The sequence below is a fragment of the Mesocricetus auratus genome, unplaced genomic scaffold (assembly GCF_017639785.1).
Source record: "Mesocricetus auratus isolate SY011 unplaced genomic scaffold, BCM_Maur_2.0 Super-Scaffold_100013, whole genome shotgun sequence".
In the NCBI taxonomy this organism is placed as follows: domain Eukaryota; kingdom Metazoa; phylum Chordata; class Mammalia; order Rodentia; family Cricetidae; genus Mesocricetus; species Mesocricetus auratus.
Window position 1 is genome coordinate 22,633,631 of NW_024429196.1, and position 144,179 is coordinate 22,777,809.

At 42.0% G+C, this 144,179-nt stretch overlaps 1 protein-coding gene across 7 annotated transcripts; it reads left to right on the top strand.

The window, feature by feature from the left end:
• The first annotated feature begins 27,128 nt into the window (after window positions 1-27,128).
• Window positions 27,129-105,172, top strand: Bend7 (BEN domain containing 7). 7 transcript variants are annotated; one of them, XM_040755505.1, is made up of 10 exons: window positions 27,129-27,563; window positions 29,734-29,817; window positions 48,890-49,144; window positions 52,067-52,369; window positions 55,922-56,044; window positions 59,194-59,462; window positions 69,598-69,823; window positions 92,655-92,774; window positions 99,520-99,570; window positions 103,069-105,172. In XM_040755505.1, the coding sequence occupies exons 1-10, from the start codon at window positions 27,503-27,505 to the stop codon at window positions 103,128-103,130; spliced, it is 1,554 nt and encodes a 517-aa protein (XP_040611439.1). In that variant the 5' UTR covers window positions 27,129-27,502; the 3' UTR covers window positions 103,131-105,172. The 7 variants fall into 7 exon arrangements, with proteins under 7 accessions (XP_040611439.1, XP_040611437.1, XP_005081305.1 ...); XM_040755503.1 differs by having other exon boundaries at window positions 27,130-27,563; window positions 99,517-99,570; XM_040755507.1 differs by having other exon boundaries at window positions 27,295-27,553; window positions 99,517-99,570.
• Window positions 105,173-144,179: the final 39,007 nt, after the last annotated feature.

The window sequence follows — 144,179 nt, forward strand, 5'->3', positions numbered from 1 at the left end:
TGCCCATCTTTCATATGGTATGACAGTTATGCTATAACTCTTGGGCCTACATGTGAAACATTCTGGGTCCTAAGAAAAAGGGAATAAACTAGAGCCAAGGGAACTGAATTTAGAACATTCCGTCCCAGACATCAATACTGGGGCTCAGGAAGCCTGTAATGTTTCAATTAGAACACCACCACCTAGTGAATAAGAGCACAACGTTGTAGTCACTGGGGAGTGATGACACACACGGGCAGGCGGGACCAGAGTCAGAGACCAAGAGAAGGTTATCCCAGCTAAAAAAGAATGTGCAGAGTCAGCCACTGTGGGGCACAGAGCCAGCAAGAACTAGGCAAACAATCGTACCTGAGTGTGTGTGTCGGGGAAGTCCTGTGTATATGTCAATAAAGCACTGTCTGGCCAATAGGAATCTAGATAGGTGGGGCTAGGAATCCAGGAGGATTCTGGGAAGGAGAAACATGGGAGAGTTCGACATGTAACGCCATGGGGTAGGAAGCCCGGAACTATTCTCCAGTAAGAGACATACTTAGATTAACAATTATGGGGTAATTACTTAAGTCAGAGCTAGCCAGTAAGAAACAAGCAAGGCCAACAGCTTCATAATTAATATAGCCTCCTGTGTGTTTATTTGGGACTGACGCGGCTCTAGAACCAGGCTGGCGGGAAGGCCCCTATCAAAAGAAAAAGCTTCTCTTTACATGTGTGGTGTGGTCTGGATCAAGAGGCTGAGCAGAAGCCCAGCTGTAGCAGCTAGGTCTTCATGTAAACAGTGGGCAATCCTCCAAGAAGCCACTATTTACAGGAATTACAACAGTAAGTTGCTGGTTTAAAGTAAGAAGCTGGATCTGGAATTAGTGGACCTGGTTTCTTAACTTACCACCCACGTGGTGAGAAAATCCTGTAAGCAGGGCCTAGAGAAACAACCTGATGGACACAACTCCTGTGTGTCACTGGCAGAGATGAACCCCAAACCGAAAACAAAATGAGTAAAAAATACAAGCAAAACATGCATCTATGTATGTTGAATCAAATGAATATATATATTAGCCTAACTCCTTGAATACAATTCCACTTTTGGTAGTCTTTTCTTTTGAATTGAAGTCATTATCGTTTCAGAAAGGTATACATATAAAGTTCTGTCAGCTTTAAAGATTTGGGTTGAAGGCTGAGAGGAGTCAAAGGGGTTTCAGAGGTGATAGTGAGCAATTAGACCTTTTAACAGCCAGATTTGCCAGAGAAATAGGGTGTGTGTAGGCTGCGTGTGTGTGTGTGTGTGTGTGTGTGTGTGTGTGTGTGTGCTTCAATGCTTTTTCAAATATCTGTTTAAACTCTGTAATAGCTATTCTTGTTTGTCGACTTCACTACATCTGCAACTAAAACCTCAAAATGGAAGGCACACCTGTGAGGGGTTTTGCTTAATTTGAAGCAGGCAGGAAAATCCACTCCTAATCTGGATCTTTGAGTTAGAAAGTCACGCCTTTAATCTGGGCCACACCTTCTACTGGAAGACTATATAAGGAAGAGGAAAGCTTTTGCTGTTTGCCTGCTTGTCCTTACCTTGAGAGCAAGTCCATTCCTTCACTGTCATTAGAGCCTACTTCTTTGGGATTTCAGCATCTACAGAATACCAGCTAAGACATCCAGACTTGTGGACTGAGCAACTATTGGATTCTTGGACTTTCCCTTCACAGACAGCCACTGTTGGATTAGCTGTACTTCAGTCTGCAAATCATTCTAATACATCCCCCACCTCTCTCTTTCTCTCTCTCTTTATACATTCATCCTATAAGTTCTGTTACTCTAAAAAAACCTAAATGTAAATTCTCATTATAAATATAGAGAGATTATAATTATATATAAGTATATCTTGTATATACAAATATATGTTATATCTATATATTATATAGATTATATAAGCTATATAATTATGTATAATATAGATTATATAATATCTCTAAGTGTGGTATAATCTGTATATTATAAAACTACATTATATTTATATACAATATTTATATAAATATGTAATTATATATTATGTAATTTAATATATGAATTATGTAATTTATATTGTGTAGATTATATATAATATATATATATATATATATTTGGAGAGATAGAGTAAGGGAGAGAGAGATAAAATAAAGGCAGAAACCAAGGGAGAGAAAAGTTTTAAGAGGAGGAGGGTACCTAACCAAGCTAAAATCTGCAAAGCACCCTGGAGGTTAGAAACCAGGAAAGGGTACCTTTGAAGTCAAGTATGACATCACCTGGAGACAGTATTCTGTCCTCTTCAGGTGCTTGGGCCTTCTCTGAAGGTCTTCATCTGATTACATAAGATTTCCCTGTCCTACCGTGCTGTAATTTCCCTCAGTCAGTATTTTTATTTGGATGTTAGTCACATCCAAGAACCAACTTCACAGCAACATTTAAACTGCTTTTTTGTTAAAATTAAATATTGTAGCCAAAACATGGCACACAAAATTACCTCAATCACAAAATAAGTCAAGGTTCTCCAACCTCTGGGCATGGAGGAAAGACAGGGACAAATATCTTTTGTTCAGACTTTTCCCAAATTGTATAACCAAATCTAAGTTCTCCTTATATTCAAAGACGTAGCTTTTCACAAGTCCTGAAGACAAACATCCACTCAAGGAACATGCTGGCTTTTCCTCCTGCTTGCTAGCTTTCAGCACCCAACCATGGCAGACTTCTGCTCCTGTGAATCCTGGTCCTGTGCAGTCTAGAACACCATCTTCATTCAGGAAGAAGTTCACAGTGACCATTCTCACCCAAGTGATTTGTGTGCTCAAACCATTTCACTTATGACTAACTGAAGAAAAAGATACAATGAGAAGTCAACAGAAGGCACACTGAAATAAATGAAACCTGGAGCAGCTGCGTGTTACTTAGCTGAAAGAAGACTAGTTGTGCTAAAGAACACATTTGAGCTGGTTGGTAGTGGCACGATCCGTTAATCCCAGCACTTGGGAGGCAGAGGCAGGCAGATCTCTGTGAGTTCCAGGTCAGCCTGGTCTACAGAGCAAGTTCCAGGACAGGCTCCAAAGCTACAGAGAAACCCTGTTTTGAAAACAAACAAACAAACAAACAAACAAAAAGCATACACTCAAGAAAGGTTTTCCTCATTGACTTGAAATGCTCAAGAATGTGGCAGGGACAATTTCTTCTCAAGGTCACAACACTGATTTCTATCTATCTGCTCTTGTATCCTTTTATGTTTTCAGGGTAGCATCCAGCATTGACTATAACTAAATTAGGCAACAGACAATAATAAAGAGTTAGTTTTTATAACTGAAGTAAAATTTACATATAAGGAAATGTAAATGTGGAAGTTTAAATGAGAAATATTCTCCAAATGCTCAGATATTTTGAAAAATTGATTTCTAGTTGGTGGCACTGTTTGGGGAGACTTAAGGGGTGTGGCCCTGATGAAGGAAGTAAGTGGAATATAGTTAGACTATACAACCTCATCCTGTTCCAGTTCTCCTTTCCTGCCTTGCATTTGTGGTAAAAAGGGAGAGCTCTCAGCTTCCTGCTCCAGCTGCCTACTTCTCTGCTGTCTCCGCCATCATGGAATATTACTAATCCTCTGGAAACATGAGGCAAAATAAACTCTTTTTTAAATCAGTTGACTTGATCATAATTATCAGAGCAACAGAAAAGTAACTAACAAATTTATATATGTAGAAATGCATTAAATGTACAAATTGAGCTTTGTTGAATACCAATAGTCAAGACATATAGTCTAGTGACTGTAAGTTCCTTATAGAATTTATTTTTATATTTCTTCTTACTTAAATTTTAGCTTAAAGGTCTATTTTTAGAGTAACTTTGAGTTATATTTATCCCCTTCACCCTCTCTTCATCTCCCCTTAAACTTACATATTACATTAGGGTAATTAATTTATTATAAGTGATAAGCTGATGTGGTGGTTTGAAAGAAAATGGCTCCCATAGGGAGTGGCACTATTAGGAGGTGTGGCCTTGTTGGAGGAAGAGTGCCACTGTGGAGATGGGCTTTGAGGTCTTATATGCGCAAGCTATGTCCAGTGTGATACACTGTTCACTTCCTGTTGCCTGTAGATCAAGTTATAGAACTCCCAGCTCTTTCTCCACTACCTTGTCTGTCTATATGTCATCTGCCAAGATGATAATGAACTGAACCTTTGAAACTGTAAGCCAGCCTTAGTTAAATGTTTTGTTTTATAAGGGTTTTTTTGGGGGGGTTGATGTGGTGCACGCCTTTAATCCTAGCACTTGAGAGGCAGAGGCAGGCAGATCTAGGTAAACTCCAGACAAGCCTGGGTCTATAAAGCTACACAGAGAAACCCTGTCTTGAAAAAAAATTGCCATGGTCATGGTGTCACTTCACAGCAATAGAAACCCTAAGGTAATTGATACATACACAACTAGGTTGATACATTACATTAGATTGATCTTTAATGACTTTTGACAAATGTGTCACATACCGAAACTACAGTTTCATACAAAATATTTTTATTCTCCTAAAATTCCAGTCTTCACCTATTCATCAATCTTTCCCTCTCCCTTCACCATTAATCTTCTTTACTGTGTCCACATTTTGCCTTTTGAAGTGTGTCACATAATTATAATTGTACAGTATGTGGCTTTAACAGATTTCACTTGGCAATTAATAAGATTATTTCATATCTTTTTTATGGATTGAAAGCAAATTTCTTTTCATCACTAAAAATCCCACTGAAAGACATCTTGTTGCTTCCAGGTTTGGACAATTATTAAGAAAGCTACTAAAAGGGCTGAAGAGATGGCTCAGTGGACCCAGATTCAATTCCCAGCACCCACATGGCAGCTTACAACTGTCTATTCCAGGAGATCCTGTATCCATAGCAGAACACCAATGCATATAATATAAAAAATAAGTAAAAATTTTAAAAAAGAAAGCTACCAAAAGCATTGTGGAAAAAAACATTGTGTGCAGGTTTTTTCTCTCTCTGTCTCTGTCTCTCAGTGATTTTGTAATACTAAGGATCGAACCTAGAGCTTCCTGAATGTTAAGCAAGTGAGTACTCTCCCACTAAATCACATCCCCAGGCCTAAGTGCAGGTGTCTTCGGTCTGCATGGACATAAGTCATAAGTTTTCAACCCACTAGAGCATATGATAAGAATATGTTTAGTTTTATAAGGAACAACCCAATTGTCTTTTAAACTTGTTTTTTTTTATTTTGTATTCTAAGCAACAATGGATGAGAGTTCCCATTTCTTCACATCCTCAGTGCTTTGAATTTTAGCCATTTAAATAGGCAGCGTGGGGTATCTTATTGCTGTCTTAATCTGTAAATTCTCAATGGCATGCTTTGCACATCTCTTTGTACTCTGCTTTGGTAGTGTCTGCTCAGTCTCTCTCCATCTTTTATTTGGGTTGTTTTCCTAGGTTGAGTTTTCACATTATATATACCAGATGTCTCATAAGATGTATTCTGTAGAGATTTTTGTCTCAGTATTTGCACTAACATTTTATTTTACAAAAATGGTGTTTGCCCTAGAACACAAAGCTTCACCTTGACAGAATTTGCTTTTGATGTTACATTTGAAAAGTTTATCACTGAGCATGAGCTCACCTAGACTTTGCTCCTGCATTGTCTTCGGAAAAGTCTTACAGTTAGGCAGTTTATAGTTGTAGGCCTAGTGTTTGAGTTAAGCGTTATGAGAGGTGTCCTGAATGACATTTCTACTTTAATGTCCGATTGTTCCATGTTTCTTTTTCTGTCTGTATTTGTTCCTTTGACAAAGATCAATGTATCTATAGTATATGGATCTCTTTCTTCACTTTCTATTCTTTAGGATTGCATTGAGTCTACAGATTTAGACAAAGAAATGGCCTCTTAGCAATATTGAGACTCCCTATTTATGTGTATAGAAATTTCACTTTAGGATACGATTGGCTATATAAAGGGTTTTCTGTATTTGAAATTTCACTTGTTTGTTGGATAATTATGTCATCTGTGCATAGACATTTCATTGTCATTCATATTGTGAGAGACCTCAACTTAAATAGGAAGGAATAACAAAGTCAGATATTTTTGTCTTCTTGATTTCTGTGGGAAGACACTGGGCATTTCATTAAGAAATACAGGTTTTCTTTGTCAAAGGAGGAAATGCTTTTGCGTTCCTACTTTGCTGAGATTTTTTAAAATTAGGTTTTATTTTATGTGTTTGAGTGTTTTCGCTGCATATATGAATTCACCATGACATGTCTGGTGCAATCAGAACAGGGCATCAAATCCTGAGACACTGGAGTTAATAGACAGCTGTGAACCACCATGTGGGTGTGGTGCGGGGACCTGAACCTGGGTCCTCTGCAAGAACAGCCTGAGTCTTAGCTCCAGATTCTGTAAAGATATTTTTAAGCATGAAACTTTCTTGACTGCTGTTTCAGCATCTCTAGATATGATCATGTTTTTCAAATTAGTATTGCTTGCATTGATTTTATAATTGCATTCCTGGGAGGCACCTCATTTGTCATGATCCCCACTACATTTGGTATGTTTGTTAATAATTGTTACACTTACTTTATGTGGATAGTGGCTTTTTGTTGTAATTTCCTTGATGTTGGTATTAGGGTAATATTTGTCCCATAAATCAAATGTTTCTTGCTTCTCTCATTTCTGAAAGATTCTGTGTGTATTTGATATTACCCCTTCCTTACTTGTTAAGTGAGAGGATAAATAAAAAGAAAGGTGATAGTGGGTGCCCTTTGGTGGGCCCTGACACAGTAGCCCACTAAGCAAACCCACCTCGTGCAGCAGAGTTAGCGCAAGAGGTTTGCTGGGGAGGGGGAAGCAGAAGAGTGAAGGGCTGTGTTGGAGTGGAGACTTGAGAGAGGCAGACAGACAAGAAGGAGAAGCGGGAGAGACAGGAAGAGGCAAGAGGAAAGAAGAGACAGGGAGCAACAAGAGGTAAGAGACAGAGACAACAGGTAAAAAGGCAGACAGTGAGCTGCACCTGGCAGGCACTTTTAAAGGGTGGCAGAAGCTAACATTAGAAAACTCACTATTGGGGGCTGGAGAGATGGCTCAGAGGTTAAGAGCACTGACTGCTCTTCCAGGGGTCCTGAGTTCAATTCCCAACAACCACATGGTGGCTCACAACCATCTACAATTCAATCTGGTGTCCTCTTCTGGCATGTAGGCAGAACACTGTATATGTAATAAATAAATAAATCTTTAAAAAAGAAAACTCACTATTGAAATGTTCTCGGTCTAGAATTTTCCTTCTGACAAGATTTTCAATAGCAAATTCAGCTTATTTAATATAGGGTTGTTTAGGCATTTTTTCTTGTTTTTTTTCAGCTTTGGAAAAATTCTGTCTTTTAAAGAACTTACATAGTTTATCCAAGTAATCAATATATTGGCCTAAAATAGTTTTAGTTTTTTACTGGATTTATTCATCTTACGTGTGTTTTGACTGCATGTCTGTATTTGTATCACATGAATGCTTGGTGCCCACAGAGGTCAGAAGGCAGCATCAGATCCCTTGGAGCTGCCAAGTGGGTGTTGGGGATAAAACCTGGGTTCTCTGCAAGAGCAGCAAGTGTTCTTAACCACCGAGCCATGGCTCCAGCCTGAAGGTAGTTCTTACCATCCTCTTACCTGTTCAATGTCTGTAAGATCTACAGTAGTACTCTTCTTTCACCCCTGACGTTGGTAATTATATTTTCTCCACTTTGATAGTAATACATGGTTCTAGACTTCATTAATCTCTTCAAATTACCTTTGTCTTAGTTGTAACTTTCTCTTCTGCTGCTTTTTAAAAATTTTTATTTTAGACAAAAGCTCACTATGTAGCCCAGCCTAGACTACACCCCAAGTGCTAGGATGACATGTATATGCGGCCATACCCAACTTAATATCCCCGTTATAAGTATTTTCTTATTATTTTGAGTTTGTCTTTTGTAGATTAAACTAGACTTTAAGATAACTTATTTTAAACTTTGCTTCCTCCCTAAAGTATGCATCTTGATGTAAATTTCCATTAATATTACATACAATACTTTCTAATGATTTTTTTTGCTTCATGCTTTTTTTAAATGTCTTGATTAATTCCAAATATTTGGGGATTTTTCTCCTACTAGTTTCTAATTGAATCTCATTTTAGTCCAAAAACAAACATACTTCTTTATTTTTTTATTATTTTTAAGTTTAAATTTAGATTACAAACATGGTTGGTTCACAAGTCAGTTCCAGGTCCCTCTCCCTTCCCCTCCCCTCCTCCCGTGCCCTCCCCCAACTCCCCCATTATCCCCTCACTTCCCCAGGGAGGGTGAGGCCCTCCATGGGGTGTCTATAGTCTGTCATTTCATCCAGGGCAGGGCCTAGACCCTCCCCACAAGAGTTCAGGGTGAGAGTTCATCTCACATTGTTGGATGGGAGTCCAAAGTCCATGTGTATACTCAGGATGTATACTGATCTACTGCCCAAGGCTCAATAGATTACCTAGGCCTCCTCACTGACACACTCATTCAGGGGGTCTTGATCTGTCCCATGTTGGATTCCCAGGCATCAGCCTGGGATTCAAGAGTTAACCCTTGTCAGGTCAGCTGTTTCTGGGGTTAAACCAGCCCAGTCTTAACTCCTTTGGTCATCAGTCCTCCCTCTCTGTTACTGGCTCTCTTGAGTTCAGCTCAGTACTTAGCCATGGGACAAACATAGTTCTTAATGCAATCTTTATCCAAAATTTACTGACTCATATTTGATAATGTTGTATTAAGTCCTAATATGTCAACATTTTACTTGTCCTTGAAAAGACTGAATTTTCCAGTTATTAAAGTGTTCCAAAAATACTGCTTAGGCTAATTTGATTAATGGTATCCTTAATAATTTATATATCTTTGATTCTATCAGTTACTGTGAGACATGTTGAAGTCTCCAACTATTCTGAATTTATCTTGTGTAGCTTTCTGATAGTATTCCTTCTTCTACTGTGAAGCTTTTTATAATTCCTTGGTCTTACCAATGTATTTTCACCCATTGTCATCACTGAATGTCTCTCTTCCTCCCAGCCACTGCTCCTTCTCTTAATTCAATTCTGTTATAAATACAGCCATTCCAGATTCCTTCTGCTTTTGCTTTCCATGCCATATCCTTCCCCATTTCCTTCTTTCGGTTATCAGTCCACTTGCACTTACCTTGTGAAAGTGTGATTCTTGTAGAGAACATAGTTAAGTCATATTTTTCCATCCAGTCTGACAATTTCTGCCTTTTAATTGGAGTTTTTAGTCAATGTTCATTTAATATAACTATCTGTAAGATTGCTGGGTACACATTATGCAATTTGTTTTCACTCATCCAACTCCCTGTGTTCCTTCTCTTCTTCCTTTCTTACCTCATTTTGGGTTTTTAAAAAATATTTTGTAAATATATCTAATTCCTTAGTAACTTTTTAGTGCATTTTATGATTTTTATGACAGTATTGTGGTATATATATATATATATGCAAATGTGGGCTCGTGTGTGTGTGTGTGTGTGTGTGTGTGTGTGTGTGTGTGTGTGTGTGTGTGTAGGTCAGAGTTCAATATCAAATGATTTACTCAATCTCTCTAGTTTTTTTTGAGATAATCTCTTACTGAATTGAGAGCTCACTGATCAGCTTAACTGCCTGGCCACCAAGCCCCCAGGGGTGCTTCTGTCTCCTCCCCAGTGCTGGGGTTACACAAATATTTTTATATGGATGCTGGGGGTCCAAACTTAGGAAGCACTTTACTCACTGAACTATTTCCCCAGTCACTTTATCTTATTTTTAATAGTTGCATTAAGGATCTCAATATATGTCATGTAACTATGCATGAATTTACATTGTATTAGTTCACATAAAACACAGGACTCATATTCATCTTATTACCGTTTAATTTTATGAACTTTCTTACAATTTATAACTATGTGTTATAGCTCCACAATAAAGAGTTATGAGTTCTGTTATATAACACTGATTTTTTTCAGGACATTAAAAAAAGCAAAAGCATGGTCTTACATTTATCCAATATTTACTTCTTTTGCTCTGAATTCTTCCATTGGATCCGAGTTACCTTGTAGTGCAATTTCCCTCCAACGTCTTGAATTCCATTTAAAATTTCAGAGCACAGACCTGCTGGTGACATATATTCTCAGCTTTTGTTCATCTGAAAATACTTGTTTACTTTTTTATGGAAGATAACCTCGCTGCACATATAATTCTGTATTGAGACTTGTTACAATAGCTAAAGATGCCATGCAATTGTTGTCATGAGTTGGGTCCTGCAGAAGACAGACTCTGAGATGGAAGTTCACCCAGCATATAGTTTACTAACAAGTATCCTTGACACCAAAATTGTGGGAAGGAGAAGGACTCAGGAGAGTAGCCATGAAAACAAATTTTCTTCTTCCTTTTATTCTTCTCTCATACTTACTATATATCCAAATGGCAGTGACTCCTCCCTTCCCTTCTCCCAGGCCCCTGTCCACCTCCCTTCTCCCCCAGATTCACTCCTTCCCCTGTTCCCTTCAGAAAAGAGCAGGGCTCCAGGGGTATCAACCTACTACAGCATGGCAAGATACAATATTACGAGGTTCAAACCATCTGTGGTAGTTTTAAAGTGATTGGCCCCCATAATCTCATAGGGAGTGGCACTATTAGGAGGTGTGGCTTTGTCAGAGTGGGTACAACCTTATTAGACGAAGTGTGTTATTGTGGAGGAGGGTTTTGAAGATCAGGACACCACCCCGTGTGTCAGTTGACTTCCTGTTGCCTGTAAGCCTAGGCAAGATATAGCCAGGACCACTTCTGCCTGCACACTGCCAAGCTTCCCTCCCAAACATAGTTACAAAGAGAAAGAATGTGGAGTCAGGAGATGCCATGTAGCAACTGAAGGGGTAGGGTGCCAGAACATTAATGGCCACATGGTGATACACAGACTAATAGAAATGGATTAATTTGTAAGAGAAAGCTGGCCAGTAATAAGCCTGAGCCATCAGTTAAACATTATAATTAAAATTAAGCTCAAGATGATTGTTTAATAAGCAGCTGTGGGAACTTGCAGGCTGGGGGAAACTGGTCCAGTGGGACTGGGTGGTACAGAAAACCTCCAACTACAGTACCCAGTGGAGATCTCTAATTTGGGATCTCTCTCTCTCTCTCTTTTTGCCTAATGTTTGCTTGTGGGTCTCTGCATCTGCTCCCATCAGTTGTCAGAGGAAGCCTCTGTGATGATGATTGGGCTAGGCACTGATCTATAAGTGTAGGAGAATATCATTAGGAATCATTTTATTTATTTTTATAATGCTTATCCTATAACCTCAGCTGATCCCAGAGGAGATATGGTCCTTCAATGCTGTCTTGTATCAGATCAAGGGGTCAGGCCTTCCCAGCACTGACTGATCAGTGACAGCAGTTACCAAGGTGTATGGCTGGAATGAGGTGGCTCTCCACAGCTGAGGCCATCTCTGAAGGAGCTGACAACTGAAGGCTCTCAGCTAACAGCACTTCTCACTGCTGGGATATTTCTTCACTGGAGGATTTTCACCTGGGCATGCATCACAATAGTCTGTGGCTGAGAATCCTATCATTTATATACACAAAGAATGTATAGTGCTGGGCGTTGGTGGTGCACGCCTTTAATCCACTGTGCACTTAAGAGTACATTTCTTGCATTTGTTCTTTATTATTTATTGATGTATGATCTATATGTTTGTTTGGGGAATATGAAACTATTATTCAAATATGTTTTCTTTCCTCATTCATTTATTTCCTTCCGGAAGTCCAGTTACATGCTTGGAATTTTGTGTTATATATTACAATTTCCTGGGGATTTATCCATATTCAATTTTTCTCTTTTGTTGAATGTAAATAATTTACACTTGGTCTATTTTCAAATTATGTTCATGTGCTCTTCAATCAACAATTAAGTTCGTCAGTAAACTTTACATTTTGGTTACAGTGTTTTCCATCTAAACTTTAGATCTTTTTATTTCACTGAAACTGATTTCTACACATTATGTTTCTCAATACTTTTTTTAAAAACATAACTATAATGACTGAAGTCTCTTTCGCTAAGGTTTGGTGTCCACTATTTTGTTGTTACATGAGTCCATTTTTCTGTTTCTTCACATGGTTGACAATGTTTTATTATAGACTCTAACAACAGCATATTATAAAGTTTTGACCCATTGCTTAGCTGGACTCAAACTCCTGAGGTCTACCCCTTTTTTGAACTGTAGCTGAAATCTCTGATTAACTCTCTTTTACTTAGCTTTTCTGATGATGCTTCTTCCAATGCAGACAGGAATTTGAGTGTTTATATGTGTAATTTAGAGCTCAATATTCCTAAGCTGCCCCAGATTTTAGGACTCCTATCTTCCTAGCTGCTCGTTGAGCCTCAATAGACACTGCAATCTACTATGACCAGGACATCATCCTGAGCTGCTAGTAGGTATTTGTGGTCCAAAAGTAAAACTCAGGAGTCACAGTAATAGAGCACTATTCTTTTAAGCTCATGCTTGCGTATAGGCTTGCTCACTTATAGTTTCTTTCTGGGGTCTTCAAATTGTCTATTTTTTATATTTTAATTGAGATGTTATCATTGTTATCTGTAGAAACATTAGGCCAATTAATTAATCCCATGTTTACCAGAAGTCAAATTTCCTAATATCACTATGCTGCTCCACTTGAATCACACCTCTAACCTCAAACTTCTCTGTGTTAGTTAACAGCAAAAGTATTCTTCTGTTCCTCCATTTAAGTGCTAATTAGTCTAACGTTGTAACTCATTATCTTACATCAGAGATGTGAGTAGGAAGAACCATACATCAGGAAAACAGAAATGGCTCTGTATAATTCAAATATAAAGGCTATGGATATGAGGAAGTAGTGATCACCCCACCACCACCACCACCACCACCAACATGGGGTTAAAAGAGACATTTCAAAGCATCATTTAGAGATCTACCACTGACCCTCAACTGGAAGCACTCAAGTAGGTGGCTCTCAAAACCCATCTAGAAGTTTCCAGGAGTCTCACATCCTCCACTGATAATTCTGACCCCCAGTCTACTGAAGAATGAGTCCTCTATCACAGATGGGCTCAGGTGTTCCTTTTGTGGACAGACTACACAGCATGTATAGGACATACCATATAGCATGCTATGAGAGTAACAAAGCAGTCCTGGATTTTCCTCTTTGGAGCAGAGACCTTAAAAGAGGTTGTGGTCATGCTAAGTAAGTAAGAGGTGACCCAACACAAATGCCCTAGATTAACCAAGGGGTGAAGGGAAGAAACCTAGAGGACTTCTGAAAAGTTATTTGCCAAAAACTAAACAAAAAATGCAGGAACAGTAGTTACTTTCCATCTTTACTATTTTCATGTGAGTGACTCTTGAAACTGAAGCATAACCTTGTGAGTATGAAAGGAGACACCAAACCCAGTGTCTGTCCAAGCTGTTCATTTTACACGAGAATAAATACATCAATTAAATTCCAGTGGGCTTTTCTCCTATCTATTCCACATTGTATGACTATTCATTAGTTTTGTTACAGAAATATTGATGTTCTATCAGAAAGTGAGTCTTCACTGATGGTATATGATGTGGAGTCCATACGCCTATGGCCCCCTTTCCAAAAACTGTCTATGTGATAGTTTTAATCCCACATATTCTTCCAGAATTTTCAAGTCTCATCAGTGAGGTCTCATTCCTCTCCCTCATGAAACTGAGTAACTTTTAAAGGCTGTTTTGATGAACAGCAGGGAGAAGTGTCTGATTTCCAAGGCTGTTGTGAAAGGTCCTACAGATTCTGCCTATTTTTCTTTCAAACTGCTTTCCCTAGGAACCTAGCCATCTTGCTGTGAGGAGTCTTAGACTCCATTACAATCATGTAGAGATGTTTGAATTCACAGTCCCTGCTAAGGTCTCCACTACCATCTAGCATCGACTACCTGACACACCATAGAGTGATACCTCAGGGGATCACTCTCCTTGGCATTCAAGTATCCCATCTGTTGACCTAGTGGAGCAAAGAGAAGCTAATATGATCCAGATAGCTCCAAAATATAAATTAACAATAAAATGGATGCTTGGGTTTTTAAGTTACTTTGGTGATATATGTTTATGATTAAATAAAGCTTGCCTGAGGGTTCAGAATGCAAAGCTAGCCAAAGCCATAGAGGCCAGGAAGTGGTGGTACACACCTTTAGTCCCAGGGCTCAGGAGGCAGAGGCAGATAGACCTCTGTGAGTCCAAGGCCACCCAGGCCTAAATGAGATTGATCAGTCTAAAAGAGTAACAGAGCTCATGCCTTTAATCCCAGCACTATGGAGGTGGAGACAGGAGGGACAGGGCTGGGTAGAGAGGAATATGAGGAGGAGGAGACAGTAACTTAGAGAATTACACTCTGAGGATTCATGGACACAGAATCACCCATTTTTATCTGAGGTAGAGAAAAGAGCTAGTGGCTGCCTGCTTTGCTTTTCTGATCTTCAGCTTGAACCCCAATATCTGTTTCTGGGTTTTTATTATTTGTGTTACAAGTCACTACTATATTTGGGGGGGGTAACTGTTAATGTAGACCACACTAACTAGAATACCATCATATTACCTTGCTATAAAAGTTCTAAATTCTAAAACCCAACAAAGGTTTCCAATAAGACCTAGGTACAGCCGGACGGTAGTGGCGCACGCCTTTAATCCCAGCACTTGGGAGGCAGAGGCAGGCGGATCTCTGTGAGTTTGAGGCCGGGCTGGACCGATAGCCTCCAAAACAATACAGAGAAACCCTGTCTTGTAAAACCAAAAGACCTAGGTACAATAGTCTTGTGTTTTAATACATGGTTTTAATGGAATAAGAAAGCCTTTGTGGGTAAGAAGTAAGTCTTTTCATGCTGACACTCTCAGGGAAAGACCTGTTATGTTCAATGAATGGGAAAATAAACATAACTCTAAGCAAGTCATTATTTAGAAAGTTTTAGAGATGATCATACTTTTGCTCAACAGAATTCACCACCTAGAAATAATTTGGGAAGTCTTACTATAATTGTTTTCAGCTTATGAGCCACAAAACTCATTAATTTTCCTCTCTTGTTCTTATAAAAATGTCATGATTACATATACTACCTATCAAACTGTGCCCCCAATCATCATTAGCTGATTCCAAAAGTCAACATATCTTTAAGGATAAAGACTTTCCATTACTGAGGATAATCAAAAAAAATTTAACAGAAGGTAATTTCAAAATTAGAGATTCCTATGTTTTTAAACAAAGCAGTGTCCAAAGGCAATGAATTTTAGCATCCATGGTAACACCTTTTAACAAGGAAAACTCTCACCAAATTTGGAGTCTAAGTTCTATTTTGCATGATAAAAATATGTTTATTTTTCTCATGACCATACATCATGTCATACATAGATTTAACTATATGGAGACAAAGAGAAGAAAAGAGGTAAAGAGAATCCATAATGTCATAAAGACATGAACACTAATGCCCATTTATTTTTTAATGTTCCTATTGGAGGTAAGTATTTTCATTCCTCACAGGGAATGTTATAGTGATGGAATAAATGAGGCAATATCTCTACAGCTTCAACATTTGTTTGATCAGAATTTAACCACATTTTAATCAGAAATTAATTTACTGCCCTGTTTTCCTCCAGCCTTACTTCATGTCAACTATGTAAAGGTGAGTTGCATAAAGAAGAATCTCAGCATAACTCACAGTCAGAGGAAACATCAATATGGCAGCACGAAGTCCCTGAAATAAATATAAATACTAACAGTCAACAAATGCCAGATGGAAACAAATCTCACAACCCACAGCAAAACTTTACCTCTCGTCCCACGCATGTCACAGAGCCCAATGGGAGCAATGCCTCCAGACCCACTTAACTCTCTTCCCGCTTCTCCATACTTGTCCTCTCCACCACCTCTGTGCCTCTTTCATATGTACACCCCTCCACGCAACACACACCCCCATTTCTACTTTCCACCTCACCTCATCTACAGAATCCATTCTTTCCTCCTGGGCATTATTTTGTCGCCTTTTCTAGATCATCTAAACTGTCGATTGAAAATTATTAGGTATAGACTATCTCCAGGAACACACACTCACACTCACACACACACACACACACACACACACACACACACACACACGGCATGGAAGTAAGCACATAAAGACATGTGCTAAAACATCAAGTTAAGTTTTTATTTTTTTTAAGTCCGTGAAAGCAGCAGGATCAGACAGAGGCGATCTAGAGCATGAAGATACTTAAGTAGCTGGAAAAAATGTCTTATTGGCACATTACAGAGACCAGGTGAGCTTGTCCTTAAAGAGTATATGAGTTATAACCATGCAAAGATTTACTTGTCAGAAAATGTGTACAACAAATAAATCTAATTCCATAGCAAAGCACTTGTTTGAAAAGCAAAGAATATTTGAAAATTTGAGGAAGATCTAAATTGTCAAATTGAGAAAATGTGTAGATTAAAGGCACAATAAAACATACCAACCAAGAAAACAAAGAGTGTGATAGGACCCCAGCGGTGAAGGAAAAACACTAGTAGAGGTTGAACAGGAGATTGGGCACCAGAGGTGAGATGCCAAATCTAATGGCTCTCACTTTTTAATTCTTGATGGTTCTCATGAAAAGAGAAAAGGGAACCTCACCTTAATTATTTGTGAGGGTTGATTCTATGACAGTGTCACTTCACGTGACTCGTCATCATTTTGTATGCCAATACAGAATATATTTCTATTTTACCTGCTCTATAATCATAAACAGAAATTGAAAAAGTAAAATTATGAAAGGTGTATATCCATATAGATCTTTACTTTCAGAAAGTCAATTTACAAAATCAGGAAAATCACTAAGTTCATGCCATATTTCCTATATGTTGCTCCCCTATTTTTTTTAAAAAACTAAATTTCCACATAAGATTTAGATCTCACAAGTATTTCTGAGCATAAGTAGAACTGTAAATGTTTCTGCAGATGAAAGGGCCATCCCTGGTCTTCGCAGCAAGGATGCCATAAGGATAACTCCCACTACAACAAGACCACTACCTCTACATTCTCAGCCATAGGCACAGTGGGTACTGAGTTTATTGTGTGCTGACAGGAGAATTTTCTAGAACTTTGTCCGGTCCATTTCTAATAGACTTTCTCTGAATATTTTAAAGTCCTTTGTGAGGAGCTTAATCTATTAAGGCACATCTTGATAGTTTCCCTGAAACTCTGATCTCAGTTGGCCACATCCAAGTCTTGCCCCATTTCTCTTACAACTGTGGTGTTATATTGTTTATGATCTAATAAAGCTTGCCTGGAGATCAGAGTGCAAAGCTAGCCACAACAGCCATAGAGGCCAGGCAGTAGTGGTACACACCTTTAATCCCAGGACTCAGTAGACAGAGGCATATGAACCTCTGTGAGTTCAAGGCCACCCAGGGCTTCATGAGATTGAATCAGTCTAAGAGAGAAACAGAGCTCACATCTTTAATTCAAGCACTAGAGAGGTATATAAGACAGAAGAAGAGTCTCAGAGCTGGCACTTAGTCTCCAGCCACACTGAGGATTTGTGGAGACAGCATCACCCATTTAAGTCTGAGGTAGGATTAAGAGTTAGTGGCTAGCTGTTTTGCTTTTCTGATCTTCAGCTTGAACCCCACTATCTGTCTCTGGGTTTTTTATTATTTGTGCTACATACAACCTGCTGCATTGGGGATGTATGGGGATGCTGTGGAAGTGTGAATCAATGATTAAGAGCTGTGCGAGTGAAAGCAGCTTCCCTAAGAGCAGAGTGGGGAGCAGGGGAGACCTCAGAATATGGAAGGCAATGGTGAAGACAGATGCCTCCATGATTTTTGAACAAGGGCTCAACTGGGAATAAATGAGGCAGTCCTGATTTATCGCTGATCTGAAGAACTACAAAAATCTTTTTGTATCTTCACTTCTCCTTTTCAAAGGAGTGCTCTTCTGCTGACATAAAATGCAGAGTAAATCAAGTCCACAAAGAGAGGAAATTAACCTATTCATACCTGATCTATTCTCAAATCTTCTTCTGCCACCGTCTCTGTGCACCCTCAGTTGCTGACCTGTGCGAATGCCACCACATCTTGTTTCTAATGTTTCAGAAGTGACAGCCTACTACAAACACAACAAATCTTTCTCGCTTTATTTCACGGCTGGAAACGGAGCACAAGGCTTCATGCATACGAGGCTCTACCACTGAGACGTCCCCAGCCTCTTTCTTGGGTTCCGTTGCTAAAGTACCAATCCCCGTGGGCAGCTGTCCTTTCAGTTCAGCTCTCTGTATTTCCTGGAAGCCTTGAGAGCCAGAACAAAGATTGTGGATTAAGGGATTAAGTGTAATAAATACACTCTCCAAATTGCCATCATTAAACAAACAAACAAAAAACCCACTAACAAGCCCTGTTCTGCTAGTCTCAAAAACAAAACAATAACATAGAGAGTGCCATGCCTGGTTCTCACACAGATATCATTAGAATGAGATTGGCATGCAAAGTCAGGAGTGTGATAGACTCCAGACTCCACAGTTAGCAGGTTGGGGTTCTTCACCAGCATTAAATTCGCATAAGAAACTGAGTGATAGTCCTGTCAACACATGGTACTCACTGAGGAAAGAACAAAATGAAACCATACTGACAATATATGACTCGATTTTTCTGTAGAACTGTTCACTTAATGGTGCAACCTTCATTGACACGATTAGCCAAGGACTGAAAACTGAAGATATGAAACATGAAAGGGTATTTGTCGTATCTAAATTTTAGATGACCTGTCCAATTAATTACACATTACTGATAGATATTTTTTCTAGAACTTTGTCTAATCTGTTTCCAATGGACTCTAAGTGTAGTCTTTTTTGGAGGTGTTCATTTCCATTAGGCGCTTCTTGTATACTGAATAGTTTTTCTGAAACTTTGATTCCAATCTGCTTCATTTAAATTTTGCCCCACTACACTTAGTTAGATCATCTTCTCCTGACCATCTCATAGAAGGTTTTTCATATTCCCTTTTCAGAATAATTTAACCACACTTCACACCTAGTAGCTGGGATGGAGTATATGGTATAAATTACAGAAAACTGCGATGTGTGAAGACATTTGTAGTGAATAAATTAAAGCAATAATTTCATATGTATCAAAGTAACACTTTTTAAATTTGTGGTTCCTGTAGTTTTCAGGCCTGGTTCTGAAGTCTCTAGTGTGGGGGAATTAAGTGGAAGAGATTAGTCTCAGACTGTATTTCAAGGCTGGAGATCAGCCAGCCACTCCTAGGAATATTTAAAAGTAGAACTTTTAGAAGTAAGTTAAACACGGAAGCCTTGCAGAGATTTAAGGAGATGTTGGAATCCAGACAGGTAAAAAAAGATTGAGTTTAGCACCTCATAGATACAATCGCACTATTCTAGTAGTAAAGGGGGAACAAAGGTACCAAATGGGAGAGGATGTCTGCACCTCTATATATGTGCAAATAGAAGTGCTGAACAGGAAGTGACTGAAGAGCCCTAAAACCACTTATAATGTGAAGGGAGGGATTTTTTCTTTACAAGACAAATTCAAGTCTAATGATGCTCAAAGGGAACAGTTTCTGATTTCCATAACTTATGCAGAGTGGCAGAATAAACATGAAACTGCCACCAAATGTAATCACACACACACACACACACACACACAGAGGCATGCACACACGCTTGCAAAGACCTGTTTGAAACAAAATCTCTGTAGATTAAGCTAGTCCTCAATTTATAGTGATCCTCTTGCCTCAGTCTCATAAGTGTTGGAATTAAAAGTGTATATACCATGCCTTTTTAAGCAGTGGGATTTAAGAATCAAGTTTTAAGTGTCTGTTACCAATTTCATTTTTCAAAAATATTTTTCTTTTCTTTTCATTATTTATCACTAAGCTTACATCTCCCCATTTCACTTATTTCCCACCTCATCCAGACTATTGTCTAAAATTTAAGCTCTGTTCAATTTTCTAATTCATTTTTGTAGACTCGGGCTTTAGAACATTGTCTCCCCCAAGGCAGGTGTGCTGGCTAGTTTTATGACAACTAGACACAAGCTGGAATCATTTTGGGAGAACCTCAACTGAGAAAGTGCTCCATCAGATTGCCTTGTGGACAAGCCTGTGCCAATTTTCTTGATTAAAATTACTGATGTGGGAAGACCCAGCTCACCATCCTGGGCTGGTGGTACCGGGTCCTATAAGAAAAGAGGAACAACTTTAAGCAGCGCCCCTCAGTGGCTTCTGCAAAAGTTCCCGACTCCAGGCACCTGCCTTGACTTCCCTTCACAATGAACTACAGTAAGATATAAGGCAAAAATAAAACATTTCCTTCCCAAGTTATCTTTGGTGATGGTGCTTTATCACACCAAGAGAAACCCTAACTAAAATAGTAAGGAATCAATACATTTACAAGGGACAAATTCACTTATTTGATACTCATTTCTCTATAAGATTCAAGCTTAAAGCTACAGTCCACCTACCCACTTGTATTCTATTAGGGAGCTTTTTTATTTGTTTGTTCTTTTGAATCTTCCTTATGCATCCTGACCAAGAAATATCTTTTATTATGATCAATGTATTATGTCAAAATGTAGGCTAGTTAAACTTTTGTAAAGTTGCCTGGAATGTCATTTGTTAGGTTATAAACACAAAATTTAAATGAAGGGTTTTATGTGTTGTGTACAAATCTTAATTATTTTAAAGTGGACAAACTTGTCATTACATTTGTAACCTTACACAGAGGATTTTTCACTATGTGCCTAGCTTGGTGTCCATTCAGCTAAAATTGAAAAAAAAGAAAGAAAGAAAGGTGCATGAAGAGTTAAAATCAGAAGTTAAACAAAGTATATGTAGAGATGACTATTTTATATTACATGGCCCATCCTGTATTTATTTCTACTCCCTTTTTGAAAGTATTTATAAAACTAGTTGAAGACAGCTGTATTTTTTATTGAACTATTTAGTAGAATAAATGCTGTACATTTCGCAATACAAAAGAAAGATTCAAGCTTAAACATATAATGCACATTTTTCTGCAAAATAGATAGAATATATAATACATATATATTATATAATTACTACAGAAAGAAGTCCCTTAAACTCACCAAGGTAGGTGTGTTGAGATGGTATGAGTCCTTAAAATGCAAACTGGGAAGCGTGTGTGCAACAGGGCTGTCTTATTAAAGGTACCAAAGATGAGATTCCACAAACACAAGAGCTGTGTTCATCACTACTCCTTTTATACAAGCTTTTAACATCAGGCCAGGATAGGCTACTAAGAGTGAAACGAAAGAGCAGACAGAGACAAGCAGCCAGTAGACTAAACTGCTACATTTACCAATTTATGTATTCTTCACACACTAATTCTATGTGGGAAGTACAGTTATTATCTCCAATGGCCAGATGATGAAATTATGAAATAAGAGCATGTACCAGTGCTCAAAGATGGATGGTCTTCTAATTCTAAATCCACTTTGTTCTTTGTGGTCCTGAAGCTGCAGAACACAGCTCTGTCAACAGAGGGCACTAGAGAGATGTCTGCAGGGCCACCACTTCAGGAAGACCCTTCTCAAACAGGCACTCACTCCCTATTATTTTCAAAAGGACAACTGTGTCCTTACAGGTAGTTGTCATCCCCACCTAACAAAGTCTTCTGCTACCAGCACTCTGGGTGTTCTTAAAAAACAAACAAACAACAACAACAAAAACAGAATCCCAGTCTTGGAATGGGATAAGGACTCTATTTTTATTCCTTAGTTCCTTTATTATCTACTTTCCTTTAGCCAAAAAGCAATGAGTTTTGTTTTTTTCTTTTTCTTTTTCTTTTTTTTTCAAGACAGGGTTTCTCTGTATTGTTTTGGAGCCTGTCCTGGAACTCGCTTGGTAGACCAGGCTTGGTCTTGAACTCACAGAGATCCACCTGCCTCTGCCTCCCGAGTGCTGGGATTAAAGGCGTGTGCCACCACCGCCCGGCTTTTTCTTTTTTTAAAACCAGTTACTGGTACCATTTAGATAGCACTTTATTTACCCAGTTTTATTTTTAATTCATTTCAGACAGGGTTTCACTAGTAAGCCTGACTGCCTCTGAACTCAGGATCTCCACACCTTCATCTCCTGGCCACCATGCCTGTTTTTTTTGGTTGTCAATCTCTTTACATTAATTTTCTGCAGATATATTAATGTTAGGGTACTATATCACATTAGACCCTCATCTGCCCAAGATTGTGCAATAAATCTGAGTTTCAAATCCAGGAAGTCTGAGAACAGAAAATATTCTCCAAACTACGTTGCATGTTGCCTGGCCTCTAGCATTTGAGATAACATTCAGGTTGACATTCAGTACCATCTGAACACATCGAATGTCGAAAGACCCACGGATTTTGCTCAGTGGCAAAAGTGAGAACTATAATTAAAGGGGTAAATAAATTACTTCATCTAACCTTCTCATGTATGGCATGAACTAACAGTATTCAATCTTCAGTTTCTACTTTTCAAATTACTCTCACATGCAGAATTCATCTCAAAGAAGTCTGTGGTGTTGGTATGGTATAAGTAATTGTTTCTTTAGCAAAATAGAATCCCACAAACATCAAAACATCCTACAAACCTGTTGTATGCAGGTTACCTTAAGTCCTGTTGAGAATTCTGGGAGTCCTATCAGTCCTTTGTCTTAAAGTTTGCTTGTTCCAGAGACAACATAGTTGGGAAGATGGAAAACCAAATCACTCACAGATCATCCCATCCCAATCTTCAGAACCAATGAATGTTGCTTACATGGGAAAGGGAAGTATAATCAAACCAGGGATATGGCAAAGGGAGATTACTGAGTTTTGACCTAAATGTGATCTTTATAAAAGACAGCAGGGCAGCCGCCAATGACCTGAGGTTATCAAGCATCAGAAGTTTAGGTAGTTTGAGTTGATTTGTTCTTCAAGTATTAAATACACCTCACATACCAGGAAGTTTAGGTGGTTAGAATTGATTTGTTCTCCAAGTATTAAATACACTTCACATACCAGTTTCAAAACTTTGTACAAAAAGAATATAGAACATCTCAAGAACATTCGACTGATTATGCATCAAAGTGATAACAGTTTAATGGTTCCAGTTAAGTAAAAACGTATTAATGAATTTAATTTCATTATCTTTTATGTAGTAAATAAAAAAAACAAGTTACACGTATGGTTTGTGTTATATGTCTTTTGGACAAGAGAGCTCTAAAAAAGGATTGAAACTTGGGCGTTGGTGGTGCACACCTTTAATCCCAGCACTTGGGAGGCAGAGGCAGGCAGATCTCTGTGAGTTCGAGGCCAGCCTGGTCTACCGAACAAGTTCCAGGACAGCCTCCAAAACAATACAGAGAAACCCTGTCTCGAAAAACCAAAAAAAAAAAAAAAAAAAAAAAAAGGATTGAAAATTTCATAATACTTTTTATTTCTTAGGGCAGAGTTTTCAGAGAATTTTAAGAATTTATGTTATGGTTATTTAATGTTACCAGTCTTGGTCAAAGATTAAATACTATGCTTAGTTACTCTTTATAATCAACTGGCTTTTGGAATGGTCACATAATAAGATGTTTGGCCTGCATGATGTCATGGAATATTTGCCCAGTCTTCCCCAAGCTCCAGGAACATGTAAACCTGTAGTTCCAAAGTTTCTGGGAACCTATAAATACTGAGCACAGCAATGACCTTACTACATCCAAAGGGTTTGCCAGGACACCTCAACTCAAACATCATATTCAAACAAAATCAACTCTACTGACCCTCAAAATCTGTATGTTGAAGCCCCAACCTCTAATATGATTGGATATGGAGATGGGGCCTTTAACTGATGAGAGTTAAGGTTACGGGAAGTCCAAAGGGCAGGGCTCTAATCCAATAGATTAGATTTTTTTATGCTTATGGTCTCATAAGTATAAAGAAAGGACTAGAGACCTGGCTCAGCACTTGTCGCTCTTGCAGAGGACCCAGGTTTGATTCCCAGCACCCACGTGGAAGCTCACAGCCATCTGTAGCCCCTGTTCTGGGTGATCCAAGGCCCTCTTCTGACCCCTGTGGGCACCAAGCACACACGGCATACATCCAGGCAAAACACTTATAAACATAAAATAATAAAATAAATAATAAATCTAAAACATACTTTTTAGATAAAAGGGAGATTTGACTACTAGTTGAGACCAGCCTAATCTACAAGAGATAGTTCCAGGACAGCCTCCAAAGCCACAGAGAAACCCTGTCTCAAAAAACCAAAAACCAACCAACCAAACAGAAAGGCAGCAATTTACAAGGAAGGAAAAGAGCCCTTCCCAGAAACACAGTTGTTTATTCATTGTGTGAAGATGTACTGCTGTGATTGGTGCAAGAAAAAGCTGAACGGCCAATAGCTAGGCAGGTATAGGTGGGGTTTCTGGGGAGAGAAAGGAAGAGGAGGAGGTATCTAGGCATGGAGGAGATGGCTGGAGACAGGGAGGGGCAACAGGAGGCGCAGGATGGAAGAGAGGTAGCGTCACATGATGGAATGTAGATTACTATAAAAGGGTTAATTTAAGTTATAAGAGATGGTTAGGAACAAGACTAAGCAATAGGCTAAGTTTTCATAATTAATAAGAAGTCTCTGTATCATCATTTTCCAGCTGGTGCTCCAAAGATAGCCTAACAAGAAAGCTTGTTACATGCTGTATCCGACCTTGATCTTGGACTACTTGGAATCCTCGAAGTGTTATGAAAGTAATTTTCTTGTTTTGTTTTTCGAGACATGGTTTCTCTGTGGCTTTAGAGGCTGTCCTGGAACTTGCTTTGTAGACCAGGCTGTCCTTGAACTCATAGAGATCCACCTGCCTCTGCCTCCTGAGTGCTGGGAATAAAGGCCTGTGCCACCAACGCCCAGTGAAAGTAAATTTCTTGTTTAAGTCAGGCAGTCTGTGGTATTTTATTAAGTTAATTAAAGCAGACTATTACAGATATCTACCTACTAAAGGCAATCTCAGTTTAATATTACTTAATTCTAACTGTAGATCTATAAATTTGTTAGATAAGGCCACAGTGGTTTGTACCAAGTAGAAAGTAATTAAAATTTGTTGATTTTCTCTAAAATTTAATATGACAGGCTGTTTCATATCCTTTACATATCACCCTTCTTTGGAGAGTTTGAGGACCAATAAATAGTTACTATTAGTTTTAGACATTCCCTTAAAATACTGCCTTAACTTTATAAAGAATATTCCTTTCAATAGGTAGAATTTGCATTCTTACCTGTACTTAAAGTTGATAATTTGTTAATATCTTCCTTAGGGATTTGCTTCCTTCAATGACTTCATTACAGTTTAAGCACAATAAAATCTTAGTTTATGCTCCAAGGCATGAACAATACTCAGCATTACTCAATCAGCACAGTACTCAGCCTTGGGGCTATTGGAATAACATTTGGCAAGGGAATACACACACACACACACACACACACACACACACACACACGCACGCACGCACGCACGCACGCACGCACAAACTGAGCCTCAGAATGAGGTATAGAATGTTTTCATACCTTAAAAACATCCCAGACATCTTCAGGTTTTTAAAATTCTGGTTTCAAAGGGAGGCGGTGGGGAAGAACCAATTTATGCAACTGCCAAAATCGTTATTATATTAATCCCTTTACCACCTCTCAAAATTCTAAAGAGATCTAAGAACTCCACCAAATACAATTTCGTTTCTCTCATACACTTTTCTGGGGAAAGGACTCAGCCTCTATAATCTCAAGGGAAGTAGGCAAAACAAACAAAACACAATTAAGCATCTCTGAAAGGGATTTGTTTCATTGAGCTGAATGAGAGCTCTAGGTCTCTACCCCAGGCCAGCCGGGTGTAACCAACTTTCCCATCTTTTGCTCCATACCTGTGTCTATCTTGTTGTCTCCAGTTGGTTTGCTGATCACCCATTCTTTGATTTTATTGGCACTGGTTGCTTCCAACACTGCCCTTCCTTGGTAGCTGTCCTGCTCTTAATGTCACTGCTATATCAGAGTGGCTTTTGAATGACTGTCTCCTTTGAGAGCTGAGAGCGACTCACCTATTTCATAAGACAAACCCCCCATCCCCCACGCTCCCTCTGGACTCTTTAGAGCAACCTGACCTTAAGGTGCTGAAGCGGCAGCCCATCCCTTTATTCCCTTTGTACTTTGGTCTAGAAACCGTAGATTTGGAGGTAGTACTTTTCAGCGTGTCAGATCATGTTGCCGTACTACCATTCCCAGATGATGTAAAAATCTTTCCTATTCCCGCTTAAAACATGTTGTAAGAAATGGCGCCTACAGTGAGCGCACTCTTAGCTCCTCAAAGAAGAATATTACATAAATCTACCAATAGCCATCTATGGATGTCAATTATCTCGGTATTTCTGCGTCAAGTGGCAGAGTCCCCTCCACCTGCCATGACCACTGTTTCCCTAGAACCTGCACCCCTTGTATTTCTCACCCCTTGTACTCCCCTCCCCCAAGCCCCATTCCAAGCCGACCCCTTGCACACAACTTCCTCCTACAGCCCCAGGATGGGGGTAAAGAATTGAACTTCACTCTTTCCCATAGTCTTCTCGGCAGCGCATTCTCAAATCTGTTCCCGTTTGCTTGCACAACGCGGATGGGTAAGTTCTTCACCCCCCGCTAAAAGTTGCCTAAAATCGGTGTCTGGCCCTGGCACCGCCCGGCTCTCAGACAGAGCGAAGGCTGGCCGCTGAGGAGCCGCGATCCCTGGCTTATTTCTAAAGGCGAGCTCGCCTCCCTGAGCGGCGGAGGGAGGCCCCGCAGAGCGCAGTGTCCGCCCGGGGGCAGCTCCGTGGGCCCGGGCCGCCACGGACGCTGTGCCGCGGCCTCCGTGCCTCGTTGGGGCGCGGCGCGGCCGAGGCCAGCGGTGGTGGCGGCCCCCGGGGGATGGCGGCGGCCCGGCTCCGCCAGCAGGTGGCCCCGGGGTCCCGGCGGCGCCGCCCCCTCCGCCGGCGCGGCCCCTCCTCCCGCGGGGGCGGTCAGCGCCCCGGCCGCCGCTCCGCACCCGCCGCCGCCGCCGCCCTCCCTCGGCTCGCCGCGTCCCCCGGGCCGCGTCCGCAGGCTGAGTCCAGGCGGGCCGCGGCGAGCACCCCGCAGCTCCGCGCCCCCGCCCGGCCCGGCTCCCAGCGGAAAGTTGGGCTGCGGCGGGCGGCGTTCGGGAAAGAGCGAGGCGGCATGAGGGGGCACCGAGGGGGCGCCTAAGACACCGAGGAGGCGGCGCCGCGCGAGGGGACAACTTCGCCCAGGAGCCCGCTCCCGCAGCCCCCGGCCGGGCTCGCGGTGGTTCCTCCCGTCCCTCGGCCTCCCCCGCCGATCGAGACGCGGACCTTGGTCCCGGCGGATCCGCGGCGGTGCCACGAGCCCGCCTCAGCCGCCGCCTCGGTCTCCTGCCGCGCCGCCACCTTGCCCGCACCATGGAGTTCTCCGAGAGGAAAAGAAGCAGGAAATCCCAGAGCTTCAAACTGGTGAGCCGAGGTAAGCGGCCGGCCCGGGGACAGCGGCGGGAAGCCGGCGTCGCGCTCCGCGCACTCGGCCCCGCGCGCCCCGGCCGCCCGCGGGCTCCACGCCGGGGGCGCGCCCGCCACGACCCCCTCATCCCCGCCCGAACCCGGGGCCCCGCGGGCCGCACACGCCCCGCCGCGGGGAAAGTTGTGCCTGAGGGGACCCACGGGGTGTTATTGAAGGTAAACAAGTCGGAGGGCACGTCAGGAAATTAGCAAACAATGACACCGGGGAGCCGAGCCCGCTCGGGGGTGCCGCCGCCGCGGTCGCCGCTGGGCTGGGGTGGCTGAGGGTTTGCCTGGCCGGCAGGCCAAGCATATACTGGGATTTGTTTTTGTTTTCCTTTTTTATTTACCCCACCCCGCAAAGAGAAGGGAGGGGGGAAAAGATAATCATTGTTCTTTTGAAGAAGAATCAGCTCATTAGGGATCCAAGCTCAAAACAGAAATTGTTGACATGCAGCATCTTTTCTAGTTGAGTGCCTTGGGTGGAAAGGTGTTTTAAGACTAGATCGTCTACCAGTCAGACAAAGTGTCATTACAAGATAGAAAGAAAAAAATTCCAGCTAGGTCCTGCAGACTAACAGGTGTACAGCACACTCTTTATACTTTTATTTTGTCCGGGGAGGAGAAAGTTGAATAGTGTCTCCTCTGGGTTCTGTTACTTGTTCGAACCTATCTTCCTGTTCTGAGTTTTTGTTTTTAAATGATGACAATTCAAGATAAGGAATACACCTGTCAAAATGTTTTGTGTCACCTTAATAAATGAAAGGGGTGACACCCCTCCCCACCCCCATGGTAATGGCACAGGTCCTAACAGTTTCAGCCCACCCTCTTTAAATATCTTTGAATCAACTCTTGAGATCAAAGCCAAATCACAGAACCTGTCCACTTTCCCTGAGTGATTTTTATCTAGCATTGGCATCAGAGTAGAGAACCACATGATTGTTCCAAGGACCTGAGAAGTCACGTGTAAACAGATGGACACTGGAGGGTGATTTCAAGCCATCAAGTTTCTCAAACTCAGCTAAGTTGAAAGGAGGATTCTGTAAAGCCCACTTTTGGTTAGTTTGGAAATGGTTTAATTATAGACATTTTGAGGATCTGCTTATCTGTGTTTCCCCTAATTTAGTTTTGTACTGTTTAATGATAGAGGCCTGAAATAGTGTATGTATTCAAAATATTTGGCTCTTCTTTCTTGGTGCACCCTGCCCTACCAACAAGGATGTTGATTACTCCGTTTTTTGTACTTTGTAAATCTCTCTGTGTGTAATGGCCCTGTTGATACAATGTCCTCCATTCAGGAATGGGGGCTGCTTTTCTGTCTATGACCTCAGGGAACTGACTACTCTGTCTTAAAAGAGAGGGTAGTTTTGTCACACTGTCCTGTGAAAGCTTGGATAATTGATGGAAAGAGACCCCTCTTTTCATACCCAAGTGATCCCGTTTTGTAAAGTTACCAAAGTTCTGTAGCTTCCACAGGAGATTCTAAGATGCTGTATTTGAAAATCTGATTGATATAGCAAGTTCTTTCTGTTCTTTTTTATGATGAGTTTGATTCTGCTGTGCAGGTGCTTTCCAAAAACAATTTTTTGGGGGGTGATAAAACTATTGCATGTTCAATAAAGTACAGTAGTTGAATGCAAAAGATTCACTTGTGTGAAAGGTAAAAATCTTGTTTCCTTTTTTGTTTTAACACATCAGCATCTTTTTGGAAAAAAATGTGCTTACTGTGAAGCCAAGATGCTCTGAGTAAACTGAGTCAAGAGGCAGTTTGGAGGCAAACTACTAGTGCTCTCAAAAATGGGTTGTGGAAATAAATTTGGGAGACTTCCCTGGCCCTCAATTCGGCAAGATTTTTCTTTATCTTTGCTGTCTCAGAGAAAAGAAACCTGGTAATTGGTGTCTGAGGGGAAATTTACTGTGAAAACTAACCGAACTGTCTGTAAAGTCAAAGTAATGTTTAAAGTTTGTGTACTTCACAATGAGCAAAGTTTGAGTGGTTTCTGTTGACTACTGTCTCTGCGAGAGTTCTTGAAAATATACCTATAAGTTACACACATAGAGAACGGGAGTCTTGAATTGCTTATTCCTCCTTCTTGAAATCATTAAAATTCTAATTTTCGGTTATTTTCTCATGCCAGATTATCACCCTGAGGTGTATAAAATCTCAGAATTCAGCAACGATGTTAATGGGGAGACCAAAGAGACACAACCCATTTTTTTAGGTAGGTTCCTATGTCAATTAATTTCTCAGCAAAACAGCATGGCGTGGCCATTTGCAATTTCAGGGGCAGGGTAGGGGGGGAGAGATTGTGCAAGAACGGGAAATGTCTGCCATCGCTTAATGTATGACATTCTTTTCAAGACCTTTTATTTTACAGATTGCCAATATATCCCTTATTAACATTGCTAAAAGTTGTAATTTCAGACATAAATGTTTATTAGTGTCTACACACAGTGCTAATTATCACTCAGTCACAGAGCCAGATGCTGACTGCGCAGTTTTGTCGCTGGGTGCTCACCCCATTTACATTGCATATTTGCTGGCATGCTTCACTGGCAATAGTTTGTGTAATTGGGGTATTACATCTTTGACATCTGGATAACAGAAATTCAATTTCCAGGAAGCTGCTATTTGTTTGGTTTTGCTTCTGCCTTGGGTGGGATAGAGGATTAATGTGCTGTCTTATTATAATGTCCCTTCACCTCTATGGCCTGGTTGCTAATCCTGCCATGACAAAATTAAATTAAATCTGTAGTCAAAAAGCGTAAGGAGGATAAAAGTGTGATTGTCCGCCTAACCACCTCCTGATGGTGCCAGTTACTACCAAACAGCTTTTTGTTTCTGGCTGCATCCTTCTCACTAATACCTGTGGTCAGAGAGAAGAGCGCTGCTCGCTGCTCGTTACCTGTTACTGTCCTTCCTGGTTGTCCTACCTCAGGGACAGACAGCGCAAAGGCAGCATCCTGTAACCCTACTGACAAGTGGCGTTGCCTATAGCCAAAAGGGTAGCCTATTTGCCGGGTATAGGATGGCCATCAAGTATTCATGTGAAGAATCTTGCATATACAGTTGCTGTCTGCAGCCTTTGAGCCAAACATCAAACTGTCTAGGATGTTTCTTCTCCAAGTGCTTCACAAGGCAAAGTGCAGGGGAAGTGGTGACATTTGGCTTCAACTTTGCCCATCCTGGACTCTCCAACCCCAGGTAGTAGGGTAGGGGCTAGGAGCTGCACAGCAGGAGGCAGGACATGTGACAGAGTCGGGTAAGAGTGCTTGAGAGCACGGGCTTCGGCATGAGGAGGCCAGTGGCTGGATTGCTGCGTAGACCCCATTCGTAGTTTTGTTGTTTTAGATGAAAACATTTTAACAGCTGGAGAGCATAGTGTTTTCTCTCTGCTGTGTTCTCAGAAAGAGGAAGGGAGCAAAGGTGCAAAGGGCGGGACAGGCAGAAGTCTCACTCACAGAGGTGGCATCAGGAAACGTAGCAGTCCTTCCAGAACAATCGTAACAGGTGTTCGGATCTTTCCAGTAAGGCAGAGGACATTCCCAAGGCCAACACCGCTCCTAGCACCTATTGGCTGTTGTGAGCACTGAACACCAAAAGCAAGTGAGGCGCTAGGACCCAGAAAGAGGCGTGTCTCATTTTAGACTGTCTTCAGAGCACTAACCCAGGTCAGATGAGTTCTTGAGGGACCACTTGATTTAGCCATTTGAGAAAATGAATTTGCCTTCTAGTAGAAATTTTATATTTCTCATGTAAGCGGAACAGCATGTGCTGGATTTAGTTCTTATGCAGCAAAGGTCTCCTCGTAGCTCCTTCCCATTAGTTGCTTGAAAACTAGTGATGATGTTGGATAGTCATGACTGGTGAGGCTGGAAGAAAGGTTGAAGACAAGCAGGGTGCTCGTACTTGGGATTCAGTAAAATGCAAGCTCTTAGACAGGGCAAATGTTCTTTCTTCCTTATCTGAACTGAAGATAAAAGAACCAGGCATGAAGTCATATTGAAAGTGGTTTGTAGAAGGCCTTTGACAACAACAGCTCAGAGATTGAGTAAGTACCTGTTCTGGGGAAGATCAGATATGCTTCCCAAAGACCTCTCCAGGTAAATTAAAAAGAAGTGCAGATGATTTGGAAAGAAACAGCTCCAGATAACATCTGAAATTAAGAATTTTGTTGTTGACCATGTTACAGTTTATGTTATTCTTCTTAAAACATAGATTTATATCAGGCTTGTTCCCTAATATTACCTAGGGTGTGGAGCTAGAAGAGTTGGATACCTAACATACTTGAGAAGTGTATACTGTAAAAGTACTAGTACATAACTCCCATGACTTACGTAGGACTTTTAGTATTCAGACATGTGTGTTCTCTGTACCGCTCTGCATCTATAAGATCCAAATGTGAGTCTCAGGAATAGGGAGTCTCCTAGAGTTTGGCAGAGCTTCCCACATCAAATCTATTTCTTTGGAATATGTAGGCAGCTAACTAACGTAACATACCCAGCATGGTAAAGTATCTCCCTAGAATAATGGCTTGTGTAAGTGCTTTGGGAATTACTCACATGCTTTTGATTTGATTAAGGGTTGTAAGAGATAACTTCACCCTGTGGACTTTGACTTTCTCAAAGATAGCTCTCTAAAACTACAGTGAAGATCTGAACACTGTTTGAAGGGAAGCAATTCATTTATTTAATCAACTCAACAAGTGTTTCTGTGAGGAAATAGCTGTGAGCTGAGCCCCTTTCTGGAATGTGAATGGGATCAGAAATGGATAGGACAGGGTTCCTGCTCTGAGGACTGAAGTCTTTTAGGGATGTGGGGGGTGATACGGTTCTGGAAGCCGTGAGGTGCAGTGTGCAGCAGCCACAGCAGCCGAGGGTTGGGTGAAGAGTGTGAGGCTCTTTCTATGGCTGTTCTAATTCACTCCTCAGTGCACATCCGTAACAGTGTCAGCGCCCTCATCTTTGGTAAGGCTTTTAGGGCAAGCTTGGTCTGAGCTTTAAACACTCCGCCTTGAGCCTCTCTCTTCCTGAATAGTAATTAAACAGCAGTTGCAAAGGAACAGGGAAAGGAGCAGGAGCTAGTTGGAAGGGTAGGGTGGGGAGCCAGACCTTGAACTGCAGAGATTTGCATAGGCAGAAGATTCCTGGTGGGAAAGGTGGTAGAGGTCAGTAAGGAGTGATAAGCAGATAGGCATCTTTACAGTTAGACCTCAAGTGGGTGTTGCATGGAGAGTGTATTCTCCTGTTGTTTGAGAATAATCAGGGCAGTTGTTGTTATCCCCATAACAATGGGAACTGAAGCTCAGGTAAAGGATGAGCCACTAGTGACAGAACCGAACTCCCTCCACCAAGCCAGGCCAAGGGCTATTGAGACTTCAGATAGTAAGGAGACACTTTTTAATGAGACAACTTACTCTTTTAACAGTGACACAAATATTAAGTGAAGTCCCTTCTTCTACGTTACATTTTAATTCAGATTGACTTTTGTGGTATATTAATATGAGGTATATTTCTTCGGGTGTTCAAGTCTCATTCCTTTATTCACTTGGTAAATATTTCTTGCGCTCCAGTTACATTTGTGCCAACCCCTGTTTGTCTTGTTCTTTTTCATATTTCATTAGTAACATAGCTTTCAGCCGATGAAGCACATGGTTCAATAGTGATGCCTTTACTGGGGTCCAGATCTCTGAATTTGGCATCTCTTTCTTGATTAGAACTGCCCCTACCATGGGCTGCAGAATCTCCCGCAAGAGAACACACTGAGAAGACTTCCACACACCTCTTCAAGCTGTTGCAGTCACTACAAAGCTGGGAACTTAGTCCCTGACCACAGTGCAGGGACTGTTCCCTGGGACAGCCACTCTTTACCTAGGGATTAGGTAGCCTGGGTCCCACCTTACTTATAGGATGGCCTCACAAAGTACTGCCTGGGACTATCCCAAAAGGATAGAACCCTTGATATTTCATGAGATAGCATGCCAAGAATTGGGTGTAACCTCAGGGTCAAGGGAACCCAGAAAATGGAAAAGGGCAGAACCCTCTGATACTAGCTTTTGGGATCTAAAATGTTTCACTTAGCCCTCTTAATGAAAGTTTTACCCTCGGCACCACAACCAGTTATAGTCTCTGTACCTGGCCTTCTTATCAGTGCTTCCCTTCCTTGATGGTACTGTGAGGGGCATCTCTGTGTGCTAGGGATATGGCAAATGTAGGTACCACTTACCAAAAGCCAGATGCAACATAATGCTAAGAACTTGGTAAGTTATTCCATACAAGTACTGTCATTCCTATTCTGTAGGAGAACCTGAGAGTTTACAGATTTGCTTGGTGGGAGAACTAGGATGTAAACCAGTGTGATCCCCCCCCCCCCAATCCTGCCTTTGACTACAAGGTATGCTTACTCAGATGCACTCTCCTGCAGGGTCCCCAGCATGTGCCACTGATAAAAGGAAAGCAGAGTGGCCCCAAGAAGAGTGAAGGAGACCCGAGAGCCTCACATGCCTCTATAGTCTGAATCTCTGGCTTGTTGGAGTACTGCAGTCATTGTTTAGTAAACCTTGAACTCCATGTTTCCTAAGATTGCAATCAGCACCAAAATGTGATCATACTCCAGGTTCTCCCAGAGACTTCAGGAACACTTGCAGCCTTCTTCATTGTTAGAAAGTCTCCTATGTCTTCAGGTGTATTGTAGCTTTGGATGCAGACTTGGTCATTCTTAAGCTGCTACTGGCTACCTAGAGTTGGGGGGGGCATTTGTATTTAGTCTTGTCTCACTGCTTTCATTGTCATGTAATTACTACCACTACTAGACTAGGACACAGACCTTGGTCCTCTTCCTGTTTTACAAATGAGAGACTTATCTCAGAGACAGAGGTGACTTGCATAAGGCCCTACAGTGGCTAAGCAGTTGCTCATGCTTAAAATCAGGTCGGTAGACACCTTTGCCCTAGCAGAGCTGCCTGTAATCCTCTTCCTCACTGCCCCGCTCTGCCCATGTGAGCTGCTCTGATTGAGCGGCTCTTCTCTGCAGGGACTGTAGAATCAAGTCTGTTTCTCTTTACTGACCATTCAGCATCCATAGTCCAAATCTGCCAGAACCTCCCTGCCTCCCAATGCCTGCTCCTCAGCAAGTAGAACCTCTGCAGATGAAGATGGGCACCCCAGGTAGGAGGTCGTTTATAACACAGAGCTGGAGAAGCTTGGGAACCACGCAGAAAGAGAGGGTTGTTCATGGTCTCCCATGTGTGTGGCACTTCCGCACTCTCCTGTCTTAACTTACACTGCTTCTGAGAAGACATTTCCATCTGCAGAGGAGAGAAATGGGTCTGTAGAGTGCTTACTCACCCCCAGTTATTGAAGCCAGTAATTGGGATTGAGTGTGGTCTGACCCAATTCTTTCGGCTTCTGCTTGGTGGAGAAAGTGTGGCTTGTCCTCCTCGTCTTCCTGCTTGTCTTCCTAGCTTACCTTCCCATTCTTCACTTCTGCTTACTCTCACTGAAAAAATGTTCTATGCAAACTAGTCTTTTCTCATAGCCCCTGAGGCTCCTTATGTTCTCATCTCTGCCTTCTGACCAAGGCTGCTTCTGCAGCCTCTACTCTTCAATCCTGTCTTGTTCCAGGTCCAGATGCCTACTGAAATGCTAACTGTCCTGATGGGGTTTGAAGTTCATCTCCAATACTGTTGAGGCCACAGTCCTGGTCACTTTATACCACAGCAGAGAAAAAGTAGGCTTAGGTTCAGAAAACTTCAGTTTGATCTCAGATGAGCGGTTAATGACACCTCGAGGGGCTGAAGAGATGGCTCAGTGCTTAAGAGCACTGGCTGCTCTTGCAGAGGACCCAGCACTTACATGACACACATGACCATCTGTAACTCCAATTTCAGGGGACCCGATCTCCTTTTCTGGCTTCCACAGATACTGCATGCATGTGGTACACAGATATACATGCAGGCAAAACACCTACACACATTTTAAAAATAAAATTAAAACAATGGCTCCTTGAACAAAACTCTTGATAGAGTAATACTGCCTGCCAGACTACTTCATCCTTTTCTTCTTCAGCATATAGAGCCCTAGGTGACATCTTTTCACACTGGAGAACACTGTGCTCTTAATTCCTGTTGTTCCTTTTCCCCATCTCTTTCCAAATTCAGTGTTTCTCTTCTGAATGTTTTACTACTGAAGACCAACATCAGTTCTTTCTGGTACTTACCAAGTACTACCTCATCTTTATTTTTGTGCCTGGCTTTATTGTGATCAAGGTAACTGTGCAAATCCTTCCCCAACCCTGTTTCTAAGTTGTCACATTGAACTGTTTGTCTATTTTCACCACCTCTCCTAGTCTGTCTTGATGTGGCTTGTCCAATCTTAGAGGCAAGTGTGGCCTGGATTCCTCTTCAGATCTTCTGAAGTGCTTGGTATAGTGTTGTGTTTATAATGGTGCTTAGCTGTAAGTCTTAGGACTCTCATTAAGTATGTGGGTGTAGCAGACACTGTCTCATCAAACCAAAGAAGACTCACTTAAATGACCTACTCTATCGCAACGTTTGCAACAAAGAACCTCTTTGAGGAGGTTCTTGTAATCTACCGTGCTGTCTTAGTTACTGTTCTGTTGCTGTGGTGAAACACCATGACCAAGGCAACTTATGGAGCGAAGTATTTAGCTGGGAGGTGGTGGCGCACGCCTTTAATCCCAGCACTTGGGAGGTAAAGGCAGGCGGATCTCTGTGAGTTCAAGGACAGCCTGGCCTACAAAGTGAGTTCCAGGACAGCCAGGGCTGCTCAGAGAAATCCTGTCTCAAAAAAATAGCAAACAAACAAAAAAAAAGTATCTAAATGGGGGCTTGCATCCAGTTTCAGAGGGTTTCTTCCATGGTGGAAGAATAGTAGCAGGCAGGCATGGTGCTGGAGCAGTAGCTGAGAACTTACATCCTGACCCTCAGTCAGGAGACAGAGTGACACTGTACCTGACCTGCAACTTCCAAAGCCCACTCCCAGGGACATACCTCCTCCAGCAAGGCCACTCCTCTTAAATCTTCCGAAACAGCCCACCAATTGGAAACCAAATATTCAAACATACGAGCCTATGGGGGCATTATCATTTAAACCACCACACACATTAAAGCTAAATTTGGGTTGTCTGAGATTGGTCGTGAGATACAATTGGAAATATTTCCTTTTAAAAATCCAGAAAAGTTAAGAAAGGAGAGAAACTTGCATGTAAAAGTCAGTAGCATGTTGGAAACTAAAATTGAGAGGCCACATGGTCTGCTTGTGTTGAACCTTGCCATGATATTGGAACCACTTCACAGATGCAAATACTTACCCATTTAAAACCATGGCTAATGCTGCCAGTTCTCAGAGTCCACACAAAGCCGGTTTTAACTTAAAGAAAATAAAGCTGTACATTATACAGTTCAACAGTAAGCCTACCAGCCGTCTCCTTTCTCGGGGAACAGAGACCATGAGCACAGCTGCTCAAGTCACACCTTCCCAGGGGTACCCTACAAGAACAAGTGAGGCTGGCATCACCCGTACCCACTCTTGAGGACCCTCATGGGGGCAATATCCGTCTTAAGGAAGGTTGCCTTTCTCAGGAAGACTCTCTGAGTGAGAAGTGTAGATGTCACATTTTACTTCTCCGGTGATTAGGTCATTATGAAATGTCCTCAAAGGGCAGTATCTGAAACATATTGGTAGTTTCTCCCTCCTGCTTCCCATGACAATATGCCTATACTTAAAAAAAAAAGTATATGGACTTCTATAAGAAAAGTAAAGATTTTGGAACAGTGCATTTTGCATCTCAAAGTTAAAAATAGACTTAGGATATTGATACAAGAAACCTGTTATCCTTATAAGTAACAGATTATTGGAGAGAAAACAATCTAGAAAGGGATGTAGCAGCAGCAGCAGGGAAGACAGCCTGGGCATGCGGGAAGCCCTAACATGGAGCAGTTGATCCAGGAGCACCGTCAGTTTGCTTCCAGCATCACACACACCTTGGTCTGCTCTCCTGCTTGACATCCCCTTCATTTAATGCTTTCTTGTTAAGACCCATACTCCTTAGCATGTTTCGGTCCCCAGCACAAGCTGTGTCTCCTTCCCATTTATTCCTGACACTTCCCATCTCAGTCCCTATATTCAGCTAGCCCAGCCACTTTTCAGTGTTACAATAGGCCTGCTTCCTCAGGCTGTAGGTCATGCATCTTGTCACCACTCCCTGCCCCCCCATCTTCCTCTGTTCACCGGTTCTCTCTGACATTCCTCTAGGTAGTCAGCACACACTCCCCTGCCTCTTCCCTGCTGCATTCCTGAGATGCCTATTAAAGTAGAAACATAGTCTATTCATGGACCTCTCCTGCTACATTGTAGACTGGGGGTTAGCTCTTTCCAGAACATCAACAGCTTTTTGATGAATGAAGGGAAAAAAGGGTCTGATTTAAACTTGGTTTGAAGTGAAACCATCTTAAAACTTGGTTACTCAACTCTTTGATCTCTTAAAATTTCTTACCCTGGTGACATTTAGTAACTAATGGGACCTCTCATTTCACAAGTAAAATGTGTCAGCACTAACAATGGGATGTTCAGTTTTAATTGTGTGTTTCCTATTTCACTAGGTTTATAAGAGCCCCCCACCCCAGCCTATCCCTCTGAAACAGGATGTTGTTTGTGACCCAGTGTGTTAACCTTCTTCTACCTCCATGGCCTTATATACTCACACAACTTGTGAAGATGCTCCTGAAATATTGCAGTGCATATTCCTGGGCTTATCTACTGCTGGTCTCAGACTCAAGTGACCTCTTCTATCCTCTGTGTGGTCCTCATTTGTTTATTCCAGGTTCAATTTAAGTCTCTTTAAGGACAAGACTTCTGAGTTTAAATGCTTATTGTTTTCCTATTTGCAATATTTCGTACAGGATGGGCTTTTAATAACCATTGCTTGTTGGTTGGTTGGTTAGTTGGTTGGTTTTTCGAGACAGGGTTTCTCTGTGTAGCCTTGGCTGTTCTGGAACTCATTCTGTAGACCAGGCTGGCCTTGAACTCAACAGAGATCTACCTGCCTTTGCCTCCCAAGTGCTGGGATTAAAGGCATGTGCTACCACCACCAGCTTTAATAACTATTCTTGAGTGAATATGTACCACAGTGAACCATGCTAACTGTAATTTCCTACCAGTTGTCAGCTAACCTGAGTGAGACAATACATTGAGTCGAGACAGTTTCCTGCATAAGAATTTCCTCTGCAGTAGTGCAATGAGGTCCTCATTCTATCCTTAACATATTGGCAGCATAACTATACGTAAATGTCAAAAGATCCTATCCACACATTTCAACAATCAAACATGCCTCCTACATGTGTGACCTACAGCATAGTCCTTAGCAAGCCAGGGTATGGGATAGTCATTGTGGGCAATTTAGCTTTGACCTGAAGGAACAAAACAAAACAAACACCCTACAGTTGTGCAGCATGTCTGTCACTTGTGTAGCAATCATAGCACATATTTACAGGGCTAGGATGCTCCAATAGTCTTGTCCACTGTTTCACATGTGCTTTCCTGGTGGAAACCTTATGTGGCACAGCACTATGCCGTCACCATCAGCTGACTGAGCACTCTTGCTTTGGTTGTTTGCCTGTTGTTTTATCCTTCTCTGTCTGTCTGTGTCACAAATGGGAGGCGGAGATGAGCAGAGAGTGATGGAGGGCACATTTTATTGATGTCAGGTTACTGTGCCTCTTTTCTGTACAAAGGACAGCTTGTTACATGTGTGCTTGACAATCTATTTAAAATCATTGCAAAGTTGAGACAGATTTTCTTCACGATTCCAGACAATCAGTATCCTTGTAAATAAGAATCCATAAAATTGTTCTGAGTATTACATTTTTTTCAGGCATGTACAAATATATTGTGTTATTTGAGTTCCAAGGGTTTTATAATGTTTTTTACTTGGAAATCAAATTTTGTATCTGAAAGGTTAATGGAGAAAACTAATTATGCTATCTGTTAACCAAATGTGTGATGAGACATTTGTCTCTGTAATTAACAGCAAGGAACTTTTATAGTTTCATAAAATCGAGTGCTACATGGAGTATGCTGTGAGCATTTGTTTGGATGAGGTGTCCAAAACAGAGATGTTTATGGATGATATAAAGTTGAACTGGAATGGAATGCAGGTGTCTGTGCATCTTACAGCATTTCTCATTGTTGAAGTGGAAGCCAGAAGATTAATAACTTTACTTTGTCATGATAAAATAAGTAATGTGTTCTTGGAACAGTGGTACAGTACATAAGTTACTCAGTAATTCCAAGAATTTATTCTGTTCCAGGAATAATATCCTTAACAATTTATTTTTACAGAAAAAGTTGATGCAACATAATAGACTGTGAAGTTGCGTATGTGGTTAATGGAATTATATCTCAAACATGACTTTACGCCTACATATAAAATGTACAGAATCCCACAAAAATGCAAGGTTAAGATACAGCTAAAAAGTACTACAAAGTCAGGGGAGGTAGAAGTTAAAGTTCTTCCATTAGCACTAACTCATTCTCATCGCACATATATAATTTTTTCGATTACAGCAAGACTTTAATGGGCACCTTAATATGCACTGCATGAGCCGTGGCTGGGGAGCTGCTGCCACAGAGTGCTGGCTGTAGGATCTCCCCACAAGTTCAGTGTTCCTCCTTTGAATGCTCCTCTGGGAGGGAGAGCCTGGCACTGGAACATAGCAGAGATGTCTAGCCCCCACCTGACACCACTCCCCTGGGTTACTTTGGCCATTCTTCATTTGTGAAGTAGAGGGAACATCTTCCACCTTGGAAGCACTAGTGGGAAGAAACAGATACTTCCTTGGGAAAAGCTTCCATAAGACAAGATTGGGCAGAGGCACCCAGTGGCCCTGCTTGCCATCCTGTGCTTGCTCAATAGAAAGGAGAGGTTCTTTTGGAGATACCACATTTATCAGTTTACTTCTTTTTTTTTTTAATTTATTTTTATTTATCTTTATGTGTACTGGTGCTTTGCTATGGGTGTTGGGTCCCCTGGAACTGGAGTTATAGACAGTTGTGAGCTTCCATGTGGATGCTGGGAATTGAACCCGAGTCCTATGGAAGAACAGTCAGTGCTCTTAACCACTGAGCCCTCTCTCCAGCCACTGCCAGTTTAGGTCAGTTTTTAGAGCTTTCCTTAACAGAATCTTCCCAACATATCTGTTAATATAGTTTATTATATTAACATATAATTAATTTAATATGACATATTAAATTAATATGATGTATTTATTTGTATTCATTTTGTGGCTGTCTATTGAACAGCCACTAATGCCGGGCTAAGAGATGTTTAACCCACTGGGTTGAGGTAAGGAAAGTAAGGATCCTGTGGGTACTTAGAGCAGTGGGGTATTCAGAACCATGGCCCCTTAGAAGGTGGCCTCTTCTTTCAGGCTAGTGTTTCAGGGGTTCCTGGGTGTGCAAACCGGCGGGTCTCTCATCTGTGTTTGTTTCTTGTCTTTCCTTGCATCCTTTTCCTTCTGTGCGCTTGTTTCGTCCTGCTCTGATTACTATTATTTATCTTATTATTATCCCTTAGAAGCCTGTTTGTTTTCTAGTGAGGGACAGAAAGGGAGTGGATCTGGATGTGGGGGGATGGGGAGGAACTGGGAGGAGTCGAGGGAGGGGAACCATAATCGTGATATATTATGTGTGTGGGGAGGGGTCTATTTTTCAATAAAGGGGGGGGGACAGCCTTCTAGTGAGACGTACGGATGGAGCACGTAGGTGGGTTTGAGCATTCAGAGAGATGATGGCATAAATGGAAACTGAGACAGGGAGGAGCTCCAGAACCGCTGCAGAGTCTCCGCTATATTTAAAGCAGTGGGCCTGCTGGCTGACTGTGACAGTTACTAAGTAATTAGATTCTGATTGAATTGCTCTAAAGGGAGGCAGACATTACCTGTGATTCTAATGTGCAGCCAGACCTGAATGCCACTGCCATAAACATCAGGGGCAAGGTGGCAGGAACCAAGAATCCAGAGAGGGAGGCCAGTGAGCCATGTTGGGGAGCTGGGACTTCATTCTAAAGTTTTGGATAGTTCACAGCAGGAGGTGGAATGACTGGATTTGCATTTTTGAAAGAGCCCACTAAGGCCAGGGTGGAATAGATTGGAGAAGAATGGCACCAAGGTTTTTGAGTAGAAGCCTCAAGTGATAATAAGAATGAAGTTGTGGTAGTGATGGGGGAAACATCCGAAAGTAGCTGAAAAAATAACAAGAAACAGAACTTAGTGATTCACTGGCTGGAGGAGTAGGAGAGAAAAGGAATAGTTCCCCGGTTTCTGGCTTGGACAGCTGAGTTGGTACCATTTACTAAGGTTTGGAGATAGGCACAGTCATAGTAAAATAAGGCTGGAGATATGATATTAAGATTGATTTTGAAGTGTATAAGAGAGGCTGTCTAATATACGATTGAATGTGTGAGTCTAGGACCCTGAAGTGAAGTCTGCACTGGAATTCTGTGTACAGATGGTCAGTGGAGACCACAGAGAGCCAGCAACTCCAGAAAGAGGGAGGGAGGGCAGGAGGACACCTGAAAAGCTAAGATGTTAAAGGCAGTGCTTTACGTACCAGTTGTTTTGACATAGAAATGGGCTGTGATGTCAATTTAGTGGATTATCACCAGCCCTGAGAACAAGAACAGCAGTGGCAGTAATAATAATAATAATAATAAATAAGTAAATAAATAAATAGAAAATGTTAGAGTGTATGCATGCAAGCATAATGAATTAATGAAATTCATGAAACATGGCAGTTGTGTGCATGCCATCCATGTTCGAGGTTGTCATGGAAATGTGTTTCTCATTTGAACCGTGGTTGGAAAGTTTGGAAGCCACTAGTTTAAGCTGCCATTGCTCAACTTAGGGATTTCCCACTAGTCTTGCTCGTGGATGGCTGCCACTCTCCAGGTGCCTTTGAATGCAAGGTTACTCAAATTCATGAGATCTTTAAAGAAAAAGGCTGCAAACATGACCTGTTTCCTTTACCAACTATATTATTTACATTGAAAACAAAACTGTGTAACAGCATGTGTATTTAACTTGCAATATTCTAAATTTTTTAATTACTGAAGAAATGTAATTCAGCCAATACTCAGTCATGTTCACATTTAACTGATCCATGATGTAGATATGGAAATTAACATCTTGGGGAACAGAGATTTTCACTTGTGTATTAGAGCTCTGTCAGAAGATTTCTGTACAGTAGATTAGAGGATCAGCATTTCAAATTATATTGAAAAGGCTGTCTCTTTCCAAACAGTAGGTTATGAATATTTCATCTCTTACTGAATGAAAGCAAGGTTTTTATTTACATTACTATAGGAATTCATAAGCATCTCATTTTTGTTGTTGCTTCTGTGTGTGTGTTTATTGTTGCTTTTGGTTTGTTTTGCCTTTGCTGTGCTGGGAATTGGAGACAGCTCTTAATCTACAATCTTGTTATTTTTGTCCTATGTATGTTATCAGCTTTTTGCTATATGTGTCATAGATTCACTAACATAAATACATTCAGATTCTACTTTTCCCAATAAACATTGGTCTTTCGTAAAACTAGCAGATTTGTAGGAATCAAGTTTTTAATTTAAAAGGAAATGTATGAGCCTCATTGTTCTTAGTCTGCGGTAGCACAGCCAAGTCTGAAACATAAAGATGGCTCTATAAGGAATCCATGGCTACCAACATATGTTGACACAGTGACCAAGGTGCTAAGCTGCATCCAGATTATGTGACAGCAGCTCCCTGGACACCACACATCATGGACTTGGCATGGAGTCCCTTCTGCCTTTTACTGTTACTTGAGTGGACTGTCACATAGTGAAGCACATGGACCTAGAACCTGGCTACGTGAGTCAGCTCTCTAACTCATCCTCCAGTTTCTCCCGAGGAAAGTGCAGAGAGCAGAGTTGGAAACACTCAGCTGACTCTTGAATTGAGCATGTGTGTCTGATTCTGCAGCTCCTGTACATCTCAGAGTAGCCATGAATGCTGTCCAGCACATTTCAGATGATAACATCATGTTGTAATGCCAAGAGGGTGAATGTTCCTGAAGAAAATACTTCCTAGAGGGCTTAGGACAGTGGTTCTCAACCTTCCTAATGCTGCAACCCTTTAATACAGTTCCTCGTGTTGTGGTGACCCCCAACCATAAAGTACTTTTCATTGCTACTTTATAACTAATTTTGCTACTATTATGAATCATAATGTAAATACTTGATATGCAGGATATCTCATATGCAACCTCCCAAAGAGGTCGTGACCCACGGGTTGAGAACTCCTGGCCTAGGACAGAGTAAAAGCTCTATAAGAAGTAGCTTTCACATTATTTCCCCTAAATACATACATATACATCCCTTTATAAAACACACAATGAAAGATGATCTCAAGCACATATTCCATAAGTTGCAAAATACACATTACCTCAGAACCTTCCTTTCCTGGCTTTTCTTTGCTGAGTTCCCAACCACGTCTGTCTTTTCTGCCTAACTCCACTGTGACATTTTCTTTTCCAATGCTATTGCCATCAGTTGCCTTATACTTAGTTTTAGAATACCATGGGGGAAGGGGGTGTAAATAATTTTTATAGATTGTTTTTCTTTTAAAAAGTAATGTATATTTGAAAATTCTTTTGAAACTTAAAATTTGTGAAGTTGAAAATGGGGTAAAAAGTAAAAGATCCCATTATCATTATACCCTCAGTGTTAATAATAATGTTTGTGGAAATATGTGTCTGTAAATGTGCATGCATTACTAGGAGAGAAAATGGAATTACATCATATCATGTGTTGCAATTTTTTTCACTTAACAAAATCTACATTTATTTCACTCATAATTATTACCTACCTTAAACCAGCCAGGCAGTTGTAGGTCCTGGTTACCCAGTATTGCATGTGGTCATTATGAACACAGCCTTCATGGAGTTTATATATACTTTCAAATTCTTATGCAGTGGTCTGTTTCACTCCCTACTTATTTGTAATGATATTCTACAAATGCTCCATCAGTAACATCTAGGTTGTTCCTAGTATTTCCGTAAGGAAATGATATTACATTGAATAGCCTTATTCTATGTCATAGATGGTTGTTGAACTGTTTCTGTAGGATTAATTCCTACAGGGGAGCTTGCCAATTTTCACTCTAAAAAGGTATTTTGTTTTGTTTTACCAAATTATATACCTACCAAGAACATATGGAGATAGGTATTAAAAATGGGGGTTTTATGAGTCTATGGTATTTGCCAAATTAAGGGATAATGAATTTCACATTAATTTTCATTGCATTAATCATCAGGGACATAAAAATTTTAAATATCAAATAATTTATTCCTCTTATAAATTATTTTGTGTCACTTGTCTAGTTTTCAGTTTAGCAGAGTCCTCAAACATGTGATAGCATTTTTACAGTCTAGAGACCCTTATCAGACTATCTGACACCAATTTGATAATCTGGCCACTTTTTTGCCTCTTCCATGTTTCGTAGCATTCAGACTATGCTGTGTGGAGCCCTTGGAGTTCTTGAATGCCCTCCAAGGCCTTACAGGAACCTGGGACCTGGCCCAGCCTCCACAGCAGAGTTTGCTATTCTTTATTTATTGGGGTTTCACTAAAGATTGTGGTTTAAAAAGGGTTCACTTAGGAAACCATTGCTCTCTCCTGTCAACTGTTGTTTCTCAGATCATATTTTCCTAAGTTAGAACCCAAGGCTTGCATGCTCCTGGTAAGCACCCCCCACCCTCACCAAAGGATGCCTGTTGGTAGCCTTGATAATATTTGCACGTTAACACGAATCTGGAATGAGGTGCTAATCTCAAGTGCTCTTATAGCAGAGCCTAATTCAGATTCCTTTTCTTCCAGTTCCTTGGCTGAGATTTGTGGCGAGAACCGCACTGTAGACATGAGGAGCCTGTCTCCCTCTGCCCTTCCCTTACTGCTAGCATTTGACAACTTATAGCTTAGTCTGCCCTAAGACATGGTCCCACACCAGCCTCTACAGGTGTCTGAGAAGAAATGTCTTAGGCCATTAGTATAATCCCAGTTGGCATACTACTTCCCACCGATAAACTCAACTTTTTTGTATTTACTTTAGCATGCCAGTACCTGAAAAATGCAAGGAGTTTAAAGCATGTTTTTAAAAAGTACTCTCTGAGTGTTGTGCAATCATTGCCGCTATCTGGTTCCAGAAGGTTTTCATCATCCCCAACAGAAAGTGTTCTCATTGTTACCTCTTGTGCAGCGGCTTCAGTGCTCTAAGGCTAGCATTTGTGAACTGGAAAAGCCAGCCCTTTAGGACCATCTGTTGCCTGCCCGCCAGCCTGCATACTATTTCTTCAGTCTGTTTTTTTCCTTGTTGATAAAGAACAGTGTCCTACTCATAGCACTCTTAGTGTATTTGAAGATAATTAAATCACTCAGTAACTATTATTTCTTAGTGAAACAACACAGCTCCTTTAACTTCTTTACTATTTCTTTTTAATCATTTTTGTTGGATTTTTCATTATTTCAGCCTCTTTAAGACAAAACTGGACATGATAGTGCAATAAAAACCTAACCAACAGGGAGCAAAGTAAGATTGTAACCAGCTAGCCCTGATTCTGTCCTTTTGTTCTGCTAAGGCAAGTGAGTGGTCCATTTCATACTGGGACAGGGAGAGTACAGAGGGGAATTTGCTAATTGCCTCAAGGGTTGTGGAATTCAAAGGGAATAGGTTTCACTCACATACCTCCATTAATGTTTAAGTGCATATTTTGAGCTGTCTGCATCCTATCATATGTTAAGAGAAAATCCGGGTCCCTCCCTGTAAGGTGTCCAGCAATCCCTGGAATTGATGTGGCCCTCGGGAGCCTTCTGTCCAGAGAGGACAGCCAACTGAAGAACTAGTACTGAAGTTTTGCCTCCTTGGTCAAGTTTACATGGTTTGCATTTACAAGTGCCTATGCATTATCTGACTTTATCAAAACAAGGTTCTTGGGGCTGTACTATGGCTCAGAGATACAGCAACAGACACTAGGGCTATGACATCAGTTCCCAGAACCATACATAAACATACAAGGCTCAGTGTATTCTTACAACTTTGTAACCTTTTTGTCATTCTCTGGCTGCTGTTAATAGCCATTCACGTACATAAGCTAAAACCTTGGAGTTATCTGTCATTGATTTTTCTTTAACATCCTTCCACCCCATCCCTTCCAGGAGCTAATTACTAAGCCCTTTTGATTAAACTCCTTTAATGTCTTTTTTTCCTTTTCCCACTCCTAACTGTGTCAAAAGCTCATCCCTATGTAATCTTTAGCAATACTCACCTGGATTTCTCTCCACACATGAGTTTCACCATCATCTTCCCAAATTGTTTTTCTAAAGGACTTATCTGATCATTTCTTATCTTCCTACTAAAAAGATAGTGAATTTAAGTTACCTAGTACAGTAACTCATTGTCTCCAGAGTAAAATTCTCCCTCAGTCTGGCACGTAAGGCCATTGGTGCGATGGTGGCCTCACCGTGCCTTTCCTCACCTGCCATATGAAACTCCTGGCACACAGAGTGGATGGTGACGTGTCTCTGTGGGCATCTTTCTGCAACCAGAAGAGGACAGTGTTAGGAAATAGAGGAAAGCCCGTTTCACTCTCCCCACCTAATTCTAATCCAGGGGGCTGCAAAGAAAGCAGCGTCTTTGGGGAAGAATCGGGTCCTAGTTTCAGGAAGGAAACTGAATGTGTTTGCAAACAGTCAGGCAATTTGCTAGCTGAACTTCTAGGACCCAGACGAGAAAGGGTCACTGGGCCCGGGTGAACTGGGGAGGTTTTCCAGAGCCACAAATTAATACAAAAGGAATGGGGAAAGATATTGAGAAATTTGGAGGAGAGTGTCTTTCAGTTTGTGCCTGGTGATCTGTGTATTTCTGAGACCCTGATAAATGTCTGCTGAATAATTTATTCAGGTGCCTTTTCACTCTGTCCTATTAATATATTACTTGTTTAGTACCTCTGTGTTGGCATCTCCACTAGGCCTCTTTCTGTTTTATAAGCCAGGCTCCAATTTCTCAAGAAAGACCTAGAGAATCTTTACTATGTATTAGCGCTTGGTGATTTGTAGTGCAAATGCATGGTGCCTTTATGAGAGAGTAAGACACATGGAGGCGACATACTATCTTTTTCTCATGGTACCCAGACTGAATAACTACGTCCTGTCAGGTATAACCTGGCCAAATTGGAGAGATTCTGTGTGGAGACTGCCGTGTTGTCCTCTTACTTGTCATTTCATGCATCACATGCATTTTTTATGTGAAGGAAGGTGATCTAATAGAGCCCTGACATTGAGTGAAGAGTAGAATCCAGCCTAGAGTGTTTCCTGGACCTTGTCTTCTCCAGTTACTCTCCACTTTATTTTGTTCAGACAGAACCTCTTACTGAACTTTGAGCCTACTGATTCAGCTAGATTGGCTCACTAGGAAGATCTAGGGACCCACCTGTCTCCCTCCCAACTCCAGCACTGGAGGTATAGGTACTACTGCAATGCTTAGCTTTTTTATGGGTCCCGGGGATCTGAACTCAGGTCCTTGCGCTTGAACAGCGAGCACTTTTCTGACTGAGCTGTCTCACGATCTCCAGTTACTATATAATCTAGAAGGGAATTGAATTAAGGCCAACAAGGCAGCAGTGTGGCATAGCTCAACTAGAATGTAATTTGTCTGTCTTTCCTAAGTAGATTAGGCTCTTGGAGTTGAGTATAAGTGAAGATTATATATATGCCACCTTCATCGCTGTTAGGCGATTAATTAACATCTTAGAAACAATGCAGTGCCTGGACACTTTCTGGACTTCTTCTATGTACCCCTTACATTATCATAGGTTATCATAGCTCAGTTCTGAGTCAAACCTTTATGACTCCAGAAACTGAAATAACTTATTAATAGCCAATGGCAAGTCAGTGCGGTTGAGACGTTAATCTAGATCTTCAGAAGACCATCCCCGTCTACCTGATCTGCCAACTAGCACTTGCTTTCTGGGCACACATGTCTCAGCCCATCTATCTGCCCTCACTTTCTGTAGATTGGCTCAGCTTTTTTGTGGTGTCTACTAGTCATCGGGTCTCTTTTCTGACCTTCTGCCCATGTATCCTGAATGTGCCAGCAAAGCTCTTTCCCTCTCTCTGACAAAACTGCCTGACCAAGAGTCCTAGGAATCCATTCCTCACCTTGGGATTCTGTCAGTGGCAGGAGCCTCAGCTTCTCCCCACTTTTCCAGATACAGGGAGCGACCAGACAAGAAGTATCCAGAGACCGTTTCTGAATGCCGAGTTGTCCACTAAGGATCCCAGCCTGCTTCATCTAAGACTCTTCCCTCAAACGGTCCTCCTCCAGCCTTCCCTCTGGTCTTTGGACTCGTTTGAGAAGATAGTTCTGCGGTCACGTGCAGTTTTCTGTCCGTTCGAATGTCCTGCAGACGATAGACCTTCAGCCAGCTTCCTTCAGCTGCACTCTTTCACTATTCCCCTTCCAGGTCAGGTTTTCACTCTGCTCAGCTTTGCCCTTCTTTAGAGGATGTTTTCACCTTTGCAGCGGCTGCCACCGCCAATTAGGTTCTTCCTGTGTGTGTGCTCACCACCCTCTGTCTTTCTTCACTCTAGGCTGCTTAGGATTCTGGGCATCAGCACAACCAAGGTTGTATTTTGTTGCATGCAAAACTTCAATTGTTTTTTCAGTTTTGATCTTTACAGGCCCAAGTTCTAGAACTGTGAAACTAAATCATAACAAAGCATCTTTGCCCTTAGATTGTTCCAGAACCCTCGTGGCTTTGTTTTTTTCCCTCTGATAGTAGCACTTTATCATAGAATTTTATCCTCCAAACACAGATGAACCTTGGTCAAGGAGCATTGCTCTTCCTGTTATATAGAGGGTTAGTGCAGAGAGGTGGCCTGGCCCTGGGTTAAGAGCCTGTTGGCCTAGCCTCCTCTCCAGGAAGTCACAAGTGAGAGGAAAGGCAGCAGCTAGCTTGTGCGAATGAAGACCAGCCTGTGCACAGCTTCTGGTACTTCATGGCCAGTCTGAGCAAAAGGTCAAGAGTGGGAATACAGGGGAAAGATGCTTTCTCTGGCTGAGTGTGTGCAGTTAGGTGGCCAGGAAAGCCAGTGTCTAACACTCAGATTCACGCTGCATCTGCCAGTAGGCTGCTTGCAGAATTCCTATGGGAGTTCTTCCAAACACACCCTGCTCCATAGACATAGTGAGAACAGTATAAATTCTGTTGGCTCTGCATTATTTAAATCATGCTTGGTCATTCATTCTCATAAAATCTGGAATATGATTTATTGTTTCTGTATTATAACTTTGCTGGTGTTTGAAATAGGAAAAATTTTATAACCAATTAAGGTATTGTTCCTCTCAATCATGTGTTAGCACATACTATAAATTTCAGAATGTGTTTTTTCTTGCATTCTGTTCAATATGAAAGGCAGAATCAGTATTTTTCTTACCATTGTTAAAATGAAGGGACTAGGGTGCTGCTCTTCAGTAGAGCTCATGTTTGGCATGAGTTGATCCCCAAACTTCACCCCCCAAATTTTGAAGTTACTTATTTCAAAATAGCTTATAAAATTTCCTTGCACAATATTGGGTAATAAAATACATTAATGAACTAAATATCTAACTAGATACTACAGAGTATATAAGTTTTTGTGAAATTACCAGGTTCTGCCTGAAAAATCTGGTTTATGTGATGCTAAGTGCATTAAAACATCATTATATGTTCACTTGTAATGCTACACTTTTCCTAATAGTTTCTTCTGTCTTTTCCTTTTCCTCACATTTTAAATTTCAAGCATTTATTAGGGTGACTACATGGCCATATATATGTATTACGGAATAAGACTTTCAGTGTTTAGGTTAGAAAAAAAGCACACTTTGCTGGGTTAATATCACCATTCGGGAGGCAGAAGCAAGCTGATCCCTGTGAGTTTGAGGCCTGCCTGGACTGTAGAGCAAGTGCCAGATAGGCTCCAAAGCTACGCAGAGAAACCCTGTCTTAAAAAACCAAAAGAGAAATAAGACAGCACACTTCATCTCTAAGATGATGCCTGTGACTGCAGCCCAGGGTCGCACAGGACTGGGGAGGCAGTGCAGTGGTGTAGCACGCAGACCGCAGGACAGAGAAGACAGTGTCTGCAGTAGCTTGTGACACCTGCACAATTTCATAATTATGTTTAGTAGTTTTTATTAAATATAAATATAGCATAGAGATAGCTTAGCTTTTTTTTTTTTTTTTTTTTGGTTTTTGTTTGGGGTGGAGGGCAGGGTCTAATGTAACTCTGGCTGGCCTGGAATTGGCTGTTTAGACCAGGCTGGCCTTCAACTCCCAGATCCACCTGCCTCTGCCTCCTGAGTATAGTGCTGGTACTAAAGGCGTGCACTACCACACCCAGCTGAAGTGCCTTGGTTTAAAAAATTAAAACATGCTCTGAGGGAAAAAGAATCTTAATTCGAAGTTGAAATTGAAAAAACAAAACAAAAGCAGATCTTGGAGACTGGTAACCCAATAATGTAAATATATACTCCCCGGTGGTAAACTCTGAAGTAGTGGGGTGGTGAATGTTAGAACTTACACTTTTCTCATCATCACAAAAGGAGCCAATGTAAGGACGTGAAGTTTAGAAACAGTGGTTACCTTTTGCACAAGGTTCCCGGCTGGCACTGCAGGGAATGTGCAGTGTGTCTGAACAGGACAAGTCCAGCGTGGTGGTGAATTTGGTTTCTAGCAGACGGCAGAGCAGAGAGGTTGTGCTTTCCCTTCTCATGCTGGTACACCCAGCGTCTAGAGCAGGGATCCATGCAGCAGCCTCATTCAGGAGACTGGCGGTGGAGACCTCCTGCTTGCTGTGCTGGCCCTCAGCATTCATGCCTCCCATGAAGGCAATGTTGCCACCAGCAGTGTGCCATCCTGAAACATACCTGCTTTAAACAACTTCACTTCCTACCTTCTTTGTTTCCACCTCTGCTCACTGAGGCTGACAGATGAGGGGGCAGAGAAGTCACTGGTTACCTACGTGCCACTGATTCCAGTCGCACACAGATGGCTGTGGCTGGGCGGATGACGAGCCTACTGGCCCCGTCTTTGGTCCTTTGTCTCAGCTTGTTTTCCCTTGTGAACCCCATTCATAAAGTAATTCCAAGGAGGAAACTGAAAGCTGGTTTCTGGTCAGACACTAAAGAAAGCTTTTTCTCAGAGAGAACCTAGCCAGAAGATTATCTTTAGGACATAGCCAGTTCTCCTTCCTGTATGCTTTGTGAATTATTTAAGAGTGTGGAATCAGTTTTCTTTCCCATTTCCAAAGAAGTACTGTTTGCTTTAGAGGTGATGGCAGTGGATGATTCGTGGTTTGTTTTCTTGTGCAAGTTACAGTGCTAACTTTGACCCTGTTTCCATTAGGAGATGAAAACATGGAAATTAAAAAACAAATTACAGGGATGAGAAGATTACTGAATGACAGCACTGGGAGGATATATCAACGTGTTGGCAAAGAAGGAGAAAAACTAAAAGAAGAACCCCAGGATTTGGAGTTAGTCTGGCCTCAGCATTTGAACTCCTCTGCCGAGGCCCCCCAAGGTCTCCATCCTCCTTCACGTGGGGCATGGAATGAACTACCCACCCAAAGTGGGCAGTTCTCAGGGCAGCATGGTACACGTTCTAGAACCTTCCAGAGTCAGCCCCACACCTCTGCAAGTTCCAATGGTATGATTGTCCATCATACAGAATATCCTTGTGGGCAGGTATCCTGGCTTGTTTTATTCCTAAATATTGAGTGTGTTCTTTGAGATCAGTTTATGAAAGCCTCCGTTAGTCCCCCACCTAACCGGGTTGTTTTAATGTTTAGCGTGGCACTGGGGCTCTCACACGGCTCGGCAAGCCCTCTCTTCTACTCATCAGTGCTCCACCCCTTCGCCTTGTTGTGTTTTTTTTAAGGCAGCAGGGGAAGACGTAAAAAGAAAGTCTACGTGTGCAAAGCTCCAGACTTGACAGGAAAGTCAGAGGGTCTGCGCTAAATAAAAGCAGGCTCCTGGTAGAGTTTTAACGAAGTAAGACTTCTTGTCTATCCGTGCACAGAAGAGGCTGGGCACGAATGCAGCAGCCGCAGCCCCCGTTAGCACTGATAGGAACTCCCTGGTGGTGTGCAGTGTGGCTAATGCATGCTCTTGCTCACCCTTGCTTCACCTCACCATCGGGGAGGCCTAGTTAGAGAGGCCCCACCGCTCTGCGACTCTCTCCTACAGCTCTTTCTTTCACTGGCATCCCAGTGCAGACACTCATGCTGAGAAGCAGGCCTTTAAAGCGGTGTTTCTCAACCTGTGGGTCACGACCCCTGCAGGAGAGGTTGAATGACCCCTTCACAGAGATTGCCTAAGACCATTGGAAAACATGGATGTTTACAAAACAATACAGAGAACCCCTGTCTCGTAAAAACAACAACAACAAAAAAAAAACCAATTCTTTACAGTGGCAAAATTACAGTTATGAAGTAGCAACAAAACAATGTTATGGTTGGGGGTCACCACAACATGATGAACTATATTAAAGGGAAGGTTGAGAATCACCGCCTTAAAAATCTCTGACTGTTAAGTGGGGAGTAGGGTTCCAAAATTATTCAGAGCTTAAGGGAAATAATTGATGCTTTTCTTGGCAATATTAATTTCTCATCAAGTGACATTGGATGTTACTTGGTTTATAAATTATGTATGGCCATGAAGATCTATAGTTTACACAAAGAACAAATGAAAAATAAGGCGTTTCGGATTCCTTGAAAAGTTAAGGATTTTCTTCCCTTCGTTTTCATTTTATGATGTCCTTTGGTAAAAAGAAAATGTTTTGTTTTTTTTTTCTTAAACACAATTCACAGTAACCAGTTCAGGGGACTGAGAAGCCATCCTGAGACACTGATGAGACAGTAAGGGACCATAGAGATGTACGGTGTCTTCTCTCAGTATCACATAGGCAAGTATCAAGTTCACATGCTGGCAGGGTTCCAGGATAGAGGACGGTTGCTCTTTAAATGCTCTTCCATAAAAGTAAAAGTCAGTTCTCTTTAAAATTGGAAAATGATTTATAATGAGCCAGGAAGGGCTAGTCTTGTCCTCTAAAAAAATCATAATGATAGTGTTGAGATTAGTGCCTAGGAATATTCTGTAAAGCCCTCTTAACTCTGGTGCCAATAAGATTAAAAAAAAAAAGGGGACCTTTTGGGCATATAAAAGTGTGACCCTCCCACATCAGTGGTTTGAAGGTAACAAACTCACCAATATTCAAGAATACTGGATTTACTTTAGAAACTGTTACTAATAATGAAAGCTACAAAAAATTCCTTCAAATGAGAGTCAAAATAGATCAATTTATGTTTCTTGTTAGCATTATTCCAGTAAAAATATATTATACAAGGGGCAGAAGGGAAGAGTTCAAATTGTTGAAATGTCTGTCACATAGTGTGGAGACCTGAGTTCAAATCCCCAGAACCCACATAAAATCCAGGTGTGGCTTCTGTAATCCCAGCACCAGCAGGGTGAAGTCAGAAAGAACATATAGGCCCATCAATCTAACCAGATCAATGCACTCCAAGTTTATTGAGAGACCCTGTCTCAAAAAACATTGGAGAGACAAGGAAGACAGCTGACACCAACCTCTGCCCTCCACACACCCATATGCATATTCAAATGATTTTATATTTCTATATATATTCACATATATACTCACACTCACATACCATCCACACATAGAAATCTAAAATGTGTTATACAGTTGACCCTTGAATAACATATGTTAGAATTATGCACTTTTGACTGTAGTAAACTATTTTGTAGAGATTTGCAACAGTTTGTGCAAACTCACAGCCTAGAAATAGTGAAAAATTATGGGAAAGTTAGACATGGCATCAGTGTATAAAATATGTAGATAATTTCTCTTATTATTTACCATTACCATTTACTACCAACATGCATATACAACCTAGGCACACAAACCTTATAGACTATCATGATGTCATCTGCAGTTAGGAGAAATTTTAGCAAATGTAATATTTAGCTACCTCCTGTTCCCACTGTGGGGAATTAAAAGTGAAGGGGATCTTCGCCTTCGCTTGAGACTGCGCCCTGCCCACCTCCCAGAGCTGCTCAAGGATCACTAGGATATAGCCATGACTGCCATGTGTTTCTTTGGGATAGTTGGTGATTCTATAGCCGAGTCATCTCCCTTTGCTACCATTTGAATGTTAATACCTGCACTGTCCAGAAGTAACCTTTAATTCTTTTGTGGTTTTGCTGTGGTAAACTTCAGTATGTAAATAATGAGTGCTATAGGAATTGTATTATGTCACCTGTCTGTCAGAAACTTAGGAAGTAGCTGCCCCTTAGACTGCCCTGATTCATGGTAGCTACCCTGGGGCTGGATAGGTTCAGGTGCTATTTCAATTCATGGACAGTGGGGACATTCTAGTGCATATTTAGGGGGAACAGAGGAGAGTAGCTTTGATAAGGGAAGTGCGTTAAATGTAAACAGTGAGAAGGAGACTGGTGATGAGGATTCTAACAAGCATGGTGGAGAAAAGAGGGATAATCCTTCATGAGACACCACTGAACCTTCAGGCAAAGTGCTGTCCCCTCCCACCCTGCCTCCTGCTTCTCCCCCACCCCAGCCAGAGAGTATTGCAGAAGTTCCTGTGTATCCACAGCTCTTCATTATTGAAACGACACACTTGCCAGTAAAACTAATTTTCATTAGGCTGGTTTGGTTCTAATATGAACTTCACAGCATGCATGTAGTCAGCGGTGGTTTTGTAAGACCGATGCAGAGCTGGGATTGTTTTTGGCTTTGCTTTTGCTGTTTGAGAAAGTAGCATGAGGGCTGGAGAGATGGCTCAGCCATTAAAGGATCACAACCAAAAATCTAAGAGAAAGCAGCATGAGTGTTTATCATGACTTGTCAGAGTATCGTTATCCATGATGAACCGACCTCACAGTAGACGTGCCTGCCTTAGCAGTGCATTGTATGTATGCGTTCACACAGATCCTGCTACCTGTGTATAACGCAGCGTGCACCTTACAAACAGAAGGCTGGGTAATTAAATAAAGTCAGACCCCAAAATTCAGGTTGTGAAAATTACTAGGTACATTTTCTTCTAGCACAGTTTGAAGATAATTGTACATATTTCAAAATCCTGTCAAGATACATTTTTTCCTTTTCTTTATAATTATTTTTTGCAAGCTTTGGGAGTATATCATTCTTTTCTTTCATGCTTAGGAGAACTTCCAGGGGCGAACTCATCAGCTGGATCCAGCTGCTGCACTTGTAACTGCCAGTCAACATTGCAGGCCATTCTCCAGGAACTCAAGACCATGAGGAAGTTAATGCAGTTTCAAGCAGGTACAAAGATCAGCGCTGCAAATGCATCCTTTGACTGTGAATGTGTATCTGCCATCTTCCGTTGTGTGCAATGCCCTTTTGTCCCACACCCCTTCCCGCCTTGCTATGCTACTGTGCCTTTTCAGGTATTCATCTTCTTGACTCTTCTCAACAACCTGTGATTTTGTCTTGTTTTATTTTTTTAGCAAATCAAACAGATTTTTTTTTATTGTCCCTAATACTGCTGTCAGGGTTTATGCACATGAACTCAGCGTACTTCATCCCATGATCTCCTGGTACTTCACAAATGCCAGTTAATTAAATTTTGGAATATCTTATGTGAAAGAGTCCTTCAGGAAATGCAGGCTTCCCTGCTGAAGATGCTCGAGGGCATGAGCAGATGAGAAATGGTGAGCCATGGGCTCTGCCTGTGACTTTTCCGCTTGCATCGGGATGTGGTAATCAGGCATACCTCCCGTCTGGCCGCTCCCCTCACTTGACTCTGTCTGGTCTCTCTGTCATTGGGTAAGGTGAACAGTGGGACAGGGCATGTAGAGCTGGGGATTGAATTCCCAGTTCCTCACCCTCTAGCTGGATGGCTTCTAGGCCTCCCCATTCTCACCTGTGAATGAAGCAATAATGTCTGATTTGTGGGGTTGTTTTTCAATGTGAAGGAGACAGCGATAGTGAGATTTCTGGAAGGCAGGATGCACACCTCTCTGTTCTTTTAAAGGCCCACAGCACTTTGTAGAAGTTTGGAAATCAAGGTTGTGGCTTATTTTTCCGATTTTCACAATTAGTAAGAAAATTGGAACCTTTATTTTTGTTACATATGCAAAAAAATAACAAATCTCTCCTGGTGGGGAAGCTGCTGGTAGATGTTAGTATGGGAAAGTGGGAAAGCAGCCTAGCCGGGTGGCAGTGGCCCTTCTGACTCTCATCATGGTTGTGCTCATGAAGCCAACACTCAGAAAATGCACTTGGTGCTAGTTGGAGCATTCTGTAAAACCCTTACATCCCATGATGTGGTTTTGATATAAAAAACTTAATACTTAGACATATCAGTCACCCACAATCAAATTTTTAGAGAAACCAAAAGGAGTTCTGGGAAGTATATTTTTAAGGACTGAATTTGGTCTTACCCCAAGGCAAAAATAAGCATTTTGTCAAGTCAGTAAGCACTTGGCTCACCTCATTCCTCCGTGATACTCTGTATCCTTATCAGCCTGGCAGAGTCGCCATCTCCTACATAAGGGCCTCGGAAAGAAAGGTTACTTTATTCCGTAGATGCTGTTCACAGAGAGGGAATCTGTTAGTACTTAAGAAAATATGCATATGAAATTGTAATGATTTATTTTGTTACTTAAGCTCCTTACCACTGAAATGGCAAACTACAAATTACACCCCTGTAAATCCTTGACTGGAGTCTTTTTAGAATCTATTAAGTAAATGCCATTTTGTCACCATGTTTTCTCTTCTGAACCTTTGCAGATTAGTGAGGCAAATGATTCCAGAGCTATGGAGAAAAAAAGGATAAACCGAATAAATGACTCTCCTTTAATTTTCTTAAACTTAAAAATTCATGTTGTGTAGGCAGATTTACTTGGGGTTTATTGCCCATGAGACTTAGATTTAACTTCTATTTTGAAAGGTTCACCTTTATTTTACAGGAAGATGAGGACTTAGATCAAGCAGCTAAATTCTGAGTGCAGGAAAACTGGACTCTTTCAAGACTTGCAGGAGAAGCAAGACTTAGTAACCCTGTCTGAACACCAGAAACATCTCAGTAACTGAGCTTACAAAGAGTTTGGGCCTGGGGGCTGCAGCCTAGCTGCTCCCTTCATGGTTTCTGGAGTCCATTTGATGTTGCAGACAAGACAGGCTAGCCTGGAATTAAAATGCAGCTGGCTATATGCTGGGTTCTCTGGAGAGTCCTTGTAGTGATAATGACACCCTGGCCCCTACGCTGAACATTCTGACCCACAGAGTCCAGGATGGGTTCTTAAGGCCTGGGAGTACTTTTCAAAACTCCACACTGATTGTAGTGCATAGTTAAGATCAAGAACCATTGTCGCTAATCACCACGTGCATGGTTAAATAATGCCACTATCCAGCTAGTTGCTTCCAAAACTTAGAAATTACCTTCTAGTGCAGCAATGAAAATATTTGGATCAGCATAAATATTCTTGATTTCCAGGCTTGAGGGAAATAAGTAAGAGGAAGTAGTCTGTGTTGATGTACATTTAAAGACTTAGTTTTCATGTGGCTTGTTTTTATAGTTTTCTTCCTGTTTGAAAGAAAAAAAAAAGGCAGGTACACCTTTAGGAAGCCATGTTGATAGAGGAGTACTTGATGCAAATTGAAGCTGTATTTTCCTATTTCACATTCCATCAGAATGGTTGATAAATTCTTCTCAGAGTACCTCTGTGAAAAGTAAACTTGCCATCTTGAATTTCTTAAGTATGTGTCCATTGTGAGCACTTGTCGTTGTATTGTTTGTAGATTTGCTAATGTATTTGACTTACTCACAGCTATGTCATTCCTACTTTTCATTATGTAAAAATAAGGTCTGGCGAAGCAACCAACCTAGTCTGATGCCTTGGAACATAGAGTGCTGGAGGTAGTTTATGTGCAGAGGATACTTGATGAGAAAAGAAAGACCTGGCAGATTAAGTGACTAACATGACTTTTCCATGTGCTTACCCAGCCCTGTTCTAGATGGAATCCTTCCAAACAGTTTCTTTCAATCGGTCTTGCCTAAAGGATCATCATTTCAGCCTTGTAGACTGTAACTAATCAGCTAATCTCCAAGGGACATTAGGGGTTTTGCTGGAATGAGCTTACCAGAGAGCATGAGCATCTATACCTAAATTTAGGTTTTGGAGTTCTTATTCTAGCCTACCATGACTCGTGAAGCCATGTTTTCCCATAGCTCTTAACCCTTTCCTTCCTTCAGAGCCATTTTCTTCTGGGTGATGCTCTGCTGTTAGGACTATAAAGTGCCCCTAGCTGCCTCTGGCAGCCCCGCAGTGCAGGGTGACATTTATCTACCTGTGCTTCATCCTAAGGGAACCTCACTTCACTATGAGTTTGTAAATCACGAAGACAGACCCGGGTAGGTTTTCCTCAGACACAAGTGCCTGTACCATATTTGTGTTTATTGTTCACAGTTGGAACTCAAAACAGACAACAACCCCCAATTTCCCTTATGTGCTCCCAGCGAACTGCTGTCTCACGAAAGAGAAATAAAAAGAAAAAAGTGCTCCCAAAGACTGTGGAACCTGTGACTGTGAAACCAAAGCCCAGTCCATTGGAAGTTGAGAAGAAGCCAGCAGCTGTGGCCACAAGGCCATCTGGTCTCCAAGTCACAGAGCACACCTCCAGTGAGGACAGCCGCATCCTGGGATTTGGCATTGTTCTCGAATCACCTTCCTCAGATGTAAGTTGATATTTTCTGGCTGCCAACCTAGTTGATTGAAGTTTTAGGAACCTTACAGTGTACTTTCCATCTAAGTAGTTCTGCCCAAAAAAAGTAGAGAAACTTGGAGGAGTACAACTTACAGCAACCATAAGAACCGCCTTGCCTGGGGTTTCCTTCTCTGGAAAATGTACGGCTCCCTTATTCAAAGGCCCTTATCTCTGAAAGAAGGGTGTGCTGCTAATAATCTGCTCACTAATTTCTTTTAAGATTTTTAATTTCCAAGTGGCAGTTTTCAATTTCCTCAGTGTAGAAAACTAAAAGAACATAATTAAATCCTTTGTAGATGGGCATAAATGAACACAGACGCATACAGATAAGGTCATACCTTTGTGGAAACACAAACTAAGAATAAAAAGGAGCAGTGGTGCTAATTCTGTTTTATAGATGCAAGCCACACTGCTAATTAGGTGGCAGTGTCATGCCATTTACTCCGCGTAATAATAGGTTAACGCTCTGCAAAGGTTTGCTATTTTAATATCATAGCTAGAGTGTTGTTGCCGTCTAGGATGGTAGATTGCATCTCAGATATCCATCTGACTTGCTGTTTTATATTCATAGGACCGTAAACGAATTTCTATCATAATGTGCTGAATTTGCAGCTGCATACTCTATTTACAATATCTTTATCTAAAGTACATTTATGTTGTGAACCCCAAGTTGTTGGCAGAGTTCTTAAAATAAACAAGAAAAAGTGATTCATTATTAGCAGGTTGCATAGGACTGGAGTTTGGCCCTACCTTCTAAACTTTAAATAAGAAACAAATTGCTAATTTTGCAAAAGTAGTCTATTTTGAATTATAGGAAGACAGTTTGCTAGCATAGATCCACAGTTGAGTCTTTAATGAAGAGCAGCAATGAAAACAGTTATCTCGCTGTGTTTTCCAATTAGAAAATCCGTAGTATTTTCATCCAGTCCTCAGTGTTAAAAGAGGCATTTTGTTTTCATCCTAAGTATATGCCACAACCATTAAGCTCTTCTAAATTAATATTTAATTTGCAAAATCCTTTGTGGTAATGAGGTTCTGTATGGAATCAGTTCCCTCATTTAATGGTATCATATCATCACTATGGCAAAAGCCTGGTTCAAGCCCTAGGTAAATCATATATTTGAAAACAGGTAAAATATTCCACAAAGTACAGTTAAGCTGGGTTTTTTTTTGACACACTGTCGTATTTTCCTTAAAATTCTTTTCTGATAGTCATGGAACAGTAATTGAGACTAGATCATCTCTTATATAGGTATGTCTAGTGTCATTAATAATTGAATTATCCCTTTTATTGTCAAAGTTCCAAGTGTGTTTTAGCTATAAGTTGGAGGTCTGGTAAAAACCCTGTGTATATTTACAGAATAGAATAGAATTATTATTTTTACCAACATCAGTATTTTTATGTAATATATACATAAAAATAATTAACATTTATTCATGGCTATTTTCGGCAACAAGAGCTACTAAATTGGAGTAAGCACATTCAGAATTTTTCATGAAAACTCAGGTGCCAATTGTCTTTGCACAATAGATGACTCAATTTTAAAACAAGGCAGGAAGGCTATAAGTATATCGTCCTTACAGTACCCATCTGATAATACCGTTTGATTCATCTCTTCAGTAGATACTGAACCTGCACCAAGAGGACTTGGCAGTGAGTCCCTGCACTGGCTGTGAAAATGCTGTGCATGGATGGTACTCATAGGCACTCATGAGGCTAACCTTGCAATTCCTGGGATGAGGGATAGGACTTGAATCCCCCCAAAAGGGTTCTCTGTGCTGAAGTATCCAACTTAGGTGCCTTTCTAATCTTTTAATATTTCTTAGCTATGAGGCTATAAAAATTTTAATGGAAGTATACAGGAAATAATTCTTCTAATTTTATAGCAATTATTCTATAAAACAAGTTGAAGAAAATATAAGGAGATGGGAATTTATTTGAAAATGGTCTCTGTGTTGAGAGGACCAAGTCCAAAGTCAGAGTATAGAGCATTTGGTCCAAGGTTTGTAGAATAGCTGACCGGCTTTGGAAAAGTAGAATACTTCCAGGAGCGGCACCTTGATATGGCATGTGAAGTGTCTTCCATTTTCATCCTGGGACAGTATGTCACATTATGAATGACAGACGGATGAGAAAGAGATACTAGAGCAGTGCTTCTCAGTCTGTGGGTCATGGCCCCTTAGGAGGTTGAACAACCCTTTCAAAGGGGTCACTAAGACCATCAGGAAACACAGATATTTACATTACACAACAGTAGCAAAAATACAGTTATAAAGTGGCAAATGAAAGTAATTTTATGGTCGGGGTCACCACAACATGAGGAGCTGTATTGAAGCGTCACACATTTGGGTGGTTGAAAACTGCTAATCTAGAGTCTAGGCGGACAGAAAGAAGATCCCTATAGTTAATCATGCAAAAGTGCTAAGCCTGAAAGGGAAGTGAGAGCCATTGAGGTTGCTGAAGGCCAAGCAAACCCCTGATCTTTGTCTTGGGAAGGGGGAGGGTGGCCAGCAGTTTTATCAGCAGCTTTACCCACAATGGGAAGAATAAGCACGAAGTTGGCTTTCTGTTCTGGATATGAAGCCAGGTTAGTATCCTCGAATATTTAGACCCTGTCAACATAAGAGAAAGATCGGTGTTAAGCTTCACACCTTTGCTAATTGCTAATTTTTTTTTAAAAGTGGATTATTCTTGACACATTACAATGTATTAAGTTACTCTTTTTACATTAACTTGACTTGTCACACAAATTTAATTGTGTATTCATAGCACAAACCCAAATGTAAGAGCCCATGTGGGTCTGTAGATCACTAGGGTAACTCCCATCTTCTGAGTGATGATTGTGTCTACCCAAAATCCAGGAATGCACAAAGCTCTAGCCAAGACCCCCTGAAATATCAATGCATTTAATGATATGTCGTATATGGGAAAATCCTATTGCACTGCCTTGTATGTAAAAGGTACTCAATAAATGTAGTTTACTCTGCAAATGACAAAACATTTACCCATGTATAAAACACCTTACACAAAATAAACTTTCAAAACACTGGGTCCAGATTTGGCTTCAGTTACAGGCCACTCCTGTAAGTGCCATTTACTTGCTTTTGTCCCTCAACATTTGAACAATTCTCATTTATGGAGACTTCAGTGTTTTGTTTTATTTGTTTGTTTCTTTCTTATTTTCATGATTTTGTATCCTTTCATAGCAGCTTCTCAAGAGCAGGCATATATTGTAAGAGTGGTAATACTCATGTAACATCCTGTGTGTTATCTCATTTGGTCCTTACTCTTGGAGGGCTTCTTACTGTGATCCTCTTACAGGGAGCCTCCACAAGTGGGCTGGGTCAAAATCTACACGAAGTATCCACTCCAGTTGTCATCTGCCCTTGTTCACTGTGGGAAAGACCTTGGGTGCCCACTTAAGTACACGTCACATCATCTTTTGAATTTTTAATATATATGGGTATTTTGTCTTCATGTATGTGCATGCACTATGTGTTTGCCTGGTGCCCATGGAGGCCAGAAAAATTTGTTGGACTCCCTGAAGTGGGGTTACAGACGGTTGTGAACCACTGTGTCGCACCCCAGTCCTCTGGAAAAGCATCCAGTGTTCTTCACCACTGAGCCATCCATCTCTCCGGCCCTCATTAAGCACCCAGTATGACTGATGAGAACCAAGTGGTTAGAGTGTGACTTTTTAATTCTGTTTACTTGGCACTTTCTCAGGAGACAAGTAAGTGGTTAAAGGAGCAGACTGCTGGCTTAGGGTCTCAGCTCTGTGACCCTGAGCAAGCTAACCCTGGTCCTCACTCAGCATCCTCCCTATAAATGGGAGTAGCAATGCCTTCCTCACAGAATTGGCCTCCTGGAAGAATTAATGAAGCCTTCTATGTAAAGCACTGAGGACGGGACCTGGCACATTTCAAGCACTCAATAAATACTGGTTCTTTTTCTAACCTTACCGTTCCTTCCTAAGTACCTTAGAGGAACAAGTGTAAATACGGTTAAGTAAATTTAGCTGTCTGTATAAATGATCAGATGCACGTGAACAAATAGTGTTTTGGGGGAGGAAATAGCTGGGGGTGGGGGGCTTCACATATAGGGTGTGATTATTTGACCCTTTTAAAATTAGCACTTAAATAGAATTCAGACCTAAATTACACAGAGGCAAAACCCAAACCCAATTCTAAGATTCAAATATGTTTATCTAATTCTTTTTTCCTGAATCCACAGCACAATGCTCTATTAATACTGAGACAATACAGTTGCTCATTTCTTATAGTCACTGTTGATGTGTTCTTTCTTAGGGCAGATGTACCTGAACTACGTTAGCTTTGTTTTTGTTAATGCTGAGTTCCATTTTGTTTTGTTTGCTTTGCTTTATTGAACCACTCAGACAAGCTTTAAAAAACGATTTCATAAATTTTAATCATAGAAAATGTTTTTATTCAATGGAGTTATTATAAATACTCTCCAGTAATTCTAGATTGCAAAAATTCTAAATTAACAGAAGACAAATGATGAATATTCATCAGTTTAAGATAATTTTGTTAATCCTGATCTTGTATGCTTCTTAAATAATTTTAAATGCATTGGTGCCTTCAGCAAAAATAATTTCTTAATTCAGAGGCTTGCTTGATACCATCGTATCTCAATAGATAAAAGGTTCTGCTAGGATCAATTAAGGTAAGTCATGGAAATCATTATTCTGTTTACTCATTGGCACAAAGGTACATGTGTGTGAGAACCTAAGTTTCTATGGCAAGCTGCTTGGGTTCAAATTCTTGCCTTATCGTGTTAGTTGGATGGTGTCTAACAAGTTTCTCAGCTTCCCTAGACCTTGGTTTTGCAAGTGAAGCCTGGGAATAATGATGGTAGCCACTTCATAGAATGAGAAAAATGAGAAAATTGATAAATTCTGTGATGCTCTAGGGCAGTGGTTCTCAACCTGGCTGTTGAACAGCCCTTTCACAGGGGTCACATATCAAATACCCTGCTTATCAGATATTTACATTATGATTCATAACAGAAGCAAAATTACAATTATGAAGTAGCAATGAAATAATTTTATGATTGGAGGTCACCACACGAGGAACTGTATTAAAGGGTTGCAGCATTAGGAAGGTTGAGAACCACTGCCCTAGGGCCTAGAATATAGTAAGTAACAAATAAATATTGATTATATCACTATTTTCCAGGGTGCTTTTGAGGGAACATAATAGTCTTTGCTCTTTAAGGAGCACAGGGAGAAATCTGCAAGCAATTCTTGCAATATCATACGGTACAGCCCTGGTACAGGCAGCCAGAATGCCTCCTAAAAACTGGGAAGAATGGGACTTCTTTACCTGGAAGGTCAAAGATAAGAGTCCCCACATGGCCATCTTCTCAGAGGAGCAATTTCAGTGGAGTTAGGGAAGAAGAAACTACACTGTGGTGTTAAAATCTTACATATTGTCCATTTAGTTCAATCATCTTCAACATAAATCAGGACTTAATGTTCAGAATCATGAATTTATAGCCTTGCGAAGGAAAAGGCTCACCACTCTCTGAAAGGCTAGAAACTCTCATTATGCAAATGCACAAAGAAACCAAATTGTATTATCTTTTCTAAAATTCTTAATTCTACCAGAATTCTATCAAAGAAACTTAAAAGAATTAGAATGTTAATGATTTCTTCTTTTAATCCTAGTCAATATTAAATGTGTGCTGTGATTATTACACTTGCTTTTTCACAGAAATTTGGCTAAGCACTTTTTAATATCTACTTACAATATTGGTCTTAATGGAGTACAGGCAGCATCTTCTGTTCCATTACCACTGGGGATTCTCTGCTCAGCCTCCTCCTTAGGCCACACCTGTGCTGGACTGCTTACCATAGCAGACAGACTTGCTGAGCAAGCCAGAGCAGACCTGACCCCAGCCTCAGCTGTACATTGACCAAGTGCTTTGAGGTAGCATTTACAGAATGGTGATAGTAAGTCTACCCAGGGTGGACTTGTAGGATAGAATGTTAGTTTTTCTTTAAAAAAAAGATTAACACTTACGAGCAAAACAAAAACAGGTGTTATGGGTTTTATTTGTTTTAATTTTTTTTCTTTCATAAGCTGGAACTCATTTTCCTAGAAATATGTCAAATACACTACTAAATAGGACAAAGGCCCATTATATATCGTGGTATTAGGAACAGACAACTAATTGTGTCTTTTAACGTTATTGTCAGTCTTGTGTTATGTTTGGGTGGGGACATAAAGTCCATCTTACTCAGCAGAGTTCACCTCTTCTGTGGTTTTCATTAACCAGTGGGCCTGACCCTGGTACCCACCTCATATCTCCTTATTCACACAGCCTTGTGCAACGTGCCTATAGATGATCTAGATGTGGGTCTTGCACAACACAGAGCTTGTAAAGTCTTTGTGTATCATTTATTAATTTACAGTTGAAAATCTGGGGCTAATGCCCAACATAAGCACATGCAGCTTGTTAAATGTCTTACTCTAATTTTGTACTATTAATATCTTCTGTAAAATAGCCTGTATCAGATATGTTCTCTGAGTGCGTCCTTTATATGATCTCTTTAAGTATCTTATGATATGCTCATAAAGACTTGTGTGTGGCAGGGGTGGGGGAGGTGTCTTTCCAGTTACCTGGTTGGAAAAATCTATCACTTAAACTAGATCTTAACTCCAACTAAGTCTAAGAAAAGGAACACCACCCCCAAAATGCAAGGAAACAGCATAGTCAACGTCACTGTCCTTGGTCCAGAGACATTTTCAAGAGCCATTAGGACGGAACAGTTTTTGTTTCCAGAGCATCACCAGGGTAAGATGAAGTCACGCTGGATAAGGAATTTCCAATACTGAGATATTGAACTCAGGGGCTGAGATACCTAAAATAAGACACTGCATAATAGGAATTCATAGTGAACCCTAAAAATAATTACTGTAAACATTGCAAATTGTGCCCATAATTTGGATGTCATCATTTAAACATCATCTTATTTCCATAACATTAGACTCTGCAAATTAGTATATTAGCTATCTGTCTTGGCTTGAGCATCAAATAATGAATCTGTCAAGGAAAGTCTAGAGGGTTTTTTTTTTGTGATGCTTATTTAGAACAGTGTTTATTTTTATAACTATTACCAGTAAACAGATCTCATTTAAATTGAAGCCAATAAACAAAAAGAGATAATGATCCTACAACTAGAGGAAGTGTTTTAACCTGTTTTTAAATGTATATGCAGAGTTGTGGTTCATTATATGGTGATAATGTACTATGATTACACTTATAAAGTAGAACAAATGGCAAGGTTTCATAGTGAAAACAAGATAATTAGTATCATGTTTTCTTCATGTTTCACAGCATAACATTCTTCTTTTTTCTTTGAAGGAATTAGTGCATTGTGGTAACTTTAAACATTTTTAGTGCTCTGTTGTTATCTGCTAAGAAATCTGACTTGGAGATAGGGAAGAGCAGGGAGGAGCTAGTTACCTTTGCCCTTATGCTGCTGCCTGCTGCAGCTATTCAGACTATGTACTCTTCCATAACGTACAAGCCAGTGGATGAGTTCATGTTCCTTGAATTGGAAAGATCAGTTCAAAATAGCAGTGTTAGCCTGGCAATGCAACAACAGCGCCAGCCCTCTGTGGCCCCTCTGCATCTCACACCATAGGATTACAATGCCATAAGAAGTTTTGGCTCCACAGAAACCTCCAGATGTATACTTTTAGGCATCATAGAAAATGCCACAAATAATAACTATACTGCAGTCTCCTAAATTTTATCTTCCTGGCCCTACTGAAGTATTATCCCACTTGTTTCCCAGCCTCTGGCATCCCCTTTCCTCCAGTCAATCCTGCCTGATGTTAGCACTAACAGTCCTTGCTCAGAACCTCTCAGGTAGTGTTCTCCCTTCCATGCAGATGTAGTGGTGTCTATGTGAGTCCTGGCTGCAGAGCCAGCCCTGAATCCCTCCCCAGAGAAGGTACTTAGGAAGTAGGTACTGAGTCAGGTGGTCACTTTTCTCCAAGTCATTCTAAGACACTGGCGTGTGCCTAGTCACAGCATAAGACTTGCAGACCATTTCCTGTAGAGAGGGAAAAGAAATCTCTGACCTGTCATTGTGCTGAGCTTCTGTGTAGCATTCTGTTTATTCTGGTACACACCTGTTGGATGCCCTCTGGATTCTTGGCACACGGAACATAATAAGAGCTCAGCATCCCAACTAAATAAATGCAGTGGAACAGTGCTGTAGACACATTTCACAGAAAGTACTCTGCAGGCATTAAGAAGGGAGTGGCTGTTCTGCCTGGTGTTTTATTTGGGTCTGAAGCTAGGGTCCAAGTCCTCCCAGGAAAATTCTGGTAGTCTCAGAAGTCAGGTGACTGAGTTTTAAGCACCAGGTTAGTAGTATCAGACTCCAACCCGGAGTTACATTAAATAAGTTGCAGCCCTTTCTCTGGTACTTCCCAAGGTGGTCAAATAGCTGCAGGGTACTCTTGGCCCCCCGGGGTGGGGGGTTGGGGGTGCGTCTAAGGGATTGTACACGATCGTGGGATCCCTATGAAAACTCTGAGATCAGCTCATTTAGAATTAAAGCTCACAGGCTATGCAAAATAAAAGTTTGATTTTGAATAAAACCTCATGTCAGCCTTATCCTAACGGTTGCGCACTGGCTCACTTGACAAGTGTCTCCTCAGTGCCTGGTGTGTGGTGTGTGCCTATTCTGTTGCAGGAATTAGGTGTTCAGCCTCTGGCTCCTGTCAAGCTCCTCTAGACCTTTGACCAGAAAGCAGCAAGATGCAAAAGTCAGGGGGGAGATCTGACAGCACTGCTTTTACAGTGATATTTACCAGGCATTCAGAAACCAAACATTCAACGGCAAAGTGGAACAGAAAACTGAGATAACTTTCTGGATAATCCAGTCTAAAGTTCCTTTTTCAAGGGCCAAAACACAAGCACCTTCCTTGGTTGTCCAAATAATGATGTAGGCCATGTATGGAATGTGCTGAGCATTTGAACACAGCAGAACAAGCAGAAAGTAACTTCTGTTTACCAGGAGAGAAACTGACCCCAAGTCCTCACCTAGTTGCAAATATGACATTTAGGAATGAGCTGATTGTGTATACAGCTTGTGTAAGTAGGGCATTCCTTTCATTCTCGTTAAATCTATCCAATGCAATTTTCATATCGAAATTACATAAATGTAATAATATAAATACTAAGATAATTTAGATTATGGCTAATGAAATTTTAAGTCTACTAAGTGCCTACTGTGTACTAGACACCAGAGATACAACACATAATAAGTACTAATATGTGCTTATGTTAAACAATCAACAATGACAGTGCATGGCTACCTCTGTGGGCAGGAAGGAGTTAGGAAAAGCTCTGAGGAGGAAATGCTAAGAGCAAAAAAGTGCCAGGTGAAAAGGCAGGTTGCAAATATCTAGGATGTTCTCTGAAGGCACCCTGCAGGGCTTCAGGAAATTCTTGGCAAGCAATGCAATGGTTCTCCATGGTGTACTGGGACTTTGCTCCCACAAGTAAGTGTGGGGAGGGTTGAAACTGTGGAACCAGCTGCCATTTTTATTTTGCGTTGTCACTTTATACAAGTTTCCTTGTGGTAAAATGAAATATATAGCTAATAGAAGGAGCCGGGGACCTGTGGGGTAGTCCTGTATTTGTCCCTTTAAGTGAAAGAAATTATTTGGCATTTGAATTACTTTGAAGTCATTTTTGGTATTGTCTCTTTAAGTCTTGATTTCTTCATTTACTAAGTGAGGGTTTTGCATATAAGTAATTCATGTCTCCTTAATTGTATTACTGTGTCATTGTCCAGCCTCCTGAAATGTTTGTATGAATAGAAACTTGTTTTCATTGTGTTTGAATAAGACTTACCATTGGAATTACAGCATCCCATTTTGTAAGTTATAAGTGGTTGTTGATTGTATAAACTGTAAATTCTAGCACACATAACTGAGATTGTATAATTTACCAGATATCGTGGACATTTCAGTAGCCACTGGTATTTTTGTTGCACTTATGCCCAAAGTAAAATGTTTCACATCTTGCTTTTAATGAAATATTTCTATTCTTTTGGTAGCCAGAAGTGCAACTTGCTGAAGGCTTTGATGTGTTTATGCCTAAATCCCAGCTGGACTCTATATTGTCAAACTACACTCGCTCAGGAAGTCTTCTGTTTAGAAAACTGGTGTGTGCATTTTTTGATGACAAGACTTTGGCTAACTCCTTACCCAATGGCAAGAGGAAAAGAGGACTCAATGACAACCGGAAAGGACTAGACCAAAACATTGTGGGTGCAATAAAAGGTTGGTCTTCGTCACTTCATTTTATGGATTCTATGTTGAATTTTGCCTTCATTCCATTAAGGTACAGGTAAAATGATGCTGAGCTTAAGTAGAGGTTAATTTAATTTACTGTTAGCAACTTACCCATGAGTGTAACTCTTATGTGTAAGCTCTGGAAGTCCCCGCCCCACATACTACTAGAATACTTCTCAAGATAATAGTAACTGATGAACTCATAGCTTCAGAGGCATTTGTATCTGCTATAGAACCAAAAAGACTTGGGAAGTGAACGTATTTTTTTTCTAGTAATTTCCTAGAACTTCATTAAAATATGATTTTGGCAAAATTTAAACAAAATTTTAAGTGTAAATAAAACTGCGGAATAGGTTCTATAAATAAAGGGGTATATTTCTTGCAGAGTTCAGAAACTGATTATCAGGACATTTCATCTGAAGATATTTTAAATATGAGTGAAGCCACTTACTGCCCCTCCCCACACATTCCTAGCCAACTTTGTTCCTTTGTTTTGTGACATGCAGTTCTACTTGTCACATGGTTGGCCCGTTTTGGCTCTTCCCCTTTACCTCCTTTGAGCACGTGTCTGTGTCCCACCATGGTTCGGGAGGTATATGGATAAGTATGACTTCATCCCTGGCCACTTCCATATCTTACACATCGTTCTTCACTGTTCACTATCTGTATTCAGAACGCTAATACCTTAGGAAGAGAAGTATTTAAATGTTATTGTTAAAAAGAATATACTCCAAGCCTCATTAAACACTACAATGAGAAAGAAACCTTGAATTGGGGCTTAGTTTAAACTCAAATATCTGAATGTTCTTCACTGGCTGAGTTCTACTTTGTCGTAATTGTCAAGAGACTGACTCAGAGTTTTCCCTGCCTCCTCTGTTGGCCATTGTCTTGCAGAATGAGTAAATGAATTCAATAATGCTTAAAGGATACTTGGAAATTCACAATTAACTTTACAAAATAATTCAATTTTTAAATGGAGCTAGCAAGTACCAGGCACCCTGTGTTCATGGCCAGAAGGACATAGCCTTCATTAACAGGAATTTCTCATAGTCCATCAAAATTCTTTTCACTTAAAGTGACGGTTGAGTTCTATTAAATAAAAAGAACCACAGAGAATCAGAGTCTCTGCCATTTATGGAAAGAATGATTCAGCCTGCAGTGACACTAGAAACAAGATTATAGAATTTGAAAACCAGTCAATGATGTAACTAGGACTCACTGAAGTGAAGAAGGGACTGTTTCCATCTCCACAGACTGGGCCTTTCAAACTTGAGGCTCAAGACTGCTGATGCATTTCCCAAATACATAGGAATTGGTTTGATTATCTTTCTTTTTTTTTTCTAGAGCACCACATCATATTAACATTATAAAGGCACTTTGAAATTGGACAACTTAGGAATTTGTTTGATTAATTTTTTTTCTAGAACAGCACAACATATTAACATTATAAAGGCACTTTGAAATTGGGGAACTCTAAGTGACCACGTTTCATCTTAGTGACATTAGAAGAGCTAGCTTAATAATAGATGGTAATGAAATACATCATTACAAGTAGACTGATACATCAGACAAGGCTTTAAAAATCTGTTACAAAGTAATAGACTAGACATCAGACAAGAGTTTAAAAATATATTACAAGTGCTAAAAGAAGGTATGCCTTAATTTTTTCCAAGCTCTACATTTAGCTATCAATAAATATGGCAACAAGGCCCCTACTCCTAGTTATAAAATAAAGCATATTATTCCAATCAAACAATTCAAAATTCCTATATACTACTTTTATTATTTAAAACTGTGTTCTGGTTTTATTCTGTTACTGTGACAAAACACATATCTAATTATAGACATATTTTGGTTTCTTTCTCTAATTAAAAAAATAGTTCATCCTAATAAAAATTGGATTCATAAAAAAAGTTCGGAAAACTGAAAGGCCTCCTTCTCAGAGATTACCCTGTGTCCTCCTGCAGTTTATTGAGATTTGTAAGATACTTATTTATCTTTACCTGATTTCTCATGTCCCCTAAGAGGAGTCTATTGTCATCATGTCCATGTAACTCCTTCATAATTTTTATGTCAGGTCATAAGAGAGGACGAGAGTGTGACCTCACACCTATACAGTTACAAGCTAGTACTTGCTCTTTAGGCCTGTTGAGCTGGCCCCCAAATCATTTTCTCTCCCCTAAGAAGAATGGGTAGAAGCTTGTAGGTCTTAGTGGGTGGGGTATTCATTCTTCTTTCTCTGCATTCTTGTCCTCTTAGCCCACCTGTTACCCCCTTATTTTATAGACTCAGTCACCGAATTTTAATGGGATAAAGTGAAACAGTTCTTTCCTCTACACACTTTGCTTCTGTAAATACATATTGAATGAGAGAATAAAATAGGATTTTGTTTTTCATATTGACTTATGCCTTAGTTCATAAGCATAATAGGTTTAGTACTAAGTATTCTTCTCATAACCAGTTTGGAATGATAAGACACCAAAATATACTTGTAAATGTCTAATGAAGTTAGCTAATAAATTATCAGTGGAAGTAAAAAAGTGGAAACCAAAATTGATTGTAAATTCTAATATAAATCTCTGAAGCTGCCCCCCCATACATCTGTCTTTGCCATGTTTTTCTCTAATGGTTTTAGTATGCATAATACAAATGATTTTTGGAAGTAGATGTTGTTGAAGGTCCTGTAGAATAACTATTTCTAGTTTTTTCTTACTGTCAGTAGAGATAGAGAAACATATTCTTCTAACTCAAGTCTTTTGACTCTGAGTTATCTGGAGAAGTAGTAAAATAATTTCTTCCTATATAACGATCCCAAGGCTATTTGGAGTACTGTGGTCATTGCTTCATATTTGAGAAATATTTTTGTGTACATTTAATATGCATTCTTCCTTACTCACTCGTTTATGAGACAATGAATCAGCTGTATATTATTTTGAAAAGTCCTATGAACTAGGAAGAGGCAAGTGATTAATTTTATAAACTCTCACATGTAAAAATAGCAGTGAAGTAGCAAAAGTGATTAGGTTAATTAAAAACACCAGTTTTAAAACGACAATAACCTGTAAAATGCCTGTAAGTAGGAATAGAAATGTGGGAATTATTTGTATTTATTTACATATGTTGAGCCGTCCTTGCATCTCTGGGATGAAGCCAACTTTAATCATGGTGGACGATCTCTTTTTATGTGCTCTTAGATTCAGTTTGCCATTTTTTCTTAGGGCTCCTCTGAGCTTATGGGGGCCAATTACATTTGAACTACCACACAAGTGTTTTTTAAAGTTGCATTTATTTATTTTATTTTGTTTGTGGGTGTTTTGCCTGTGTGTGTCCATATGCACCACATGTGTGCAGTGTTTGTGACAGTCAGGAGAGGGCACCTGGGCTGGAGGTCCAGGTGGTAAAAACAGGAAGTGTTCTTCACTATGAGCTTGCTCTCCACCTCCAGCTTGCAGATAGCTTATCGGGATTTTTTTTTCATCTGTATTTGTCAGTGAGATTGGTTTATAGCATTTATTGTGTGTCTATCTGGTTTCACTGTTGGTATTATGCAGCCTTCATAAAAGAATTTCAGACTCTGAGAGGGATTATACAAGGTGGTATTTATTTTCTTAAATAAACTAGCTTCAACTGTAGTTCATTTTTAAAAAATGCACCAGGGAAATAAGGTTATGAGCGGTGATTAACCAAGTTTTTTGTATGATAATTCTCTATGACAGTATCTCGAAAGTAAAGCATAAGCCTCTTTGCAGAGATGGTACGTCTCACAAAATTTTATGTGTTAATAGGGACTTATACTTAATGATAACCTATTAAAAATTAATGGGTAAGTATGAACTAGGGTATTGCTAATGAAAAGATACTTAATTAGGAAAAACTCACCTGCACCTGAGGGCAGGGAATATAGAGCTCTTGTTTAGCATATGTGAAGTTTGATCCCCAGGATGATAAGCAAAACAAAACAAATAAAAACTTCACCTTAATATTTTGAGCAGCGGGAAACAGCTTATCTCATTAACTAGAGACTTTGGGACAGTGCTGTGTAACGTTGAGTAGCTTATATGGGATCCATAATTGGTTTTGTAGCCAAAACCCAGAGTGGAGGTTTGCTTCCGTTCTCTCGCCTCTCAGCATGCTGCTCCTGCAAAGGTGTCCTTGGCCCACCATTAGTTTTTTTCTGTGATATGCTCAGCAGACCATGCAGTTTGACTTAGGAGTTATCTATTGTTGAAGTTGACTGTATGGATGCTCTTCAAAAATAATTACAGGAAAGCAATTTTTAGAGCCCTAGTTACGATTTGGCTTTCTAGTAATCAGGTAAGAAAGTTTTTATTATGTAACTAGGCTGGTAATGCAGAAATATTAAGATACACAAAATAGGGATGCCCTAAGATATTTTATTGAGGAAGAAATCACTTATGTGAGAAGCCAAAAAAGCCAAGAACCAAAGGTCCCCACGCTGCTCTCCAGGCCAAAAACTGGAACCCAATGAGAAAGAGTCTCCTTCCCCTAGCTCTTTTATCTATCCTGTACGTTCTTTGTACCTGTGAACACACCCACATGGTCAGCGTTCAGGGCTGGAGTTTTGAATCTCCTTGCATTCAACTGATATCCACTTAATGGATGTCAAATGGAAGAAATGGTTGGTGTCCATCCCTCCACCCCATTCAGCAACACTTGCCATTCTCCTGAGAGGTCAGCATTGGTCTGTCTAGGAAGCCTCAAGGACCCAGAACTGTGGGGGTTGGGGACAGCTTATAAATAGTGGTAGTCCAAACAGATGGTTGTGAGCCATCATGTGTTTGCTGGGAATTGAACTCAGGACCTCTGGAAGAGCAGTGTTCTTAACTGCTGAGCCATCTCTCCAGCTCCAAAAGCCCAGTATCTTTAATGTCACTCTGTCACATGCTTTACAGAAATGACCATTTTATTTCATAATTCTAAACACTTACAATCCATATCTGTTATATGATAGGATCTCTATTTTCCATAGTTACTGCAAATAGTTCACTTTATGGTGAATTGATTTAAAAGTTTATTATTTATTTTTTATTGTTATTTGACCTCAAAGGATTTGAATTAGTAGGGACATGGAGTTTGTATCTGATTTATTCTTAATTTTTGATGGTAACTTTGTTGTGTTCTCAGAACTCCATGAAACATTGGCTTCAATTTGCATATTCCCGGGGTGATGATTTATTTCTCTTTGAACAGGAGGACAGAGGCTATAAGACACTTAAGTAAACTTAACTTAAACTTCCACATCAGAGTGTTCTCTCTGACTCCAAAGTAATTTTCTAGTATATGTTCTTCATATCATTTCAAAATAAAGTATCCTATTCTTACATTTCTCTCTTAAAATTTAGCATTTTGGATTCTTTGTAAAATTTGCTAGGAAGGTGGCTTTAATGGTGGCTTAAGAGAACCAGTCGGGTACTATTGATGCAAAGCATATTCACAGTGAATTTCTAGTTAGACGATAGCTCTGCTTCCATTGATTTCCTAAATTCAAGGGCAGGCCCTTCCTTGATGATATTGAGAACTAATTCGGTGATGCTAGGGAAGAAAATAAAAGGTTGATACGTTCTCCAGTGAAAGAAACACTTCTAATACTTGTCTATTGCATAGAGCTGAATTTAACAAAACCTTGAAAGCAAATACTGTGTAGAGCTTCTCTCCTCAAGTTGTATGTAAATTAAGTTCTTGATTAGATGTTAGGCAACAAGAGCCAGTTAATGAATGCTTCGCTTCAAGAATCCATTTGGAAGAGTGATCTGCTGCTAATTTACCTGTTTGTGTTTTATATACAAATCTGCTTAAAACAGGACATAACTATATAACAGCCACAGTATTACATGTAGACAACTTGGTTCCTATCTGGATAATTGCGATGTTCTGTTGCATTTTTTGGTTTGGTTGCTTTTATTTTGGTGGGTCATTATTGGGGTTTAAGCTTAAGGCTTCATGGCTTCATGCATGCTAGCTGAGCATTCTACCCTGTTTCATCTGAATCTCTCACCTAATTTTTGCTTGTACTTTTCTGCCTTTCATGGAGGCTCAGTGACAAGTGGGTCATACTGACAAACCTACATGGGCAGCCCTGAATTTTCAGTTCCTTTCAGATTGGGTCTTGTATTTTGATTTGCATCAACATCACCTAGGGTGTTGGCTCAAATATAGGTCCTGGGGTTCCATCCTCAGAGATTAATGGGATGTGGGATAGCCCCCAGATCTTGATTTTGAGCAAGCGATCACAGGGGGGGTTCTGATTCTAGTTGCTGCAGCACCCCAACTCTCCTGGAGAAGCTACACCTGTGCTTAGGATTCTGATGATCATCTTAGATGTCCATAACACACATCAGCCCACCCGAGAAACTTAGTGCCTCGACTGTCCTGTGGAGTGCTCAGTTTTCTGAAGACTGTTCTCTTTCTCATCTGGGGTAAATGACAACATCGCATTGTGTCGACCTTCCTACTTCCTACTTCTTTGAACTCAAGGATTCTCTCTTTTGTTGTTTTGTTTGAAACAGGGTTTCATGGTATAGCCCTGACTGGCCTGGAACTACCTACATAGACCAGGCAGGCCTCCAATTTACAAAGATCGGGATTCTTCTGTCTGCCTGATACTGTGATTAAAGGCATGTACCACCACCTGGCCTAAAGAGAATGTTTTTAAATCCTGTGTTGTACAGGGTCCTGGTTTCGATACACTTGAAGTGACTCTCCAGAAGTAGACTGAACAATACTGTTATCTACTTCTCTCACTTCACCAAGAAGAAAGAAAAGCATTTCCAGATCCAGACCTAGGAATTGGATAACACGTGCCAATAGTAGTAGTCTTCCTGGTCTTAGCATTACAGTCTTGAAGGAAATGCATTCTCCATCCTTGGCAGTCTCTTGACCAAGTTCCCTCGATTACATGCGACACACTTGTTCTGTCAGCTTCTTCACCAAGCAGTGTGGTGGTTTCTGTTGCTGTTCACACTCTATAGAAGTTATAAGAACAGCTTTTCGTAAACCTTAAGACATCATCAGCATGCATGAGAATTTCTTTTAAAAGACAACCCTTCAATAACCAGAGCTGTGAGACAGGAGCGGGTGACATAAAGATGATTGAAATCCTAGCCCCTGACCTTAGGAAACATTCCATTTGGTAGAGCTACAAACATGGCAGCAATAACCGATAGCATAGATCCATAGTCCAAGGCAGAATAAAATAAATGCCACATGCCAGTCTCCTAAAGGTCCTAAAGGGGACCTTGAATGATAAGCGACTTGTCAAATGCAAAGAAACTGGACAAAGTTAGCTGTGGGATATGTTTAAATTCAATATGATGAAATTGAAAGCCTTTTGCCTCCAGAACTAGTTAACGCTTACTTTAGTGATTGGACCTTGAGTTCTCAGCAACTAGTTTACTATAAATTATTTAGCTTCAGAAGCATAAGACCAATGGAATGAACTCAGACATAGTTTACCTACAAAAGTTTTCATTGAGTGGTCCTTTTAAATGTTGCTTCTTAAAGTTACACAGGCACCATCTCATACCTAGTGAATCAGTATCTTTGAGATGGGGGCCACAATAAGTCTCAGGGTGTGTCCTCCTCCATCACTGGTCTTCTGTAAGCTCAAAAGAGGACTCTCATCTTAGAACTAACCATTGGTCCATCTGTTTCCTATGTAAGGAGCAATTGCAGATGTGGACAAACTTCACTTGATTTTTCTTCAGCATTTCATTCATGGGTGTTTTGGGTTAATTTCCAAAATCTCAATTGTAATTCCCAGGTGCTGAATTCTTACCAAGTATGTATTTTAACACTACTGTTAGGTTCACAGAGACAACCTCCTGTCAGGAGAAGTTTCTGTCAAATAAACAGGGCCATTGAGGCATGACTGCATTGCATATCATGATGGACACCATTGCTCTTGTTGACATTGCCAATTTATATGTATATATTATGAAGGTTTCCCAGCAGGTGAGAGCATTGTCTTGAAGAAGGACACTTCTCTTATCTGCATAGGGATACCATATGGGTTAGCTGTGGTCCCAAATAATAAACAGCAGGTGTTTCCCACATAGTCAACCTTCTTTCTTTTCAGCTTGTTAAATTGTTTATCTGAGATGCTCCCAGCGGAATTGTTTAGTAAGTCCTGAATTGATCAGGCATATTCCTTGTAGTTTTTTTCCTGGGACCTACTCCTCCCCCCCCAAAAAAATGCCAGTAACATTTTCCGTTCGGTTTCATTGACTGGGTCATCCAATATATACATCAAAAAGTATAAAAGACTCAGAAAATTGGTATTTGTTCTGTCTTCTGTCCTAAAAAAATCTATCTACAAATGGTCATGGAATATTTGCTGTCTCTATAGTATTACAGACTAATGGTGAATTCACAGAAAAAATGCAGTTGTATGTAAGCTTTGAATAAGAAAAACCTTTTAAAATCCATAGTCATTTAAAATGGAACCAAAAGCTGTCATTGACTTTGGAGCCTCCTCTAACCACACCTTTCTGTATGAGGAAGCATGGCTGTATCCATCTTGCTGAAAGCCCTCATAGAAGAGAATGCTGCTTGCTGCCTTCTGGGCTTCTCACCCCTGCTCCCTACAGCTCTCTGATAGCTTTGTTTTCTGGGACATGCTGCATGCTTATATGCTACTCTGCCTTAGCTTTCGGCCCCTCTCAACGGTCAGCTCACAGGACTTCTCAGAACCCTTTTTATACTCACACTAACAGCCTCTTATCTACCCCATTCCTCTGGTCAGAGCAAATCCAGTATGTACGTGCCTCCCTCCCCTGTCCTTCCGTAGCCCAATGTACCATGTTGAATTAGCTCAGTTGGGTACAACTAAATAGGACCACATCCCAGGTCGACCTGTGGCCATAACTAGAAGCAGATGAGCCAGCTGACAGCCCAGCACAAGACACACAGGACACTGTGACTTAACTGCAGTGTTTAGGGCCTGACAGAGCCACCCTCTTGAATGTTGGCTGAGTCTTCTAGTCCTAGTGCATGTGTCAGCTGCGTTGTTTTTTAGCAGCAGCACTGACATGGTCTACCCTTCAGGCTTGAGAACTCAAGAATCATGTTTAGTGCCTGTCTCTGATTGCCTGCTTCCTGACCCGGCCCTGCCCGCTCTTTCTGTCCATCGTCTCGTTTTCATTGTTATTTTTCAGTTTCACTGACCCCCCTCTATCTGTGCATCACTTTGTTAACAAAACTTCCCTCCAGAATCTCAACATACACCCTTGTTCTTTTTCTATTTTGTACTGCATACTAACATTCAAGTAATACTTGTAAAACCAAATCTTGTGATGTTGTTTGCCATACTTAGCTTCCATACACAGATTAAATCAAGTCAAATCCAGTCTCTGGTCTTTTCAAGCCTGCCAAAAACTTGATATATCTCTCCTTGTAAATGTGTTTCCCAGTACTTCTTACCAGGACAGCCAATTGAGCTTCGACACTATCCCTCAGACACCACACTCTCTTAGGATTTTACAGTCTCTGTAAAGTTCTCTCTTCAGTTCTTTCTGGGCAAATCCAAGTCATTTTTCCTGGTCAGGCTCAGGTATCATCATATCAACTGTGAAACTTTCTAGAGATGGCCGACTATGCTGTTTGCTTCTTTCTCTAAATCTCTGGCCTGGGGACAGAGTCTTTCCAGTGTTCTATTGTTCCAGCCTGATTACCTCTACAGTTAAAGGAGAGGGAGAGGGAGCGTGTGCTTTATTGGCATGTATATATGTACACTGCACGTGTGCCTGGTGCCCATGGAGGTCAGAAGAGGTCATTGGATCCACCAGACCTGGAGTTAAGGACTATTGTGAGCTGCCATGTAGGTGGTGAGAAGCCAACCTAGGTGCTCTGCAGGGCAGCAAGTACTCGTTGGTGCATCCCTCCAGCCTGTATTTGCATTCGGATGGCTGTGAGGATCAAATGGTGGTCAGGTTTTTCACTGAGTCATACTTATACAGGCATGTGCAGGTGCCTTCTCCAGACTTACTGGCTATGAAATAAACTCTGTAACCCATGAACTGACTTCATAAGTTCATTTACCCAGAAGCCCTAGCTTTACAAACAGAGAAAAACTCATTACATTCTCATTCAAACATTTGTCTCAAGAGCAGACAAGCATAGGCGAGTTCCATGGTGCAGTGCTTGGACGAAAAGAGATGGTAGGAGCATCCCATTTTAAAGCCGCTTGCCTGCCTTCTGATGAGTCTCAATCTTTAAGTTTTTGTTTTACTTGATATGTAACTTCTTGGTCTATAAAATAAATGAGTTTTACTAAAGATTTCCAAGGTACTTTTCAAGGAAAGTTCCTATAAATCTGTCATTATGAAACATTTTTCTTTGCTGAAAAAAAATGGATTAAACAGTAAATTACCATGACATCAAAGCTTGTTGTTATTCTAGGTATTAACATTTTGCAGATATTGTGCCCTTGAACTACACCAGATGCATTAGACAAAGGTATGTTGTTTTACAGCTTGCCAACGGAAAGTGTTAATCATATTTCCCAATCATTGTGTTATAAATGAGCTCTGCTGTGGGCTTTCTTAACTGGATATAAATTTAAATTAGCTTTGTTTAATTTGAGAACTCATTATAGGCACTTTCCAGCCCTTCCTTCCAGACAGAGATGCCACTGTAGCAAAACAGTAAAGGCAGACAAAGGATATGGTTGTTTCCCTCCATGTCTCAGATCTTTGACAGTCACTATGAGTAAACAATATTGTCTAAACCTCACGTTTGCCACAAGGTTGGGGGTAATGAAAGGAGCATTGTAAGCTTGCAGGTTTGCTCCTGAGCACTGTTTTGACTTTGGAAATGTTACCTTTTCTATGAAAGAATGTATCTTTAAAGTCTCTAAGTCAGTAATTCTACAGTTCAGAAGTTTCGTTCCAATTCTCAGTAGTAAACCTATAGAATTAACTAAATATGGCTGGGAATCAATGCTGTATATGTCTAAGACCCTTTTTATAATTGCCACCAACTTAAATAATAGTTCCATAGAGCAGCAGTCAGCTCTGAGTGGTAGGTGGTCATTGGAACCAGCTTTTACCATCCGTGCCTGCTAACCTTGTACAGTGGACTATGTGGCTGGTTCCTGCAGCAATCTCAAGTACATGATGCAGAGAACATTCTTTTCTCTTTAATTCATGATTGCTTACAATGCTGAGTCTCCGTAAAACCTTAATTTTAGGGTACGTTAGTGTGTTACGTATACCAAATCATTACCACTAAATTAAATCTGAAATGAACTTCTGTACACGTATTATTTGAGACCTGTGGCATTTAGTAAAGAAATCCTTCCTTGGGCCTGGGAGGTGGCTTAGTGACTTAGCAGGGAAGAGCACTTACTGCTCAAGCTTGAGGACTTGAGTTTTGATTCCAGCACCCGCACAAAAGCTGAGCAGAACTCCATGTGCCTATAACCCTAGCACTATAGGAGGCAGAGACACGTGAATTGCTGGAGCCTGCTGGCCACCAGCCTGGCCCCAGGGTCAGCCCCTTTGTTTAAATAAGGGATAAGTCTAGGAGCAATGGAGCAGGACACCCGCTGTCCTCCACTGGCCTCTGTGCATGCACACAGGCATGTACACCTGAACACACACACATGAGTACATACACAAAACATACATACAGATATAAAAGCAAAAATTAATAAAAAGAAGCTCCTCCTTTACTTCTTTCAGGTTAAGTAATACATCAGAGCCAAAAGATTTTCATACACATTCTTACACGAGCAGTATGTCCATGTTTGCCTCTTATGTGTCAACAGAGAGTGAGAGACATGAGCTCTGCCCTTGTTGAGTTTGCAGTCTAGACAACGAGTCGTTGTCGCTGGGCTGAAATATCCCTCTGGCACAGGAACTCTGGAGACCTTATCTGAGAACCTCCCGAGTCCTAAAGGGTAAGGTAGACGCTGTGTATCTTCTGGTATTCCCTTTAGAGAGAGATGCAGAGCCTTCTCCTAGCTCTCTCTTAGAGGTGTTTCATGCTCTCTCCAGACCAATATCCATAAGGTGTGTGACTATGAGATGGTCAAAGTTTACTTTTCTGTAGCAAATCCAAGGAGAAATTTTCATCGCCTCATAGACTGTCCGAAGTATGAATTTGTCCCCATTAGCACAGTATTGAGACTAAGAAGTAGAGCAAATAGTCTTCATCTTGAACACAGAGAAGACGTTTGACAAAGTTTGCGTTTCGAATCTGCCTTACCTCCCAGATTTGGAACCGATATTATATTTACTGCAGAGCCTCTTTAGTTTTTAAGAATCAGAATGCTCCTGTATCTTTCATTCTCTTTCTTTACTGTCTCAAAGTAACTTGAAGTTCATGAGTATCTCTCCCATTCCTGGTTTTAATTTTACTATGTAACTGTACCTATACATGGCATTTACTGTTGTTTTCTGTACTTAGCAAACTGATAAAAACAGATTCATGCTGCCCTTTTGCCACTAGGTTTTACTTCAAAAGTCCCGTTTTAAAAAAATATGTGTTTATGATGTTATTCTAGATTGTTCATTTTGACTTCCAGCCACAGCACAATAAAACCTCCCTTTCTAGTCTTTATTTGAGACAGTGAGGTTGAGTCTCCCTTCCCCCTCACCTGCAATGTCAATGATCGTCTTTTGTCTCCTGGAATTAATAGCTGAGTTTTCCTAAGGGATACACCGGGTAGTGGAATGGCTAACAGGGAACATGATTGTCAGCCTCATTGGGCATTATTAAGTGGCTCTCACAGTGTATAAGAATCCTACCTCTGCCAAGCAGTGGTGGCCCATGCCTTTAATCCCAGCACTGGGGAGGCAGAGGCATATGAACCACCCTGGTCTACAGAGTGAGTTTCAGGACAGGCTACAAAGTAACACAAAGAAACCCTGTGGGGGGGGGCGGGAATCCTACTTCCCTTCATCCTTACCAATGTCTGGTGTTGTCAGACTTTAAATTTCACCCATTATCCAAAGTCCAGCTGACACTTAAGTGGGAAAGCCCCTGATTACTAAGGAGTCACGCAGCCTTCCACTTTCCTTATTGCTGCTTTCTCTCATGTGAATTTATTTTTTTCTCCTGTTTCTATCAGGTCATTGTTCTCTCGCCATCTTATCTGAGTTCTTTTATAAGTCACATGTGTTGCAAATACTGCCGCTTGTCTCCCAACTTGTGAAAGCACTGCAAATGGGACTTTTGTCATATCAAATTTGGGATCTGACAGCCAGATTTCTTTTCCTTTATGCTTTGTGTTTCCTAATGCCCACTTTTGAAAAATCACCTCTGCTCATACAATCTAATAGTATCTCTCATCTTTCTCCCAGCAAACTTTTAGAGATTTTTTTAGATGTCTCTCTCTCTCTCTCTGTCTCTGTGTGTGTGTGTGTGTGTGTGTGTGTGCGCGTGTGTAGTATGTGAACGTGTGTTCACATGTATCTCGGTTGGTACAGAGCTTCCCTAGCATTCACAAAGCCCTAGGATTGATCTCTAGTGCCAAACAAAGCTGCATGTAATGGTACTGGCTGGAATCTCAGCACTTCCAGGAGTGAAGGAGCACATGGTGGGTTTAAGGCCATCTTGGGATGTGTGAGTGTCACCTCGCACAGTAATCTACATGACCGTTTCTTGTGTCTTTGTTCTGAGAATCTTTATTTCATCATCAACATCAAACAATGTTCCAGCTAGCTCTTTCTTTTAGATGAAGGATGGCTTTTCTCAGAGTGACTAGAAAGTATTCCAGTATCTTCTAGAATCAGATGCTGTGCGCCAGCTCTCAGCCTTGGCTTTTTTGAAGACAATCTCTGTCTGTCCTAGTTGCTCTCCAGATGTCTCTGCTGTTGATGTTGTTTAGTTTCTTTACTCTGGGTCTAGGTGAATATTATTAATATGCTTGAAACTCCGAGTTTATGATTTATCAAATCTGGATGTTTAATTTATTTTTCCTTTCTTTTGTTCTCCCATTTCCCTCCCTCTGAAACATCTGTGTTTGATGGACCTTTTCATTCTTTGTTTGTATCTTAATTTGCCTGTTTTCCATCTCTTCATTGCTGTGTTACAATCTGAGTGCTTGTTTGCTCTGTCCCCAATCTTAGTAATATTAATTTTTTGAGTAACTTATCTTTGAATATTTTTAAAGATTTTATTTATTATTATGTATATAGTGTTCTGCCTGCATGTCAGTCAAAAGAGGGCACCAGATTTCATTATAGATGGCTGTGAGCCACCATGTGGTTGCTGGGAATTGAACTCAGAACCTCTGGAAGAGCAGTCAGTACTCTTAGCTTCTGAGCCATCTCTCCAGTCCTATCTTTGAATTTTTAAGTTTATATTTATTTATTAGAGAGAGCGGGAGGGTGGGGGGAGAACAGTTTGTGAAGTTGGTTCTCTTTTGTTCAAGAGATCAAACCCAGGTCATCAGGTTTGTTCAAGTCCTTTAACTGACTAATCCAACTTGCCGGCCCCATTCTCAGTTTTTCTTTTTAATTTCAACCACTTCATCTTTTTAATTTCTCTACTTTATATTTTAGTCTTTTTGTAACTGGCCTGTGTGTGTGTGTGTGTGTGTGTGTGTGTGTGTGTGTGTGTGTCTGAGCCGATGCATGTGTGCAGGTTAGAGGATGCCTTACACAAGTCGGGGTTCCCTTCCACCATATGGAATCTAACCCTGGTTATCAGGCTTGGCAGCAAGCTCCTTTACTGCCTGAGCCATTTCACCTGCCAGGCCTTGCTAGTTTCTTGATGAATGCAGTCCTTTCTTTGGATTCTTAAACAAACTTCTTTCCTATTTCCTGTCTTAAGTTAGTGTGAATCTAATTCTGATTTCTTGCACGTGGCTTCAACTAGATCATTTCCTGCATGCTTCATTTGTTTAAGAATAACGTGTGTGTGTGTGGTGAGCTGCTTCTCCTTCCCCTCTCCCCTTTCTCTGTGACAGGGATGGCAAAAGTTCTCCTCAACATGACTCTTCTCTTTCCTTATCTTCTTTTTGTCTGGACCTGGGGAGACCAGCAGCAATGATTATACTCATCCATAATCTCAGTATAACCTCAAACCCCAAACCCCTCCAAGGTATAATCGAAGCATTCATAATTTACAGGAGAAACTTCTTCTCCCTGCAAAGGCTAGCCAGAGTTTGCCTCTTGTTTCCCTCCCTGTGTTGGACATCACTCCTGTTGTCACAGCTCCACACAGAGGCTTGGGTTCTATATGAGGACCTCATTTCGTTCTCACTCTTCAGTGGAAACCTGAGCTTCCATGGTTATCGAGACTGCAGCCACCTCCGATAGCTTCAAGGTGTGCTTTCACTTCTGTGCATAACCTTCCCAGTGTCTGAAATGCCCATCCATCCATCCATCCATCCATCCATCCTCCCTCCCTTCCTCCCTCCCTTCTTTCTTTCTTCCTTCCTTCCTACCTTTTCTGAACATTTGTTTTATTTTTTGACAACTTCATACATGTATATAATGTGTCTTGATTATATCCAACCCAAATCCCCTCTCCCATTTTATCCCACCCCACCCTTCCCCACCCGCATGTTGCCTGTATGCTCATGGGTGGGGTCATCTATGAGAGCATTGGCAACCTGTTCTACTCCAGCAGCCATTCTCTGACAATAGCACCTCAGCTGGGGCCTTTTCCACATCCGTGATGCATTGTGTATTGGCTAGATCTTACACGAGTAACCAAAGCCGCTGTGGACCCATAAATGGTCATGTCATGTCCAAAAGGCAGCAGCACTTCACAGCACTTCTCATGCTCCGGCTTTTGTATCCTTCTACCTTTTCTGTGATGCTGCCAGGGCCTTTTGGGATTGGATGTAAATGTCCCATTTAGGGCTGAGCACTCAACTGTCACTTTTTCTTGGCACTTTGATCAATTATTCGTCTCTGCATTAACTGCCTTTGTCTTTCTTTAGCATCTATTTTTACCCTAATGTTCAGCTTAGCCATCGCTTCATACAAAAGCCTTCCACAGTTGCTTGCCCTCCAGCCCAAGCATGGTAAGGTGCCCCCTCTCTCTGATCTTGTGTAGGTTTTTGTTGTATTAGTTTGATCTCTGCCATGTTGTTTTGTTTTGTTTGATACAGTCTCACTGTGTAGTTCAGCCTGGCTTTGAACTGGCAATCCCTCTGCCTAACTCTTAGGAGTGCCGGGATTATAGTGTGTACCATCACGCCCAGCCCTCTACTGTTCTTGTCCCTTGATTGTCTTAATCTTCCACTTCACTGCAGGCTCTTTGAGAACAAGAGGCCATTTATTCATTAGCACCTAGCATATCCTGATAATTATGGGTACTGGATAATTATTTCCTGAATGAACGCATGTTATTTTTCAGAATGAGGCCTCAAGATGTCAAGATTCAAGATAAAAAGCATCACCCTGTTTGTGTACAGGATCAGACAACATCATCCACTTTTAACTGACCTTACCAAGCAATTGTATGCTGAAGCAATCACGTCTCAAAAGATCTTTTTGTGACTTCCTGTCTCATGATGTGTTTCCAAGATTTGTGAGTGCACAGAGGCCAGTGATAGAAACTTGGAGCAACCAGAGGTCTGGTGGCATTAGAATATGTGCTCTGATGTAATTGATGGTACATGAAGACTTGGGCTTTCCTCCAACCTATATGAAACACTCTTCATGGAGGCACTTTGGTTCCCAGAAGTGGGTATTACTCAGGTACCCTTGGGGACAAGCTGTCTATTGAGTCTGTGTGTGAACATGGTAAGGACCAGGGCTGCCCTAGGACTGGTCTGCATGCTTGCATTCTATATCTTGTATTCCCTGCAACTCTGTAGCGTTGCTTCTCTCTGCACATCTTCTTTTCTCTATCAGCTGGGTTCTTGCTCTTACCTCCCCCACCTCCAGTCCCCAGCCCTGGTTTTATATCTGATATAACTTTTCAGGTCTGCATTCCCTGCTTTCAGTATCATTACCCGCTATTCTGAGGGAAAGGTAGAGGTGGGTCCAGCTCTCACCTTTTGCTGTAGTGTTGGACTTTTGCTTCACTGAACATCTGCAGCACATCGTCAGATCTCAGAGTTCAAAACTCCTTACATCTGTGCCCCACAGGACCCGGTTCCCATGTGTGGCTTATCCTCATTTACTTGCAACTGTTCTCCTTGGTCTGGGGATTATGGGCCACAAGGAAAGGAGATATGCCAATTTTTCTCCCAAGATGTCATCACAGCTTTGTTTTGTGTGGTTGAAAAATAGCATCAACAGTCATCTTCACCATGGAAATAATTAATCACTGCTTTATTTCCATTTAGGATTTGACCATTTTTCTCTTACAGTACCTGTATACTCACCTACAAAATCAAAGATTAAAAACCGAATTATTTCTACAGAGAACTATCCTTTCTGGCTGTGCAATCTCAAATCAGTTGTTTAACTTGGCCATATTTGGATCTTGTCATCTGTAATTAAGATCACGATACCCACCCTACTGGTTATTGTGAAGATTAAATGAGCTATATAAATTGCTCAGCACATAGGAAGTCAAAATAATAGCCTTAAGAGAACAGAGAAGGGTGTGAGAAGGATGTAGGTGTCTTCAACAGCAATGCCCAAGATTCATTCTGCCTTTGAACAGCCTTCATTACAAGTGGCCCCCAGTTGGGACCCTACTACGAAGGCTGTTGTCCCTAGCCCCTCATAGGCTTATTTGGCATCTAATGAAGACCCACTTTTCAGATCTCCCTGCAAACCTTAGTTCCCATTTGGCCACTTGAATTGTAACTGATTCATTGTAACTGAAAGCATGTTGTCATTGCTAGCTAGGATTCTCAAACAAACCACAGAGAGATTGAATTGCTACAAATCTCTCACTCCTTCAGGTGTCTACATGACACAGTGATGCCATTTAAAAGACGGTACTCTATTCTGTCCCTTGAAATTGGTTTGGGGGAGCGTGGCCAGTCTGCCCTGTTTGGTGTGTCAGACAAGCTCCCCAGTACCAAGCTCATTGATGATTATATTAAAAGCTGTGTTCCCAGGGAAGGATCTGCTCAGCCACCACAAGCTTATTCATTATTTATAAACAATTAAAGGGCATGGTTCAAATGAATGCAAGCATCTGGGAAAGTCATTATTCATGTACAAATCTACTCAAGCATTTGTCATTTCCCTGGTGACTTAACATACTCTCTGTGTCTTGGGACCTCAAATTATATTAAGCAAAGTAGATGCTTAAACTCTTTTATTTAGTTTAATCGTTGGTCTCATTGCACTTGTTCAGATTATTTGGGCTCATTTAAAATTAGCCCTCCTGTCTCCTTGATGCATTAAAATAGAAAGGAGGGAAATTTCTTTTTAGAACCTATTGCATTCTGAGGATGAATGCAAATTATCCTACTATGATTCTTAATGACCCACTATTAACGTAGTAGGAAACCCAGTGCATTAATGCAATGCCACTTTTCACATCATTACTCCTAATGGAACTGTTACCAGGATAATAGCTTGACCTTTAGCTATAGATTCTGATAGCAAAATATATTCTGCTTACTCCATACCTCTATTCACACAGCATATCAGCTGTTTCCATGTCAGTGCAATGGCATCTTTTGGCCTTGTCCTAAGGTCTCATCTTCAATAGGTAAATTCTAGTTAAAAGTCCCTTTGAAGTTTGGATGTCATCCATGAATCAGAATGTCAATACTGTGCCTGGTGGAAATATTTGTTTGTGTAGGCATTTTTTGAGAAGCCTGTGCTGTGTCTTCAAAGGTCTTGGTCACGGGTCCACAGGACAGTGATTTTTCTAGCATTTTCCTTTTGAAAGCAGAAAAGTTTTAACTGAAAGAAGATAAAATGAGCAGAAGCTGTTGCCTTTTTAAGTGAATGATGAGATTCTGAGCTCAAGGTTGGATTGTAAAGTTCTGAACGTCAGCCCCTCATGGCGTGAGAGAAAGCATTCTTCAGTGGTCCCTGTGGTTCTTCTAAACTCCACTGTTGGCGTACATGGAGCCCCTCCGGCACTGGCATAGCCCAGGAATGCTTTGGTATTTTGGAACCACAACTTGCTAATGTGTGATAATTTGAGCACAAGCATTTCACAATCTAAGAAAAGAGGTTGCTATGGAAATTAATTGTATACATAGCATTATAAGTGGAAAGATGTTTACCTCATAAAACAGTCTCTTCAGTCATTTTTGTAGTATGCTTTTTCATTATACATGAATAGAATGCTAGGTACAAATAGCATTGTTTTTTAAATTTCATTTATTAAACAGAACTTCAAGCACCTTTTGACAGTTCTTCAGTTAGTAGATGCTATTCTGAGCATTTGATTGTAGTAAAACCTTTTTTATTTAGATATGTTTGACCAGTTAAGTGATTCAGATAGGCCATTTTCTAATTAGTCTACATTTTTTGAGCTCCTGCTACGTGCTAACGTTAGAAACAGGACTAGTAACTCCTGATTCGTTCACAGCATGCTTCTTAAGCTTCTTTGCTCTGGTGGGTACATTGAGGGAGACAAAGAAATGGAGGAGCTGCTGTGGGAAGCTGGAGAGCACATCTGTGCCGGGGAATGTGCCTTGTTTCCTCTGTCTGCTCTCCTTTCCCTACAGAACCTGCAGCGGTCACCTGCTTCAGACTGCTCTACTCCTTGATTCTGCTTCCTAACCATCTCCCCGGCCCCAATGTAAGCCTGTGATGGACCTTCCCATCAAGGTTCTTAGGAGATCTGTACCTCTCCCTCCAACAACTTGGTGTCATCCGATACGACTCACTCCCCTGCACACGTGATCATCCATCTGATGCCGGGCACCACGTGATTATCCATCTGATGCCGGGCACATGGTGTCAGGACCTCAGTAGCTGCGCCTTTCACTGCTGCTTGCATGACCCCATGTCACTCAACAACCCTTAGCATCCTTCCACACAGCTCTGCTGTTTTCTACTCCAGCATCCGAGACTATTTTAAATGTTTCCTACCACCATCTAATCCCTGCCTGATGACCCACTGGTGTCTTCATTAACTGATCTGTGTAGTGTCTCAGAGTCTGTCTGTCTGCCAGCTCCTCTCTGGTGTCATTTTCCTAGTATCCGCAAGTGCTTTAAGTCCCCATTCTGCTGCTGAAACTGTCCAGCTAATCCTAACCCTAGGCCATCCCTTCCGCCTAATGCTGCACCCCATTCACTCCTTAGCACCTTCCTGCTTGTCCTCAGCCTGCTACTTTCCCTCTGTCAGCAGCAGTTCCAAACCTTCCCACACGGTTCGTCCCCATGGTGCCCCCGCACTGAGCTCACATTCTCTGGAGCCTAGACACCCCCCACCCACCCTGTCTAGAACCACCTTTTATCAACACATCTCCTCATTCTCTGGCTTTCCATCTTGTTTGAAGGTGGCCCCTCTACTTCAGTCCTATATCCCATCACCCCTAGTTCCTCCAAGATGGCTCCATGAGGGTCCCTCTTTCCCATGTCCTGTTTTCACCTGCCATGCTGCTTGCTAGAACAGCCCACAAACACTTCATCCCTCCTTGCCTCTGCCTCCCCTCTGAGCCCACAAGAGTGTTGGTGGTGGCAACTCCCTCCACGGCTCCCAGCAGACACTTGCCAAGCCACTGTTTCACTAACGCTGAAGAGACATTTGTCACCCTTGCTTTGAAGTCATCCTGGCCTCCTTTGTGGCCTCTCTGCCCCCATCATCTATTCCTAAGCACTGTGTTCACCACGGTCTGTGCTCAGCCACGTGCTCTTTACTCCGTGTTTTCTGTCTTAACCGTTTTTTCTGTTTATTGTTTTAACCACCACATGCACAGTGGGTTCTTCCTGTTCAGTGAGTTCAGCACCGCAGATCTAACCAAGCAGGGATGGAAAATACTCAAGGAAAAACGAAAGAGCTTAGCATGTCACATACACACATTACCTTTGATGCTGGCAGCACAGCTCAGTGGTAAAGTACATGCTTTAAACATGTAGACTTTTGCCAGGTATGGTGGTGCACACCTTTAATTCCAGCACTGGAGAGGCTGAGGCAGATGGATCTCTGAGTTCAAGGCCAGCCTGGTCTGCAGAGCAAGCTCCAGCAGTGTAGACTTTTTTCTTGTGATCATACCACAGCAATACAACTTACTTAGTATTGGCATTGTATTAGTCATCATTGAGTTATCTAAGTTTGATTTAAAGTATGGTGATGGCATAGGTGATGCATCATTTATAAGATTATCTTCCAGGGCCTTGGGATCGATCCCTACAGACTGAGTGGTAGCAGTGTCGTTGGTCCAGCTTCTTTCCTTACGCTGCTCTGGCTAACTTGCTGCTGCCCACAGTTTAGACTCTGCAAACAGTCCTCCCAGGTCTGAGGGGATCTGCCTTTGCCTCACTTGCCTTTCTGTGGCAACTGTATCATGTTTCGCCACAGAGTGTCAGTCTCCTGCCCTGGATGCTTGATTTACTGAGACAAGCTTCGGAAAGGGACTCCCCTCCATGGCCTGCAGATTAGTCCAGAGCAGTTGTCCTTTTCCTGCGCAATGGGACTGCTTTTCCCTCTTCTGTATTTCCTTAGGACATGATTTTAGAAGTAACATTACTGATCAGGGTGTAACCAGTTTATGGATCTCATTATGTTTTATTCTTATTTCCCAAGAAAAAGTCCCAGTTTTATGCTAATAGTAATGTTTGATGGGGCCAGGTCACCACAATTTTGCTGCTATCAAATGCAGCCTTTGTGACATTGTTTTTGTAACTCAGGATAGGTGTACAATGTGTGCTTTTCAGTTCTTTGATTTACATATTAGTTGAACATTTTCCCTAGTGTTTTATACTTCAAATACACTATTGATCTATGGGACTATTGAACTTTCTCTTTTATTTGAGTGCACTCTTCGAAGATATTGAACATTCTGAGGCATATATGATGTGGGCAGGTTTTGTAGCTCTTTTAGAATGTTTGTTTTTCATTGAATGGGAATTTCAGGTTTTTTATACAGTTAAATCTGTCAATATTTCCCTGTGTTGTTTCTTTTTGAAAGAGACCTTCTAACGCACTGAAACCAGGAACATTTGAATCTCATGAAGGCCGTGTGCTGGGACCACTTACTGACCTCACCGGCAGCAAGGCGAAAGAGAGGAGCTGAAAAGTTCCCAGGGACAGAGAGAGGCAGAAATGTTAACTCCGCACCTCGCATGTGGACACACCCTGTGTGGCTTTCCTAGAATCATTGTCCTGCCTGGTGATTCTCCATTGTTTCTTAGCACTTAATAGGGCCAGTCTTTCCTCATATCTAACGCACTTTGCAGGATGTTGATTCCTACCTAGACTGAATCTCAGAATTTCAGTAAGATGGATAGCAGTATCATTTATGTTGAGTACTGGGTTTCTAAGGATCAGTGTGAGAACATCTCTGTGTAATGTTCATTTCATTCTGAATTGGCAACACAGACAAAGTCACTTAACACATTTGTTCAATTCTGTCATGAATGGACCTGGCAGAGCCATATGAAGCATTTTCCTTTCTGCCCATCAGACACATACACACACATAAAGGGCAGTTTCCACACAAGCCTCTTAGTGTTTCCAGCCAGTTTCATGCTGAAGCATAAGCCATCATGTGTGGCCAGCACTCAGTTGCTTTGCCAAAAGAGTATAGCGCCACTGCAGAAGATGTACCCTTAGATGTTCGCTTCAAAGCTGAGGGAAGCTTGTGGTGGAGCTCACGTTTGACATATACATGCTCCTAGGTTAAATTCCCAGCACCAGAGAGAAACAACAAAAGACATAGACTTGTTTTCTTCTTGGACCATCTTCCTGTTTTGTTCTGCATCCTTTTTTGCTGTTAAGGTACTTAGTAGCATTTCATGTTTTCTTTCAGTCTTTACAGAAAAGTACTGTACTGCGAACCATGTGGACAAACTTCCTGGCCCAAGAGACTGGGTACAGATTCTACAGGATCAAATTAAACTGGCCAGAAGAAGGTTAAAAAGAGGCTCAGGTATGAATGAATAAGCTGTAAAAGGAGTCACTGTGACAGTGCTTTGCTGAGCTCTCTGCCTTTTAAAGCACAGAGCTGTCTCTCTAGGTCATTGTGGTACCCTTTGTCTCCTGAAGGAGCTGTTTTGTGTAATGTGCTCTGGTTGGCACTAGTGAATGTTGAAAGTTGTCTTAAGACTGAATAGTAAAAATTATGTAGGCCATTTGCTTTTAATAGTACAAGAGGAAAAGATTGCTAATCTCATCTGTGGTCTAATGTATTCTCGGGCAGAATTGAGTCTTCTGTGGTTTGCTTTTATCTGACTATTGATTTCTGTTGTTTATATCTACATGAGTTTTTTAAAGAACTAATTGCTCAAAGTTTAAAGGGGGGGTGGCACACCGGGATGGTGCATGTCTTTAATTCCAGCACTTGAGTTAGCGACAGAGATCTCTGTGAGTTTGAGGCCAGCCTAGTCTACATAGTGAGTTCCAGGGCAACATGTTCTACATAGTATGTTCCAGGACAGCCAGGGCTATGTGGAGAGACCGTTTCAAATATCAAAAAAAAAAAGTGAAATTCATTCTGTCGGAAACACCACAGGAATTTAAGGGTAGATGTGTGTGTGTGTGTGTGTGTGTGTGTGTGTGTGTGTGTGTGTGTACGTGCGTGCACATGGCCATGTTTAAAACTTGAGAGTCGGCAGCTTGGCAGCTATTTTTCTAGGCAAAGTGAATGCCAGTTGAATTGTGACTACATAGATTTAATAATCGAAGTTGCAGTCTCCCGAATCTCCCAGTTGGAAATCCTTTTGGGGTCAGTTTTCTCTTATCATCCAAGAATAGTTATCTATACCAGGTCACAAATCTCTAGGTTTTATTTCTAAATTTCATGTAAATTAGTAGATCTGTTATAAAAAAAATGGAGATTCCTCAAAAAAAAAATAATAAGGCCTCGAGGAGATGGTTCTGTTGGTAATGTCTTTACCTTGTAAGCTCTACGAGTTAAGTTCCCAGAACCCATGTAAGAAAATAAATAGTAAGACATGTCCTTGTAATCTCAGCACTGGATCTATAGGGCGGGTTGGGCAGCCATCTTAGCCTGCTTGACCGAGTTCCAAGCCAGTGAGAGACAGCATGTGAATAACAGTACCTAAGGTTGTCCTCTGGTGTGACACACACACACACAAGAAATTTTTAATTACCGTATGACCCTCCAAGCTCATTTCTGGTATATCCCTAAGCAAACCCAGTAATTTAAAGAGAGATCTGCATTCCTGTATTCATCGAAGCATTTTCTTAACAGCTTCTAAAATATATAATTGTCGCACCTGCTGTGCAGCCAGCATCCAAGAATGTAGCGAGGTGGTCGGGATAGATGACACAGAGACCGGTTGGTTGCTTTAAGAAAACTTTATGCTCCCCAAGTCGGCTTAGGAGAAGAGCTCCCCAAGAAAAAAACCGCTTCCCTCTTTAAGGACTTCTGCCATCCATCTACATACAATTCTCCAACAGCTCTCCCAGACTTCTCACCCTCCTGGCTGGTGGTTTAATCTCCGGCCCCAGAAGGGGAGAAACAGCAGGCGGAACAGGAAGAAGCATCTAGCCTAGCAGTAGGGGGTGTCAAAGTCATGGTGTTTCAGTGAGCAAGTCCTTATCTGAGCCCTATCAAGAGCTTTATAGCACTGAATTGTTTTCAGTAAACATTACACAGCTGCCTGCTCCCAGGCCAAAGGGAAGTGGGTCTCTGCTCAAGGTCTGGTGTCCCCACATATAATCAACATAAGCATCCACTTTACTAGATCAATTGATAAAGAAAATGTGATATATGTGTATGTATGTATATATACAGTAAACCAGCACAAAAGTGTGAGTACCATGGAATCTCTCTGGGGAATCTGAAAAGGTAGGTCTCACAGAAACAGAACACAGTGATGGTCAGTCTCCAAGAGCCTGAGGAGATGTTGGGCAAAGGAAGAGAATTTCAGACAAAAGGAGTGAGAGTGATTATGTGACATGACAAGCAGGGTTATTTATAATATATTTTAAAATAATTTAGTTCATATCCTATATCTTCATATAGTGAGTGATACATAGATTAATTCACACATTTAGCCATTCTACATGTGTATTTCTAAAATACCATGCTGTATATCAAAATTTGCATGACTTTTTATGTTAGAAGAAAATGTATTAGGCTTGTTTCCATAATATGGTCAGAGTAGTCCTACAGTAGAGAGTCTCAGAACCCGATGGTAACTTGGTCCATGGGGCTAGGTACCCCTGTAGTCCTACTCTGAATGAAGGCCTGGAGATTCCTGGAGAGCGTCTAGTCCCCAGTCCACATTGGAATCCTAAAGAAGCTGCTTTGAATGTCAGCAAAAGGAGTCAACACCAGCAGTAGCAAGGAAGATGAATTCACTAGTGAGAGTGAAGGCCAAGAGAAACACTGGGAAACTACTGGAAAGTGATACCCACATTCAGAGCAGATCTTCCCACATAATTAAGGTGGTCTCCCATCAGCTACTTCATCATGGCAGTCTTCCGAAGCGCATCTAGGTTGTCACATTGACAATTAAAGCTAACACCATACTCATGTACTAGTATTTGACCCCCTACCGAAAGGAACTGCCTTGACCATGAACTTAGTTTATTTCTTTTGTTGTTGCTATTTTATTAAATGTATGCATTATTTTTATTTGTCAAATGAAAATGAAATCCAGGCCACCTTGACATCAGGCCTTGGGAATCTGTGTGGCCGGAGTATGAGACAGTCTGGAAGGTAGATTTTGGGACCTGAGGTGCTGGAGTGTGTGCAGGTACCACTCCACAACGCATCTCTGAGTGAGTGAGTGCAGAGGCGGAACAACCGAGTCTAATTCACTTTAATGAACAGAAGTCTGTTGGCTCACAATTCTGGAGGCTGGAAATCCAAGACTGAGGACTTTCTTTCTGCATCAGGCCATGGCAGGAAGGCACAGAGAAAGTGAGAGTAAGAAAGAGGAAGGGGGGGGACAAACTCGCCCCTTCCTCGGTGGCAGGATCGCGTCCTGTCAGCTCTCATGAGGCTTCTCCTCCCTACACTAAGCATCATCTTTGGGGGACACATTCAGACCACAGCAATCTCTGATGTGAGCTTGTTTGTTGAGTTTTTCCCAGTGCAGCCCTGTCCTCCAGCCTCAGGCTCTGCAGCCAAACTGGCCTTCTCTCTGGTACTAAAACTGGCTGCTCTCTCCCACCTGTCATAAGCACTGCCGGGCTTCCCTTCTGCAGAAACCTTTAGTAGAGGCCCCAACACACTCCCTTTTGTTGGAGCTTTTGATCAGCAAGTTTACAAAACACATGCTCTACCTGGACATTCATAATGTTGTATCAAGTAGGCTCCCTTAGCCACTGAGGAGGAAGGTGCCTCTGTGAAAGAGCCACCCTGACATACAGGCCACACTAGATCAAAAGGACAGCATCCCAGCCATAGTAGACGATTGGTCTGTGTGTGTGAAACACTGGTACACTTCCTTCTCAGTAGCACAAAGCTGGGACTCCAGCAAACAGAAAGGAGAGCCACTCGCCTTTGCTGAATAAGGCCCGGGATCTATTATGCGACTGGCTCTGGGGTTTTTCATCTTGATTATTTTCCATCAAAATGATAATACAACGTGTTAAAGGTATTGCACAACTCCCAGGGCCTTATTTATCATCCTTGGCTCAGTTCCTAGAACTCGGTCCAGACTCTGACTAGTTAGAGCTAATCAGCTCACCACTTGGGGAAGCCTGCACTGACTGTAGGAGAAAGAGGTTGCCCCACACGACTGGAAAGGTCGTTATGCAAATCCAAACTAATTCATTTGGGGCTCTCATCACATGTAATAATTTTTTCTATAACTAGAATTCTGTTCCTGGTGTGGATTTTTATCATTTTTATTAGATTACTTCCTCAAAGCTGAAATCACAATTTATTGTTTGTGTTAGATCCAGGAGTAAAGCTGTCACTGCTACTAAATTTTTATTGGACTTGCTCAGTCTTTTCCAAATTTTACAACTTGATCATCGCCAGAGAAGAGCGGCTTTGAGCTTGTTACAGACGGGTGTTATAATTAACACCCTAATGTTCTTCACCCATGATACTTGCCCTGTGCATACAGATAGCATATCAAATTTACATAGCTTACATATATTTAGGTTACATATATTCTGGCAAAATATATAACTTAAATATATGTAAACTATATATGTTGTGTTCTGACAAAAGCATATGATTGTGTAGGCACGCATATAAAAAGTATGGGTTGGGCTAGAGAGATGTCTCAGAGCTTAAGAACACTGACTGCTCTTCCAGAGGTCCTGAGTTCAATTCCCAACAACCACATGATGGTGCACAAAAAATATGGGTAGGAGCTGGATAGATGGCTCAGCAATTAAGACCATGGCTATTTTTCCAGAGGACCTGAGTTCAATTCCTAGCTCACATAGTGGCTCACAACAGGCTACAACTCAAGTTCCAGGAGATCCAGTGCCCTCTTCTGACCTCCACATGCCCCAGGTATACAAGTGGTTCGTGGACATACATATAAGCAAAATACTAATCCACATAAAATTTTAGAGTGAGTTATTTTTAAGTAAGGGTAGCTGAATTAGAAAAGGAAGGTCACCTCAGACCCCAAACTAATTTTTGTACCAAACAAAAAGCAGATATGTGTTAAGGTAGAAGAAATTTTAAAATATAAAATGAACTACAGTTTGAAGACTTTAAAAAATGAGATTGTTACTATCCATGTGCTATATATGTATTATTAATAGTAAAAGATTGAGAATCCAGACTCGAAGTTAATTCTTATCTTTGGCATTGTCACTTACTAGCCCTAATTTATTTCTTACCTCTGATTTCTAGTGTATTAAGTCAAGCATAGCATCAGACATAGCCTATAAGACTTCCTATCAGTCAGATGACAAATTGCACACAAGGTGCTCAATAAAAAGTATTAGTAAATGGCGATGGCCATTTATTATTACTGAAGAATTTTAAAACTCGGGTTATAAGACAACGACGATGTAAACTGTCTGCCTTTCAGATTCATTGAAACCAGTCAGAAGGAAATGGTGACTTCTAAATATAAAAGGCATACATTCATTGTTTTTTATCATGTAAAAAGTTTTTTCAGAATCCATAAGAACCAAGCTAAGGAACTGGATCTGTGGGTAAAGTATTTGCTGCACAATCAGGAAAGCTGGGGTTCCGATCCGCAGAACCCTTATAAAGCAGTCAGGTGTGGAGGTGTGCATCTGTAACCCCAGCACTCGGATGCTGGTAGAGACAGTCAGATCCCAATCTCGATAAAACTGCTAGCTGCCGGTTCAGTGAGAGAACTCACCCCCAATGTAATGTAGAGCGTGAGAGTAATCGAGGAAGGCACCTGACGATGCCTCTGTGCATGCTAACACATGGGAGTATGCAAGGGCATGTATGCACATGTGCACACATACAGAGTCCACCAGGGCGCCTAATGCCTGTGATCTAGAGAATTTTAGTATATCTTACAAGTTGTCTGTAAATCGCCTTACCCAACTCAATCCTGCCGTTTGTCTTTTTGTCATGCTATTAAATATTATCAACATCAGTTTTAATAGTCTCTACTCCAATCAAAGTTGGCCGTGACTGTTCCATCTCTTCTCTGTTTTCTTTCTGTGGCGAACCATTTGGGCCAGCAGACACCGATGCCAAACCTACCCACCAAGGACAAGAGACTAGAGACTAAACTAGAGGGAGAAAGTCTGGAACGTTCCTGGCTGTGTCTGTCCTCGGTCGTGTTTAAAGCACCACACGGAAAATGAGAACAGAGCATTGCTTTGGCGTTTCCACCATCTCCACACTACAAGGTGGAGCCAAAGGCTAGCCTCGGCACACAGTGTAGTCAGCAGGAACGTCGGGGTGGGCAAAGGACATGGAGGATGGCACCAGGACTTCCCCAGTCGCCATGTGTGAATTCTCCTCTGCCCCTAGCGTGTGCGGGGAGACTCACTCCCTTGAGTTACCAGGAGACTTATGAACCCCTTCTCTTTACATTTAGTAGGGGTGTGTGTGTGTCTGTGTGTGTGTGTCTGTGTGTGTGTCTGTGTCTGTGTGTGTGTGTCTGTGTGTGTGTCTGTGTCTGAAGGGTCACGCTTTGCAAAACCATTAAGAAGCCTGAAACACGTCAGAAGAGCAAGGTTTGCATTTTAAATCACAAAAGAGAGGAATCTTTTGAAGAAATATATATTTTCTCTCTGTGGCTTCCTCCTCATGGAATAGATTCAGGAGTTAGACTGAGAGCTGCAGAACTAGGATCTCCAAAGAAAGGCTCATTCTGAGAATTCCCGCTAGGAGTGGCTGGGGGGGTGGATGTGAAAAGTACAGTTCTACGGGCGGAAGGCAGTAACGTAGGTGTCCTCGGTGTGTGGTTAAAACCACGCTGCTGCTCGCTGGAGGTATACCTTATGAAAAGAATCAAAATGAACTGAAATCACCTATGGCTGACAAAACAAGGCCATAGAGTTTTCAAGTTTTAACACAGGAGCCCTGACTTCCTGTCATGATTATCCAAACGAAATTGTGTTTAAATAATGATACTGAAGCCTGTAATGTGAACCAAGTGACGTGAACAGGGGGCGGGGGAGGAAAGATGGAAGCCACTGTGTACACCGGAGTCGCTTTAATTGTGTTCCCGTGTTCAGCAAAATGAATGTGCTCCCTACAGCTAATGAGATTTGTGTTTTATGTTTGTAACCAGCAGAGGTAGCTGACGGGGATGAAAGACTGGACGGCATTTCGCTACCACCAACAGGTAAAACACATTTACATTTCATCACCGCTGCAAAGAAACATCTGCATTGAAAATGCTTTTGCCATTAGGGATGCAGGCGCTTGAACAAGCTGCCTCTGTAATAAACCCAGGCCCGCACAATCCCCAGTTTCTTGGGGGTCTAGGTTCAGAGCTTTTTTTTACAGTGGATATGAAAAGCAACATTTTTCTCACACCCTATTTCATATTCATTAAAATCTCAGAAGTGCAAATCCTAAGAAGTTGGTATCACAACATGATGCTTCAAGCCTTGAGACCTAAAAAGGCATTTTTAATATAAAAACGACACTCAGTTTTAAACCAGGATTGCCAACTTGATATGACCAAACTCAGGCCCATTTTGTCTTATTCCACCAAAGGCCTTTGAAAGGCATGCGTCAGCACTCTTCACTTAGTGACGCCTGTGTTTTTAAGTGTGACTGAGCGAGTCAGCCCATCCGGTGTGAACCAGGTCAGCAAATGCAAGAGAACACTGACACATTCGCTGCACAATTGTGTTCAACTGTGGGCTTGACTGTGATGTCATCGCAAGACTCTGGTGTAATTCCTTACCCTGACCTCCTGCCTGTGTGTGAGTTCACACCCAAGAGGAGAGGACTAGATGCCTGATCAGTGAGCCATGTGTCAAACAGTTTATCCCCTCACTTGGGCTCACAACTCCCTATTGGCTGCCCTTCAAAGATTCTCTGAAGATTCCATCCGTAAAATCCAGACAGTCCAAAGAAACCTTGAACTATAAAAGCTCAATTCAGTGGGTTTTTTTTAAAATGTGTTCCTTTTTTTGTTTGTTTGTTTTTGTTTTTTCCTACATCTGAGGCAGTGAGACTTGAATTAAATTGAGAAAGTATGAATGGAATATGTAGTATGTTTACAGGAACTCTTGGTAGAGGTCCTAGTGGTCACATAGTCTTGATAACACAAAACTTAGGGTGGTCACGAAAGCAAAACTCATAGGTACTCTTAGAACTGCCAGAAGCCCCAACCATGTCAATTACACCTTGCTTCTCTGTCTTGAGTAGCCAAGTAACATATCAGTGGACAGGTAAATGAAATGAGCCACAATAGTGCACAAAATATCTGCATATATCCAATTCTTATGATCTATGTTATGTAAAGGGGATTTCTCTCCTTGTTTCCATACCTGAGTTGAGAGAGTTGAATGTGTGATCTCTAGTGCTTATTACCACCCTCTGAATATCAGGACAGTGCACACTGGCAATACTTTTGTCGTCTTGGACCTATTCCTAGCAGATAAAGGAAATACTAATCATAATGGTGAAAGTATAGTTCAGGGGCCTTGAGGAGGAATGTCATACTTTTCTAGTTGTCGCCTGGGCATCTGCAGCAGCTGTCTTCTGTGTCAGATGACATAGTGGACTTTAGATTTATTACTTGAAGACTGTGCATCTTGCAAATATACCTTTGCATTTAACTGTCTAAAGACTGAGGCCGAGCCAGGCATTGGTGGCTCATGCCTTTAATCCCAGCACTCGGAAGGAAGAGGCAGGCAGATCTCTGTGAGTTCAAGGCTAGCCTGGGCTATAGAGTGAGTGCCAGGATAGGCTCCAAAGCTACACAGAGAAACCCTGTCTCAAAAAACCAAAAAAAAAAAAAAAAACCAAAGACAAAAACCAAAAGATTGAGGCTGAGATTTCAGAGGAAGCAACAGCAGCCCAGGGATACTAGAGGAGTTTCGCAGGACTGACAAGTCGCAAAGGAATCTGAAAGTGAAGTTCGTGGGAGTTCGTTTGGACCATTCCCTCCTATTATCTAGCCTTTCCTGAGGCCCAGAAACATTAAATGACTTTCCCAAGGTGTCACAGCTGGTGGTAGATGCCAGGCCCAATCCCCTCAACTCCCAGCCAGTACAGCATAGGGCTTTCTTATACCAAAGCCAAAGCCAGATTTTCTCTGCATTTCTTAAAGATCCTGGGAGATGATAGAGGAATCATTAGGATTCCATTTTTACTGGTTCAGTCTTCACATTTGTAATGCTTGGCATCAGTCTACCCAAAGTTCACTCCAGTTTAAGCTCCTTTCTTTGATTTCTTTCTTAAATTCTGCCTGGAGCTTTGAAGAAGAAAGTAGACTATTGACAGATACAGTTACAAACTACTGAACAGCGTGGTATATGTTTTTTAATGTATTTACCATTTTGGAAAAAGAGGGAAAAAGGTCACAGATTGATTCTCAGATTTTGAGTATCAAATTAAAATCTTGATAGCACGCTTCATGGTTGCCTTCTAAAGTAAAATCCCCAATCTGGCCAGCTTCTTTGGTTGCTGCAGGTCACCCCTCCACATGCTCTGACACGCACCCAAAGCAGTGAACCCCATGTCTTATACAATGGTTACAATGGCTCAGCCTCACTGAGCAGGATTCAAACCACATCTCCATCTCCTTATTTATCTAAGCTGACAAAAGCAGATCCTTTGGAAAGCCTCAATGGTGCTTTTATTACTTTAAAAGTCATTTTGTTCCTTTAAATTCTGTATCAAGAAGAGATGAGGGATGATCCCTGTGTTGCTGTGAACCTGTAAGGGTCAGGGTAGAATTTCGTTCAGTCAGATGGCCTGTGTTTCCAGATCTCAGAAGGGTCTCATGTAGCCCAGGCTGGCCTCTGACTTTGAGTTCCTGATCCTCTTACACCATAGACATAGACCACCACACCCTGCAGAAATGGGTTAACCTGGGCAGTGAGCCTTTTGAGTAGCAGTCAGCACCGGCCTTGGGTCTGATGCAGATTCTGCCCTCAGACAAGCGGGGGAGACAGAAACAAACTTGCACGCTGTGGCACAGATGTGGAGAGAGCCTTTGATGGGGAACTGCTCCCAGAATCTAGGAACAGTTGACATTTAAAGAAAACAATGTGTAAAGTCAAATCAAAGTAGACCATTTTCAGTTTGAAGATGGGGCATCTGGATTTGATAGGGTAATAATTGTCTAGACTTAGCAATTTGCATTATCAGTCAGCATTCTTTTGTGGGTTTTATGTTTTAGAAAGCACAAGTCACAACTCCGGGACACTGTTATTGCTGTTTCCCCTATATTCAACTTTTCTCTATTTGGTTTATTTATCTACTGGAGATCAAATACATGAACTTTTGTCTGCTGAGTTGTTGGATTTTCACCTAAGAAGCATTTTTCCCCACTCTATCTAAGTCTGCACATTGCTATTTAATAGTGTTTTCAGGTAAATCAGATTTAGCTATTTTCTATTGATGGACAATACATCACTAGTGGTAATACATATTAATGAAATTTCTTGTTTTAAAAAATCAACAAAAATTCCTAGTTCTTGAAATTATTCATCTGGCGCAATTAAAGCTTAGCAACTTAACTGAACAGCACAAGGATGTACCCCACCCCTAATCCTTCAGGTGACTGATTTTTCCCCACCACACGACCCTGGTCATGTGAGAAAATATACAGCTCTGCCTTGGAGAAGTAGCCTCTCTCATTGTCTTGTCTCTGTTGTAGGTAACATATTTGTCACCAAGAGAGAGACCCCGGAGGACCCAGATCCAGGTTCCATTGCCTAGACTTGCAGTTTAGCATACTCTTCCGTTTCCTCAAAGGTCCACGTAGCAGTTGAGGTTCCTGCAGTGTGGGTGTCCTGTGGTGGCTTGTCCTGTCTGAATAATTTCTTTGTAATATGTGGTGTCACTACTCCAATTTGGCATAATCTTTTATTAAAAGAAATCATGCTTAGAGTTGTTACCTTAAACGTCCAGTGTGTGTGACACATCATAAGGAGGCAGTTCTCTTCCTGTTTTAATTCATTCATAGTCTGTGTGAATACACAGTCTTTTTAAACATATTTATTTTATTGTAAATTGCTTAGCTGCATGCAGAGGAAACCTCTTTCCAGGACTGATGGAGTTTACAAAGCAGCATTAACTAACCCTTCAGCTTAGAGAAGGAAAGGTAGTTTTGGGAGATGGGATAGCTCTGACCTGGTCTGTGAAGTCATTTATGACGTCAGTCATAGTAACCCAAAACAGTCATTCAGAAGTGAAGTACAAATGATGTATGAATTCTTAGCACTTTCACGTAATTTATGATGATGTAATGACAAAAAAGTTAACTCAGAGTAACCAGCAATTTGCTTAGGAGCCATCAAGCATTTAAATATGGTTTAAACTGAGTTTGACCCTGTTTTCATGTTCATCTGGTCCCTCATACACTTACCTTCTACCTTATGTAAAACTAAATATGAGAAAAATCTGGGTTTATTTTAAAGAAATCTTTGTTGTGTGGGTATTTGCTTTGCAGAAACATTTACCTCCACATTTGCTCCGCTAATGAAATAGTGCATTAGAAATACCACTTACTTAGAAAACCTTGCGTTTGCACCTTAGGTAAAGCAAATTGCCTTGAATCTTGGGCACTTGACACAGAAGACCAAAAATTACCATAAAAGAAATGTGACCCCAGGGATTAAAAACTGCCATGACAAAAGCTTAGCCTTTTCTCTAGTTCCTTTCAGCCACAGGGCAGAACCAACGGTTAGTGCTGCTGGGACTGAGTCCCGCCCGCCTTCTGCTTTGCCTGAGAGAACTGAGAGTTAGGTAAGTGGTTGCTTAGGGTCAGGTTACCCTTCATGGCCAGATGGATTAGAACCTGGATATCAGTGTGCTGTGTCATGTCATACTGAACATGTAATACTAAAAATAGGAGACTAGGGCAGCACTCCACTGAGACCAGCTAATGAATGAAGATGATAAGTGACATCCCAGGAATGTGATAAAATGTGCTTTTAAGTGTTGCTTGTGGAGTCCATCTAGCAACTAGAGAGCAACATCTCATCTGTGCATCTTTTACATCTCTTCCTTTGGAAGCCACAGGGATGGCTTGGAAATTATTCCCATCATACCCTTCAGTTACTGGTTTCTGTTTCCAGCCAGCCCTAATCCCTTTGTTTTATTGAGTGGTCTGATGAGCTGCAGACAAACCAAGACTGTTAATTCTGTAACAGATCCTGGGGGGGAAAAAGTCTTCTGCCTCCTAGAATGAAAAGAGAGTAGAAAAACTGAGTTAGTGCCCTTCACTCTATTAAATGATGGGGAATGTGTTTTCAGTACAGGAAGAACATATAGTTACAACCGTAGGCCTGTTCAGTGTGCACTGTAAACCTTCAAAACACACTTCCTTCCAAGCCTCGGTGACAGCTTGGAGTCTTCAATACTTGAGGAAGGTAGGATCATTCAGTTCATGGATAAGTGCAATGGATTCACAAATTGGAAAGGCAGACCAAAACTGCAACAGTAAAATCTTATTTTGTAAGTTTAAATTGTATTCATGTTAACTTACTGTGACTACTGTTCAGCTTTGTTCAGAAACCCTTTTTATAGGCTTTCTTAGCAAAAAAAAATCCATATCTATGGATGTGTCTCAATCTTCTGTACATATGTTTTATTAATATGTAAATATTCAGATTTTTAAAAAATTACTATGTTCTTTTAAAAAGAATTCAGTGTAAAGCTAGTTGTGAAAATGGTGTGTAACACTGTGTTGTGATATCAACTCCCAAAATGCCCTTTATGTTCATTCTGGAAAAATATAATAAATTACTTTAATTGAATGCACACGTGTCTTGCTTGCAACCCAGTCTTCTGTGTTTATGAAGTCTACGCTGCTCATTAATTAAAAGGTATTTTGAATATTCTGATGATTTTTCTCAGGAGTTATGCCTCTGTGGAAAATTATGTTTACAAATAAAGCAAATGGATTTCTAGCAGAGTGAGAGTCTGGTAGACGCTAGAGTCCCAGCTCTGTCTGGCAGTCAGATCAATGGCTACAGCAAGTCCCTCAGAAACACTCAGGCATTAAGAACTGAGATGCTCAAAGCCTAATTTTAAATGAATTAGGTAGCTTTATAATCCTCACTTAAAAGGTTAAGCCCTGCTTCTATGGAAACAACACACCAGAAGACCAAATCAATCTTTTCCAACAGAAAGTGACTGCTAAGGTGGACTAAGCTGCTCTCTTCTTTCAACACAGCGGGGCGCTGTGCCTCACTTGGTACTGGCCCCCCTCTTATTCCCAACCAAGGGTGTACTCAGTGCCCTCCTCAGAGCATGTGGCACTTGCAGGCTGGAATCTGGTTCCATTGAGGATTTACTCCAGGATCTAATCCAGAATAAGGGTGGTGGACTTGTGGCTGCAAGGGGTAGCTGTTGCTTAAGAACGCAGCTGGGCCCGAGGAAAGAAAGCAGCGGGATGAGCTGTTTGCAAAGAAAAATCTGCAGTCAACATAAATCTTCACATTTTTTTTCCTGTTTGAAACCAGGAGCCTGCCACAAGCCATCGCCTCCTGCCAAGACCCTCTCCTTTGTGGGCTCTTTGTATCCATGAAAGTGTTCCTTAAAGGATTCATGTGACGCTTTAGTGTCCAGGGCCACTGGGAAGCACTTGCTCCCTTATGCTGCGAGGACTGATGTCCCAGCAGAGGGCCTCTGATGGCCTTTCTCATCTGATATGGCCAAGGGAGTGTCCGCAGTAGGAGGACCCACTAGAAGGGGGAACCCAACAAATGTATCAGTTGTCTTCCTCCTGTGTCCCAGCCTTATCAAGTGATTGACTGGTTCTGTGGGCTTATTTCCTGAGTTTAGCTCCTTCATGTACCCACCAGATACCAAACTGGGCAGGTACCTTGCACCAAACTATATCAGGCTCCTTCCCTCTCAAGGCATTAGGACATCAAGTCAGCCACTGGAACAGTTTATATAAAAGGTCCTGGTTACTATCTTTCATTGATCCATTGGAATGAAGTAGGGATCAATGCACTGTGTGAAAAGCTAGGAAGAAATAAAGGACCATGTGCTAAACCCAGCCACATACAAGCACAAGGGGAGGAAACAAAAAGAGACAGGTGTGGGTTGGAGAATGGGTGGGGTGCTATCTTGGATTAGGGACTGAAAGGAGGGACTGGTGGGGGTTGAAGAATGAAGGGGGTGCTTGCTAGGGTGTCATTTGGACAGACCACAAGGTAGCAGTGGTTCAGATAAGGACAGGTGAGTCTGGTCTAGATAGTAACATTCATTCTGCAGCTATTGACAACATGCTTGGAACTACATGAGGATCATAAGAATGAGGGGAGGATGCCTTCATTTCTTGTAAGATCCAGAGGTTGAGGAGGGAGGACCGGAGCAAAGCTGTCTTCGGACATGACAGGACCTTTGTATGCATGAACTCACAGGAGCTGTAGTTGCCTGTACAAGACCTGTACAAAATCAAACCAGTCAACATTCCAGCATAGAGGAAGGGAGATCACAAGTCCCCACCCCTAACTGAGGAGCTATTGACTGGCAGTTGATGGCTTCTAGGGAAATGAGACTCCCTTTTCTTTCAAGGTGTGGCGTTAGGGAATGGGCCTCACACCCTTGAGTATATGAGCAGCACAAATGGACTCAGTGGGCTATTAAAAGGGGGGACCATGAGGCTGGGAGGGGATAGGGAAGGTAGAGACAAATCTGAGAGGGGGTGAATATAGTCTAATAACACTGTAGGATTATCAAATAATAAAAATAATTTTTAAGATGCCTTCGTTCAGTACCCACTCAAACCACATGTTACCTAATGGGACATTCCCTGTGGGAACCAGCTACATTCAAGGCCTATCTGTATTCATTAACAACTTTACCAGAAAGGCCTGGCTTTAACTTTTAAGCTTTGTCCCGAAGTAGAAGCAATTACAGTCTCTAGCACCATTCATTTTTCTCAATCTCTTAGTTAATCATCATCAAGGACTATCTACTCACAAGTAGCCACCAAGCTCCATCTAATCAGATTTTACCCAGGTTGCTTAATACTCTCTGGAATCATTTGTGTGCACTTGGTTATTAATGTTCTGCTGAACTCTGGGCCTCATGATGTCAGGGAGCTCATCTATGAGACCATTAAGATTTTTGGCCCTCTGAAAACATTTGTAGTCAACTTTCCCAGCAAGAGTGAATGGGCTAAGAACCTTACATGCACCCTAGTCATCCTGCCCACAGCAAATTGTGGTCTCCCTGTGTATGACTCATCTTTCCCTTGCTTTGGCAAAACACTTTGGATGAATCAACTTAGGGAAGGAAATTTTTATTTTGGCTCACGCTTCAGACTCTTAACAGATCCCACATTGCTGTGGCTTGTGTTGATGCAGAGGACCATGGGGAGAGTGTGGAGCAGAGCACAGCTGTTGGCCTCATAGTATCCAGGATGCAGGAAAAGGAGGAGAGGGAGCCTTTAGAAGGCATGCCTTCTCTGACCTTCTTCTACCTAGGCCCCACCTCTGATTAGGCATTCATCTATAAACTCATCAGTGGAGGTACAATCACATCTCAGTGACCTACACCTCTAAAAAGTACCCTAAGGTCCAAGCTTAGATTCTAGATTCCAACATACACACCCCAGTACTGCCCAGTACAAAAGCAGCTCCCCTCTCATCAACCCAAGTGATGAGCCTTTATCAGAGAACCAGACCACTGGCAACATTATATTGTGCTGGCCTCTGTGCAGGAAGATCAGGCAGGCAGACACCTAACACTGTACTGTCCATCCTCCTATAGTTTAGATCATATGGGCTACTCTGTCATGAATCTATTGCTTCCATAAACAGTGGCAAAATTGTGACAATTAGTGACCAAAGAGTCACTGGCCATGTTTAGTGAATTTCACAACTCAGACTTTCAACCAATGCTCTGTGTATACACAGATCAACTCCTGTATTCTGTAACTCAGAGTGAATGAAATTGGGCATCCTCCAAGCAGTAATATATACAGATATGTATTACATGCATGCATGTGTATGTATGTTTAGTGCTTGTTTTATTATTAGTGAAAATGAACATTCAAAGAATAATAGTTAAAAGACAAAGTAATGTTCTAGAGACAGAATTCAGATGATATAATACCCAGTACATTTTAAATATAACTGATGACCCAAATAAAGATGGTGTTCAAAGGCCTTTTTCATTGTTTTACTTGATATCATTTAGATCTGTTCATTGAGGAGTTAGACGTTTTAAATCATAAAATTTGGAACTAGAGAGATGGCTCAATGGTTAAGAGTACTGGCCTTCATCTAGAGGAGCCAGTTCAACTCCTAGCACTCACATCATGGCTCAAACCATCTGGAAATCCAGTTCCAGGGGATCTGATGACTTATGGCATCCTCAGGTACCAGGTGTACAAGTAGTACACAGACATACATGCAGGCAAAACACCCATACAGATAAATAAAATTAAATTCTCAAGTCTAAATTTAAGACTAATATACTTTAGGCCATCACTTTTAACTACTCCCCCAGAAGTGCAACTGATGCTGATGTGTTGAACTGTTTCTGACCAGCTCTCTTTCTTCCTGTTATGTGAACTCTTCTACTCAAAGTTGAGACAGATTCAAAAAGGTGGAGGGCCCTTGGTATGACTGTGAAGCGAAAATCAATTTTACAGGGGAAATGGAGCATTCTAAATTGTTACAACTAAGTGACTGGTGCCAATTGCATATTTTGTTAGAAAAACTGCTTTGTGCTATATTCTACCATGGAAGGAAAAGAGGTTGTTATAATAGAGGGCACTCACCCGGTGTCATACCAAATTGCATATCATCCCAAGGCAATATATTTCTAACTACCTGATAAGGAAAATCAGAAGTAACACAATTAACAAGCGCTGGGCTTCCCCCTCCCCAATCTGGTTATGAACATCCTCATACTGCAACACCCTGATGGGAAGCTCTTGACCTCATATAACCACACCTACTCCCTCCTCTCCTGCCCTTCCCCGATGCCCCTCGTAAAATGGACCAGTAATTGGGAAAGTTCTGACTCTCCTTAGTAGAGAGGTACAGTAGCAGTCAACAGGCATGTGTGCACTGTCCAGTTTGTCATCCTACCTCGTTAACCTCTGCGTTTCTGAGACAGTTCCTGTGCCTTCCTCCAGTGGAACTGGCTGGCCAGTCTTGAGTGTGACCATACTATAAATGTCGGGCTGACTGCTGTATATGGGCTGCAGACCGACACACACATATAATAGCATGACCATGCCATTATGGCTCTGTTTTGTTTTAGAAAATGAAAATGCAGACACTTGGAGAGCAGAAACAGAGGAACATAGAGTAGACAGAGTTAGACAGAAAGACAGTTGACCTCTGCAGGTGAATAGCCAGATGACCTTTAAGACTGAAAGACTTCAACTACCTTCAGTTAAATAGTTTGCAGAAGTGAAAACTTCAATTGCCATATGAAAGTAGACACTGGCTGAGAAGGTGGCTTGGTCATTACAGTGTTTCTATAGAAGTAGGAAGGCCACGGTTTTCCCTCCAGTACCCATGTTTAACAACAAAAAAGGTAATTTAACAAACTGTGCGTGGTGGCGTGAGCTTGAAATCCTAACAGTGGGGGAGGGGCAGAGAGGATGATTCACTAGGGATCACTAGCCTGCCAGCCTCACCTATGTGACAAGCCCCAAGCCAATGAAAAATCTTGTCTCAAACAAGGTAGACAGCTTCTGAGGAAAACATCTGCCCTGAGGCTTCAACGTGAGAGCGTGTGTGCCTGCTTACACACCACACAGAGAGAGAGAGAGAGAGAGAGAGAGAGAGAGAGAGAGAGAGAGAGAGAGAGAGAGAGAGATAGCATCACTGAAAACTCTTTTTCCTCTCTAACTTGTAACAGCCCAAAGCCGAGTGGATAAGTAGTAGCAGCACCTCTCTGATCCCTGGGGGTCACCCAGAAGCATGATCCATGTTGTTTTTCTGTCACCCCTTTAGAGATACCCATGTGTGCATCCTCAAAGCTGGCCTCCATGCATGTGTACTATAGCCGTTGAGATGAGAGAGAGAGAGGTTAGCAAAGAGGAAGCGATTTCTTTGTGAAAATTTCCCTCTGGGTTTCACTTGTGCTCACAGATCAGGGGCCAGAACTTGATTAGATGACTATACCAAGCAGCAAAGACTCTGCTTAGAAAAAAACTGTCTCTATAATACAAGAAGGAGAAGAGTTAATGCCTGGAACACTATTACTCATGTCACCATTGCCATTTTAAAATGGTGGGAAGAGGATAGCATTGAGGGTAACTGACAAAGTCATTTGTAAACACTAAGGTTAAGCTTAAGCAAAGATAACTCAAACTAAGAGTTAGAACTATAAAGCTCTCAGAAGAAAATATAGACGTATATCTTAATGCTTTGGGGGTCAAGTAACAGTTAGTTACTTGTATATGATGCCAAAATCACAAAAGGCCAAAGAAAACTAAGTTGGACATCATAGGCATGAAAGTTTTTGTGCTGTGGAGAGTATCAAGAACCTGAAAGAAAACTCACAGAATGGGGTGGGGCAAGGGCTCCATTGATAAAAGTACTTGCATAGGTGTGAGGATTCAGGTTCCTCAGAAGCCACAGGAAGGCCAGGCATGTGTGGTGGACCACCACCTGGTCCCTAGAAGGCTGGCATTGTAGAGTTCTGGGTGAGCTGGCTGTGAGAGTAAACAAACTGGCAAGCTTCAAGTTCTGCAAGAGTCCTGCCTCAATAAAGAACATGGAGCAGATACTTGATGTCATGAGTACACATACATGTGAACACACATAAACATACACATTTATATCACACATGTGCAGACATGCAAAACAATAAAGGAAAAATGTAGTAAGGTTTCTTGTCAGACTATCTTCGGACCACCAGTCTGAAAATAATGACCTGGAGACTTACTATTTATTATGAAATCTTGGCCTTTAGCTTAGGCTTGTCTCAACTAGCTCTTCTAACTTAAGTTAACCTATATTTTTAAATTTATGTTCTGCCAAGTGGCATTACCTCTCTCTTCTGTCTTCCACCTTCTGGCTGGCTGGAAGCTCTGTCTTTCTTCTTTTCAGAGTCCTCTGTCTCTGGAAGTCCCGCCTACCCTCTTCCTGCCCAGCTATTGGCTATTCAGCTCTTTATTAAACCAATCAGAGGGCACCTTGACAAACACACATCTTCACAGTGTAAACAAATATTCCACAACAGAAAAAGCTCACAGAATGGGGGGGATATATTTGTAAATATATTACACTTTTGCAACTCAGAAATAGACAAATACCTAATTTAAAATGGGCAAGATTTCTGAACAGCCTTCTCCAGAAAAGATGCAGAGTGGGCAAGGTGGCCAATAAGTATATGAAAAGATGCTCACCATCATTGGTCATCAGAGAAATGGAAGCCAAATCACAATGAAATCTCTTCACAGTGATTGGGTTGCTTATAATCAACAAAAGGAAATTAACAAGTTATTAGCAAGGCTGGAGAAATTGGAGTCCTCAGAAACAGCTGTTGCGTATGTAAAGTAGTGCAGCTTTGGGGGACCATTTTGAAGTTTCTCAAGAACTTAGTAACCATATAATCCAACAGCATTAGGTATATATGGAAGAGAATGTAAACATATGACCACACAAAAAACTTTTTTTGGTAACATTATTCACTATACTGGCTAGTTTTATGTCAACTTGACACATGCTAGAGTCATCAGAGAGAAGGGAGACCCAACTGAGAAAATGGACCATAAGATCCAGCTGTCGGCAAGCCTGTAGGGCATTTTTCTTAATTAGTGATTGGTGGGGGAAGAGCCCAGCCCATTGTGGGTGATGCTACTCCTCATCAGGTGGTTCTGGGTTCTATAAGAAAGCATGCTGAGCAAGCCATGAGGAGCAACAGTAAGTACCGCTCCTCCATGGCCTCTGTATCAGCTCCTGCCTCCAGGTTCCTGCCCTGCTTGAGTTCCTGTCCTGACATCTTTTGATGATGAACAGTGATATTGAAACATAAGCTGAATAAACCCTTCCCTCCTCCAAGTTGCTTTGGTCATGGTGTCATTTCATCACAGCAATAGAAACATTAACTAAGATGTTCACAAAAGCTGAAAACTGGAAACAATTCAAGAGCCTATCTGTTGATGACTAGACAACAAGTGTATATCCCAATCTTTGTTAATTTGATGATGAAAAGTAATAAAGTGATGATACATACTAACACAGAGGAACCTTGAAAACACGAGGTTAAGCTTAAATGACCAGACACATAAACACACTGTATAATTGCAATTATGTAAAGTCACCAGGACAGACAGAGAGGCACACAGCATCTGTGGCTGTATAGACCCGAGGTGACCACTACTGATGGCCACAGGACTTCCTTCTGGAATGGTAAAGATGTCTGAAATTAAATAACAGTGATGGTTGCACTGTAGATATCTTCTAGATCACTAAATTGAAACTGTAAGAGCGTAAGTCTCATGATGTCTTAATTCTCAATTGATAGTCTGTTGGAAATATAATAATGTTAAGTTCTCCTCCCATTGTGGCAGTTGATGCCAAATGTTTCAAGAATTTAAGTAAAATAAAACCATAAAAATGTTAAAATTAATATTTCCATTAGCTAAGGGGGAAGGGAATTTGAAAATGACAATAGAAAATTTCAAGTGAAACTTAATTTATTTTTACTCAGTTTTAAGTCATGTATCAAAAAGTTTGCTATTAAATTACAAAATAAGAAGCATGTTTGCAAGATAAAGTTTGTACTTAAACATATATATATATTTATATATTCAACTAATAAGTGATTAATAAACAAAAATGCTACAATTATCTGGATTGACTAGCACAGACCTGTAATCCCGGTACATAAAAAGTTGAGGCAGGAGGGTCACTTTCAATACCAACCTGAGCAACATAATAAAGTCACATCTCGAAAATAAAACAATTAAATGGAGAATGGGTCACTGGCTAATGGCACTTGCTGCTCTTGCAGAGGACCCAAGCTGAGTTCCAGGTACCCCATGACAGCTCATAACTGCCTGTAACTACAATTCCACGAGATCTGATGCCCTCTTCGGACTTCCATGTGTACCAGACCTGCACATGGTACATATAGATACATACAAGCAAACACAACAAAAGAATAAAATTTTTAATGATAAAATTAACTCAAATTAGGGAAGGGAAATTAGATGAGATCTATGGGGTAAACTGGGGGCAGGAGGAGGTAAGAGGGAGAGGAGGGGGGATAAGAACATGAGGGCATGGAATGGTCGAGGGGTGGAGGGATGCAGTGGAAGAGCAATGAAAGAGATATCTTAACAGAGGGAGCCACTGTGGGCTTAGGGAGAAACCTGGTGCTGGGGTAACTCCCAAGAATCCACAAGGAGGATCCAGCTAAGACTCCTAGCAACAGTAGAGAGGATGCCTGAACAGACTGATGAATACCCTATCTATCATCACAGAACCTTCATGCAGTAACTGATGGAACCAAATGCAGAGATCCACAACCAAGAACCAGGCTGAGCTCTGAGAATCCAATCAAAGAGAGGGAGGAGGGAATATATGAGCAAGGGAGGTCAAGACCATGATGGAGAAATCTACAGAGACAGTTGAACCAAGCTTGTGGAAACTCATGAACTCCAGACCTGCAACTGTGAAAACTCCAGGGCCCTCCATATGTGGGAGACAGCTGTGAAGCTTGGACTGTCAGAGGGGCCCCTGACAGTAGGTCTGTGATACAAACCTGGTACATGAGCTAGCTTGTTGGAGTCCATTCCCTAAGGCGGGATGCCATGCTCAGCCCTAATGCATGGGAGAGAAACCTGGCCCTGCCTCAACCTATTGTGCCAGACTATATTGACTTCTCATGGGAGTCCTTACCCATGAGGAGGAGTGGACTGGGCATGGGTTGGGGGGAGGGGGGGAGGGGGTGAGAGGAGGGGAGGAGGGGCAAGAGGAGGTGTGGGAGAGAGAACTGTGGTTGGAATGTAAAACGGAAAAAAACCTCAAATTATAAAGGTTTAGTTTTATTTTTAATCATGCGTATATGTATGTCTCTGTATAGGGAGGTACACATGTGAGTGCAGGCTCCTGTAGATGTGTGTGCGCAGGTTTGGGCCACAGTGGATGTCTTCCTCTAATGCTTTCCTCCTTAGTTTTTGAAGTATGGTACCTTACTCAGCTCAGAATCTTCAGTTTCCAGTAGTCCGGCTCTCGAGTGAGCCTCAGGATCCACCTGTCTCCACACCGCAATGCGGGTACAGGCACGCTTAGACTTACATCCCAGCTTAGACTTACATCCCAGCTTAGACATCCCAGCTTTTACATCTCAGCTTTCACAGCTCTTTGAACTTGAGTCCTCTTGCTTTTACAGCAAGTATCTGACCCATTGAATCATTTTCCCAGTCCTGTATGTTTTATTTTTTAGAGGAATATGTTTGTGCCTTTCTAAAATGAAAAATAGAATAATAGAATGTTGAGTGGTATTCTTGGTGCTTGGATACAGTTATGAAGCCTACAAAATACCTTGAAACTCTTGCAGTCCAGGCTTCTCAGATATCAGATAAGTACCAGTGAAAAGTTTGTCTTCCAGGTTCTTGTTGCTCCAGTGATACGTACATTAAAGCTATTCTCGGGGCCCTGATAGTTAAGGTTTTACCTTGAAGGAAGAGCAGGCAGCTTGCAGCGTAGCAGAAAGAGGAGAGCATCAGCAGCTTGAAGGAGACCTGGAGAACAGACCTTATAAAAAATGTACTAACTGCAAAGTGAGAAGGAAGCAGCCAGTGGAACTGTAAAGGCATCTGACACATCAGTCAAAAACCAATGGCACAAGGGCCTTTGGGATTTGGAGAGCAATTCAAGAAAAACGAAACGTGAGGTGGGTGGTTGTAACACACCAGACCAGGGACCTGACCTGTTCTCACCCGGAGGCAGTTCTCTTTTAGCTGCTGCTCTATGCAATTCTGCACTGGCCTAACAAGTGTCGAGATTTGGGAAAACATATTTGTGAATGTCTTATTTAGTCTACTTGTCAACTTGACACAGCCGATGGACATCAGAGAAGAAAGCCCCATTGAGGAATTGCCTAGATCAGATTGGTCTTTGAGCAAGTCTGCTGGGGGATTGTCTTGGTTATTAATTGATGAAGGGGGTGCAGCCCATTGTAGATAACATCATCCCAAGAAGGTGGTACTGGACAGACTGTATTAAAAAAAACTACCTAAATCTAAGCCAGTGAACAAGCCATTAAGCAATAAGCATCTTCCATGGTTCCTGCTGTAATCTCCATGAAATAGCAAACTGTCCTGCCTTCATGTTCCTGCCTTGAGTTTCTGTCCTAACTTCCCTTACTGGTGCACCGTGGCCTGGAGGTACAAGATGAAACAAATTATTTCCTACCCACATTGCTTTTGATCAGACTGTTTTATCGAAGCCACCCAGAAAGGAAACTTTAATAGTGACTCTCATGCCCAGCATGTGACACCAACTCTGTATGTCCTGGCTGATGTGTTATGACACACACAGCCCACTCAGAACTCATATCATGCTTTACTCCTACAGGTTAACTCAACTGATCCTCAAATCCACCTGGGGAAATAGATACTGTTACCATCCCCATTTTACAGATGACAGGATGTGCAGCTCACACAACTGGGGTCATTTGAACACAATGCTTGTGATGCCAGTTTCCACTTTTACTACATGTTCTGCTTTGTAGTAGAGACTAACTGGTAAAAAAAAAAATTAAAGAAGGAAAATGAGGAAGGGAAAGGAAGAGAAGGAGAGGAGGAAGAAGAAGAAGAGGAAGAGGAAGAAGGAGGAGGAGGAGGAGAAATAACCTCAGTGAGGGTCTTCTTGTATAAGTCTCCTTCGCAGTGCTTAGTTCACAGGTGCAAGCATTTATTGACTACTTCCTATGAACTAGGCATTGTCCTAAGTATGTTACAAACAGTAACTTCATCTTTACTATGAGCCTAGCAGAACTATTCCTGCCATCTTCATTTTACAGGTAAGAAGACTAGGTTGCAGAATGCTAGAGTAATTTTCTCAAAGCCATGAAGCTAATGAGGAGCTGAATCAGAACCCAAACCCAAGTAGTGCGACCTGTGCCACAGGGGGAGCTTTCTAAAGAAAGCTTTGGGTATTTGTCCAATGCCTGGCCTTGCTTTCTGTGTAATTCAGTCATGTCATTTAAGATATCCCCAACATGCTGCCAGAAAGAGGCTGGGAAGTGACTTCTGATGTCTCCATTGTTTTCTTTACCATTATGTGTCCAAGGGAACACAGCAGAGTTGCTGAAAGGGAGAACTGGACAGTCAGAATGGCTGGTTTAAACCCTCCCTCTAACACTGGCTCTTTCCCTTGTTTGTCTATCCACCCAAAGAACTAGGGGGAGTCAAGCAGTCCACACCTGCTGAAAGCCAACACTCAGAGATTCCTCCTTAATGGTGAGGCATTTGCTGAGATGGCAAGACTGGACAAGCCAGAAGGAAGTGAACAGAGTCTCCAGGTGTGAGTTCAAGGTCTGTCACATCAGTGTGGCCTGGAAAAATGTTAGAAATCAAACCCACCATGACAGACCCATTGTCTCAGATGCTCTATTGATGGATCCATGGGTCCTAGCAAACCCCCCTGTGATGCCAGTACATTTTAAAGTTAGGAAAAACAGCCCTTGGCACAGCTGTGGGTGAATCGTGATCTGCTAAGACTTCCCATAGCAATGTGGGGACTCTCTCCTCTACTGAGCTAGAACAGATCTAACGTCCCCTCCATTCTGGATGGAGAAATCTGGGTGGATTACATAAGCAACTAAAAGTATCCGTACCTCAGGGACACCCCTAGATGTGAGGGAGACATTCAAGTAGGTGAGGATATTGAATATGGTGTTGCTGCTAGAGTATAGTCAACTCTCAGCCCCCACATGACAGCTGGAATCAAGGCCAGTAGGGACAAAGGAGTTAGAGGCACAGCCAGAACCTGAACCAGAAATCTCTCTGTCCTTCAGTCCATGCCACCAGCTTGTTAGCCTCCTCCCTAAGTTAGCCTTACACACAGCTACATCTCCCTCCCTTTCTTTCTCCCTCAGTCTCTCCCGCCTTGTTTCTCTCTTCTCCCTGTATGTTTGCTCTAAGGAATTGCAGAACCAACTCACCCTGCCTTGACTATCTCTCAGCCTTGCAGAATGATCTTGATTCTTGCAGACATTATACCCAGGTGGCCAGGCAGCATCTAGAGAGAAAATCAAAATCACCATTCTGAGAAGCCATTACTCAAACTGACCATTATCTATCGTGTTGCTAAAGTGGTTGGGGCCTCCCACTAGGAAGGATCACAGTACCCACTGCATTTCAGGGCTAAGTGAGGAAACAAGGCATAAAACTGAAAGCCTTAGAGGGGTAGGGGAAACTCCAAGAGCTCTTAAAAGGAGACACCTTAAGGACTGAGTGATGTTCTCCAACATTTTTGGAAAATGTCATTTTCCAAACTTGTTCTGCTAACATTGCAGACTGTTAGAACATTACAGTGGACTTGTTCCTGCTGTGAGAGTCACCATAGACTGACATTCCATGTGAAGTCCTACCACAGGAATTCTGAAGCTGAGTCCAGAATAATCCAAAATACCGGGGTGCCAACAATCAAGACGCTATCAGAAGGTTCTATGGAAGAGGACCCAAGCTGGGTCTTGAAGAAATAAAAGAATGTTCATGGGAGTAAAGAAAAGGGGGCTGTTGCCCCCATGAAATAGCTGGTAAGAAAGGGCAGGTGTCCATGGATCTTAGAAGCTTGCCATTGTGAACTGTGTCCATTCGGTAGAAGCCAGAGCTGCTATATACTTACAGCAAGAAATGAAGCTTCCATCCATGTAGTAGAAGACAATGGGGAATGGCATAAGAAGTTCTGAAATCCAGCCAGCATGGAGAAGAAACACACATGTAATGCCAGTGTAGCCCTACCTCTGAGCTACATCCCCCGGGAGGGATGTAATCCCAGTACATGGGAAACAGAAGCAAAAAGAACGCAAGTTGGATGCTAGCCTGAGCTACATAACAAGCCACTGTTCTTTTTGTTTTTGTTTTTTTAATGATCTGACGTGTACTCTGCACAGTAGCAAGTCTCAAAGCCATCTTACAGGATTTGAAGAGGTGTTGTGGGACAGACACCACCCTGTAAGATTGTAATAGACATTACGGGACAAAAGACTTCCAGGGTGAAGCATTTCACAGGTTATCTGACCAACAGAGCCTCTTGAACTGTGAATCTCCTGGAGAGATTGGATGCAGTATTTTATAAACTCATTTCACTACAGAATTCTGTTTTCCAGAACTAGTGTTCCAGGAAATGTAATCATTACAAAATTCCCATCAGTGGTCTTGATCCTGTTGTGAGCCACTGGAGCCTGCAGAGACTAGCATGTGGGGTCTCACACAGAAATTCTGAAGCTGAATTACTATCTCTGGTGAGTGGGGGGGGTAATCAGTATGGGAACTGTGATTCCTCTTCATTAGACTAACATCTATGGGGCCAACGTGATGGGAAGGAGAACGGGGAGAGAAGAGGGTAAAGGAATGAGATGAAACTGGAAAGATTGCATATGAAAGCCTGAGGGGATAGTAGTCACTGATGGGGACACTGAAGGGAAAGGGAGGCATGAGGGAGATGCGGATGTACCACAGAGGATACAGGGGCTGGAGGGGAGCATGACGAGGTTAGGAAATGAGAGGAGATGGGGCAATGAGGAGTTATGGAAGTTCTGAGGCAGATTGCAGCCACAGGGTGTATATAAACACTAGAGGTCTAAGAACGTCTTTGGAGTAGAATCTAGGTAGAAATGGCATTATTTTGAAAGATGCAGAGAAATGAGAGCAACACAGGTGAGACTAGGGAACACAGTAGAGACTGGAAGGGACCACTCACTTCCCTAGACAATATAATGCACACCTGGAGTGGTCCGTGCCTTATAATCATCTCCAAAACGCTTTCATCTTCTTACTATTTGATGAAGTTCATGGGAAATAAAAAGGATTTAAGTGTGTATTGCCAGGTATGGAACCCAGGGCTTCATGCATGCCAGGCAAGTGCTCCACAGTGAAGCTATGACTTGGCCCAAGAAAACTGCAATTTCCATTTTTTATTTCTAAGGACACCAAGGAGCTAAACCAAAGGAGATGTATGCTAGGTTTTATTTTGTTGCTATCATTGTTTTAAGTGCCCAATAGCTGACCTCTAGTTTTACTCTTAGGGTTTACTCAAAGCACACAGGATCCTACCTCCCACCAGAGATGTGGAAGCGCCCCTCTCCCTGGTATCTAAAGGAGGCCAGAGCCTACAGAGATTCTAGTTAGCCTTGACTCAGCACTTGGCCTCTCTCTAGGTCTTTGAGTGGCTCCTTTCCCAGCTGATTCTCTTATTGTGAGCTATATCCCAACTTCTTCAGTATTGTCCCTTTATATCTAAGGTAGTCAGAGTAGGTCTCAGTGATTCCCAGGAGCCCTGACTTGAGTCAGACAGCCTCAGTTTGGACATAAAGTCCTGTGTCAGCATTCAAACACCAGCATATCTCCCAGTATGGGGATGTGGCATTGCAAATTATGCTGGCTTGATGCTCACCGTGCAATGCAGGTGTTAAGAAGAGCCAAGAGGGAAGGAAGTACCAGGAGGCCCTGGATGCAGGGATAGTATATGGAGTGGAGGTCAAGACAGAAACACTGATACAGGAATCACCTCCATTTCAATTTCAGGGGCTGAGGCTGGGGAGATGGCTGCGTTGATAAGGTGCCTGCCTCACAATCATGAGGACCTGAGTTCAGAGCTCCGGTTCCTGCCCTCACAAAACCCAGGTGTGCTACTGAACATCTGAAGTCCTAAGGGAGTGGGGAGACAGACAAATTCCTGGAGCTCACTGGCTAGCCAGCCAGCCTAGATAAATCAATGAGCTCCAGGTTTAATGGGAAGCCATGACTCAAAATATAAAGTGGTGAGCAATTAATGAAGACACCTGAAGTCAACCTCTGGCTTCTATATGCATGTACACTACACGCCTGCGCGCGCGCACACACACACACAGTTTCAGGTGTCCATGAAATTGCATGTAACAGCAAGGTTATAACACAAGCATTGTAAGTGCTCTAGTAGACCAGGGTAGTGGATTTGTTTGCCCAATTTCAAAGAAAATCATTGGAAAGAAAAGGAACATGACCCAGCCCAGAGGGTGATGGGATGTGATGAACTTTCCCAGGCATTCCAGCTTCTGCATGTTAGATTGGCTGGCTTGCCCATTTGCTGAGCACTGGGTAAAATATGAAGTCCTCACCTATGAAGACAACAGAAGTGGGAACTCCTCTCCCCTTCATTCAAGATCACTTATATGTAAATATCACAGCATACAAGAGCCTGGGTCAGAAAGGCTCAGAGTCCTCATTACTAAACAACCACTGTCTTGGACTTTTCACCAAGTTGGGTGAAATTAAGTTGTGTGGCTTACACGTTTATTTCTCATAGTCCTAGAGTGGTCCAGGATCAGGACCACTGATCAGGACCAGGAGCAGTGTTGAGTGCTGGAGGGAGCCTCTTCCTGCTTTTCCAGATGGCCATTTCCTACTCTGTCCTCACAGCAGTGATCAGAGAAGGAGGGGCATGTTCCACCTGTCTCCTAAGGGGGGCACTAATCCCATCCCACACCCCGCCTAGGAGCCTTACCTCCTATTATCATCTGATGTCAATACTCAACACATGACCTGAGGGAAAGGGACACACAAAGATGCAGTCCACAACAATCATCCCCAGGAACAACCTCCGTTTTCTCTGGTATACTATGTCAGCAATGTAGATAAAACAATAATTGTGATGCTGACAATTATCATTGTTGAATTTGGAAAGAATTGGGCACTGGTAATTTGTTTCAGATGGTTCAGTCTGCTGATCTTGGAATTCATACAACATCAAGTCAAATACTTGAGTCATACAGGGAAGGCAGAAGAGCTAAAACTTCTGCAAGGTTTCCTATCCATCCCTACTCCAGTCAATCCTGAACAGAACTGGTAGAAAGCCCACGCTCAGGACATCTGACCTTTTTGTTTTCTGTAAAATGAATTTGCATATAAAATATAAATAGGCAAAGATCCTCTTGCAACAATGTTGGTATCGAAGCTGACATTTGATGGACTCTCAGCTCTGCGAGGGTTCATATGGAGCTCTTTGCATGCATTAACCCCTGAACCTGGGACCTATGTCAGACATGAAAAAAACGAGGAACAGAGGAACAGGTGCTATAGAACTGCCCCAAGGCTGAAATGCCTTTTTTCCTTTTAATTTAATATTTTAATGTGTGTGTGTGTGTGCGCGCGCGTGTGTGTGTGTGTGTGTGTGTGTGTGTGTGTGTGCGTGTGTGTGTGCGCGCGCATGCGCAAGCGCATGCAGGGGTGCATGCAACAGCATGTATGTGGAGATCAGAAGGCCTTGTTGGGGAGGTTCAGTCCTTCCACTTTTTATGACTTCTGGGGATCAAACTTGAGTCATCAGGTTTACACTAAAAGCACCTTACCTGCTGAGCCAACTTGCCAGCCTGAGGCTGGAATTCTTAACCATCCACTCCAACACAGAAAATCCAGGCCCTCCTTTCTGTCACACACCTGAAGAAGAGTTTCAGTGAGGCTCACTGATGTCCTCTGCACAGTTCCCCACTGACAGAGAGGAGTGGAAATCTTAAGAAGGTTTTTCACAAATAAGACAGGTGCAATCTATCATGTTCTAATGCTAACAAATTCTGTGGGTGCAAAACTCATAGTGTGTGTATAAATAAATTAACTCAGCAGCGTGGAACTTGATTCAATGCTTTTTTAAAAAATGAACAACCTGTTTCTTTGAGTTGTGATATTTATTTTCTCTCCTGAATTTTTTTTTATTGGCTCAAAGCTGCCAATGGAAACCAGTTCTGATTCTGATTAGCCAGAGAAAGATCAATCAAATAAATTTGAAGTCAGATGTGCTTTCAATTGTCTGGATGTGTTTTGTTTCCAACTAGTCCTTTTTCCCAGAGGATACATGGAGTGTACTATGTTTTATTCTTATTGTCTGCTCTTGTTGCTGTAAACATGATGTCACATATGTTCTAGAACATGCCTGCTTCGGTGATTTCAGAGGGCAACGATCCACTTCTGCTAGTGGCTAGTGAACTCTAGGTCCTGTGAAGGAGCGGTGGGAAACGGTGTATGAGAGAGATCTGAAGGGGGCTGGCCTTCTTGATTTGAAATCTTGTTTTGTTATAATTGCTATTCACTGACCTCAGTTGTCTGCCCTCAGGACTAATTCGTTTGGTTTTGTGAGGCATCATGACTACAGCCATCACTCAAAGCTTGAAACACTCAGGGAGACAATAGATGTTATTTTTATTATCTGTGTGTCATAAGCCTTCACCTGGAAAGGTTGCACGTTGGGAAGGTTACATGGCATGCCTTAAATACTTGGAAGGTCAACCCTGTAAAGGGAAGCTTTTTCCTTGAGAGAAGCCTTCCCGCCAGCCTGGTTCTAGAGCCACATCAGTCCCAAATAAACACACAGGAGACTATATTAATTATGAAGCTGTTGGCCTTGCTTGTTTCTTACTGGCTAGCTCTGGCTTAAGTAATTACCCCATAATTGTTAATCTAAGTATGTCTCTTACCGGAGAAGTTTCCGGGCTTCCTACCCCATGGTGTTACATCTCTACTCTCTGTGTTTCTCCTTCCCAGAGTCCTTCTGGACTCCTAGTCCCACCTATCTTGATTCCCTATTGGCCAGCAGTGCTTTATTGACAAATGCACAGGACTTCCCCCCAACACAACCCCAACTCTGAGATGAGCTTTCACTTGTTTTGGGGGCATTTGGGAGGAAATGAGGTCATGGTGTATGTATATGAGTATGTTTATGACATGTTTGTAAGTACAAGTGTACCTGTGACACAGCATGCTTGTGGAAGTCAAGAAACAACCTTCAGGCATTGGCCCACCTTGTTTTTAATGCAGTCTCTCTTGTTTCTATGTAAACGACTATTCTGTCTCCCCCTCCCATTTCCTGTGATGGTGCTGATGTTAAGGATGTGTGCTGCCACCACAACCAAGGGTTGAACTTGAGTCATCAGGCTTCTACAGCAAGCACCTTTACCCAGCCATATCCTCAGCCTAGGCTTTCACATGTTTAAGAATAGGAAGCAGGAGCTGTCCCTAATGCTCTGGCTGGCTTTTGGGATCCTATTCTTCTGACTGACTTGCCTTACCCAGTCTTAATACAAGGTGGGGTGGGGGTGCATAGTCTTACTGCAACTTGATACGCCATGCTTTATTGATACCCATGGGAGGCCTGTCCCCTTCTGAACAGAAACAGAGGTGGAGTGGATGGGAGGTGTGGAGGGGACATGTAGGAGGGAATGGGAGAAGAGGAAGGATGTAAAATAAATAAATAACTTTAATTTAAAAAAAAGAATAGAGGAATCTAAAACAGCATAGAGTCCCTCCTTTTATTTTACTGCTGAAAAAATTGAGACCAGATAAGCCATTCCCACCCCAGCTCTCAAGAATGTATATGCTTGCATCCTCATCCACCCAGTACCTCAAAACATGATAATGTTTGGAGTTAGGGTGCTTGAATGGTAATTAAATGAGGTTATTGGGGCAACCCTAATCTAATTCTCAACCCAAAGATATGTCCAGTTGAGAAGATTTTAAAATATATAACTTTTATTTATTGAGAATTTCATATGCAAACACACATACATATATATATATATATATATATATATATATATATATATACTTTGGCAATAGCCACCCTGAGCCCACCCAACATATCCCTCTACCAACTTTATGTCCTCTTCTTTTAGTTTTTTTTTCATAAGCCCTATGTGCTGCCCACATGGCATCCCCGGAGCATGGGCAACCTAGCAGTGGCCACACCCCAGGGAAAAATGACTCTCCTTCCACCAGCAGCCATCAATTGCCAATGACTCCTCAGAAAGGGACAGGGTCTTATGAACACCTCCCCCATTCAAACTAGAGTTTGATTGGCTTGATCTTGTCACAGGGCTTATGCAGATAACTACAGTTTCGGTGAGCTTGGGTGTGTAATGGTCCTGTGCTGTCCAGAAGTCACATTTCACAGTACTTGTCCTCATCCCCTGTGTATCACATTCTCTCAGGTTCCTCTTCTGAAATGTTCCCTGAGCTTAGACGGTAGGGGGTGGGGGCTTGACATAGATGTCTCATTAGGACCAAGTGCTCACTGCCACTTATTCTTAGTACTTTCACCAGGTATGAGTCTCTGTATTACCTGTTGCCCACTGAAAAAAGAAGCTTCTATTACCAGTGTTGATGAAAAAAGAAGCTTCTCTTACCAGTGTTGAGAGCAGAGCAAATATGTGGGTATACACATAAATATTCCGAAGGCAGTTTGAAAACTTGACTGTTTAGCAAAGCAATAATAGTAGGCTCCTCCTCAGGCCTATGACTTTCCAAGCCACAGACTTTAAACCAGGTTTAGAGTTCTAGGCATGAATTCTGTCCTGTGGAGCAGGCCTCAAATCCAATCAGAAAGTAGTTGGTTACCCCCATAACAACCATGCCACTCTTGTACCAATGGACATATCTTGTCTGGCAGATCAGTAATGTCCAGGTTTCAGTGCTGGGTAAAAGACTGATGCGATGCCTCTTCTTGCCATCAGCCTGCATAACACCTTCCAGCACTATGAAAGCTAGCCAGGCCGTAGTATTCCGTTATACCAGTGTGAGTTTCTTACTGACATTGGCTTTGATTTTTAGACCATAGACTGGACTAGGGCAGATCCTCCTTAGCTGATATGGCCTCTGCTGGCAGCTATTTCTTCTACCAAATCTTTGTAAAAATTGGCCTGAGTTCATTCATGGTAGGATGAAGCCAATTCTCAGAACACAGGCTGATGACACATGATGCTGTCTGTGTATCCCAGAGCATAGCATAGCTCTTTCCCCTGTGACCCAATAGGGCCACCCATGCCATGACCTTGAGCTTGCTCATATGCCAACCACTCCAACAGCTTTCTACATGAGGAAGAAGGGACAGGCGGGGCTAGGGCTCATAGTCCCTTCCCTCTGACGTCCTTGTTCCCACTATGAGGCCAAGATTCCTTTTAGAAACATTTTACTCCATTCTTAGCAGTCTCGACATTCCTATAGCAACAGTGACAGGACAGTAGAGACTGAGGACAGCGACGTCAAGATTAACACCTAAAGGAAAACAGTTGGCAGAGAGAGCCTGGAAGGCCTTCCCCACCCTAGGCTTCATATAGCAAACTACCTCCTCAAGAAAAGCCCACACTTTACAAACATGGGAGACACAAGCTCCCTTTCTCTGTTACCTTTTTGATCATTGAGATTGTAGGGTGCCCCTGGGGATGCTTTGCATGGATGGAATCACAATCTGGTATTGTAGAGTTGCACGAGAGGGTTAGGGCACACATTTTTACTGTAAATGGGGTTTCTGATAAGATTCCAGGAGAACCACAGGCATACAGCTGGGAAGAGGGAAAGGCCTTAAGTAAAGGTTCATTGTGTTAGAATTCTTGATTCCCAGATGGTGAGACGCTGACTCTAGGGTCAGGGGTTTCTCTCTTTCCCCATGTCTTCATCATTTTCCCTTTCTTTCTATCAGAATGTTTGTGTTTCCTAGGTCCTGTTGAAAATCCAATTCCAAAGAGAACGTTGTTAGGAGATGAGGCCTCTGGAAGGCAGTCAGGTCAGGAGAGCAGACCTTTCAGAAATGGGCTTGGTGTCTGTATTAAAACATGGCCCAAAGACAGTCCACCAAGTGAGCGCATACCTAAAAGGTGCCATCAATGAACCCTTACCAAAAGCCAAATCTGCTTTGATATCGGTTCCTAGCTGTGAACAATAAATGCCTTTCATTTACACAGCGATTGTGGTATTCTTTGTAGCAGCTGGAACATGACTGAGACATGGATGCTGCTAGCTCCTGTTTAGAGGGCCGGGGGAGTCTTCCCATAAGGATTCAATAACTACACCTTGGCAACTGTGAGTCCACGTGGATAATGTGTATGAGGGACTGGAGTTGGAGGTTGGGAGTCAGGCTGAAGGAGCAGTATTCAAGGCGTTAGTGCAGGAGCAGACACTGCTTCAGCCTTGAAGCAAGGTCTCCTTGGGCCCTAAGGACAGAAAGGCGGAAAGAAGAGGGAGCCAGAGCAGGCAGGAAAGGTCAGGAGCTGGGATGCAAGAAGATGAGTTGAGACTTGCCCACTGGAGGGACCATGACAAGCACTGGCTTTCGAGGCAATGGACAGGCTCCAGCCATGATTTCCCCTTCTCTTCCAGAACATGCTTTCCTGATGGGGCTTTAAATTCTGTTGCTTGTAGTCTGGCTACTTTCCTATCAACAGGATGTCCTGGAGGAGGGGTGACACTCTTTGGGGACACTTGGTAACTTAGGGCGTGAGCACTGGGGTGTGGGTCAGGGACTTGCAGCAGCTGGAGTTTTCTTCAGAGACCTCCACTCAGGGGAAGGTGGGATTCTTGACTTCGCAGCAAAGAATTTCAGGATGAGTCACGGTTGCGTTTCATAGGAAGAGTGTTGTTGTTTTGTGAGGTTTTTTAACTTACGGGTGTCAGAGTGGGGGTTAGTAAGAAACAGCCCAGGGGCCGGGCGGTTGGTGGCACACGCCTTTAACCCAGCACTCGGGAGGCAGAGGCAGGCGGATCTCTGTGAGTTCGAGGCCAGGCTGGACCGACAGCCTCCAAAACAATACAGAGAAACCCTGTCTCATAAATACCAAAAAAAAAAAAAAAAAGAAGAAGAAGAAGAAAGAAAGAAAAAAAAGAAACAGCCCAGGGGAAGAATACACCTGGATATGGATGTAGGCGTCTCAAAGGAGAGTGGTGTAATATGGGTTTGGTGGCCCTCGAGTCACATCGCTAAGAGTTGTTGAGAAACTTGTCTCCCTTCTTCTCTGCCCTCCGTTTCAATAAATGACATTGTAGAGTAGCTACAGAGGTGCCTTTGATTTACATTGGAAACTGATGAGATAATGAGATAAATGAGGGGTCACAAGGTTTGCACAACTCAGTTAAGAAATGTCTTTTACTGTACATGAGGTTTCCTGTGAGATTCCTAGTAAATCACAGGTTAGTGCTGGGAAGGAAAGCCATATCCAAGATTATACATATTTAGGTCTTAATTGCAACTTTAAATTCTTATTAGAGATCTCTCTATATAAAAGGGATATTATCAGGCTGGGCAGTGGTGGTGCATGCCTTTAATCTCAGCACTTGGGAGGCAGAGGCATGTGGATCTCAGTGAGTTTGAGGTTCCTACAATCCTTCCTCTCCCTCTTCTGCAGGATTCCCCAAGCTCTGCCTAATGTTTGGCTGTGGGTCTCACATCAGTTGCTAGATGAAGCCTCTCTGATGAAGATTAAGCTAGGCTCTGGTCTACAAGTATAGCAGAGTATCATTAGGAATCATTTCATTGACTACCTATCATCTCCCACTGGTCATGTTTGGTTCTATCCTAGATTTCTGGGCTATGCAGTCTCTGGTGTCTGGCTCTCCAGACAGGGCCAGACATGGGCTTCCTTTCATGGCATGTATAGACAGTATGTTAATCACAGGGCAGAAATACCATGGTGGAAAGCAGCTGCCTGGAAAAGTCATGGGTCCCAGAGCCCCAGATCTTAGTGGGGTGACAGGGGCAGGAGGATGCCTGGTACTTAAATAGCAAGCCCAGTGTCCAGTCAAGAATGTCTTTCTTATTTTGATTTTATTAATTCTTTGTGTCTTTCATATCATGCTTCCAGATTCCATCTCCTACCCTCCCTTGTAGGCAGAGTTCTCTGTCTCGACCACCACTCAGCTCTGTCCTGCCAGCTGCTCCCAAATAACCACAAAGACTTCTTATTAATTACAGATGCTTGGTTGATAGCTTAGGCTTGTTTTTCGTTATCTCTAACAACTGAAATTAACCCACTCCTGTTCATCTATGTGCTGCCCCAAGGCTTGTATACCTCATCTATATAATTCTTGCGTTGCTTCTTTCCTGTCTGGCTAGCATCTCCTCTTGACTCTTGAGACTCTGCCCGTCTTCCTCCCAGCATTCTCTCCGCCCTGAAAATCCTGCTTAGCCATTGGCCAATCTGCTTTTTATTAACAATGAGAGCAACACATCTTCACAGTGTACAGAGGATTATTCCACTGCATACCCCAAAATAAAACAAAATAAAATTTAAGAGAAAAAGAGGAGAAAACAAGATTAAAAGGGAAGGACGGGAAAATAGCATCATGGAAGCTGCAGTGTGACACAGTGAATCATGAAATAAACCCCTTTATCCATATATTTTTATATGCAGGTTTTATCAAAAAGAATCATTAGTTTTGTTCAAGTCCCCTGGTCTCTCCTGCACCATCAACACTGGACCCTCACTGGGACTCTTTCTAGACATCCTGTTGCTGCCCTGTGTCATGGAGATCCTAGAGTCCTGGGTCCACAGGACTGACCCTCTCCCAACCCCCATACTCTGGCAGTTCACAGATGGGGTGGATGTTGGGGTGGGCCCTGGTTCTGGGACTAGGAAGTGGTAGGGTTGGTCAGCCTGCCAGCTTTCCCCTGTATTTGCCTCCAGGGTCTACAGCATTGCCCTGGCTACTTCACCCCTTGCAGCAATGAGCAAGGGGCATAGAAGAGTCTTTCTAGTGTAGTCCCAGCCTCATCCCTGACCTGTCTCTCTCTCTCTTTCTGAACAATTGAGAAATGAATGGCTGTAGCTACAGGCTTGGCTCTGTTTGTAAGTCTCCAAAACAGCTGGACATTTTTGTAAAACATCACAAGTAAGTCTTGGGGTTGGGGAGGTGGCTCAGTGAGTGAAGCGCTTGCCTTGCAAGCCTGGGGACCTAAATTTGCTCTCTACAGCCTTCACACACAAAAAACCAGGTATAGTAGAACAAGCTTGTAGTCCTAATGCTGGGGAGATGGACAGGCAGACCACTGGGCTCCGGGGCTGGTGTACAGCATACTTGGCCAGTTCAGGTCAGTGAGAGATCCAGACTAAAAAACTCAAGTGGATGGTGCCTGAGGAATGACAACCAAGGCTGTCCTCCAGCCTCCACACACAGGTACACTTGTGTACACACACACACACACACACACACACCAAGTCATCTGTAGTCAGTCTCTTTCAAATTTATATAAAAAGGATATTTTCTTGATGTAAATTTAGTTAAATGTGCAAAAATGATGCTATTTATTTTGAACAGGAGACAAATTATTGTTATAAGAAGGGATCTTAGTCTCAGACCCCTGCTGAAGTATCCCACAACAAAGCATTGGACCAGGGATGCAGAGTTAGAAATAGGAATAAAGATAGCCTACTAAGAAAAAAACAAGTACTCATGAGAATCAGAGTGGCCTAGAGAGCTGAGAGAAAAGCCTCCAAAGTGTTAGGTTGTGAGCCACATGACCCTTAGAAACCCACTGCACAATGAAATTCAAGAACTCTCAAAATCCTAAATACAAGTCACCACTAGGGAACTTGAATACAGCTCTGCTCTGAGAAACCACACACACACACACACACACACACACACACACACACACACACACACTGTCTCAGGTGTGCCTTAGTCTATCTCTGAGCACTTTCCCATCCTTAATAAACTAAATCTGCTTCATAATGGCTCATTCTGAAATGCTTTGCAGGTGATATTAGGAATCTAACTTTAAACCAGGAACAGTGGTGCATACTTTTAATCGCAACACTTGGGAGGCGGAGGCAGAGGCAGGCAGATCTCTGTGAGTTTGAAGCCAGTTAGAGCAACATAGAAAGACCCTAACTACAAAAAAAAATCTGGCTTTACCCACATGGAGGTTCCCAAAATGTCGAGGGAACTTCTCAGAGTGCTGGTGGCTTTGTGGAGCTGTCTCCATCCCCACCACTGACAATTCAGATTATTAGATGTGGGAGGTAAGAGTACCTCTGCTTAAGACATGAAGCTATTTATCTTGTAGAGAAATAGCATTTGTGCAGTGGACGGTGATTGATACAGAGCCTTACAATGCATCCAAGTGCACAGAAAGAGTATCTGTGGGGTGCTCAGTCTTAAATAAAACATCTCTATTGCACCTCCTCTACCTGAGGCTCAGGGGATGTTAAGGAAGAGGGGACAGAAAGATTATCAAGAGCCAGAGGAGCAAGCGCGTGACTTCTAGACATGACAAAACCATTCACACCAGCTTGACTGCATGCACAAGACCTGTACAAGATCAAGCCAACCAGCATGGATAGGGTGAGACACACAAGCCCACCCCTAGCTGAAGAGCTATTGACAGTTTGACTGCTAGGGGAGAGAGAGTTTTCTTTAGGGTTGTGGTCCCTGGTAAGTTCACCATGCTCCAGTGCATGGCCCTATACTTATGTGTATATGGGCAGCACAAATTGGACAATGTGAGTTATTTTTAAAAAGAGAGAGTGTGCATAAAGTTGAAGGAGGATGTGGGAGGGAGTCTGGGAGGAGTTGGAGGGGGGGCAGTGATGGTAAATATGATTGAAATAATATTGTATGCTTGCATAAAATTTTCTAATTATAAATTTAAAATATGTAGAAGAGAGTGAAGTGAAAGAGGAGGGGGAGAGTGTTAACTACATACTGCAGTCCAGGCCAGTGCAGAGCCTGTAAGAATCGGAGACCAGCCTTTAATTCCAGCACTCAGGAAGCAGAGGCAGGCAAATCTCTGTGAGTTTGAGGCCAGTATGGTCTACAAAGCTACACAGAGAAACCCTGTCTCAAAAAACAAAACAAACAAACAAACAAAAAGAATCAGAGACCAAGAACAGAAATAGGTTCAGCCCAGGCTATGTAATATCAAAGTCCCTCTGTTCTACCTGGATTTTATCTCTCCTTGGCTATCTGCCCATCTGTCTCAGCAATCCCTGACCTTCCCTTATCCTGTTTTGGTCTAGACATCAAGAATCCCCAGGCAGAAAAATACATATATACATATATACATACATACGTACATGTATGCATGCATGCATACATAAGAATCCCCAGGCAGTTAGAGAACAGAGAGACCTAGAACCCAATGTATAGAGAGCTTCTGCCATACCTAGGGTAGGGAGGATTCAACCAGGAAACTTGCTTCTCCCAGTAAGTACAACAGCCTCCTTGCCACCCAGAGAGCAGATCTGAGGCAAGGCTGTGCAGACCTGTCTGTCCACCAGTAATATATGTGGACATTGGCCTTGTTTGGGTTGCATTTGGGTTGACTGGCAGTTAGCTTAGGTCTGGAGTCACTCGGAATAATGCAGCGCATCCATGCAGCACAAAGTAAATATCTTGCCCCAAACTGCCAGTGGGACCCACTGGACAAACAGCCATTTTTCCCTTTGTATTCTTTCCTGACAGTAAGCTTGACACTGGCCCAAAAGACAGTCCTGTGCTTCTGGGGACCATTGCCTGCTTCAGGCTGCTGAAGGCCAGGGCATTCAGAAGCACATGACCGGACTTCTATGTGCTCAAGACTTTAATCCCCCTAATTGAAATTGATTGGCCTCTTGGGACCCAGCTCCACACTGGTCCTGAGCATGTGAGCAACGATGGCTTAGTTCTTTTAAAGACCAATTGACCCAATATGGCAACCAGTGTCTCCTTGAAGATCCACCCCTTTCCCAGCTTGGAGCTAAATCAGAAAATACACACAGTTACAAAGCAGCTGGGGAGCAACAAAAGCACCTGATAAAATAAGGAGAGAATATTTGAGTCTCGTGAGGCTTAGCACTGTACAAAAGGCAAGTCAAAATACCATTAGCAAGAAAAGATGCAATCAAACTGGGTTGGGGGTAGGGGGATGACGGGAGAGAAATGGTAGGGGGAGGGGAGAGAGTGTGCCTTCTAAAGTGAGCAAGATAAACAGGCTGGCCCGAGCATATCTGAGAACCAGCTGCAAGAAAAAGATAAAAAGGGAAGAAAAGTGAAGGCCCGTCTCAAGTTAAAAGAAAACCAAACATAAGAGAATTGTTTGAGCGTACAGATTGGTATTCACCCGCAATTCTGCTGAAGTGACTGCAGTTGGAATACAAACCGGTTTGGCAGGTTTATATCCTATCTTCTGGCAAATTCTTGCTTACCAAACTGATCCTATATCCTGGAAAGCCCCCTTGAAAAGCTTTCCTGTGTCATGCTGCTGGGTCACTGTAACAAGTGAGGACTGGGCCAAGGTAGCCAGTTTACTTTTTAGCTTCCTAGTCCCAGGCTGTACTGCTGCTAGCCACACGGTGGTGGCACCAACACACAAGAAATAAGGAATGGCATCTTGGAGGTAAGTTAACAGGGCACTGACAAGTCACATAATCACTAATAACAAACCCATTCTAATGGCTACAGATCAAGTCTAGGGGTCCAGATTTTCATTTATCTATTTGTGTGTGCAAGAATGTGAGTATGCGTGCATGCGTGTGTTCGTGCATGCATGTGTTCCTGTGTGCATGTATTGTGTGTTTGTGCGTGTGTGTGTGTTTGTGCGTGTGTGTGTGTGTGTGTGTGTGTGTGTGTGTGTGTGTGTGTAGGTCAGAGGACGATTTGAGGGAGTCAGTTCTCTTCTTTTGTTCTACCATGTTGGTCAGGGAATTGAACTCAGGTCATTGAGCTTAGCAGCAAGTACCCTCACTGGCTGAGCCATCTCACCAGCCCGTTTTTAACAGTGAACAGAACCCACTTGTTTGCTCAATTTTCAAACTAATTCAAGGAGAAGATAGGTATTAATTTCCACGTTCTGTCTTTAGTGAAAGGGCAACATTTTTCCTTTCTTGTATTCAGAAAATAGGAACTGTGAATTAAACTGATAAACTCAAGGAGAAAACACATGATGTTTATTTGTAGTGAGAAGGGCCTCACAAAAAAATGTGTGTGTGCAGAAAGGTGGAGACAGGTGGATCCCTGGTGTCTGGCCAACCAGCCCAGCCTGAGCTGAAAGCCTCGGGTGCCAGGGACAGACCTATCTCAAAGAAACACAGTGATGACTCCTGGGGAGCAACACGTGACTCTAACCTCCAGCTTCCCATGCATGCCCACACATACATATGCACACACATACACATGCACACCACAGAAACATGCAAAGAAGTTGTCAGACTTGGGGACTGGAGAGATGACTTTGCAGTTAAGAGTATTCCCTGCTCTCGCAGAGAACCTTGTGGGAACGTGCACAATCTCCTATAACTCCAGATTCAAGGGATCCGATGCCCTTTTCGGATCTCCACAGGCACCTACACACACACACACACACACACACACACACACACACACACACACACCTTTTTAAAAGAAGTTGTACTCCTGCTTGCAGGGAGCAATAAGCTGACATGCCTGGAGAAGGGGGATGGTTTCACTGCTAGGAACTGCATAGGTGACTAGGAACCATATGGTGGTTAATAAATGGGACCTCATGAAACTGAGAAGCCTCTGTAAGGCAAAGGACACAGTCAACAAGACAAAATGGCAGCCCACAGAATGGGAAAAGATCTTCACCAACCCCACATCTGACAGAGGGCTGATTTCCAAAATATATAAAGAACTCAAGAAGCAAGTCACCAAATAACCCAATTATTCATTTGCTTGTTTGTTATTGGTGGTATTTCTTTCTGTCACCCTCTTAACACTGGTAGGTAAAGCACATTCCTGTCCTCATTGTGCTTCCCTGTCTTTTGGTTACTATTCCACTAAACTCTCAAAAAGGAAAACTTGAAGGAACTGGCCAGGTTCAATCCTTTCCCATAAACACATCTCTACCTCCAAGTATTACCAAGCATTTTGTTCTATTAGGTCATTAGCGGGGGCAGGGGTAAGGTGGGGGGTGTCTGCCACAGCAAGACTCTGGCCCTGTAGATGGGAGCTATGCATAACTAATGAACAGGAAAATTGGTATCAAAACAGCCTGATCGGTCTCAACATGTTTCCAATAATTTCCGAATCTCCCAGTCTTCATTTTCCCACGCATCGTCTTTCCTTCCTAAATGAACACTCCGAATCCTCATGGGCCCATGAACTTGTTTTAAATCTGCACATTCTCTTCTGTCCTCTCTAGACTCTCTGTCAAACTGTCCACACTCTCAGTATGTGGTTTGGCTTCAAATTGTGGATGTAGCAATGTCATAGACATCCAATAGCCCAGGAGACTTGAGAGTAGACTCTATCTTGTGCTGCAAATACCACATGGAATGAATACCAGATGCCTGTTTCAAATATGAGGTAACAATGCTCAAGATGGTTGTCCACTCGCCCAATGTCACATGGATGGAGGGAGACAGATCAACATGCGAACCCAAGTCCTGCTGAATCTATAGCTCCTGCCAAAGACCAGCCAGCGGATGAATGAATGAATGGATGGATGAATGAATGAATGAGCAAATAAAGGCACTGGGTTTTCAATTCTAATAAAATTCTGTCAGCACTAAAGCCTGGAATTCTTCTCAGATGACCATTTCATTCAGCTATTTTTTTTGATAAGTCTAGAAGCATTATCAGAAAGACCCCCAGCTTAGTGGATTTTTCAGAAGTCAGCTTTCCTGACCCATGCATGTACCTGGAATCCAGTTGTTCCAGCAAGGATGGGAAGGCATACTACATAGTTTTTATGTCGACTTGGCACAATCTAGAACTATCTGGGAAAAGGTGATCTTAATTGAGAAAATACCCTCAGCAGATTGGCCTGTGTTGCAGTCTGTGGTGCATTTTCTTGATTGGTGATTGATATCAGAGGGCCTGGCAACCGTGACCGCAGTGCCATGAGGGGAGAAGACAGGGGAGTGCGAGGAGTACTGGGTGGTTGCTGCTAGGCCAGCTCCAAGCTCAGTGGAAGGCCTTGTCTCAAGGGAGCAATATGGAAAGTGACACAACAATGCGGGGGAATGTCCTTCTGTAAATGTGCTTCTCTTATTGGTTAGTGAATAAAGCACTGATTGGTCAGTAGCCAGGCAGGGAGCATAGGTGGGGCTACCAGATGAGGAGAATGCTAGAGAAAAGCCTTGAGAGAGAAGCCATGTAGCTGCCAGAGAAATAACATACAGATTATGGGTAAGCCACAGCCTGGGGTAAGCAATACATAATTTAATAGAAATGGGTTAATAGTTAAGAGAGAGATAGCCAGTAAGAAGCCTGAGCCATTGGCCAACAATTTAATAATTAATATGTCTCTGTGTGCTTATTTGGGGCTAATCGACTGAGGGATTGGGCGGAAAAGAAATCCCAGCTACAGAACAAGATACCCAACATCTTCCTCTGGCACTTACCCCCACTCCCACCACCTGCACATATGACATATACATACATATATGCATATACACATAGTACATACACACTCACACACACAAAGAAAGGAAAAAAGGGAGGAAGGGAATTACAGTGTCTGAATATAGTGGTATACACCTGCAATGTAAGCATTTGGGAGACCAAGGCAGGAGGTTCATAACTTCCATGCAGCTGCATCTACATAGGGAATTCAAGACCAAATTCAGGTACATGGTGAGACCCTATCAAAATAAGAGCTAGTAGCAAAGATGACGTCGTATTGTCATCAACGTGTATATTCTTCTTCCTATATACAGAAAAGACTACATATCCAGCCTTTTTGGCTCAGATTAGGCCATTATAGCTGGGTTCTGACCTAAGGGATGTGGGCAGAAGTAATACATACCACTGCCAGACTTGGTCACAAACTCCCATGTCATCATCTCTATACTCTCTGCCTCTTCTCTGACAAACTTTGGATGTCCATGATGAAGATGGCCCCCATCCCAAGGTGGTTGGAACCCCTGACCCTTGAGACAGTTATTGGAGAAGAGATGTTAAGGAATTCCATTGAACTTACATCAATGACCTGTTTTAAGAAGCCACTAACAATGAGTGTCTTTGTCCCTGTTCTGTAACCTTATCTTTTCTATATTCATCTAAAACTCAGTGATGTACATATCCTGATTAATACAAACTTCATATACACCAAGGATTTTCAGAGCCTCTCCAATATTTCAGGGTTTCCTTTTCAGATTCTAAATTTGTCTGACATATTCCTGATTGCAGTTCCTCCCTGCTGTCCGACCTCTGAATTACCTTCTGTGTTGGTTACTTTTACATTGACCTAATAATTACCTAACAGAAACAAGAGAAGTTCACGTTTTCTGGGAAAATTCCAGCCCACCATGGTGAAGAAAGTTTGGTGCATTCACATTGGCAGGAGTGTGTTGCAGAGTCTCCTTGCATCGGGACAGACCAGGAAACAGACTGTGGCTAGAAGAGGAGACAGGTGCAATCATTAAAACCCACATCTAGTGACCTTCCGACAGCCAGTCTCCCCTGCCCCGCCCCCCAAAGGCTCTGTAGCCTCGAAAACAATTTGCCAACCAGGTGCTGTAAATTTGTGAGTCTGTGGCGATATTTCAGATTCAAACCATAGAATCCTCGGGTTTTAGTTTTTTGTGCTGTATTTGTCCCAGAGGGAAGTAAATCAAAGAGTTCATCAGAAAGTAGAGTACACATACTTTACATTCTCACTGAAACAAGACCTGCGAAAGATGGAGATTCTATTACAACTTTATTTCCCCTCAGGGGTGAATCTGAATTTTACTATCCTAATATTTACTTGTTATTATAGTGAAACTTTGAGTAAGCCATCAGGGGCTGAGTTGTTCTAGGCAAGTGTTTCGTCTAACTGGAGTTTATACATTTAGGTATTAAAATGCTATTTGCTTTAAGTGCCTTGGAAAACATTAAATATTAAATATGAAGCATAATAAATGAAGTACAGTGATATATATCATATCTCCCCTTGGTGATTCAGGATTAATGTATGTCCCTTGAATGTGCCATGCTCCCTGCAGGGTCTCCCACTGTCCCTGCTGCCTGAAACAGTCTTTGCTTTGTTAAATCATTATCATCTTTTGGATGTCAACTCAAAGACTTGTTCCCTCAGGCTCAGCATTATACATTTCCTAAAAGTCGTCGAATGTTCACATAAAACAAGTGAAATTTTGTGGTGTAGTCATTAGACCTCAATAAAGCTGTTGAAATAAAAAGTCCTGGCAGTCTGGGGGTATGACTCAGTGAGAGAGCATTGGTGTAGCTTGTGTGAGGACATGAGTTCCATATCCCAACATAAATAAATAAATAAATAGATAAATAAATAAATGAAATTCTCCCAAAGAGCTAATTCCTTCCTAAATATGAAGTGTATGTAGCAGCTTCCCTCATAAGAAATGGGGGAAATGGGTTGGAGGTATCATCACTATGAAGAAAACTCTACATCAGCTGAGTGACCAAGGTGAACTATAGTTGTCATAAGTCATATTGATAGTACTCAGTACAGGATGAAAATATATCTGACCCCTGTGGTGTTTCTCCTAAACATCCTCCCCGAAGTCTACCTGTGAGAAAAAATTGCAATAGAAGGGTACCCTACAAAAAAAGAGACAAGACATAGATTCTCCCACTCCTTAAATGTGGATTTTAATAATGATTTCCTTCTTAACAGACAGTAAAGAAAAAAGCAAGGGTCAAAGACTTGCAAGAGAGAAAGACAGTGAACAATACCTAACACATGAGTTCGAGGCCAACATCCTCAGTGACAAATCACTTTGGCATCCTTGCCATTCTGTGATGGGAAAGATACTTTACTTTGTGCTTTTCCCTCCAACATCCAATGTCTTAGTTAGGGTTTCTATTGCTGTGAAAAGAAACCATGACCACAGAAACTCTTACAAAGGAAAACGTTTAATTGGAACTGGCTTACAGTTCAGAGGTTTAGTCTATTATCGTCATGGCAGGAAGCATGTAGTTGTGCAGGTAGGCATGGTGCTGGAGAGGTAGCTGAGAGTTCTATATCTTGATCTGCAGGCAGCAGGAAGTGGATGTCCCACTAGACCAGGCTTGAGTATTTGAAACCTCAAAACCCTCCCCCAATCACACTTCCTCTAACAACACCACACCTACTTCAACAAGGCCACACCTCCTAATAATGCCACTCCCTGTGAACCTATAGGGGCCATTTATTCAAACTACCACATCCAAAATACTAACCATGGATTATTCCTATTGTAGCTTGGTTGGTAGAATACTTGCTTAGCAGGCATTAGACCCTGGGTTCAGTCCCTGGAACTACAGAAAACTGAGTGTGGTGGTATGTGTCAGTGATCTCAGCACTTGGAGAGTACAGGCAGGAAGCTCAGGAGTTCAAGGTAACCCAGCATAAGATCCTGTCTCAAAAAGCAAAAGGTCACTCCTTATGGAAGCACAGATGAAATTTACCTGCCTTGGTTACTTAATGTCTTTCATAATAGAAACACAGACTAGGTAAGTGGGATATAGATGAAGTCTTAAAGTTGATCCTTAATAGCAAGGCCAGAATCATGGGAATGTGGTCATCTCACACACTGTCTCCACCAGTAACACACTGGTGTGTGTGTGTGTGTGTGTGTTGCTTTCCTGTTGTATTTATCATATTTTTTAGACAGTCTCTCTGTGTAGTCCTGGCTGTCCTGAAACTTCATATGTAGACTAGGTTGGGCTTAAAGTCTCAAAGATCCATCTGCCTCTGACTTCAAAACACAGTGATTATAGGTGTGCACCACCATACCTAGTCATACTTACTTGCCGACATTATTAAAAGCCATTCATCTGCATGCTGAGTGGCTGCACAATGGTGTGAGATGTTCCATGCCATAATTTACTCAATCATTCTCCAATTGTTGGACATCTGGGTTGTTGCTAGTTTATTGACAATTAGAAATAATGCTGACAAACATCACTGATGGCTCCCCTAGGCCAAATCTTTAGATGTGAAATGTACACACATTGATTTTATAGGCTTTGGGGAATTAGGAAATGTCTAGTCTTAGAGACAGGTTCTGTGACTCTGTCAGTCAGGGAGTAATCCCCTGATCCAGATTTTGATCCTATGTTCACACATAAGCATTCTCCTGCTCCCCACCATTCTATTCAAAGTACAATTATTAGCCCCAGTAATCCCAGAGTGCTGTGGGGGTGGATAAGCAATAGAGCCTCTAGGGGAAAAAGATGAGAACCAGAGTTTGGTTGCCAACAACCACACCAGCTGGCTCTTAACCACTGTCACTCCAGCTTTCAGGAATCAAATGACCTCTTCTGGTCTCCACTAGCACCCACATGCTCAGGCACATGCATATACATGTACATGGATACACACATAAATGCATAAATATATAATAAAATACTTTTTAAAAAGAAGAAAAATACTTGCATGTGTGTCTTTGTTACTTTTCTATTGCTGTGAAGACATCATGACCAAGCCACTTACAAAATATTTCATTGGGCTTGCTTACCTTTTCAGAGGATGAAAGATGGATAAGACCATGTCCCTGTAAAACCTTTGAGCTCTTTAGAGAAGTGCTTCATGCATGTGTGGTGACTTGAATGACAAAGTCCATGACCATCATGGGGGAAGCATGGCAGCAGGCAGACAGTTCTGACCCTAGTGCAGTACCTGGGAACTTACATCTGATGCTCAGGCAGCAGGTAGAGAGAGGAAGGCTAGGCGTTGTGGGGTTTTGAAACCTCAAAGCCTATCCCAAGTGGCATACCTCCTCCCAAGGCCACACCCCCAAATCCTTCCCAAACAGTTCCAACTAGGGACCAAGCATTCAAATGTATGAACCTATGTAGCTATTCTCATTCAAGTCTTCACACTGTGTGAAGCATTTCTCTAAAGAGCTCGAAGGTTTTGGGAGACAGGGTCTCGCCCATCTTGGTATGTTTACTACTGTCCTCTTAGACACAGATCTGATCACAACTTTCTTGCATTTGGTTTGTATTACACATCCACTAAGCTACTGTTCCTTGAAATTCCCTAAAATGGCTTTTGTTCTTGAGACCTCTGACCTTATAGATAACAGAATCCCTAAACTGGATCTGTTATTTTCTTATCCTTTCCATAGAAGGAAAAGAGGAAAGAGACGATTCAACTGTAAAATTTTATAGAGAAGTAACCCAACCCTGTTTAACCTGGACAAAAATGGGCCTTAGGGCTGGGCTCTGGGGCAAAGTTGTACAAGCAGGTCTGTCTTTCCAACAGGTCTGCTTCTACCTGCTGGCGTTAATAGATTCATAGCTTCTGACCCAGTAAACCTTGTTTTCCATGTGGATTGTGGTAGACAGAATAACGGCTCCCCCATGTGCTAAATGAACTAGGAAAACAAGAGGACAGATGTTTTACTTTTCTACTTTCAGAAGGCACTAGAGCAGGTAGGTTCATAGACATAGAAAGGGTTATAGAGGTCATCAGGCTGGGGAAGGGAAAGGAAGAAGAGATTACCTAAAGGGCTCAGAACTTGTGTTTGAGGTGATGGAAGGGTTTGGAGACAGAGTGACAATTATTGCACCATGCTGTAAATGTAATAATAGCACTGAGCTCTATACCTTAAGGCATTTAAATGAAAGTTTTTATGTTCTGTATTGTTTTTGAGGCATATTATTCCACTACAATGAGAATGGGGAAAGGAATAGGGATGAAGCATGGTAGAACCGTGTGCTTGGATTTGATCCCCAGTATCACAAAAAGAGAGGGTCAGGGGAGATAAGGTCAGAATCAGAAAAGGGGTGTGAATGGGCTGAGGAGACAGTTCAGCAGTTAAGGGTGTTCACTGCTCTTCCAGAGGAACTGAGGTCAGCTCCTAGCACCCTCCTAGGGTGGCTCACAGATGCCTTTAACTCCAGTTCCAGGATAGCTGTGTTGTGCCCCAAATCACCAAGAGACCCAATCCTATGCAAAAGCAAAGAGCCTTATTGTTTAACAAGTTAACTGTATTTAACTCGGTTCCTCCATTGTTCCGACACATTTGGTAGGACTAGAAGAACCCGGAGGGACCAAGGGGCAGGGAATTTATTTGGGGTAGAGCGAGGGAAGTGTCTGGGGGCCCACAACAGTCTCAGGATTGGTGCACTTCCAAGTTTGGACTGCCTGTCCTGAGTTGATTGGTCAACTGCAACAGGTAGGTTGCTTTGGCCTATAGGCCCTCCCAGGACGCTTGCTATGCTCTGCATTCCATGGTTATCATAAAGCAAATCCAGAGCCCTCCAGCTAACTTCTGATTGGTTCCTTGCCACATGGAGGGTATCTGGCTTCCTAGTGAGGGGCAAGGTTGAAAGCTCAGCACATGTTGCTGAGTCAGGAGCCTTTGTCTTGCTGGGTGTTTTCTGCAGCCTGTCATGGCTGCTAAAGCAGAGGACTGGGTGAGGGTCTGGTCCCTTCAGCTGAACCATCATTTGTCCTCTTCTGGCATCTTTACTCACATATGGGTGTGTGTGCACGCAGGCGCAGACACACACACACACACACACACACACACACACAATTTTAGAAATAAATCAATTTGTGAGAGTTACTTTTAAACTTTCACTTACTGTGTATATATATATATGCATGCATCCATGAAGGTCAGAAGACAACTTGTAGGCAAAACTTCTCTCCTTCTGCCATGGGGGGATTGAACTCAGGGCCTCAGCTTTGGCACCAAACACTTTTCCCCACTGAGTCATTTCACCAACCCAAGATTTGTGCTTGTTGTATTCTGTTACAGCAGCAAAAGGAAATTAATACATAGAAATAGTCAAACCTTGTTGTTTCAGTATAAATCTCTAGTCACGATGCACTATCTCAATATGTAAATGATATAAGTAGGTTTTAATGTACAGCATCAAATAAGTCTATGGTTTAGTTACAATAGCTAAATCTTGGTAGGCAGAGAGCCCTGTGTGGTTTAAATGTGTGCTGCAAAAGTTCACGTATTAAACCCTTAATCCCCAATGGGATGGGACAGGGTAGGGGTGAAGCTTTCTAGAAGTAACTGGATCATTAATGGACATGAATGGCTTCCCTGGGGTCCAGGTTAATTCCTGTGGGTGTGGCCTCTCAATCTCGGGGAACCAGATGAGTCCTCCTGAGAGTAGGTGATGATAAACCAGCACTACTAGAGTTCTGCCTCCTCCATTTCCACCATGATGCTGCAGCAGGGGGTACTTGCCAGATGAAATCGTTCATCTTGGAATTCTCATCTCCAGTCTCTGGTATCTGTTATAGCAACTGCAAACAGACTAAGACAGGCCGTAGGAGCAATCAGTCTGGAATTTGCTGAATAGCTGAGATTGTCAGACAATGATGTCTATTAAAAGGTAAGGTCTAGAATAGATTCAGTTAATGGCATCCCTAAGAAAAAAAATCTCTCCTTAAAAAAGAAACCCTGCAGGGGGCTAGAGAGATGGCTCGGTAGTTAAGAGCACTGACTGTTCTTTCAGAGGACCCGGGTTCCATTCCCAGCACCCACATGGCAGCTCACAACTGTTTGTAAATCCAAGATCTGACACACTCACACAGACAAACATGCAGGCAAAATACCAATGCACATAAAAATAAAAATAAATTTTAAAAAAAGAGAGAAACCCTGCAAACTCATGCATATTTGATTGTATAATGAGAATGATGCCAGTGTGACACAAGTGGTACCATATATTGGGCCCATCTTCATATGTTTCTTGCCTCCTTCCTAATGTGTGTAGAGCATGTGGCCCAACCTGTTGCTGAAACTCTGAACACTGGATTCGGGTCTGGTTACACTTGGCCTCCATAGGACAGAATTTACATTCTCATCCCTATAGTGGCTTAAATTAGAAATGTCCCCCATAGTCTCACGTGTTTGAACACTTGATCCTAAGCTGGTTATCCTGTTTGGGACTGTTGTGGAACCTTTAGGAGGTGGAGCCTAGCAGGAGGAAGTATGTGACTGGGGGTGGGCTTTGAGGCTTTATGGTCCCCCCTACTTCCTGTCTGCTGCCTGCCTGGTGCCTTGCATCTCTGCCACCGTGCCTTCCTATGATGGATTGTACCTCCAAACTGCACCTCAATAAACTCATTCTTCTTCCCTTAACTTGCCTCTTGTCAGGTGTTTGATCACAGTGGTGAAAAAAATAATTACCATAATCCTTAGACCTGATTAAGGAATGAAAGGGTTTCTATTGGTAATGGACTAGGTGGAGTGATAACATTCTCCAGAGGATCCCAAAATACTGAAAAACAGATGGTCCAAGACATCGGCATCCTGAAAAGTGTCACTGTGTTAGTCCCTCTTCTCATCACTGTGACAGAGTTCCTCCGCAGAAGCAACTGAGGAAAGAGAGGTTTGTGTTGGCTCACAGTTCTGAGGGACAAAGAAAATGATGTACATCATGACCGGGAGACTGTCAAGGCAGGGAGACTGGTTCCTGTCTGTGCTGGCAGGAGACTGAGGCAGCTGGTCACATCACATGGGCAGCAGAAAGATCAAAAAGAGGTAGGGTTAGCCTGCATCCTTCAAGGCACACCTCCACGGTCCCTCACCCACCAGGTAATCCGTCTGATTAAAAGGTTCCATAGCTTCAAAACAGAACCAACGGCGAGGGGCCAACTGGTCACACACGAGAGTCTGTGCGAGCCCTGTCACACTCTTGAGGAGTAGGACAATTTCAGCCCCAGAGGACTTCAGAACTTTCCTCTTTGACCCCGACATCAACATCAAGATCTTCTGTTCGTTCCTAGATAGATCCGGGCGTGGGGAGGGGGGGTGTGGACAACTCTACCACCACAGGCCCTCAGGTGCCTGAAAGTCCCACGAGTCTCTCCGGGTTGCGTTCCTAAGCAGCATTTTGTCTCCTTACCCATAAAGTCACCCTCAGTCAAGTCACATACAGGCGTGAGGGCTGTTCCCAGAGCTCTACTCCAGGAGCCTCCTGCATGCTAGGCACTGAGCAGGTGG

Coding starts and splice junctions, on each gene's coding strand:
- Bend7 (XM_040755503.1), top strand. CDS start 27,503: ATGGAGTTCTCCGAGAGGAAAAGAAGCAGGAAATCCCAGAGCTTCAAA. Junction 27,564..29,733: donor CTTCAAACTGGTGAGCCGAG/GTAAGCGGCCGG, acceptor TTCTCATGCCAG/ATTATCACCCTGAGGTGTAT. Junction 56,045..59,193: donor GTTAATGCAGTTTCAAGCAG/GTACAAAGATCA, acceptor TATTGTTCACAG/TTGGAACTCAAAACAGACAA.